This window comes from Columba livia, chromosome 1, assembly GCF_036013475.1.
Source record: "Columba livia isolate bColLiv1 breed racing homer chromosome 1, bColLiv1.pat.W.v2, whole genome shotgun sequence".
Lineage (NCBI taxonomy): Eukaryota > Metazoa > Chordata > Aves > Columbiformes > Columbidae > Columba > Columba livia.
This window is the reverse complement of record NC_088602.1, coordinates 186,415,023-186,536,918: the sequence shown is the minus strand read 5'-3', so window position 1 is coordinate 186,536,918 and position 121,896 is coordinate 186,415,023. Positions and strand designations below refer to the sequence as shown.

Genomic DNA, 121,896 nt, shown 5'->3' with positions numbered 1-121,896 from the left:
TTCCTAATCTCCAGTTATCACTGCAGGCTACGCTCAGTCCTTTTGTTGAGGTGAGAGGTGGTCCAGAAGACTGGGACAGACCCTGTTAGTTTCTTTCTGTTGCTCGTCATTTCTCATCCTGTTCTTCCACTGTTCCTTCCTTCTTACTTGTTTCCTCTGCTCTGGCATGGGTCCTCCATGGGCTGTAGTTCCTTTGGGGCTTATCTGTGGGCCACAGTCTCTCTGGGGGTGTTACCAGTTCCACTGTGGATCACCTGCTACTGCTCCATCTTCATTGTTCTTTTTCCTCAGTGGTTTTTTCCCATTTCCTAAACATGTTTTTACAGAGGTGCCACCAGCTTGGCTGATGGGTTCACCTGTGTCCTGTGGTGTGTCCATTGCCATAGGAACTAGTTGGAACTGACTGTGTCTGGCAGAGGGCAACCCCTGGCTTCTTCTCACATACGCCACTCATGCAGCCTCCACCTTGCCAACACCTTGCCATTTTTGCCAAATACATTACAATCATATACATATTTTTAAAAAATATAAATATACATATAAAAGAAATATATTTTGTGGTAAAAGTCTTTCTTTCACAGTTACATAAAAGCCCTTTCAACAGTCTTAAAATGACATGTAAAGGAAAATGCCCACTCAATAACTGATCTTCAAGTAACACCCTCACACTTTAAGAGTCATAAGGGAAGGGAACAGAACAAGATTAAATAAGAGAGGAGAAGGAGTAGGAAGGATATGAGATAACAAAACTGCAAGAGAACTGCTGTATTTATTCAAAATCTAACACATGAAGAATCTATTTACAAAGAACCTGACTTGTATTGCTTCAGTGAAATGCTTCAGAGGAGTGTTAGAATAACTCCATAGCAAGATGCCATAATCAATGAGCCATCAAAATAGGCCCCATTTCAATGTCTTATGGACTCCTGTTCAGTGTCCATTTCAGGGCCTGTGAATGAACAGGTGTACAGCACTATGTACAGGTGTACATAGTACAGCACTATGAACAGGTGTACAAGCACTATGAATTGCTGCTTTTCACTCAGAATTCAGAGTTCCCTCATTTATGGCATCATAAAGATTTAAAAGTCTTTTCCTCAACATGGGAAAAAGTAAAGAATGTCCCTTATTTTCTGGCTCAGAAGTGTAGCAGAAACAGGGTGGGGTCTGCTTCATTTTGGTTTGACGTTAAATCAAAACTCCCTGCAGGAATTTGTTCCTTGCAAAACTTTGTGACTATTTTAAAATATGGCTGATAGCTTCTTCGTTTAGATTTCTCCAAGCGTACTACTCCCTCACTAAATCTAATTCCAAATACTAAGTGCTAAACTAAGCCCTGCTCAACAATCAGTAAATTGCGATGCAACTATCGAAGGATACGGTCCCTACACTTAGTTTTCCTGATGCCTCTTGGTTGTGTAGAGGATGTCATTATATGTCATGGGGATCTAATTGAACCAGTGCATAGTGGCAGAAAATTGCAGTCCTGATAGTGAAATAAGAGCTGATATGATTTTGCAGGAGTATGAACACTATTTAAATCTCATAATGTTAGAAGAAGGTAATTGCCAGGATTGATGGAGGATGGTCAAACATACATTGAAGCCCCTTTAACTGAGCATGTTTGATACATACTCTTGAAATGGAACTTTTATATTTGGGACCTTTCACAATATGTCACTGAGCATTCCAAATTCTATTGTTGTTCCTTTTGTGTTTGTGGACTTGTGCTTCCATAGCTCTGTAGAAATACAGAAGAGAATAATTTTTTCAGAATATATGAATTTTCACATTCCTTCTTTGTCTGGTGGCCTTAAGAAAAATAAAGAAATAAATGCCTCTGAATATTTCAGAATCCTTAAGTGTTACTTTGAATTAATCCTTAGACTAGTAGTTCAGCAGAATTTTCCAAATTTCAGTGGGGAAAGTAAACCCAGTTATACACCTCTACTCTTTCTGTTAGATGTAGTAGTTGAGCCTGGTCATAGACAGTAGTTTTGCATAATAATAACAGAATAGAGTGTGGTCCCTATGCCTGAAATGTCTTTTAGACATTGAATTAAGCTTCGAGTTAGGTTTGTTGCAGATGTCTTGCAAATATAAAGAGTGGTATAAAAAAGTCCAAAGTTAAATGTGTATGGCAGCCAATGGCATAAGCATTTGTACAGGACTAAAAGGTGAGATAGAATTGAGAGAATGAAGTATCAGCAGCATTAGATAGAATGAGAAGTCTTGGGAATGCCCACCTTCATATCTGTTCATTTGTGGGAAGTTTCATGATAAAATTTTCAAGACCTATAAACACCGCTGAGTGTAACTCTTACTCCTTTCAAGAGGAATTAGATATTTACGTAGTTTCCTAAATAGTTGTCTAACATAGCCAGAGATCTTCTGAGGTAGGCACCCAGAATGAAAGTACCAATCTTTCCTCTGTCTAGTGTAGATGCAGAGTCAGATGGCTCTGAATGACGCTTCAGAGCATCGGCTCACTGGTGATGGGCTGTCTAGAGATTCCCAGGAAGAAATGCTTAGAATTGAGGTTTATCTGAAAGGTCTTGGGTACTTCTAATCACTTGAAGTCCACTGTCCACAAATCCTTCAAAGTTTGTGAGCCTGTGAAAAATTGAAGAGATTCTAATGTGATGGAAAATGCAGTCTTGCCTTTTGCATTATTACTGAGACACAGTTCACGTAGCTTATCTGCTTTTTAGATATTCAGACTTCTCTCTCATTTTTATCTCATTTGTTGCATCTTGTCAGACTGCTGATATTTCAACACTCTTGATGATTCTGTAATCACTGCAGCAGAGAACACATGCTGCAAAGGGAGAACTGGTGCCTTACAGAATATTCCAGCATGCCAGCACATTGAAGAATAAGGCATCAAGCAAGAAAGTTATTCCCTGTAGCCCAGAGATTAGGATACAAGGAAGGTGTCCTGAGTTCTACTCCTGAGAATACAAATGCATTTTAGATCAAGTAAAGTACTTCAGAACCAGTTATTGTCAGACATGAAGATGACTTCTGACTATGAACCCTGTGTTGGTAACTTTCTTTTGCAGATCAAAAGAATGAAGTTTAAAACTTCGTCACATATTGTCTTTATTTAAAGTGTGTTTCAACTCTAATGAAGCCTTAAGCCCTTTTCCGCCCTCATTTTAATTTCTTACTAGGTGGTGTTCAGGACCGCCTCAGAATCATTGGAAAAGACAGAGGTTTGCATTTTTCGGAAGGTGAACTCCACAAAATCAGTTGTGAACTCTTTAATAAAAATCAACCCTGTGTCATATCAGAAGCTACACAACAAAACAACCAATTCCACATGATGTTCATAAAAGGCTCTCAAAGATAACCCTCGGCACAGAGTTGTGTAAAGCTACTCAAAAAGGAAATTCATATATCATGGGAAGCACTCAAACTCTTCAGAGTTTGCTGCTGAATCAAGTTGACAGGATGGCAAAACAGTTCTTTGCCTTGTTCCCACCATATCTAGAGTTCATAAAGTCTTTTGTGTATATAAAAAAAAAAGCAACCAACCAAGCAAAAAATCCCAACAACTAATAGAAATTATCACTTCGCACTAATTTCCCTGCATTGTTCTGCCAGTGTTGGACTAATCAGGTTACTGCAGAGAATATGGCAGCAGCGTTGCTGCCATGTACAACACCAATATAGGCAGAGTTGTAACAATAGCTCCAAAAAAGAAACCAGGAGTTATAAAAATACCTATTCTGACTATTAGTGTTTAAGCACAGTAATGACGTTCCAAAGATGCAATGGAGAAATGTTCTCCTAAGCAGTTTCAACTGCAAGTTCAAGAACACTTTTGAAAACCTCTTGCACAGCTGCACAGTTTAGAAAAGTAATATAATTAAGAAGAGCAATTGAAGCTTTAGAGTCTGTCTACTAAATTTTACTTTTCAAAATTAAGATGCCATAAAAGTGCTTGAAATCTCAAAAATTTAATGTTTGGCCAATTGCTAAATGAAAGTGACAAATAGCTAAATAGAGCTATTTAAATCTCCTCAAGTGACAGTCTGAATTTTAGTCTCATGAAGTCTGAAGCTGAAGAAATACTAACGTCATCCAAAAGAATATTCATAAAGAGAATGTCAGTGGAGTTAGAGCTAGAGTGCTGCTGCCAGTGGCAGAAATGTTTAAACATTTTTCTAGTGTGGCCATTTAAGAATTAATACTACTATAATTTTAATTAATTTAGTTTTCATTTTGCTTTTTCAGTTTATTTAAGTGAGCATACTCAACACTAGGAACTCGCTCACAGCTATACCTTAATCTCTATCATTAGTTTAAAGATGTTTCTAGGTCAGTTTTTTTCATCAGCTTCTACTGCACTGAGTTCAAGTCAGTTCATTTTTTCTAGTTCATTTTCACATGTGAAAAGTCCATGTGCAGTGCTCTATCGATTTTAAGCAGTTTTGCACCTTTGATTGAATTTTCCTTTAGTTTAAAAGTCAGTTTTCTGTCCTCCATTATTGAGAAACAGTTTTACCTGACAGAGAAAGGAAGAAAGTTGGGATTTTAGGTCTGCCACAGAAAATGGTTAAATGATTATATTATCAGACATGAAATCTGTCCACCTTGTGAAAATATTGGTTATATGTAGTGATGGATCAGCTGATTTGAGCAACTCACCCTTCTTAAAAAACAGGCAATCCCTTCCATATTATTTCCTGTGTTGACCTTTACTGCAGTTGAAGTTAACTAGGCAGGTCCTATCTATCCTATACCAAAAATAATCTGGGAGACTTACTGCATTTCTATAGTTTATTAATATCTCCTCTCCTTTATAGTTGCAAATATTCCTGGTATAGTTCAAAACGTGCACATTGTGTTGTCCTAGGTTCACATGGGATAGAGTTAATTTTCATCTTAGTAGCTGGTATAGTGCTGTGTTTTGGATTTAGAATAGGAATCATGCTGATAATACACCGATGTTTTAGTTGTTGCTATTCAGTCAAGGACTTTTTAGCTTTTCATGCTGTGCCACATGCACAAGAAGCTGGGAGCGGGCACAGCCAGGACAACTGACTCCAGCTGACCAAAGGGATATTCCATATCATATAATGTCATGCTCAGTATAAAAACTGAGTGAAGATGAAGGAAGGGGTGGATGTTTAAAGTGATGGTGTTTGTCTTCCCAAGTAACTATTGCACGTGTGGAACCCTTGTCTCCTGGAGATGGCTGAAAACCTGCCTGCCCATGGGAAGTATTGAATGAATTCCTTGTTTTGCTTTGCTTGTGTGCAACTTTTGCTTTACTTGTTGAACTGAGTTTTCTCACTTTTACTCTTCTGATTCTCACCTCCATCCCACCAAGGTGGGAGACTCTATGGTGCTTAGTTGCCATCTGGGGCTAAGCCATTACTTGTAAATAAGTTGTAAAGTACTTTTTATGAATTTCATTCTGTAATCTTGTTATTTTCCCTTTCCCCCTTCATTTTCTGCTCAGTATTTTTCTTCATGGCAATTTATTTTGTAGCTTTTTACTAGACTGCTTTCATAGTGAACATAATGGAACTATACTGTGCTGACCTCTAAAGCTATCATACCCATTCCTGCAACTTTACCTGTTGAAGTAAGTGTTTCTGTTACTCAGTACAGTAGCAGCTCACTGTTAGCTGTGGGAAAACATCTTAGCCTTGAATTAATGCATATTGTGACATACACAAAACTTGGAGAGAAAAGTGTGGATCGTACAAATCAAAAGGCAAGCACCAGGAAGCCCACACAGTTGTAGCATTTTTCTAAACTGGACATTAGGAAAAGGTTCTTCACCAAAAGAGTAGTGGAGCACTTGCACAGGCTGCCCAGGGAGGTGTCACAGCCCCAAGCCTGACAGTACTCAAGAAGAGACTGGACAATGACCAAGAGACTGGACAATTCACACAAGGTGTGAACTGTGGGGTTGTCATATGCAGGAGCAGGAGTTGGACTTGATGATTCTTGTGGATCCCTTCCAACACACAACATTCTATGATTCTACAAACTGCATGCTTAATTGCCAAAACAGTTGATTTTTGCAGTAGGATTTGTATGAGTCTTGGTTTGGTTCAGTTAAACGGTCACAGCTGGGTGTCTAACTTCCTGCCACAAGTTGCCAGCAGCCTTGTGATTCCCATTGCTGCTTCTCTATCTCTTGGCCAAGGTATCTTTTTATCCGGATCTGCTGTGGACCTGGTCTTCCCAGGTTTGGTGTAAAAGGTGACTCACACCACACACTGCCTTGGGGCACACTTGTGCTCAGTAACACTGACCTTGTAGAACAGGAACTGGGGAAGATGGGATTTAACTCTCTTCTCCATTGATAAAGTCGCACCTGTGTTCATAGCAGTTTACTGCGGTGGAGGCTTCTGGACTGGCCAATGGCAGCTGTTGAAGATTTCAGTTTTCTCATATTCAATATCATGTATTTACTCATTACAGGCACCATGTGAATCTACCCCACAGGACTTCTAATTACCTGTTTCTATGTTACCATACATACCCAGGAAGAAATCTCACTTTTGGTATCTATTCAGTAATTGTTAATTTGGTTCTAGTAATCCTTCCTCTTTACAGCATTATCCTTACTTTTGTTATCTTGTTGTACCATAACATAAATAAACAGTGAGCTTTGAAGTGTCTATATTAGGCTATATATCTGTTTTAGTACCTTCCACATCCATGTACTTTTTGATTTCCTTGTCATATTCTAGTACAATGTGAATACCTCATTGTAATAATTTTAACTTAGCTTGTGTGTTGTTTTATTCTTTGTCTTTAAAGCCTTTGTTCAAAATATCTTCCAAGTGTGCTGATTTTTGTCCTTTTCCTTCACTTTATTTCCACATTTTTTTTCTATATCCTTTTTCCTTGTTTTTATAGTCTTCCTTGCCTTTTTTTTCCTGCAGATATATTTGCATTATTCACTCATATTCACTGCATTTAATATCTTTCACTTGCTTATTTAGTAATACTACATTTTAGTACTCTTTTCATCACTCTTCAGATACTGACGTGAATTTTGCTTGTAGCTTCTGATTTAATACCATTTTTCAATGTGTTTCTCACCCATTTTTATTCCTCAAAGTACTGTCTTCTTTAACTTCCAATTTCTTTCAAAATCTGATTTTCTAAAGAGAAATATTTGTCATCGGGGAATCCTTTAAGTAGTCCTCTGTGTTGAAAACTGAAGGGTATATATCAGAGATTAGAGGTGGGCATATAACCATTAGTTTATGTGATTAAAGGCTCATCCTCATGAATCCAAAGGAGTCCAGGGGAACAATGGCAGTTGGGGTAACAATAGCAACCTCCTCAGATCAAATGGAGCCCCCAAGGTGGTTCCTCCCCAGGCAATCCTAGGAGAGCCTCAGCTCATGGCCCTAGGATGGCACCCAGCAACCTGATCCCTCAGCCAACCACCTTCCATAGATGGTTTACTGCCTTTGGGGATATGTGAGTCATTACAACACATCAGGAAGACCTTCAGCACTATTGAAAGAGTTATTGTGGGATGTTCAGGGCAAAGAAATGGGGGGATGTGGGATGATCAAAGGCAAAGAAAGGGAGGGATCAAAGATGTCTGGTGAGGAGCAAGCAAAAGAAAGCAAAGGAAAAGGGATAAAAATGACTAGTTGTGTGCAGTGAGACGGTCAACATGCTTGTCTGGACATACCCTGCACCTGATCAATGCAGTCTATCTTGTCTTCTCATTACACCCCATTTTTAATTACCTTCCCAGGTGCAGGGATTTCTGTCTCGTGTGCATGTGTGTATCTGGGGTTGCGCAGCAACTGGAGCAGGCCCAGAGGTCTCAGGGCCTCCATGTCTGTGGTGGGGGGCACTGGAGAGACCAGAGAATGTGTTCTTTGTAAGCAGGTGTGTATTTCAGTGTGTAATTTCTGGTGCGCCTCAAGCTGGACTAACTGGTGAGGAGGACAAGAGGCTCAGCAGATGGGTATTGCAGTGGCCATAAGTCCAGGCTGGATCCTGGAGAGACCAGGGTGTTTGACAGTTGGCTGCCTGAGGGAACAGGGGTTCTTGACAGCTACTGGAGGAACCATGGGGTCTGGGGTTGGACTATGGGAGGGGTCATAGATCTGAACCAGCTAGTAAAGCATGTGTGGTGTGTGTTCATCTGTGCATATCTATGTGTGGCAGCTGGGACACCATGGGCTCCAGGGCACAAACTGAGTGTACAAGGATGGTTATTGGTGGGTCCAATCCCTAACATTCTGTGATTCTGTGATCCATAGTGTGTGGCGGAATGTGTGTGCACGTGTGTGTGCAGGCTAGGCTACCAGCAATTGAAGTGGAGAGGTAGCTTTGGGAGCTCCTATGTCCAGATGCCAGCAAGTGGGGAGACTGGGATCCAGGGCTGCTACTGGGCAGCCTGATTGCCTGAGCCCAGCTGCCGGAGGGATACATGTTGTATATATATTTTTTTTTCTCTTTCATCCTGGTTAGCCAGAAAGGAGAATGGGATGAGTCCATTTGTGCTGCTTATATTTGCATTCATTACTGAATCACACAGTCATGGAATATCTCAAGTTGGAGGGGACCCATAAGGATCACAGAGAGTCTAACATTTTGCTCCTCACAGGACTAGATGAAACTAAACCGTATGACTCAGAGCACCACTCAGACACTCCTTGAACTCTGACAGGCTTGATGCCATGATTGCTTCCCTGGGGAGCCTGGTCCAGTGACCAACCAATCCTTGAATGCATTGGCATTGTTCAGTATATCTGTAGAGGGTAAATTTAAACATGGAAAATCGAATTATTTATCCATCTTATGTTTTACAGTGTTGCATATTGCAGCATTTTTTTGTCTTTACTGACAGTTTTAAGAGATACTTCCCTCTCTCTCTTGTCATGCATATATACATGTAAATTTATTGAAGATTTTGGTAGCTTTAATGATTATTTTAGTTCCTTATTTAACTATATAAGATGTCAGTCTAATTGTAGAAGTTTCTGGAGGCTTCCATTTTCTGTCAATAAAGCAGAGTTTTTGAATGTCAAGAAAAAGAATTCCTAGTTACAGAACCTCAGAAATACAGGTCCAGAACCATTGTTTTGTTTAAAGCTTCTTTATATTTTCCATTTATGTAATGGATTTAAATATATATATATATATAAGTACGTATAATATTTTTAGTGTGTATATTTTCTTTCCATTACTGTGAGTAATATTGTATGGAACAGTGATAAATCTGCAGTTGCAAATTTGAAGTGCTTGAAGTGTAGAATGTAAGAATGAATAATCCCTAACTGGAGTTCCAGCAGCAATAGATGGAGTCTTCCACTTTGCATTATCTTAGTTTAAATTCTTACAAAAGATTTCAGAAATATTTTATTGAAAATATTTTCTTATTTCAATAGCTTTGTTTTTAAAGATAGCATGAGTAGATGAAAATGTTTCAGTTATGTCTAATGTGTTTGCATTTTATCTGTTCTTACATTCATGAGAATGTACTTTTGAGTTCAACATCTGCAACTTATGTATCTAGTAAGAAGTTTTGCATATTGGCATAGCAAGGAGAGTTAATATTTTCATTACTATAATGACCTAAAATTTCATATTTATTAAAATGGATATTAATTTAGAAACTAAATATTCATTAATGTTCATAAAGTTCTTCTCAAACATCAAAAGAAAAGTGTCACCTCTCCAAGAACTTTCTAATGCCTCTTGAGACCTAAAATATAAAGAAATATTCATTACAGAAGTATCTCTTCTCAAAATCAAAATAAAAGGCAGTAAAAACTCAAGTGTAGATTTCTGAGCTGAAGGAACAACTGAAGAAGCTCTTCTTTAATTGCAGTGGCAGCACTTGTTCCAATCTTCTCAAATGTTCAGCCAATTCCACATCAAAGATATTAGATCAGATCACATTATCAATGAGAAGCTTCCTGTGTGACACGTTTCACTTCCTCACCTGTAATCTGCCTACCCTGCTCACCAAAAGCAGTCTAACTGCAGCATCACAGATCCCAGTGGTATGTCATTTACTCCTAAGAGGGGCACACTTTGTCATGTTTGGCACACAGCACGGGAGGAAGGAGCAGGAGCTGGACTCAGTCAGCTGCAACTGAGAACCAGAACGTAATGTGAGAAGTTGCCTGCTGAGCAGCTGATCTCACAGGTAGGCCTGGCAGAGTCGTGCCTTGCTTCCTATTTAACTCACACCCAGGAAGCCTGAATGATCTGGAGTGCTGTCATCAGGATGTATAAACGAAAGCAGGACAATTAAAGTGGGGGCTGGCACGGGATGGGGTGCATAAGGGCCCAGAGCTTCTACTCACTGTTGCTGTAGCTGGTGCAGAGTGGTGATGAGGTGCCAAGGGACGGTGTCCCCTGCAGATGGGGGATGTTATCTTCTGCACTCTATGGCGCATAGGAGACCTGAAGCCAGACTTCACTTCCAGGGAGTGCCAGGGTGTGGCAGACTATAGAAATTTTTATTTCTGAGGGTGTATATGTACACAATGCTAAAGGAAGTACCCTGTTTCCCCAAAAATAAGACAGGGTATTATATTAATTGTTATTCCAATTCTTATTACTTTTTTACATATATAACTGCCTGGACACTATTTAAATTGACTTTTTTTTTTTTTTAATAAACTGTAACTAGGGCTTATTTTTGGAGTAGGGCTTATATTTCAAGTATCCTCAAAAATCCTGAAAAATTATGCTAGGGCTTATTATCAGGGTAGGTCTAATTTTCAGGGAAACAGGATATATCAGCTACTATATATACTTACTTTAAATTTAGATTTAAGATGAATCATTTGGAACTTCAAGGGCTCTCCTGAAGCATGAAGACCAGCCCCAGCTGCTATAGAAAGCAACTGCTTCATCATAATTCCTTTAACTAACTTCAAGCTAGAGCTTAATCAGTTTATTAAGTTTGAATTTCCAACTCTGCCAGTGTCACTTCTCTGATAGTATAGAGGTGTCATAATTTACAACCTAATTTACTTTATAGACAGTTTATATTAGTCATGTTCTTGTGTCAACATTGTCCTTTACCTTAAGTAGGGCTTTTTACTTTTTTCTCCTGAACATCATGTATGTATTGTAGGTTATGGAAAAGTGATTTATTTCCTCATTTAGATCTTCTTTTACCTTTTGTTTTGCTGGTAAAATAAGGAAATCCATTTTTCTTGTTCAAAATAAGCATTGTTTTCCCAACATGTTCCTAGAAACATTATTGTGTCAATCTACTTCAGTATGAACAAATGTTTTTGCGGACATGGGTGGCCAGTACTGTATACATCATCAATGCTTTCTACATAAACATTTTTTTTTCACTCATCTCTTCTGAAAGTGCCTTTCCTGGATGCATCCAATGCAAAAATATTTTGGATTCCAGACTATCATCTAGCAGTCTTGCTACCTTACCAGTGTTCTGCAACATGCCTACCACTCTTCTTGATTTCTTATCTAAAATGTAGTTATTGAAAAGTAGAGTATCAAACGGATTGCTGTGGAAACTTGCCATTTTCATTGATAATCACTGTCTGAATGTAGCTTTCCTACCAGCTTTGCACTCATTCTTTCTGAAAACTAGACCCTGCTTCCTAAATTTGTTTATGAAATGTCATGTCAAACGATGTCAAAAGCCTTACTAACACCAAGATATTTGTCATCCACCGTTCTTCCTTCACAATGCCTGTTACCCTGCTACAAAAGCGAGAAAGAGTGGTCTGACACTACCTGGTTTTGGCAGATACGTGTACACTCTTACTCATCACCTTGTGCTCTTGTAGGGGTTCACCAAACTGTTTCATTGTTTATGCCAGTACTTTTTCTAGGAGATGAACTTCAGCTACTTTTCACAGGTGAGCAGTGCATTTTTGCTTTTCATGTTACTGTTGAAAGTTGCAAAAACATTAAATACAGTTTCTATTTCATCTTTACTGACATTAAGGAAAAGAATTAGCAGCCAGAACAGATACATTTAGAACCTGATGCAAAACTACCTCCCTGATAACAGTAGGTTGTAGGAGAGAGAAGTTCAAAAAAACCCAAAAGATTTATTCAAGGATGGAGACTTCAGAAATTAGGAGTATGGCAAAATGTTATTTTCCTCAAAATTACTATCCAGAAAGATTTTGCAGCAGAACATCATTGTTTCAAAGTGAGTGCCAGAATCTTATGCATACAAGATACAATCAGTGCAACTTTAAAAATGCTAACTATAAATGCAAATGTTAACAGTGTCAGGGCAAGACTGACAAAACTTAATGTTATTACTCAAAGACCTGAAATTTGAGCAATACGTTAGAGAGTGCAATGTAAAAATATTCTTACATTCAATATAAGACACAGTGGGCAAACGCACATGTTGCAGATTGTTAATCACAAAGTCCTGAGAAGAAGTCATCAGAAATGGATAGGAAATCTGACACAGTCATACAGTTGTGGAGACTTACCTCTTGCTTCACAGAGGTGAGAGGCGATGGGTGAGGCTTATTGCAGTACACCCATATCAAGCCAGTCAACAACTGCTGTATTCACTGGAAAACAGACTGCTAGAGTACAGTGCAGATGAAAATTTAGAAAAACAGATAACAGGATCAAGAGCTTTCTGAAACGTCTCTGTGGACTCATAACTCAAAATGCTCTGGAAAGTGAATTGAGGTCGTTTTATTCAGAGAACTAACAACTATATATAACAAATTTTAGAGCAGCTAAAATCCACCTTTCAACTCCCAGTCTTAGGATTGTTATATTTTATGTTAACGATTTACTGCATAAAATCCACAAAGAAGGTTAGGTAGGAATTAGGATCCACGATTCACTATCAATTCACTAATGAGATAATTCAAACTACTTGCCTACCAACTCATACTCTCTCTCACTCAGTGAATTTTAAATTAATTTATCTGCTCATGGTGTTGCAAAAGGAGAACTCACATTTAATCCTTATATCACAGCCATAGACTCAATGTTGAATTTTCTTCCTAAGGAGGAAAAGCTGAGTTTGCTATTTCTTGAGGAGATGAACTAGTCACAGTCATCTATGAAAAGCTGATGCCATAAAGACAATTTTTATGTAAAGCACTGGCTGCAATTGTATCCACATTTATTGCTTGTGCCCAGAGCATGTTCAATAAATCAATTCCCTCAAGAAGACCGGGCATATAATGCTGATCAGGATTAGGTACAAGGTAAATTGTTGTGCTGTACACAGAGGGGTTTAGGGAGCTTGAAGCTGATGGCAGCTGAAGAGAGGTTTTCTTGTTTGTAGTTTGTGTTTATCATTGTGATTACACTTTAAAAGTCGTATTCTGTGTAACCTTTAGTGAAAATAATTTAACTTTCATTTACGTCTCCTACATGTAAACTGTTTAAGGCTGCCTACAAACAACAAGAGTTCACCAGTCTTGATGTAAGATTGCTGTTGTGCTAAAAAAATCATTTAGATCAGCTGTGTTTGTGTGACGGTACCAGTAACTGCAGTAGGGCAGCAGCTTCAGGGGTCCATAAGTCCAGGTGCCAGCAACTGGAGAGACTGGGATCCAGGGGCAGGTGCTGAGCAGAGTGAGTAAACGCAGCTGCTGGAGAGACACAGACTGTACACATGTATAAATATTTCTCACTCCTGGACTTGACCTCCAGAAAGAGGAACAGGATGAGGGTGTTGGTGTTCCTGTGCTTGTCTGGGTGCTCTGTGTGTCTGCCTGATCTGTGGTTGACCATGTATATGTATATGCGCATATGTGTATATATGTTTATACGTATGTATGTATACACGCAGGTATCTGTAGTATAAATATGTGTTCTGTGTGTGCACACCTGCTGGGAACACATCTTCAGCCTTGCCACTGTTTGGACCTGAAGACATGGACTGGACGCAGCCTCGCCCCTCAGGCTGTTGGATCCAACATCTGTTTTCCTCTAACAGTTCCAAAACTTAAATTTCTCTTAGAAGTTCCTTACCAAAAAAAAAAAAAAAAAAAAAAGTAAGGAAAATATTATAATGAAATAGTGTTTATTGCTTGTTTGTTTAAATTGTTTTTCTTTTTAATAAGTCAGTTAATTGTGGCTACATTGCTTGTCTGACCATGGCGTTCCCTAAGGCAAAGAAAATAAGCTAATGTAGCTAAAATAATGGTGCCTCAACCCTGGATTTGCATTAACAGAGAGTTGTAAAATACGTTTTATTCATTTTTTTTCCAGACCAGTAATTTTTGAAACCAACTATTACTTGGCACCCAACAAAAACATATCAGCTGTTTCTTTCAAGACCATCTTAAGCACCATCAGTGCCTTTGTAATGCAAGAAGGGGGAGAAACAGTCCTCCATTTAGTTAATTTTTCAGCTGCATTAGTCAGTTGCACTTGTAGAGATTTCTTATTGAAAAAGAAAACTAATAGCATTTTTTTCTTTGAATTGTGTTAATGAAATATTAGATTTTGCTAAATTTTTGATGTTATTTTTTTCAGTGTTGCACAGAAATAATAGAATTAAAGTAAAAGTCAGATAATTTGATAGTCTACTTCTACTATTTTGAAATATTAATATATTGTTGTTGAACTATTATATGTAATTTGATTTTTTTTTTCTCCCAGTAGAGGAAGGAAAATTATTACAATATATTGCACTGTAACTGAAATATTGCAGGTCATTTTTATCATTTATGCCACCATTTTAACTTGTACATGCTATGATCACAATAGATTATATGAGAAGAGCAGAGACTTCATGGAAACCTTTGAGCATATTCGGATCTCAAGAGTGTCACAAAAAATTTGGAAGTCCAAGAGAACCAGTTGTGTAACAAGAGCTCAAGGAACAGTATATTATTAGAATAACAGGTGTGTGGAAATGAGATAATGTTTGATGTTTGGCACACTCAGACGCCTTCATAGTCCTGTGTGAACAAAGGATGATGATGTCTCAACGGTTTAGAAGAAGAAAGAACCTCCTTGGAAGGAAGTTCTTAAAACCATCTCATGTGTTTCATGTCTTCTTCTGAAAACTATTGATAGGGACTTTTGACAGATTTAGAAAGATATGGACTCCAAGAATTTCCAGATTCTTTGTTAAAATAATCTTTGAGGTAGGCTCAAAATGTCAGTGTTGGCTCACTTCAAATTAATCCTGAGAAACAAAGTATTGCCAAGGGCCTACTTAAACAAAATCTTCCTTTATGAAGTCTGTTTGGTGGACCAATTCCTACCTATAAAAATGCTTTTGCAGTATCATCAGTAGCCTAGTGATTAGACTTTACAAGTGATGTCATAGATCCAGATCCAGTTATGGACGAGGTGGTAGTGGGACCTGATTATAGATTTTTCATATTCCACAAAGTGCCTAACCATAAAACTTCTGGGAGTCTATTCTTTGAATTCCTTCAGAAACTGAGAAACATGTTAGGGAAAATGTGACTGAAAAGTAAATATTCCACTGAGAAATTTCACTCTCAGATATTTGACATATTTTCCTCAGTGGCAGAAAAAACAAAACCAAGACTTAACCTGAAAATCTATTTATTAATTCTTCATAATTGTTGCAGATTTAAGTTACTTTCATGTTACTTTTATCATATTAGAGTATTAGCATATTCTGATTTTTCAGGATAAATTCCTACATAATTATAATTCTTTGGTTGAAAAATCTAATATTATTCTTATATATTGTATACTTGTACCTAATTTACTTTTTTGGTTCATGTGCTGCAGTTCATGATTCCGTTGTATCACAGCTTATTGTTCATGAACAATATTTTTTTGCTTGCTGAAGGGACTGAGTGTAATCTGCCTTGATAAACAGAGGAGTCTGGAGGGAAGGAGTAAAGTTGAGCCTGGGAATCGGAGGAGAAAGGGGTTTGTTTCAATGTTTGCCACTTTGTTTCCCACTACTTGAGTCAGTAATGAAATATTTACTTTAACTGAGAATAAATTATGTTAATTTTCCCAAGTCAAATCTGTTCTGCCTGCAACAGTTATTGGTAAGCACTTTCCTCATCTTTATCTTAACTTGTGAGCTTTCTCATTCCTGTTCTACTTTTGCCTGTATGGGGTGAGCAAGTGGCTAGGTGGGAGTTTGGCTGCTGGCCCCGCAGCAACCCACTGCACTGGTTCAACAAGTTATATGTCTGGACAAGAGAGTATGCCGTCAATACCTGCAAGTAAGTTGTTTTGTGTAAGGGGGGAGATGAAAGCTTTAGGATGGAGAATTTTCCATTTCCATTTTCCAATCCCCTTTCCACCATGTCCAGTCCCAGCTGTCCCCATCAGAGCACTGAAGATCATCTTCCCCCAGTGACTGACCATGGCTGCCTTTCACCTAAAAAAAAAAAAAAAAAAATGCTGTAGCCTGTAGCTTTCAGAGGTGTTGTAGAGGAGGAACATGGCATTGTGGAAAAGTAATTTGCATATTCAGCTTTTGGGACTGGACAGGTTTGAAAGTCCATTTATCATCTACATTCAATACCAAATCTCCCTAGTCCCACTACACACAGTGAACCTGTCAATTTATGTCAAAGTACCCTACTGTAACAGAAAATATGGGACAAAGACTTAAGCTTATCCTTTAAGAAAACTCATTGAAAGAAAATTTTATATTTATTGTTTTCAGAATCTTTGAGATACAAATTTCCTGTTTTTCAGCCTCAATATAAATAGCTTTTTATGCTGTTGGTGTCTTACCAAAATGTTTCACATTTACATTTAAACGTATAGATTTGCTCAAAGAGATACCATGGCTTACTTCACTGATTCTTAGGGTATTGAGATCACCACATATGCCATAGCATGGAGTGTAAGTTGTGATTTCAATGGCTATTTTATATCTCATTTAAAACAGTACAAACTAAATGCATATTCCTCAGACTTTCTATACAGCCCTTCTGAGTATTTAAGTATGTAAATTTTCAACAGCTTTCTCAAAACAGCTCACTAGAGGCTCAATGAAATAAAGGCAAATAAATTTGACAATGATGGAATTTAGAGTTGTGAAGGGATACAGTAAGTTAGTAAGTTTCTTGTACATTTATTTACAGTTCTATGAAGCTTTCATCTAACTTAATATTGACTTCAACTACATCTGAAAGACAATTTATTTGGAAGATGTGTTGAAGAAGAAAAGATAGATGCTATATGCAAGATCAAGTTCAGCAGAGGCTTAAATAATGGAGTTAATATATGTATTGTAGTAAATTAACTTACCTTACACCAATACAACTGTTACTGGGTTTGTTAAGCAAGTGTAATTCACCTGTGTTTGCTGGTGTATGAGCAGTAGATACAGTTTTATTGTAGAGTAACTTCCACTGAATCTCATAGAGACTGAACTTTCTTGTAATGGCCATTGGTTTAAGATTGCAGGGTCATGTTAATTTTTTTGCATAATTTTTTTCCTCCTTTTTTTACCAGTGTAGTTGGTTTCCTACTTTAGCCTTGTAGTGTGAAATCCTTACAAAAATCAGGCAGAGGTGTTACAAATTAATTTAATGGGAAAATATACACAGACATAGACATTAAAGAAATGTTAGTTAGAATGATGATAATTTTCCAGTTCAACTTCCCTGTTGAAGCAAATATGTCTTCACATTTGATCAGGTCTGCTATGTCTTTTTGACTAGTTGATTTATGAAGGCCCCTGTAAATGGAGATTACCCAGATGTTCTAGCTGACTTATTCAGTTTCCATTACTCTGATACTACTAAGAAGAGTTAAGTTCCACCACCTTTTTAATTGCCCCTCAAGTCATTGTAAGCTGCCATAAGAGCCTCTCTGAGCCTTTTTGCCAGGAGAAACTCAGTTACCTTAGATTCTTCTCATGGCTCATGTGCCTTAGTCTCCTGGCCATGTTGATATCCCTCCTTTGGACTGTCTGCAGTTTCTCTACACTCTTCTTGAACTGTCAATACAAACCAGAAAATATATATTTCTGTCTGTACATCTATCTATCTGTACCTCAGGCAAGGCCTTATATGTTATAGGATGCTATCCTTGAAAGTTTGTCTTCTGGCTCCATTACGCTTCCAACTTCTTATGTGCCCTACATCTATCTGCCTTTCTCCTCTTCCTCCTCTATTTCCTCAAAGAAGGACCTTAGCTCAGTATTCTCTCATGTTGATGTCATACTAATATACTTCATAGGATCATTAAGCTCCAGCCTCGACCCCATGATTTCATGCTCAGTATTCTACTTCCTTAGTCCCTATACCTTTTTTTGTCTTTCTGTCAGACCTATATCATAGACCTTCAACTCAAAGAACAAGCTCAGTCATGAGATAGTGTTTTTGAGACTTCACAGCCCCTTATTGTTTCTCTCTGGAATTAGATTCCTGGAGTCCTGGGAGCTGGACTCAATGATCCTTGTGAGTCCCTTCCAACTTGAGATATTATATGATTCTGTGAAAATTAGTGTCAGCTATTGTCCTCATGTACATGTCCATGTGCACATATACTTACATATTAATGATCAATGCTGAGTAGTTGATATTCATTTACTGCAACCAGTTTGAAGGAAAAATAGAATTAGTAGCTAAGGAATCCCTGAAATCTGAGGCCTTAAGAAATTACATTGTCTTTTTATGCTTAAGACCAACACAAACAAAAATAGTGCCAACAGTAATGTAGATCTTCCTTTACAGTAAAGACATCCATTCCATATTTAGAAAAAAATACATTATTTTTTGTTTGATTACTTTCTTCAGCATCTTTCAAACTGGTTATATTTATTTTCTTATTTGATAAGTCTGATGTCTCACACTCAACAGTTTTACAGAGGTGACTGGGAAGCCTCTATTTTGTTCTTGTGAGACTCCACCTCACATACTGCATCCAGCTTTGGGGTCCCCAGTATAAGAAAGGCACAGATCTGTGGGTCCAGGGGAGAGCCACAAAAATGGTCAGGAGGCTGGAATACCTCTCATATGAAGAAAGGTAGAGATAGTTGGGGTTGTTCAGAAATATGATTCTAACATGATCCGAAGTAAGATACTAAACTGGGTGATATAAGGCTTTTGAAAGGTAGAATGAAAAGGACAAACAGTACAGAAAGAAGTTCTATGGGGTCTAATGTGAAATTGGTTGAGGACTTGTTGCAAACAAACTTCTGTAACCCAATCTCACCAAGACTAGAAGTTAAAAAGAATGTGTGTAACCAAACATGAAAAATACATTAGTTGTTTCAGTGACTAGCAAAGTATTATTTCATCAGAATGTCAAGCCAGTTATAAATAATAATCAGTTGCATATATGAGTGCAACTTGAATATTAGCTTCTGATCCTAATCTTCTTTAGCTTTTCAACCCTCTATGAGTTGGGAAAGGAAAATTTGCAAAAAAATTGCACTGAGTAACTTCAACTCCAAACTTTGCTGCAGGGCACTTGGCTCATTATATCATCTTAGATGTGACAGAGTTTCATAGTGCCAAGAAACTCTCAGTTAATTTGTCTTCCTGAAAATTTTGCACATTCTTTTCACTTTTTTTTTTCAAAATATTTAAATTGGTGGGGGACATGTGGCAAGATTAAAAAAAAAAAAATTTAAAAAAAGTGCAGTATGTTCCTTCAATAAATCATAGAATCGCAGTATTATAAATTAACCTTGAAAGATCATTTGGTTCAACAGTTTGTGGGAAAAGGAGACTAGACGAGATTATCTAGCACCCTGTCTAATTGTATTTTGAAAAGGGGATCGCACCATGTCCCTGGGGAGGTTGTTCCAGTTAATGATTGCTTTTTCTGTAACAAATTTGTTTCTTATGTTGAGATTAAATCTCTCCCAGTTCAACTTGTACCTGTTGCACCTTGTCTTCTCTATGTGGTGCTTTGTGAAGAGAGTGTCTCTGTCCTTTTTGTAGCCACCCTTTAAGTACTGCAACACTGTGAAGAAGTTCTCCCTGAGACCTCTTCTCCAGGGAGAAAAGACAACTCCTTACATCTTTCCTCATAGGGTAGGTTCTCTCTTGGTGAGGATGCTTTCAATCCTGTAGTCTGGGTCATTCATGAAGATGTCAAACAGCGCGGGACCAGTATTGATCCCTGGAGGACTCCACTTGTGATAAGCTGCCAGCCTAAGTAAAAATCATTGATCATCACCCTCTGAGTGTGACCTGCTAGCCAATTTCCTACCCATCTCACAGACCACCCATCCAACCCATCTCTTGCCAGATAAACTTTAGGTCAAATTACTATTCTGTAAGAGTAAAGGAAAATATCAATATTTCATAATCAAGTGTGCTCAGATTAGATAAAACTGAAATAAAAGTTCTTCATGCAACCTTAATTCTATTCCCTTGGAAATATGAATTACAATGGTTTATGTGATGGCATATAAGAAATATATAACAAAACCGTCCAAGTGAGGACTTAATGGAAATGGGGAAATGACTGTTCCTAAAGTGTGTATGGGGCCTGGCACAGTGGTTGCACCTGAATTGACTGGAATTGGTTAGTTTGTTAGATTTTAGCATTTTTATTTATGTTAAATTAATATTTTAATACTATTAAAATTATAAAAATTATTACTCTCTTAATTTACTTTCCAAAATTATTGAAGGGTGGGTTTTGTTTTTTTTGCATTTTGCCTTTTGAACTCCTTTCCCTCTTCTTTACTTCCCTTCCAATTACCCTTACCTAGTATATAGCTCACCAGGGAGTCATTCCTACATCTAAAATAATTCAACGCCTTCCCTGAGAAATGGAAAGAATAGGATAGTTGTCATCCTAGAAACTTTTTCTATTCACAGCTATTCTAGAGGTGCCCTTACAGAAACTTTTAATCCTCAATGTCAATATACTTAGTAATTCTTCTACCCACTATTGCAAGACACAAGTTATTTTTTAACTGACTGCACTTCCTATTTCTTAGTAGAGTCACTATTCAAAAGTAATGTGCTCTGAAGTACTTAGAATTACTTGCAGTAAATGGAAAATCCAAGAATAGGACTTGCCTTAACCAATAATCTCAAACAATACATGTCTAGTTCTCATAATTATTTTTATTTAAACAAACATATGCTTTAGCATATATACATGTTACTGCAATGGTAATTAGCACGCAGTTACCTCCTGTATTTGAGGGTTGAACTGAAAGACTTTGGAGTAAACAGAAATGATATCATTAATTTAAATGGGCAAAGAACTAATCTTTGTATGGCAGAGGAAAAAGCCAAGCCTGACAAAAGTGATAAAAATTTAAAGAAAACCTGCTTAGTTTTTACGCTTTGTCTAATAGAAGTAATTCAATTTCTTTCAATTTGGCATTTTGTAGTTACCTTCTGTTCACTTCTGGGAAGGAAAAAGAAAGATATATGTTTTAATGAGTATCTGTTACACTCTTAAACTAGAAACAGTCATCCGTACATGGAATTTGTATTATTTTGGTAATGGTCACCATTTAACACACCTTTCTGTGTGTTGCTTCTATAAATATTTTTGACATGTGTCCAAGAGGAATGTGTTCTGGATATTCTCTTAAAAACAAATCAAAGTTTAATTTATATTAAAGAGAATTAAATACAAGTTAAAAAACAAAACAAAGCTCTTTAGCACCTTCTAGCAGAGCAGGTGTTCATGATGCATATTAAAAAAAAAAAGAAAAAAATCTATTTGTCAAGATCATTGTTCAGGAATTCACACAAACGGTGGCTCTGTAACTGCAAAATAATGCAGTATAGTCTGGAATTAATTTCTCCATAAAGCTGTAACACCAAATTAAGCTCTGATATTGATGGAAGGTATAGGAAGAAACCCTATACTTGCAGTATATTCAGATAGTCAACAAAGACAGAGATATTTTATTTAAAGGATATTACTCATGCATAAATGTAAAGTAACATTTTTTGAAAACCCCTATATAGAAAATTGATGGTACATATTTACCACAAAATTTTGACTGTTATAATGCTAAATAAGTTATCTCATATGTAGCTCACCAAGCTGGCCTGCACAAATTCAGTCACAGAATCCCATGTGGTTTTACTTTGGCTAGGACTGGGCACCTTTAGGACCTTAAACACCATCCAAAGCTCCAGAGCTACTGTCAAGAACCCCTTTCTAAAAGGACTGGACTCTGTACTGTAGCCATCTACATCCTGACCTCATCTCATCTCATAACAGCTGTTCTATGAAGTATGGAGTAGTTCTTTCCTGCTTCCAGAGCTCCACCAAAATGTCAATGCTGAAGATCTTTTATTTTTTAAAATGCTTTCAGGGACAAGACAACAATTAAAGAGTAGTCGAAGAATTTTTAAACAATCCCAAATAATTCACAGAGAAGGCCATGAAGTACATAGCCTTTTGGAAAAGCAATAAAAGCTTCTACTCAAAACCCGATCTCAAACCATCTATATTTCTCTAAGTTTTATTCAGTCCTTTCACGATCTTAGGACCTATGCAGAGCCCATCCTTCTGCTCCCTTTCTCTTTACAAGAATCAGTGTCAAGGCTTTTCCTTTGTATAGTTCTGGGTTCCTCAGTCAATTAATTACTTTGAAAGACTTCAAATCTTTCAGCAGGTGTTCTATTGCTTCCTTATAATCTTCGCTGAGACAACTCTGTCTTCACTTTCAGCTTAGCTATCGAGATAAGGGGCTGACATTTCAAAAGTAAAACTATGTTCTGTTATTAGCTTTCTGCTAATAATCTCTTCCAAGCCTAGAAGAAAAATAGCATACCCCATATGAAAACATTTTATACATAAAAAGTACACACCAAACAAAATTAAACATAGAAATATATGCATATATTAGAACCAGTCACGTGTAATCTAAGTAGAAAATTTATTAGAATACAAGTTTTAAGTTACAACATAACATTTTCACAATACACCTCTAAATCAGGAAAATAGGCATATCAAGCCTTCTCCCACACTTGTTCTAAGAAAATTGAGAGGTAAATCACAGAGGAAAAAAAAAGTTTTTAGTTTTCTGATACCTCTATCACTTTGCTTAACAGAAGGTAATACAAACTGACTTCATAGTTACCCAACATATACATAGCATTTCTAAAATCTTAAATAAATTTTTTCAACTCTAAGTAGTATTGAGATTTTGTAAATATATAAAGTAGCCATGAATAGTAAGAGACACACAAAACACAAACACTAGAAGTCCTTTGAAAAAAGCACTAGTCAATCTAGCGGAAGAATTATGACTTTTTTTATATAATTTCAAGGAGAAAAATGATTTAAAGCCAAGCTATTCCCATGAGATGCAGAATGAGCAACAGCTGGTTTCCTGCAGACTGCATTTAGGTCTCCTTAATAAGTTCCTTGTTGCAATACTGGCTAGCTTTGTCTTTTATTTTTTAATGTTCCTGTATCATGTATCCCAAAGGTATATATATGTGTTGATTTTCGTCTTGGAATTATTTAGTGGGCCAAATTCATACCTGCTTTTCCTTATTTTGGTCTCCATCCTCTACTCACGTCAAAATTTCAACAAAATATGTCAGAATGTTGTGTCTCTAAGATTTATACCTCTTGATTAGTTTATAAATTGGCTGGTTAAATTATATGAGGAGACACATAGGAAGAGCAACCTAATATACTTAATTTTCTAAATAAATCAGGCATCGAGACTTCACTATTTCTTCTTCCTCAAAATATTGTCTTGCATTGTGGAGCTCTAACTTTCATCTGATCAGGAACAAGAACCGAAAAAAAAAAAAGACCAAGAAAAACTTGCTGTTTGAGAACTACAACAAATAGTACAACTCTTCTGTACTTCTTTGTAGGTCAGTGATTTTTATTTTTTAAAACCCCACCCTTTTCCTCAGCTTCAGCACCATTTCAGTTAACTTCCTTGGAAAGTGATCAGATGATCCAGAAATAGTTGATTTTTAGCAGAATGGCCTGGCGTTCCTGGTGGTTATATTAAAAAGTAAAAGTGTTAGTTTTAAAATACGTAATAATTTATTCACTTCTTTTAACATATTTTCCTCTAAAAGTAGTTTGAGTGTAAGAGAACAGGAACTCAATTCATCTTAGTGCTATCACATGCTCTGTACTTTCTATTTTGAGCAATACCAATGCAAGCTACTTCAATAGATGTTGCAGCATGTTAGACAAATGAAAACTTTGCTAGAATTGGTTGTAAAATAACCTTTCAAGGCAAAATTTGGAAATAACTTAGGAAAAAAAAAACAAACCAAACCATCCTCTGCAGCAGTAGTGATGTGTTGCTGGGATCTACTCCACATGAAACAAAAGCAGAATCTGACCTCAAATGATCATAAATTGCATTAAGGACAACTGAAAAAGCCAGAATTTTAAAGCAAGTGTTTGGAATGCAGAGCTTGCATATCCATTTTTCTAAGATTTTAGCTTTCATCTGCACTTTATTTTATATTTTTTCAACATAGGGCACCTTTGAATGTGCAGTGGTATCTGTTGTATACAGATTCACATATTTTGTATTAAGCAGACTAATACTAATGGTCCTTTTAGACCATTGTCTCTGATTTGTGTTCATCTTTACCATACTGCTTTGAGACAGAATGGCAGAAACACAGTTAATGCTGTGTGTCTTTTCCCTTTTTTCTTGTGGTGCTTGAAAGAAAGAATTCTTGACCACTTATTTAGATACTTGTTTGTCATTTCTCTGCATCTGTTTTCAGGAAATACTGTATGGCCTTGTAATCTCTGTAATCTTAAGAATAATGAGGATTTAAAGGATTGTTCTACATTTAAAGTCAAGATAACATGAGCTTATTTTTTTCTTCTGGCAAAAAAAGAGGCAAAGAGATAGAAAATGAGGGAAGATTCTATTTGAGTAGTCCTTTAATCTTCTCCTTTACAGAGAAAAAAGTCCTTAACTACTGCTTTCTCCTTCTTTGTCTGATGAAGAAAGATTGACTTCAAAATCCCACCATTTGAAAGGTATTGTCTCTTATTTAAGACAGCATAAAAGACACTCTATACAATATACTCTTATGGCAATCTATACTCTTAAATGAGGAGTAGCTTAAAACAATTAATCAATTAATTTTTTTTTAATTTCATTTGGAAAGATGGTATGTTTGGTTTTTACTCTTAATAGACAGTAAAAATAGTTAGACTGGGATTGACATAACTGGCCTGCTTAATTGTCCATGAATGTCATTCCATTTCCATCATATCTTGATGATATAGAAAATCCTGATCTATCTCATCACAATTTCTAGTATAAATTCTGCACTAAGGGTTTTCTTTTAATTGAGGATTGTGGGAATAGGAAAACAGAATGAATTTTGCCATGAACTCACCTTAGTGCAACATCAGGTGCTCACTGAAGTGGTGAGATGCCTTCTGGGAACAGTGAGAGGAAAGTATTGACACAGTAGGCATTGTTCTTAACACGCAGATTGCACAGGTTTATTGCATTGCCATAAATATAAAAGACAATTTATTATAGCTCACAACAATTGAGACAATTTATCTGGTATGCTGGGAAAGGTAAATCTCACAATTTCTATATCCAATAGGAAAATACTTAATATTTTAAATTTGTAACAATTTTAGTTTCACTGAACTGTGAAGCGCTTTCGTTTTTTGTGTAGGACAAAGGATAAATGCACTAAATGACTAAAGAGTCACTAGTATGTTAACAAGTCACTGCCTCTTCTCATTGTAATGGCAATAATTTAGGATTTAAGTAAGTTAGTATGGAAACTAAATAAGATTAAAAATAATTAAAATCTAGAATAATATAGCACTATGCCCCTTTATAGCAGCAGATATTAATAGAAGAATCAAAGAAGCAATTATTTCATGGTTGTCATCTAATCTAATCTAATCTGATCTAATCTAATCTAAACTTCATATTGATAGGTCCTGAATAACTTTTGTCATAGGAGGAGAACTTGATAGACTCCTTTGTTGCAGAATGCTTTCCCTATTGATAGATGCAATCCCTGTATTTTTCATTCTCCATTTTTTCTTTTTAAATGTGTGTCATCTTCTTTTTTTTTTTCATTCTGACATACTTATGCATTTTAATACCAATAGAAATATTTATCGCTTCCATTTTACATAAAAAGTAAAAAAAAAAAAAAAAAAAAAAAAAAAATAGAAATAAAATTAAAAAGGATTATGAGCATAAAGTAAACTACTGTGGTATTTTCCTCTCCAAGTTAAGAGAGAGCATTCAATGGAGCCCAAAATAAAAGAATAGCAGCTCAAATGCATTTAGACGTAACAGGAATCTGCAAAGGCATCAAAATGGCATAAAATACCTAATAGTCTTAACAAATAGGCTGTTATGAATCAGAGGGCATTAAAAATAAAATTTATCACATTGACATCAGTTTTAGGGTACCATGCTTAGAGTTCCATTAGCTCATAATAAATAAATTAATGATATGGATTAGTATAGAAAGTAAATCAAGGTTTCACTTGTAAATACTTGTACAGGTTGTTCTAATAACTTGCTTTCTGCAATTAAAACAGGCAAATTATGGAATTTTATACACCCAAAAGCTCTGAATGGGACTTGTGAACAGGTATATTGCCCCTTGAAAATAACGAGGAATAAAATTTTTTTAAAATGTACATGAAAGCCATGCTTTTTGCAACTTCTGCAACTTCGAGACATTGATACACTATAACCTGCATAACCTGCATTAAAACAGACTAAGATGTTTCTTTTTTGAATGTAATCTTTTTTGAGCTTCACTTCTGAGAAACTGAAGATCAGGGAGCTATAGAAAGTGTACAGAAAAGTCTGCATTCTGCATACTCAACTCCTTCAATCTTGTTATATTAGAATAAGCGTGTTTTACTGCTGTGAGCTTTTTTTCTTATGTCATACACAAATTGTTATTTAAATACAGTTTCAGGTGTTTAGTATTAATAAACAACTTTGTTATGTTTTCCACTGTGGTTTGACACCTTCTTGGAGAGAAAGCTAGTATAATGATTGAGATAATGATTGGAAAAATTCTCCTGGTGAAATTGAATTATCAACTTAAATGCATTTTCAGTTCCGATTCTCTTTGGCACATTTATATTTTATGAGTGTGGAGTGGGACTGATCTTTCCAAGTTTAGTTCACCTAAAAGGCAGGGGTCTAGCCTATGGTAGCTGCCCTCAGATCTTTCTACTCTCACAGAAAAGAGAGAGGCATCGCGGCAGATAATTAATTGTGTCTTAAAACAGAGCACCAAGCTTAGAGGAATGACAGAGTGATCTATAGGTCTGCTCCAGGGGATATTCTGTAATGAGACTAATAACCCAGCAGATCTCACAATACTCAATGAAGAACTAGAGACTCCTCTAGAAAATGATTCAGAGCATACAAGTTAAACTCTGGAGGGGCATCTGCCTTTCTGTTGTCTTCAGAGGGATTAAAGAGCTGAAAATGAACTTTCATAAGTCCTCTCCATTTCCACTGCTTTTGAAAGGTAGTCTTGGTGACCAGCTTATAATATGTGCTTTTTTTTTAAAATTATTTTTATTTTTATTTGAAAGCTAAAATTAGGAGACATGAATCCTTACCACAGTTTCTTCTCACGGAAGGTTCGCGTTCTAGTTGTTGTTTTTTATATGGAAAAACTCCATCTTAAGAGACTTTCAAAAAAAGAAGAATGCAGGAATTCAACTTTCTGTTCCTCAGGTAAATCAGTATCTCCCCTGGATGTGGAGAGAAAGCTAATTTTGAAAAGTGGTAACACCAAGAAGTGAGAAGCAGCAGCTCAATGTAAATAGTAGGAAAATTACCTCAGTGGAGCAAAAGAAGCACCACTCTCTCTTCCTCCATTGACTTAAGCATCTGAATCTTGCTACATCCTTTCAGTTGTATCCTATAAACCCATTTCTTTAGGAAATGTCAGTTCCCATACCGATCTTTCTGTTTCTGACATAAACTTCGTATTTATACGCTACTAAAAACATCAGAGTCAGATTGATCTTAATATGGCTTAATTAAATCAATGCAGTCATTAATTATCTTATTTTATGACATTGTTTGAGTGTGTTTTTCAAATAACTTATTTTGCATCCCGTTGTTCTTTTCTGGTTTTATGCTTTATAATCTATTCTCATAGTTTTCTCTTTAGAAGTTCCACACTATTTGTTGTTGTTGTTGTTTTGTCTTTGTTTTTTGTTTGTTTGTGTTAACTCAGCAGGTGGATCTCCAAACTGTACATGCACAAAATCTGTATAACATTTAAAGAATAGCTGGATATGGTCCCCCTTCACCGTTACATGATGCAGTTCCATTTTACATGATTGGGACAATAATTCCCTTTTTTTGGTTGTTGTTCTTATGGGAAAAGAAAGAGAAAATGTACTGCACAACAGCATTATTGAAAATATCAAATAAGAGAGCTATAATTAGTAAATGTGACTGCATAACTTCTTTCTTGGGGGACTTGGATTGAACACTGATGTAACCCAGTAAGGGAGCTGCCTCCTGTATAGAAGGAGGCCTCTGGAAAGATACTGTTGTAGAAACTGTAGTTTATTTTTGCAGAAATAATTTTGGAAAAATTCCAGTTTTAGTTTAATTAGACGGTACAAAATTCTGAATCCTTGCACAAAGAAAGGTCATTTAAGCTTTGATATTCAAAAATTGCTTCAAGTCTGCATAGTTTAAAAAATGGGTTGAATTCCAGTTGCAGTTGCCTAGCAAAATATGGCTTTCTATAGATCATTCTCTCCATTTCTTCCCATCCCTGGATCCAGACTGCTTCTTTTTGAAGTGAAAACACTTAATGATATAATTTCTATACTTTCTTTCCACAAGCAAATCTAACAAATATTTTATACGTCATCAATTTTTAAATGTATATATTCAGTCCAGTAAATAAATAATTTTAAAATTCAACAAAAAACCCTCATTCAGTTACTTCAGAAAGGCATTTCATTATCTGTATGTTTCCTTGAAATATTGTTAAAAGACAGTAGTAAGTATAATTATTACAATTCTTTGGTAGCTAGCAAACAACTTTCTAGCCTAGAGACTAGGCTGTGGTAGGACAGCTGTGGTAGTAACCTCCAAATGACAGTTTTGTTTTGAAGTCATTTAAGAGCTTGAATCCTCTGTGTAGGCCATAAATAGTAGCACTAAATGTTTCTTTGTGAAATGGCTGTGAAGGGGTCAGTTAGCACATCTATTCATTTCAAATTGCTTCCACTGACACCAGACCTGTCCGTTCATCACCACAGAGGGAGATGAAGAGGAATAATGAACGAACTAAAAATAGAGGAGTGAATCTATTTGAGGACGACCTGATAGAAAGTCATAGAGAAAAAAGGCAAAGGAAACCATCTGGTGATTTTCTGAACAGTAACCTGGGGTCACATCTTGCCTCCATTGAAGACACGGAGTCTTTCTACTATCCTCACTTTCAACAAATTTTCCCCTTTCTTTTCTCATATTTGAATGCTGCTTCTCATTATTTTTCTCCCCACTGATACTGACTTGCTCTTTACCCCTCAAAATGCAAAATTAAACAAATCTAACTACACAGAAATATGACTTTTCCTAATAAGAAAAGAGATGAGATTTGAACTTCATCAGGGTGCAAATACATGCTCCTATGAAGAACTTAGGATAAAGTAGTGGTGACAAATCTCTATGTGAAATATTTTGTTACCCCACTATTACTCAGATGAAGGCAGTGTGGAAGGACAAAACAATTGTGGGGAAGGGGCAGGGAGGCTTGAGTTCAAATATGATGTATCCTGGAAATTATAAATCAATCTGAAGCAAAGAAAGAAGTTTAAGAAGTTAGAATCTGATTTATCTTTTATGATATTATTTAATCCTACTGAGAGTAAGAAGAAAGGGGAAATTGAATTTTTATTTATGGTGTAAAGCATTCAAAAATGTTAGTGGAAAAGGGACAAACCTACTGCATAATTTCTGTTCAGAATAATTAAATATTGGAAAGGTTCTGATTTCCAATGGGACTTATAATATAGCGCTTTGAGTCTTTATTATGTACAGGTTTCTGGCAAGCATGTGAATAAGATCTGAAACTGAGAGGATGTACTGGAGGATGAGGGCAGGAATACCTGTTTCAGAGTGTGTTTGCATTCCTGCCAGAAATTATTTCTTAATAAGACTTCGTTTTATCCCTAGTAACATTAAACATTTTCAGGCTGAGTGTATGGTCTGAGTAGTGACCAAAATAAAGATTATTGCACCAATGCAAGAAAGCGGTTATGAACCAGCACCTGAAAACTGTGAAGGGAATTGGGCTGAATCTGGCAACCCAACAGAGGGAAGGCTGCTGTGACTGCCTGACCTTGGGTCCATGCTGAGCAAAGGGGAAAAATCACCTCCACACACCTAATGCAGCCCAGGATACTGCTAGCCTACACTGTCATGTAAGCAGGAATAGTCTGTTAGCTTTTGTTGAATCTGAAATCATGCACTCCTGTAGTAAGTCACATACTTCATGATAAATAAAAGGCCAGAGAACTGGTGTTGGGAAGAAAGATGAAAAAGAAATGTTTGTACTGCCCAGGATATCATTCTGTCTCAGGACTTCCTTTTCAAGCAACTTTATTTTTCTGGCTCCACTTTTGCTATATTTTCAATAAATATTTCATGGCCAATTCATTCATGTATATTATTGAAATCTAGGAGTCAAAATGACAATAATCTAAGAGCACAGAAAGAGAAATCCCTCAAGATTTAAAACACAGCTGTGCTCATTTGACTGAAAGTGAGTTAATTTTCCTTCATGCATTTAGAAACCTTTCTTTTTCATAGATAGTCATTGTTTGGATTTATTTTGAGAGCAAGAAGATAGCCTTTCAGATAGAGTTAGGCTTTTTAATTACTGTAATCTGAGAGCCAAGGTCTCTGAGCTCTGGGGTCTCTGAGGCAGCTGGGAAGGGGGTCATAGATGGGACAGACCTTAACTGACATCCAAACTGATCAGTGAGGATACACAATGCCATTAGCATCATGCTTCGTATTTAAAGAGAGTTGGAATCTTCCAGCTAGGTTCTTGGAGCCAGGACAAAGACCTGTTCAGGGCAGTTCTGTTTGGGACTTTCTTTAGTTCACTCTTTTGCCATCCTACCATTTTACAGTGGTCTCTGGGCCTTTCCGCCGTTTGCTCTCTTCTCTCTCTGGGATTGGGTGTTTGGGACCAGGTGCTGCTTCCCAGGACTGGCTGCTTGGTGCGAATGGAGCTCATGAGGAATTGTATCAAGTATCTTTTATTTTACGTTCTCTTTCCATTTTACATAGTAGTAGTAGTATATTAGTTCTATTTTGTTAATTTATCAAGCTGCCTTTATCTCAATCCACGAGTTTCTTCCTTTCCTTTCAATTCTCTCCCCTGTTTGGGGGTGGGACAGGGGGCAGCGAGTGAGCGGCTATTGTGGTTATGTTGCTAGCTCAGGTTAAACCACGACAACAGCTAAGTGCACGGCTATCATTTTGCACTAAGGTGTTCCAGCAGACTGCAAGTCTAGCCACTCACTGAGAAAAATGTGGGAGGAGAGCATTGTTTAGAACAACAGGACAAGGTTTTCTAAAGTAACACTTCTTATGTGTACATATTTTTATGGTGACTGCAAGGCTATGAAGTAACTCCATTGCAACCAAGTTTTTCCCTCAAGCACTAACATTTCTCATGTGACATCCACAGAAATAAATTGGGCTCTGTGTGTCAGCTTAAGTGTTTGTGACTTACATGGGAAATTTAAGAAATATAAAACCTCCCAAACATTTGATCTTTAATTTTGCTTTGCTGTGCATCTTAAAGCAAATAGTATATTTTGTCCTCTTGGCTCTGAAGAATTTTTCAACAGCAGCAGGCTGCTATTAGTACTTCTAAACACCTACAGAATAATAATAACAATAATAATAATAATAATAATAATAATAATAATAATAATTGTAATAATAATAATAACCATAGGATTGATTCTCTCTTTCTCTAGAAAACTTAATTTCTCTGATAGCAGGGAAGTGTAGAATCAGCTGTAGACTCAGCAAAAGTTTAACTGTCTGACTCAGAGCAGAAAGTTGCCGTTAGCTGGTTGAAAATAAAGAGAAAGAACGTCCAAGCCCTTCGGTTTCTAGAAATTGGTCCCACTGGAAGTATGTACTTAATGTCAAAAGATGACCTCTACTCCATATTCTAGGGGAATGAAAAAAGAAAACAAAGCAACTGCTCAGGCAGTGTACTTGCAGAAAAAATATATTCTGAACTAAAATGAGTCAACCAGCTTGATTTTGGAGATAAGGAGATAAGGAAGGAATGACCTGAGCATGGCCTAAGCATCAATCTGCACTTCAATATTTCTATCATTTGTTTCTCAGTTTTAATATGAATTTGTTTCTTTCTTATTTATATTTTTTAAAATTTATTATAGTTTTATGGAACATGGAGGAAAAAGACTTAGAACTAGGGAAGTAAATGACAATGGCAGAGTTTGAGGTGACATTTTGTTGCACTTTTGGAAAGCTGTGGGAAAAAAATATCAGATACATATTAATTCATTAAAAATTATGTACAAGTTCATACTACATGCACACTTTTCAGTCAGAACAGCAAAAACATGTTTCCAAATGTAGTGAAAAGACTGTCAGCTAGAACTTTAAAAAGTATACTGGAAATTCTGGTTGTAAAAATACTTTGAGAAACAATTCAGAATTAGCAGAGGTGAGCTACACAATTTATTGGTGATTTTTTCATTAATTTCACTGAGACTTGACTTGTGGACTATTCATGAACTGCATGAGCACAAAGAAATAAAGAGCTCTGAGGTATAATGCACTTGAACTCATGCATCCTGCCACCATGAAAAAAGAAGCTGTGTTGTAAATTAAATCCTACGGTGGCCAAGTTCAGCAGAGGACTCCAAGTGTCCTTCATTTTGTGCAGGTATTAAAGCTGATGTTTCTCAAAAGTGTGGGAAAATGGCAATGGTATTGTCAAAATAGATATCAAGGTTATGCAAATATGTAACCATCCAAGTCTGCCCAAAATCCTTTCGAAGGTAATGAAAATAATTCTGCTTACCTACAAGAGCCTTTTGGTAATCTTAAACTATTAGAAATCATAACTGCAATTGGTTCTTTGCCTTCAGAAGTTTTTACTCAGTTATCCTCAGGTAAATCTCTGACATCAAAAGAAGTTTGCCATAGTAAAGACTGTGTCAAGCACCAGAAGGACACAAATTTTAAGTTCTGTATTATCACTAAAAAGCCTAATATCAATGTTACTGACATTCATCCCCACTAAGAGGAGTTAGCTTGCCAGTTTTCTGTGTTAAAACAAAAAGAACAAAAATATATTCTTGGTAAAACCAGTCTTCTAAAAACTAAGTACAATTAAGCAAATGTGAATACTAACAACATCCAAGTATTGTCAAAAAGAAAGCTATCGTTGCTTAATATTTAAAACAATCATTTCTTGAACAAAGAAGCAACCATGATGCAGTGCAGTTGCTATAATGTTGTCCTCATTATTTACTACTAGAGGCTATGCATCTTCTTTTTAATCACAGATACAGTCTCTAGATCAGCAAAACTAGAATATATTGGTTGGTTTTGTTTCTTATGGATAAAGTGTTGATAAACATTGGCAACCTGATAGCCATCTTTTCAGATTTCTACTAGATTCATAAATGAGGGAAATTGTCCAGTTAAATTAATTAAAAAAAAAAACAAACAGGACAAATGAAAGTACAAGTGACAATCCCTTCAGTAACCAGGGCTCTGTGTGTTGCCTGTCAATTTAATTGCAATGAAACTTTGGGGTATTTAATTAGATTTTTAAAGGCTTTGTTTAAAAAACCCAAAAAACAAACAAAAAAAATTAAAAAAAATCCCACTAACTTCTCCGCCCGACCACCCCCATTATTATCTTTTACATTAAGCACTTCAAGTGTTACAGTAAGGATTAATCAGTGGAATTCTTTTTTTTCTCTGTCTGTATGATGCAACAAACAGGGAACTGTCGGGCAGCGTGCCCTTCAACCAATACACAGGTTTTAAACATGCTGAGACAGAACAGTTGGACTATTGGCATCACTGCTTGGCGTAGCAATTACACAGTCATAATTCTCAGGATGATGCTGGTGGGGTTTGGCAGAGCTGTGTAGTACTGAGACCTGCAGACGTTGCAGAGGACACGACCTTGCCATGGATCACCTCATCTTTCATTGTAGGAGCTAATGAATACAAGCAGAGGTGATAGCCTACGTGTTAGATGTGTAACTGTTTAGCTGAATAATGACAGTGTAATGTCCACAATTCTTCTATGATGCTTGCAGTTAAAACAAAGTTCAACACAATGGATGGGCACATGCAGAGCATAGGCAGAAGAAGAGCTTTTTTGGTTCCATACATCAGCAGCGTTTATTTTACTGCTTAGATATGGGACATAAAGAAGAGAATATGAGCCAGGTTTTAAAGTTTGAGGGTAATGTGACAAAAAGAAGGTAAGCCTGTGGTTGAGCATTTAAGATGGATCGCACAGAATTTGCAAAAATTCAGTGTTTACTTTCTCCTTTTTTCAGCTGGGAACTAAGTGACTAATAAATCAAAATCAAGAAGAGACCATTCCATTACAGTAAAACATGAGATTAAAAAGTTTATATGGAAACATAATCCTGTAGATGTGGAGTGGATGAAGACAGTGGAAAAAGCAGAGAAATATCTTACCAATATGCTTGTACATGTAGTTCTGCAATTTGAACTCAAGTATTTTTGGTACATGCAACAGAAAGGTTGAGGAAGTCACAGTAATCACAATTCACAGTGACCGAAACATAAAAAAATCTTAAAGAGACTCAGAACTGGTGACTGGAAAGCAAAAATTATACTATGAGAATGACTGAGTGATTAGTTCCTAGCCATTGGACTGTGAAGGAAGCATCATACTAATTTCAATATCTTTATCCATATTTCAAACAGCTTTCATAATGAAATTTTTAAAGCTTCACAAATGGGCCTTTTAGTTGTCTAGCTATTGATATACTAACATGTATACACATGGGTGAATAAATCCATATAGACAGGTATAAATATTTTTCTCTCTGGGGTCTTCGGATAAATGAAGTACACACTTCTTTCAGAAAATCAGGCCACAGACTAGAAAGGGGTTTAAGGGATGCCTGAGTATCTCTTATACACAAGGTTCCATGTATAATATTGCAGACAGTCAGGTTTTACCCATAAGGATTTTCATAGATTTAATTTTGATGTTTTTGTTAATACCTCAACAAAATGTATTGTTTCCTGTGTTCATATAGGATTCCACTGAGACATAATATTGCATGTCAGTCATATTCCCCCTTATCAGCAGAATGCAGTTTGACTAAGCTGGAAAGATATTTCTTCCAATAGAAGACTGAAGAAAAAGTAAATCCAAACTGTTTTTTTGGTTCAACTCCCAGATTACATAAAATAAATATCTAAATTCTGATTGAAATATCAGCTGATTGTAAATTGGATGGGATTAAAAGATAAACATTGGAATATAGCTAGCTAATTCTTGTGCAGAAATGTGGGTTGTTTTCAGTCTGTTATGTAGATTATGCAATCTAAGGGACTCAAGTCAGAAAAGGCATTTGCAAGTTGTTGATCTGTTTCTAGTTCACATAATGGGCTATTACATTTCTGTATATTTAATTCAAATGCAATGGGAATGCAAAAGCTAGAACTGTAAGTTCTCACTGATAAGATCATAGCCTCAGTATGAAATACTCTGAAACCTGTAGTGGTTTTAATACATGTGCAAATTCCCTGATTTCAAGCAATCTCTATTTAACATTCAGCAAAAAATCAGCATAGGCTTATGTTGTATTGTAGACTGATTTTTTTTTTTATTATAACCCCTCAAGTCAATACCAGTGACATTAGTTTACAGTTTAGACAAATCTGAGGCTTTACACTAGTGTTTTTATTATCAGTTTTGTCCAAAGGTAGAGGCACATATATTTTCATCTTCTCTACTTTCTTTGAATGGAAATAAACAGAAAGTAAATTTGAAAGGAGGGATTATGGAGTTTCAGTTTGAATGTCTGGGATTGTGATTTTTGATCCATAAATTTGACATGAAAATAGTTTTCAAAGTTTTGAAAAGTAAATTTTCTAACTTGAAAGGGAAAGCAGTGGAAGTATGAACTAAGATTGAAATTCTCAGATCTGTCTTAGAGGTTTGCTTTGGAAATCTGTGTCTAAATTACATTATCCCGATAGTTCTAATAACTAGTCAATTAATCAGTATTCTGCTCTATAACCTTGTATTTAATGGCACCAAACAATAGTGCAGAGCACTGGGTAGACACTAAAAAACCCCACTTTTTCAGTTATAACAATGACAAAATGTGTCTAGATGAAAATCAAATCAAAGCAAAGAAAACTAAAAAGCCTTTTAATGTTATATCACCACTGCACTACAAGGGTCACTCATGAAAAGGCAATGAGGTTCATCTTAAAAAGAAAACATCTGTTTCCCTGCTCATTATTCACCAGCAAATGAAAATGAAGATTTTAATCCTAAATTAGTGAAAGAGTAATTAGAAGTCTGAGAAAAAGGGGGAGTTTATAAATATATTTAAAATAGATTTTGGATCAGAGCACAAAATATGAAAAATAAATTTCATTACAATAGTTGCATATTAAAAAAAAAATGTGTCACATAGAGCAAAATGAAGGGAGTTTTAAAGACATCACCTTTTGTAATGAAAATATATCCCTACTACAATTATAACTTGGAAATACTTGAGCTTTATTTAAAATCTTTGAAAAATCCTGATAAAGAAAATGTTTTTTTGTAATAACATAGGAAAGACATACAGGAAAAAAACTAATGAAAGGGAATGGAAATAGATGTGGAGAGCAGGTGTCTCATTTTAGGCAGGTGGTGTTAGAAAATGAAATTATTAAAAATTACTGTTATGGTGTCTAAGACAGGCAAGCTATAAAAGGATCTATGGTAAGGAAAGGTTATTCGTGGAGGAAATATAGGCTATCATATTCAAGCACTTTAGATCCTAAAATGGAAATAAATATGCAAGGGTATTCTTTCCTGCTCTAGTGAAAAAAATTGTAGAACAGTAAAATGAATTGGTGATGCTCTTACTAAGTTAGGCTAGAAGTTTTGCCTTCATTATATGAAGAAAACTGGTTATCCAGGAGAAACTTCCTAATTTAATTAAGTCAGAGAAATGTAATCATTTTAGCAAAACTCACTCTGTCCAGAAAACTGGGAAAACTGTCCAGACTCCTGGGAGCATCATATGGTACAAACTGACATAAACATTTGAACGGCAACTGATTTACTGGAAAAAAAAAATATAGCTGCAGTCGCCATAAATTAAATTGTAACAAGGAACCAGACAAAATCAATAAGGTACCAAAACCAGGCAATATTTATTAGGCCTTCTTCTGTTCACTTTTAGAATGTCCATGTCAGTGTACAAATTGTGAGTATGAGAAAGTCCTTTTCCTAAGGAGTTTACAGTCTAAATACATGAGGTAGCAAAGTATTATACCTACCCTACTTTGCTGTTAGGAATTGGAGGCACAGCACTATAAAGGTTATGATCCAGACAACCCACACCCTGAGCTTTAGTGCTATAAAAATGAGCTTTAACAGTATCAGAACATATATCTGACAGCATGATCTGCACAGCTCATTCTCTAACAGTGCCTAAACCCAGAGTAGCAACATTCCTAGTCCAACAGATTGAGGTGCTGAACATACGGCTAAAGCATTTTGGACTGGAAATATAGGCTCCTATGATCTGTTTATCCCATATGGCAATACAGAATTCAGGCACTTTTCTACTGAAATTGCCCCTGAGGCAGTGTACTCCTAAGCAGAGTGGTAAAACCACACTCAGTCAAGACCACAGGAAGAGAGAATAACGCTGCTCTTCAGAGCGCACCTAGTAATTTGACAGGTGATGCCTTAGGAGTTAGCCCCTGTTTCCTCACCTCCCTGTTAAGTCAGAGTTGTTGCATCTGAGGTGACATCTCCAGGGGTGAGGCCACTTTGAGAGGAGAAGAAGTGTTTGCCCTTTCCACCCTTTCTGAGAAAGCTGTCCTGCTGCCTGGCAGAAATGCAAAAGCCACATTGCCAACCATTGGTGACCAGGCTTAGCAGACAGAGGCTGCCATAAGCTTCAGGTCTTGATCCATTTCCATTTCAGTCCCCACTTCTATAATGCTTGGATGGCATTAAATGCATAAATAAATAAAAGGCATGCAAAGAAAGGCACTCCTATTAAAAAAAAAAAAAAAAAGAAAGAAAATAAAAATCAAACTCAAACACAAAATACAAAGGAGACCTTTGTTTTTAACTACAATGATAAACCGAGATTCCCTTCAAAGTCTATTTTTCACAGACTCTCCTGGCTTCTCCTGTGAACTTACAGCTTCCTGACCTTCTTTCTCACTGAGAAAGAATTAAGTCAAAGCAAATAAGAAGTACTTTAAGAATACAACTTTTTAGCTACACAAGAAGGTTAAACCTCCTTTTCTGACCTTTGACAAAACCATTGCACTGAAATATTTTCAGAATGGGCATTGTGCTTGTGTCTATACATTTTTAGTGCTGCTTAGAAAAAAAAAAAAATCTTTCTATGTCTTGGTTTGAAAATGTGTTGCTTCCAGAGGGCTAGATAAAATGGAGAATGATGAATTTGGGGCAAGTGGTTTCTCTGTGAGTGCCGATCCTGAATAGCTTTACCCTGTGATGCCTTGTGTGAGATGATACAGCTCAGCATGAGCTCATGAGTGATGAAGAGTATTTAATCACACAGAACAGGATACGCAAAGATAAACTGGAACAAATTAAAAGAAGTATTAAGTACAGCAGTCATGATCTGTGGTTTGAGTCTGCCTTGATTGTGACAGCGTAATGTTTCAAAAGTAAGATTTTTAATTTCACTTGAAGCAAGTAAACGTGTCCATTGGTTTGCTAGAAAGTCTGTGAACCTTACTCATGCAATGTATGTCAAGATTTCATTTTCACTTACTTCTAAGGAACCTTACACAACGTGAACAGTGACATTTCAGACTTCTGTTTTCTGTCCTTGCAATTAAATTGCTTTTCCTATCTCTCAGATTTACGTAGGATTGAATTTCCTATTAGTTCCAAATGGCAAAAAAAATGTTTACTACATTAACTTGAAAGAAAACAACATTTGGAAAATTTCAGAATAATCTCGATGTTAGTCTTTTATGTATGCTTTCAAGGAAAGCAAATTGACAGAAGGAGGAGGGAGAGGGGAATGGCTCAGTTGTGCACGTGGGCCTGAAGGGGGAGAAGTTGTTTCATGCTTGGGACTGCTTTGAGAATTCCCAGCCATGATAATTTCATTATACAATGGAATAGAATGGTTTTTCTTTTATTTTCTTTTCTTTCAAAAGCAAGTTAACCCAAACTGATTCACAAGAGTTTTACAACTGCTTACAAATTTAAAATTTAGCAATTCATTTTTTTTTTAATTTAAAAATATATTGCATAGAAATTGAAATTATGAAACTGATGGAAGAAGACTTTGCAGGGGAAAAAAAGGGAGGCATTTGAAACACTTATTAAATTATAATTCAAAATACATTTTTTCTAATCTTTTTTATGTCTATATTCATCACCTCTTGAGATACTGAGGTATAGAGAGGTATAGAAATATAAATATTATTTTTTCAGCAATCCTATATAGATTTTATTAATACTGTTTTTCCTCCTCACAAAATTCCGCTACAAAATATCAGTCACCGCTGTTGATTATTATCCTTGTTCATATTTGTTGAAACAATGGAAAATTGCCCATCAGCCAACATAAATATGCAAGTAATTGATTTTCAGCACATGATTACTTAAGAGGAACTTAAGGTCAGGGTTTTAAGATTTGCAGAGGTGCATGGTGAAGGTGGAGAATCTTGCATATAGACACAGCAGGACCTACCACTTTCTCTAGCACACCATATCCACAGCTCTCTCTGCAAGAAAAAGCTGCCAGTAGCTTTGATCCAAGCTGCAAATATGATGTCAGCCATCTCCTTGAAATTAATATTATGCCTGATAAGCTGGAACCCATCAGCTTCTTGTAATTTTTAAAATATGTTATTATTATTATTTATACTTGCATTTACTGACTGGCCTTCACATGGGTAAAAGGGCATAGTCCCTTCTCTTAAGACATAAGCATGATCCACTAAGCAGATAAACTGACAAAATTAAGGGTAAAGGAAGAGGTCTAAAAATAGAGAAGTTGATTTGATTCCTAGCTAGTTGGTGCAGTATATTCAAACTTGGGTTTACTGAGACACCTTAGTTTTAATTAGTGCCAGTCATAACTGACAATAACACAGCAAGTCATGAGATGCTATCCTTGTCCTGCACTTGTTTGTTTTTATAATCACATCACAAAATGAACCAGTAGCACTTTTTTTTTTTTTTTTTTTAAGTAAAATTCAAATGCAGAAAAAGAACAGGGGATCACATTCACTTACAATGGGTTTGAATGATGTCTTTCAAACCATGTCCATAAAGTTGGAGCTTTCAGAAGGAACAGGAAAATTTGGTTTTCCTCTGTATCAGGTCTTATATCTAAAGTGTGGATCCTGAATGCATATACTTCCTACACAAAGTTACTTAAATGATCTTTTGATAGAATTATATTCTTACTTGAGTCCATAAACTACCCAATTCCTCCTTCCTATTAAGTCCGCACACATTCTTTCTGGGTAAAGTAATGAACATACCTATCAGATTTTTTTTTCTTTTAACCTAATCAAATTTCTATGGTTCTTAAAGACTCCTAAAAAAGCATATTTTAGTAATACTCCCCCTCTGATTTGCAAGACTTGTAAATAAATCAGGTACAGATCTTTCAGTTCACCTGATCAATTTAATGTTTTTATGGGAAGTTTAAAAATATCACACAGATTTTTTGATGACTTTTCCTGGTAGGGATATTTTTTATGTAAAATGTTTAAAATATAGCTGAAATATAAGCACTGTTAGAAGGGATTTCTCATTAAAAGGTTAATATTGGTTCATTCAAATATAAATTTAAAAAAACAAACCAAAACAAACAAAACCCAAAACAAACAAACAAAAAACCCCACAAAAAAACAAACCAACCAATCGAACTAATAACAACAACAAAACAAAACACAAGTAATTATGTTATTTGAAAACAAAAAGGAGCTTTTGGTTAATTTTACAAATACCTTTTTTTATATGTGAAGTCAAATAGCACATCTTCGGTTAGTTTTCTGCTCAGCATGTCAATTGATTTTGTTCATAAAACAGACATTTAACAAAGCACATTTCTTTTAAAAACTCCACACAAGTTCTCTGAGCAGTTAGAAAGATTTAAAAATAATTATAGGTGAATCAAATCTTATTAAAGGATAAGAAAAGCATGTGTTTGCATATAGATTTTATTAACCTGGTACAAATGTAGCTTTAAGAAGTAATAATATCACTATGTTAATGTAGAGATATTAAACATTGTTCATCTGCCCTGGCATATCTAAGGCACCTACAAAGCTGGACCTATGACACAGGTCCTACAGCAAGCCTATACTGAAGGTGCAGCTGGAGGCCTTGATCATACTTTGTGCCATATAAAACAGTCCTGACACTTAAGTTCAGGTGACTGCACCACACACTTCTCCTCAAATTTCTTATTACTATAATGAGCACTTGGTCTCCTATTAAAGGTGGAGATACCTAAATCCCCAGGGTTTTTTTCTCCTGAATAGGAATCCTACCATTTGTCTTCAGGCTATGTTTATAAAGAGCTATACTTTTTTACAGTTCATTATGATAAAGTGAAATAGAAAATGCTATTTTTTTCCACCAGTATCCTGAAAGTCAATTGTTCATCTGATTTTTGAACACGTTTGGTGTTATCTCAAAATGAAGTTGCAGCCAACAAGTGTAATGAAATCAGTCACAAAGAATAACATCGTAATGCTGGTTGTATATTAACTCTTCAAACAAATGAGTTGTGATTAAAGGTTGACAGCTGTACTAGAGGGAGCTGAGTAAGACTGCAGCAGCCAGACAACAGTTTAATCAATTAACCAGACTTCTAAAAATACCCTGACCTTTTTCTTTACCTTTTAATTGGGAAGATAATCCTCTGATATAAGAAATATAATTGGTCCGTGTCATGGATTTGAGCCTAGGCTTACAAAGGCTTTAAAGCCACTCGTTTAAAGACAGAAATATGCTGGAATTTATTTTTTATGTTTGGTTTAGCACTAGGAAGATGTTGATCTGTAACTACAAGAGAACACGTCACAAGGCTGTGTTGCAGCGCAAAATTTTAGAAGTCTTCATTCAGGCCCCAGTGTTAATCATTCAGCTGCCCTGTGTAATCATGTATTTGAATTTGTGACAACACAACCCCTAAAATAGTTAATTCAAAAGAACATTTTTAAAGAATGATTTAGTATGCAGTATGAAAATATGCTGTTTTTACCATCAGGCTGAGACAATTACCATGTAGAACATTTTTGGATCTGATTGCACCTCAAACTAAACAGTAAACATAACAACCAATGGCTGGTGTTTAGAAGGGGTATAGGCAAAATGCTTTTTAAAAAATCTAGATATAATTATTTCCATATAGCTCTATAATTATCATTTAATGAAGAGACTATACACTTTTCTGTTTTGAAGACTGGTTTTTAAATATTGTATCTCTGCAGTAAGCACCTCCTAATGAAATGTTAGCAGTGGCATAAAATATATTGCATAAAAACACCTGATGCTATATATTGTATTCTGGATACAAAATGTACTCCACTCATCCTAGCACAAAATGAAAGAGAAGCAAAATCTTTCAACTATGGACCTTGAAAAATCACCTGGGTCATTGTCTTACAGTGAAACTATCCTAACAAATATATTTCTAACCTGCTCTTGAAAAACACTGTGGAAGCAGCTTTATAACATCCCCTAATAGTCTGTCTCATAACATTAAACAGTAAATTAATACCTTATCTACAGCTTTTTGTTACAAATTGGACTGATTTTTACTTGTCCTTTCCTACTCTCTTCATTACTTCTTCATAGCAACTCTTTATAATTAGAATACTGTCTTCCCACTTCTTATCATCAGCAAAGACAATTCGATTATTTTTTGCTTCATGCACTCTCCAACATGCTTGCCATTTATGTTATCTCCTTCTAAACTCCTTTTTCTTTCTTAAAGTGTGGTGCCTAAAACTGACTGTGGCATTGCAACCAAGGATCACCAGTGCCAAGTAGAGCTGAATAATTTTATTCCCTGTTGTGGAGGATTGAGAGAAAAGTTCTGTCAGACACTGCTTGGCATCCAGTTGTCTGCTTTGCTCCACTGCTCCATTTTAGTCAATGGTAGGGTACATTGTGTCCAAATCTTAGCCTTTCACACAGACAGACTTCTTTGGTTTAGTATAAATGTACTTTTATTGATAATGTAAGTTAGGACTCTAATATTTAAATATTTCTCTTAACCACTTTTTAATGATCTAGATGTAGCAACTAATTAACAACATATTCTAGAACCTTTCTGGAGCCAAAGCTGACTAATATACAGCTCTCTTGTCCCTCCCCTTTTTGCATATTTGAACACAGGTTTATGATTTTTTTTTTTTTTTTCCCCATTTCCAAGCCTCTAAGGCTTTTCCAGGCTTATCACACATTTTAAAGCACCACTAACGTTTCAAATCCTTCACACAGTGCCATAAACACTGTAAGGTGATTTTGATAAGCTCTTGTAACTTAAATATAACTATCTCACCAAGGTATTCTTTAACTTGTTCTTTCCAGAATCAGACTTGCATCACTATCTTCTAAAACATAAATTTTGAAGCCTGGTTTCAAGTTAGGCTTCAAAAAAGAAAGAATTGAAAGCTTCAGATGTTGTTTGCTCTTCTTTTCCAATTAGTCTTGGACCTCTATTGCTTTTAGTTTTCCTCTCATGCAGTTCTAGGACCTGAGGTTTTTTTGACTTCTGGATTTATCCTTACAAGTATGGGCTCTTCCTTTCTAATCTGACTCAACTATAGGACCCACAGACTTATGACCCTTTTATATGATCTCTTTTTGCTTTTCAAGTCACTGAGGATACCCTGATGTAGGTAAAATTGTCTCTAACCATGCTTTTCATCTTCTTTTTGCATTAGCTAGTTTGCTACTGTGTATTAATATTTTTTTTAGTAACTGTCAGATTTGCCGCATTCCTTTATCCCTCAGATTATCTTACAAAAAAACCTATCGTATGAGTTTCCTGATTTCCCTATCAAAGCTGACTTCTTAAAGTATGTTATTTTCAGGTCTTCTATCACATTTGTTTCCCTTAGGATAGTTCAGTTTATCATTTTGTAATTACTTTCACCACATACTACAATGCACTTTTGACATCTCAATCAATTCTCCCCTTCAGGTAGAACTAAATCCAATTTAACTAGTCCCCTTCTAACATCCCAAACAAAGTTTGTTCCCAGCATATCTCATAAGCAGGATTGTCAGTCTATAACCTGTCATAATATTTCTCTGGCAAATATTTGGTTAAAATTCTCCACTGTCACAACTTTCTAACTTTGAAATAGGCTAAGAAGTGCTTCATTGAACTTTTCAACAAAGGTCTATGTGGATTACTGACATTATTCCATTCTTCTTGTTTTCTTTTTTTCCAGGACAAAGAATATTAGCCTCTAAACTCTTAACAAACACTAGAAATAAACATTATAAACATACACAGTATTTATTTCTTTATCTGTCTTTCCTGGAACATCAACTTTCCAAATAAAAAATTTGCTCCCCAGAATTTCTATAATACTGTGGTGGATGCACTCAACCCTCCCCCCAACCAAGCAGAACCCTAAATTACTCCCCCATGACAAATATTAATCACGTCATATAAACAGTTTTACCAAGATTTCTAGATCTGACAACCAATTTCATATCCTTGTGTTGCATTTCCAAGATATAGCACCTTGGTATTTTACAGTCTAAACTCTGTACTATGGTGGCAGTTGGTATACTTCCAAACTCATGCTAGTAATCTGTGTTTTAGAGGCTGGAGTTGTTGTTAAGCTTGGGTGATTTGCAGGGGCTCTGCAAAAGGTGACTGAAAAAAACATGTTCACTTAGGCTATTCTGTTATTCACACAAGTGACATTTCAGATGGAGACACCACCTCTATCAGAAATGCTTTAGTTGAGGACCGCCCCATCATTTCTACAAGTCTTCTATCTTGGATGGAGTTGACCCATTGATAAAAAGACCAGGCAGATATATACTTAGCTCTCACAGCACAAAAGAAGCATAAGGATGCTTGCAGGGGAAGATGTTTAGGGGAGGTGACCTGCACTATAAGACAACATTTCTGGCACTTTGTGACAAACATATTAACAGTTCTTCAGTGAAGAACAATTTGGGTCATATTCTTAGCTGATATAGATTATCATTCCTCACTTTACTTCACAGATGGTATTACATAATTTCAATATCTGCTATACTATTTTTTTGTGTTACATGTAAAGGTTTACAATGGTGTCGCACGGTAGTTACTCATATAAAAACTAATTGCTTGCATACAATGTAGTGCTGGACAGTAGTGACCAGAACTTGTGTTCACAGATTTCAATCAACTCAAATTAAATCTGATGGATGCCCTTTAAGTGTAATGGAAATTGGATCGATTATCTATCGCAAACAGGAGAGGAAGGTACTCTTCAATAAGATACCGGGAGCTATGTCTAGTAATGAAATATGGCTATAACATAAGAAATGAGCTGAAACTATTTTACAACCAAAATGCTCTGAAGAATGATTTAACAGTAATACTTTAAAAGAAGAACACATCATTTCTATTTTCTACCAAAATAAAATATAGAAATTACTGCTTCAACAAACTGGATAACTCAGCATCAGCTTTGTGGGCACTTGTAGGACACTCTTAAGTGAATGTTCACTGATGTGAGAAAAAGGTCATCCTAGATGTGTCATCTCGGATATTTCACAAATCAAAGGAACTGGTGTTTCCACACATTAAGGAGCTAATTCTGACTCTCACAGAAACCTATGCTATATATAGTTGTGTTTCCTAAGGTAGAAAGCAAGAAGCAGATTATAATTTTGCACAAAAAAAGAAAATAAAAATAAAAATAATAATAATAAAAAAATAAAAATAAAAAATCTATTTTCTCTTTGCTGTGGAGAGAGGGGAGAAGTAATCTGTGCTTGCCTTAGACTTGGTTCAATAAGACTGTCCCACAGAACCTGTGTTACTTTTCCTCCACTCAGCTGTTCGTGTTGTAAGCATTAGGTGCTGGCGAGGAAAGGAGTTGTATGTGATCTCTTGCATCCTTTAGCAGGTAAAAAAGGTGGTAATGAGGCATGTATGAGCTAGAAGTGACCACAGAACCTGAAGCCCAGGTATGGGGGGAGAGAAATTGATCAGTGCAACTACACTATTGTATTCTTAAAGAGAAGATGCAGTGATCTGTTATGTTAACAATGAAATACTTTCAAGCACAGACAACAGATCAAGCTGTACTATAGGAAACGTATGAATGCTAGATACAGGAAAAACCAACGAAACAACAACAACCACACAGAGGATCTATTTCTATAATCAAGAATAATTTTCAAACAGTAGTAAAAAAAAAAAAAATAAAAATCACAACAGAATTGTAGAACCAGTTCTGTGAAACTGATTAACTGTAAGACTGGTATGATAGATCATTTATTGGAAGAATTATAATGTATTCTAAAATACACATTTTAGGATACAGGTAACAGCTGTTTTATCCAAAATTCACATTGACTAAATGCGCATGATAATTTATTTTTTTATAACAGTTATTATAGTTGTATTAAAAATATCTTAGTAGTAGCATTCTACCCAGTATTTATGTTAGCCAGAATTGTGATAAGCAGAACAATTTACATGTGTAGAGTTTCTTTTATCCTATGGGATCTCTGAGTTATTTACAAGTATTCATATTATTTGCTTTAGTGGTTGGTTATACTAGTTTAAAAAGAACCTAGCAACATGTTTACAATCCATTAATTTTGCACTTCGAGACATTTCTGTTGTGCCTTGCCATTGCTAAAAACAACCACTATAATTTAGTTTAACTTTGTTGCTGTTCTTTCCCATAAGTAACTGTTGCAAAAACAGTTTAAAGCAAATACTTCCAGTTTTACAATACCTCTTATTTTATGCTTTAGTTTCATGCTAACATCATCAACAGCAGTTGTCACTGCATGCTGGGAAGAGTGCGAGGTTTGAGAGTTCTCTGCAGGCTGGATGTCCCTGTGGACAGTTCAAACCACGGGAAGCTGCCTGTAACTGGTCCCTGGGGAGTGCCAGTGACCAGAAGCACCACAAACAGGTTGTGCAAACAGGGACGGGTGGTGAGAGGAGCAGAGAGGCAGTTTGCCTGGCAGTTTGTGCAAGAAGGGCAGTGCAGTCTGCCACTTTTCAGGCCGCTGCCTGTTCTGCTCACCTGCAGGCACAGGCTGCAGCCCAGACAGTCATGCCAGCCAGCTGCCACCCGCGCAAACCTACCCAACAGCTTGGGGTCTCCAGGGAATCAGAAAGGGTTGTTAGGCAGTGCTTTGACATCTTTGTTAGCATGATGGTAGAGACCAGATAAGGGCTGTGCTCTACAGCAGCTGGGAGCCATCTACCTAGCCAGGCTAGCCTGGGATGGGTGGAGGTGGCCACCCAGTCAAAGCTTCCTATCAGGTAAGCTGCTGTCCAGGTGGAGAACTGCAAACTACTCCAAACTCCTGGGTGGAGGCGAATGCAAGCTCCACCTGTACAAGGTTTGCTCTGGTGGAATCAGTCAGGCAGAGGCTGGAGGAAACCACACTGGTTGCACACACTAAAAGATGTCAAAGGAATCAAAGAGTGCTAACAGTGGGTGACTCTTTGCTGAGAGGCACCGAGGCACCCATCTCCTGGTCTGATATACAGGCAAGGGAATTTTGCTGCTTGGCCAGGAGCTGAAATCTGGGATGCCACAACTGCTTAAAATCACAGACTACTATTCCTCACTTCTTTTCTATGTGGACACCAATGGCATGGTAAGACATAACCTGGGCAAGATCAATCGGAACACCAGAGCCCTGGTGTCCGAAGTGAAGGGGACAGGGACCCAAGCCAGTCAGAGATAGAAGTGTGTATCATGCATATGAACACCTGGTTTTGTAGATGGTGTCATCACCAGGGCTTTGGCTTCTATCTATCATGGGGCATTTTTTGATGAATTCAAATTACTGGGGAGAAATTAGATCCACTTATCTAGAAGAAGAACATTTGCTGGAAGTTTGGCTGACGCAGCGGTTTGCACTTTAAACTAATGAACTTGGAGTGTGGGGTCCAAAGTCGCGACACTTGTGTACTCACACGAAACAGAGCAGATGAGTGTATCTACCAGAGTAGTGGGGAATGGCCCCTAGCTTTCCAAAAAGGTTCCACCAAAAAGCTGAGACAGTTAACAGTCAAGCCAACTGCATCTCTATACCAATGTATACAGCATGGGTAATAGAAAGGAGGGGCTGCAAGCCATGGTGAAGCTGGACAGCTATGATTTGATCACTGTCACTGAAACTTGGTGGGATGAATCACATGGTTGGTGTTCTGCGAGCAATGGCTATAAACTCTTCAGGAGGAACATTCACAGAAGGAAAGCGGGGGCAGGGGAGGGGGGTGTCCTCTACATAAAATAAGGGGTTGATTGCACAGAGATGTCTTTGAAAAGCAGAAATTGGAGACCAAGACAACAAAGGAAACCTCATGGCTGGCATTTAGTAAAGGCTGCCTGATCAAAGGGAGGATGTCAATGAAGTACTTCAGCTACAGGAAGCATCACACTCACAGGCTGTCACCCTGCTAGACAACTTCAGCCACTCTGATGTCTGCTGGAAAAGCAGCACAGCAAGCTGCAAGCAGTCTAGGTGACTCTTGGGATGCATTGAGAACAACTTTCTAACTCAGGTGACAGAAAGCCCAAACAGAAGAGAACCATTACTGGATCTGTTGGTCACCAATGCAGAGGAACTTATTGGAGAGGTCAAAACTGGTGGTATCTTGTTTTGCAGTGATCATGCCCTGGTGGAATCCATGATCTCAAGGGATATAGGTCAAGTGAATAGCATAGTCAAGACTCTAAACATTGAGAAAGTGAAATTTCAGTTTTTTAAAGGATCTGGTGGATGGAAACACCTGGGAATCTGCCCTTTCCCAAACAGAGATCTGGCAGCTGCTTAATGAGAATTTTCCTTAGAGAACCGGAAATATCAATTCCCATGTGCAAGAAATTGTCAAGGAAGGCAGGAGATGAGCATGGCTGAGTAAGGACTTCCTAGTCAATATGAAACACAAGAGGGAAATGCATAGGCAATGGAAACAGAGACACAAACAGAGGCAAGAATGATGGGATACTGCCCAGGATTGCAGGGATGGGATCGGGAAAGCTAACGCATAACTTGGGATAAATTTGCCAAGGGATGTGAAGAAAAAAGGTCTTCTATGGGTACATTAGACAGAAATGGAAGGCAAAAGAAATGGTATACCTCCCCTGTCCCTCCCCCAAGAAATGAGACACAAGATCTGGTGGCAACTTATGTGGGGATGGCTGAGGTACTGAAGAATTTTTTTCCCTCAGTTTTCACTTGCATTTGCTCTTTCCACATCTCTCGAGTCCCTGAATCTCAAGGGGAAATGAAGTCACATCCATTGTAGAAGATCAGGTTTGAGATCATCTGAGGAACCTGACTACATACAAGTCCATAGGACCCAAGGAGACGCAACTCAGGATCCTAGGGACTTTGCTGATGTAGTTGTTAAGCCCTTCTCCATCATATTTGAAAAATAATCACAATCAGGTGAAACCTTCAGTAACTGGAATAAGGGAAACATCATGCTGATTTTTAGAAAACATAAAAAGAAAGACCCTGGAAATGACTGACGAGTCAGCCTCACCTCCTTGCCCACCACGATCATCGAACAGATCCTCCCGGAAGCTACATCAAGGCATGTGAGTGACAGGGAGCTGATTAGAGACAGGCAACACGGCTTCACCAAGGACAAATAGTGCCTGACTAATCCAGGGCCTTCTACAATGGAATGACTGCATTGATGAATAAGGGAAGAGCAACTAATGTCATCTATCTTGACTTCTGTAAGGCTTTTGACAACGTCCCACACAACATTCTTCTTGTTAAATTGAAGAGATATGAGTTTGATGGATGGACTGTTCAATGGATAAGGAATTGGCTGGATGGCCACATTCAGAGAGTTGCAGTCAACAACTCAATGTCCAAATGGAGATCAGTAACAAGTGATGTCACTTGGGGATCTGTATTGGGACTGGTTATGACATAGTGGGGTTGAGTGCATCTCAGTAAGTTTACCCTAAGCTGAGTGGTGTAGCTGATCTGTTGGAGAGAAGCGATATTTCCCAGAGGATCCTTGACAGGCTTGAGGAGTAGGCTCATGTGAATCTGATGAAGTTTGACAAGGACAAGTGCAAGGTCCTGCACCTGAGTCAGGGCAATCACCAGTATCATTACAGGCTGGGGGATTAGTTGATTGACAGTTGCCCTGTGGAGAAGGAGTTGGGTGTATTGGTAGAAGAAAAATTAGACATAAGCCAGAAATGGGCACTTCAAAGATGAGTGGACATCAGGTCAAGGGAGGTGATTCTCCTCCTCTACTCCACTTGCTTGAGACCCTACCTGGAGTCCTGCATCCAGCTCTGGAACCCTCAGTACAGGAAAGACATGGGCCTGTTGTAGGGGGTCCAGAGGAGGCCACAAAAATGATCAGAGGGCTGGAACATCTCTCCTATGAAGAAAGGCTGAGACAGTTGATGTTGTTCAATGAGAGAACAAGAGACCTTATTATAGCTTTTCAATACATAAAGGAGGCTTATAAGAAAGGGAAAGATTTCTTCTGAATGCCTGTAGTGACAGCACAAGGGGCAATGCTTTTAAACTGAGATAGAGCAGTTTTAGATTGGGTATAAGGAAGAAATTCTTTATTATGAGGGTGGTGAAACACTGAAACAGTTTGCCCATAGAAGTTGTGGCTGCCCCATCACCTGATCCAGGGGAATATGTCCCTGCTCTCGGCAGGGGTTTTGGAACTAGGTGATCTTTAAAGGTTCCTTCCAACTCGACCCATTATATGATTCTATTGATTGTAAGATTCTATGCTGACAAGCACCTTAAACCTAATATTGTTAGAAAACACTCGATTACTCTCACATATCTATAAATGTTACCAATCATTCCTTGGGGCTTAAGTAAGAACTTTAAATTTTTGCTAAATCATGCTGTGGTTTCAGGTTGGTACTGCTCATATTGAAGTAGCAGAATTTCACAATTAACTCTCATGTGGAGATAATTGCATGAACCATTTAAACAAAAAAAGGATCTCAAACAGCACATTATTCATGAGGCTGATTAATGCCATTCATACTGAAGTTTACTTTCTGCTCCCACTGGATCCCATTTTGCTTGTCTTAAATGTTAAGAGAACTCATGAGATTTTAATCTTTGCTAATTTAGATGATTAGTCTTCAGCTGCTCCATGTGATTTTGTCTTGTTTTCCTTCTGTCACTGTGGAATAGTTCAAATACATCATACATACAAAGAATATAGTATTTTATTCTGTAAAGTTTATCTCAGTTAGGATGTTCTGCTGAGATTAATTAGATTGGAGAGATGCACTGTACTGTTTATGGTGTTATCTACGAGGTTCACAAGGAAAGTGTCCATGCTGTGATAAAGAAACAAGAAAGAAAGTTCCCTAGAAAATATGTCCCTAGAATGTTCACTTGCTAGAGCTGTACCATGTGTCAGTCCTTTGGGAGTGTCAGAGCTTCATTCTGCATGTTTTCTACAAGATGAATCTGATCTTTTATATGCCCACACTATCCTCCTCCTGCCATCTGCACAGTAAATCTTTTTACCTTTATTGTCCTCATGCAGTTCTTGGGTCTTTATGTATTCACCAAGGAGTCACATGTCTCCTACAACTGAGAGCTGCATTTCCTTTTGTTAACACTCCTCAGTGTTGCGGTCTGACAAAACTGGACAGTAATATATGAACCAAAAATCTAAGCCTATGACAGCCCTTTGGACTACCTGATGTAGCTCTAGAGACCTGGCTGTTGGGCTGTTCCTTCCATGTTTTATGTCAGGATGGAATCTTGACAAAACCATCTATGAGTAAAATCATTATATATGACCTATTCATTGGCAAAATGTTATAACTTACGTGAAGTAGCCAGCAGACGTCACTAACCAATCCGATGGTGAGAGAAATCGAATGGATATTTGAATATTGAAAGGCGGATGGCTATGTTGTTATTTTAGCTATATAATCTTGTAAATATATTAAAATAATTTAGTATTGTTCAATGCAAATTTGACTAAGCTCTAGTATGACTTTCACTAACCTTCTTTATGAGAATTGCTTATATTGAATGTCACAAGATCTTTAAATAAAGCACCTTTGACAGGGTCAGGTTAATTTCCCTAAGATGTGGTGTGACACTTCTGTTTGCTGGCTGTACTCTTTTTAATTTTCACCTCACTGAAATACTCTTCCTTCCTTCAGAAACACACCATTATAATCGACCTATTTACCTTGATGTGACAAATAAATATGTTCTGAAACAATTTATCTGTTAGACATGCCCTTCTGAGGTGATGTTTTATTTCCAGAGCATTTGTTGTCTAATATTCTGTCCATGATATTATCTTCCACTGGTGTCAGATGTTCTAAAAGACCACAGTTTATTTGCTTCATTTTTTTTTTGCAAACTATCATGGCATCACAAAACCAGAACAGGAATGTTGTTTTTTAATTAAAACCAAGCTGGAACACAAATAATAAAAAGCAAATAAATTTGGGTGTAAAATCTTGGGTTTACTACTAAACTGACCCCTAATACAGCCATTATGTTTTAATATGCGTCCTGCTAACAAAGTAGGACATTAGTTCTGCTTAGCCAGGCTATCTGATTAATTGGTATGAATTGGATAATGACTTGATTTCTCATGGATTTAATAGCTGCCATTACAGGAAAGATTGGCTTGTTGTCAGCCAACAGCATTAGCTTTCCCTGAATAGTGGGTAGAGGTCATAAAACAGCACTTAGTTTGATTTATTTTGTTAATCAAAACCATACTTGTTTTTTAAAGGTCTCATGATCTTGCATTTACTATCTACAGTTTGATGTGAATCCATCAGCCTCTAAAATCTTCAACACCTCTAGGAACTGTTCTTGGATACTGCCAACATTCTCTTCAGAGAACACAGCTTAAATGTACTCTTGTCATTTTGCAAGCAGAAGCAAAGCTTACTTAATTTCTAATAAAAGTAAAAATAATAAACAATTGATGAAGTCAGTAAGGCTTTACAGGCACACATAGTTGGCTGCAAATTGGAAGATTTAGGCCTAAAGGTGCACTACTCTATCTAAACTCACCAATCACATCAGTGCTAGAATTTCCATTGACCTATGCAGAACACTTTGTATCATTAAAGGGCTCAATTAACTTTAGGTCTATTTTATTAAGATAAAAGGAATTTTTCCTGAATTATAAAGAACATAAAGTTTGTCCTGTACTTTTGTCCTGTACTTTTCCCTAAAGTCACACTAACATTTCTCAAAAAAATATTGCAAGTAATTAGAAAACTTCTGTTCCGTGACTTAACAGCAGAGATAATTGAGTAATAAGCCTATGGTTAGATAATACTGCTGAATCATAAAGCCCTTTTTTTTGAAGAATGGAACAATAGCTGAAGTTCTGAATTCAATAGGCAGCTGTTCTCAAGAAAAGGGAAATTTACATGAAATAATAGAAATTTTAAAACAAAAACTTCAAAACTTTCAGAAAGGAAGGAATAATTACCTCTAGCCTGTTATCTAAAAAGAAATCTTGAATATGAAAATTAATAATTTTAAACGTTCTTTTGCCTTTTACTATAATATCTATTGTTTTCCCTCAGCCTGAAATATAAAATATTAATTTAATCATGATTATCTAGGACAAGATTCAAAATGCAATAGGGCCAAGCAAGAACTGTCATTCTGACTTTGCTATTTCACTTCTTAAACAGGAATCCTGTGTCTTTATGGAGTTCTCAGATTTTAATAAAACTATGCATGGATTGATTGTGGAACTGAAACTTGCAACAGGGAAAAGAAAACGAATGTTTAGTGAGATATTTCAATTCTAATATTAAGGTAATAACATCATTTCAAAACATTGAACATTAATTACCTAATGTATTGCACCAAGAGAAAGTAATAGTTGTAGAGCTGTAGATTGTCTAAAAATATTATGTATGATTCAGTTCTTGCTCAGAAAGTATATGATTGTCAGGAACCATTTAAACAACTATGCTATACTTTAGTCCCTGCTTAGAAAAAAAGGCAGTGACATATGTTTATGTATGATTTTTATAACAAGGATGTGATGTTCCTGAAGTTGAACAGTTATTTTGTGGGGGAAAAACACAGAGGAATATTTTTAAAATTACAGTGCCAATATTAACAGTAAATTTACTGGAAGTATTACATTCTGTGCTAATAAGAATAGTGTTAGTACAATCTACAAGCCACCTTCTCGGAAAATGATTTGTTACATTATGTCAGTCAAGTCACTTTTAGTTTCAGTATTTAGGCAGATAAAAGGCAAAGAAGAAAAGCAATTTCCTTTAAAAAATTTGAATTTGCAAGGTTTTTTGTTTCCAGATGGTAAGTATAGCTGACAAGAGGAATGAAGTATCTGAGTTCTAAGAAATTTGTTGCTGAAATAATTACATGATATTTTTGAGCAATAAGTTTCTTTTTGTAAGACTGTAATTTCTCTAGGCAGGGGAAGCTTATTGATCCTTTTGAATATGTGTTCAGTCTGTCTTATCTACCTATTCACTTGTTCGACCCATATACGTGTAAGTAGTCTATAAAAATTTTGATGTTGTCTGAAGTTTTCAATCCAAATTTATCATAAATTAAATCAATATAGAAAAATGAATACAGAGATGTGAGAAACAGATTATGTGAAAAGGTGAAAAGTTCTAGCTCTAAATTAGTCATGACTATAGAACACTGTAGCACTACACCATATATGTTTAGGTTGCCAGGACAATAACTAAGATGGGAGTAACTGAAAGTGAAAATATACTGGATTTGGCTGGGATGAAGTTAACTTTCTTCAGATCAGTCTGCATGGTGCTGTTTAGACTGGTGACCAAAAAAAGGTTAATAACATTTTAGCTATTGCTGAACAGTACTTGCACAGCACCAAGGTTTTCTGTTTTTCGCTTCTTGCCCCAGCAAGCAGGTTGGCAGTGGGGAAGAGCTTTGGAGTAGACACAGCTGGGACAGCTAATCAAACATGACCAAAAGAATACTCTGCACCAAATAACATCATACACAAAAGTAAAACCGGAGGGAGTGGTACTTTTTAAAAAAGAGAACTGTTGTTTGGGGACTGGATGTGCACCGGTCTACTGGTGGTGACTGAATGCTTTCGCATCACTTAGGGGTTTTTCTTCCCCCCTCATTCCCCCCAGTTGCTAAACTGTCTTTATCTTTACTCTTCAGCTTTATTGCTTTTTGTGTTTCCAGTTCTTTCTAATGTTCCACTGAGGGGGAGAGCGTGTAAGTTGGTGGTGTCTCAGCTGTCAGCTGAGGTTAGCCCATGACACCAAGGTGAGAGTAATTGCAAAACAAGAACATGCTATTAGATCTTATCTTTTCAGTTCTTCAAGACTTCAATAGGTATTTTTCCTGACAAAGTATGGAAGGACTTGGCTGCAAACATAGGGCAAATTTTAGGTGACATTTTAAAAATGTAAAAGTCATGGAAATTAGATTTCTGGCTATTTCACTATGCTTAATTCCACTGACAAATAAATATTAAAGCCATGTTTCAGTGACCAAATCTATACTGCTAATAATGAAACAAAACAAATAAACCAAACCAAGAAGAAAAAGCAAACCAACCAACCAAACCAAACCAAACAACAACAAAACCACACGCACACACTAACCAAAAACCAAATCAGAAAAACTCCCAAACCGAAACCTCCCAAAACCAACCAAACAAACAACCAAAACCCACAAAACAAAACAAAACAAAAATCCCTCGTGTCCTCACAGAATCATTTGGCTTACTCTGAATTTGAACAAGAATATGCACCAAAATGCAGCCGTAGGTGATCTGGGCTCAAGTCTGTAAGATAAGTTGACCAGACACTTCTTTATTTAAGAATCCTTACATATTATGTCTCTGCAAGCCAGTGGAACCCTAGTAATTTTTAGTCATTATAATCATAGTAAAATATTATGTTCAGCAGAACAACACTAAATAACCTTGCTTGCAATTCAACCATGCTAAAGCTGAGAAACATCAGACTCTCACCGAACATTTCAGAAGACGTTCATCATTTTACCTTCATTTTTAGTATCATAATACAAAAATCACTGAGACCTGGTAGAGTATCAATTAAGCTTTCCTAAATTTTCTTTCTTTACATATATATTCTTTTCTTTCATCGTTGTAGTGCTCACTTTTTGCTGCATAGGTACAGTATAAGCCAGTGACTGGTCCAGTTCTTAAAGCAACACAAGGGAAGAATATAAATATTTTGCTCTTTGAAAAACTGTATGCAAGTCTCTTTTTGTCTTGTATTTCACATGCAACTTCTTGATGGAGTGTGGGCTATATTTTTGCTCAGCTGCTTGCAAATGTTTTGTCATCAGAAACAAGCTCCTTCTCCTTTCTCAGACTCTAGCTTTGCTGTACCACTTGCTAAACTGCCTGTCAGTCTAACAAAAATTGATGCAGATAAGCTGTAGACACACTTAAGTGATCCTAAATCACACATCTGAGTGTCATTGCCTCTCTTCATGAGGTGCCCAATTGATTTGATGTGGCTGGTTCTGTTTTCATAACGCAGATAGTTAAAAATTTCACTGTTCATATTGTACTAGACTGAATTGTAAAAGACAACAGCATTCATACACCTAACTTAAATGTCAATTGCTTCTGGAACAGAATAAATGTGGTTTCTCACAAGAAACTCCTTGAGAGCTGAGTGCTTTGAATACAAATATATTATGATGATTACTATTATTATTATGATTAATGATATAATTATTTCAAGTGTTTTTTTTACTTAAAGGTCTGTATGACAATTGATATCCTGCTGACATTTCTTTTTGTAGAACTTTTCTCTTTTTTTTGTAAGTTCTTCCAATTATGTTTGGAGGCATTTAGCACAACCAAGAGCTGAACCACTTGTAAACCTCAAGTAGACTCCTACTATATCCCCGCACTGATCTCAGGTCAGTGACGCTGAACATTGGGATCCAAAGGCTAGAGTTCCTGAAAAACTTGAAGCTTCAAGATCTGGAGAACTTGAAGATGTGTACTTACTTACACTGTATTTACAGTTGGACTTGATGATCTTAGAGGTCTTTGCCAACCTAAATGTTTCTATGATTCTATACTATAATGCCATGTTGCTTGCTAACCTCTGGCATTCATCTCGGAACACAGGGGAGGAAGTTGTTCCATATTATTATCATGATAATGTTGAGGTAATTAACTTGTAGTCAGTGCCTTGAGCTGAAACCAGAAGTTAGGTATGCTGTTGTCAAAGTGAATACCAATTCTTACTTCAATGTGAGATACAAACAAATAAAATAGATGGATTGATGGAGCTATCTGAATTATATTTCAACTGCAGCCTTCAGGAGATGGAAATTCTTCACTAGCACCAAATAAAGGCCGTATATTTAGAGACCAAATCTCTGTCATTAAATTTTAGAACCAATAAAATCAGTCTTCCATTTTTATCTGACAGAAAAAATGTTACAAATATCCAAACAGGAAGGAAGGGGAAAAAATGCTTAAAAGTGATCAGGTGATTAGAACAATTATCCAGGAACATTCAAGTTCAAATCCCTGATGTAAATCAGAAAGAAGTCATATTTGAACTTCCACCTCTTACCTCCAAGGTGAACAGTACAACCATATTTACTGTCTATGCTGGACTTACTTATTTTCTTATTTCAATCATAACTGTCTGAGGTCTGTTATATTGAACATGCTATGTGCATCTATTTATGCTCTTCTTCATCCAGTGCTATTGCTGTAAAATGACTACTCTCTCCAATATGAATGTAATGTTTAAAGTAGCAAATAAAATCAGGTGAATTGTTTTTTTCTTGAAGACAAAACTGGAGTAGAGTGTCCTGTTGAGTAAAATATGCCTTAAGCATTTATGTTGTAAAGTGGTGAAACCTGAGGAAAACAGGTTTATGAACTGTGCTGCTTGCATTCCTTGATTCTATTACAGAAGGTCAGCTTATGCTTCAATTCACAAACAAGCACAACAGAAACTGTAACATGGCCCTTTCTGCTTTCATCTAATATGGGCTGAGTGCTAATGTCATAATACAATCAAATAAGGCAAAATAGTTGTCTTGAAACCCTCAGATGCATATTACATTGCTAGCTTGGTGGTATTACAGATAAGTCTCACTATTCATTTGATTGCACTTTTCTGTAAATTGAATCTTTCCACTCTGAAAAAAAAGGAAGAAAATAGAATAAAAAGGACAGGAAGAAACAAAATATGTTGTCTGACATTTTTTTAGAAGTTTGAAAGATATTAAAACGTCATTCTGTTCCACAGTGAAATTTTTTGAGGAGGTTTGGAAATAAATTTACACTTTTTGGTTTTGAGTAGGTTATCTTTTTGATTAAAGATTCTCTTCTGGTTTCCTCTTGGCTCTTCAGTGGCAATTCTGTAAATCTGGGGCTGTATTTGGACTTGTGGAGGGCATATTGAAAATTGGCGTTTCCTGCTTAATGAGGATTTGTGAATGCATGAGATTAACTTATCATTGGACAGTAGGTTGGGAGATTAAGCTTTGGAATAGGTAAAAATATATCAGAAGGAAAAGGGAGAGCAATAGCATAAAAACCTTTTGGTGTGTGCTTTGGTGAAAAGGTTTGTCAGTTATTTTCATTTTTACTGTAAGGGACAAACTGGAGGAGGACAAGTGACTCACATGTGTTCAACCCCCTGCTCAAAGCATGACAGCCTAGTGTTTTGATCAGTTGAATTCTGGAAATCACCATGGAAGGTGATTCCACTGTCTGTCCGTGCAGCCTCTTCCATTGCCTGGAACCTGTCACAGTGAATACTATACCTAATGAGGATTTTTCTTCCTTCTTACTGTGACTACTAGCTCCCGATCTTTCGCTGTACACATCCAAGAGAGAAATCTGGCTTTGTCTTCTCTGTAACTCCCCTCTAGGTAATGAAAAAAATGAAATTAGATTCTTCCATAGTTACCTTTTTTTCTTCCATGCTAAGCAAACAATGTTTCTTCACCCTCTCTAACTTGGTGATTCTCCACTAAGCTCTGTTTGTTGATACTGTTCTTTTACCAGGGGTCCAAAATCAGACACAGTACTCCAGATGCACACACTGAATTCACAGTCACTGAATGGGAAAGAATAACCATTTGCCTCATTCTGCTAGCTCTACTCTTGGTAATACAGCCCTGTAGGCATTTGGTCTTCATTGTGAGAAAGGTATGGTGTTGTCCTATAGGATCCAAGACCCTTTCCCAAAGACATGCTACCCAGCCAGTCTGTCCCCAGCTTGGACTGATGACAGACTTGTTGCATGCCAAGTACATGACTTTATTTATGTTTATTGAAATTTATGAGCATTTTTCCAGCTTGTTCAGGTTCTTCAAGAACACGACCCAGTTGTCCAACATATCAGCCATGACACCCAATTTGAAGTCAACAAAGAACCTCATACAGGTGGACACTCATCGAGGTCACTGTCAAAGTTTTTAATTAGTATAAGTCCCTTTATCAGTTCCCGAGGAACACAACTAGTAGATTACTAGGCACATTTTGACTCATTGACAACTGTCCTTTGAGTCTGACTTTACAGACATTTTTTTTAACCGAGTTTGTAGTTCAACCATCTAATCTTTTTCTCTTCAGTTTGACTACCAAGACTCTGTGGAAGACTGTATGGAAACCTTCATGCAATCAAGGTAAATGCAATGTACTGCACACCCTTCAGTCAGAGATATGGTCAATTATTCAGAACAAGGAAAACACAATTTGCCCTCCAGAAATCAAGGATGGCTGTACCCAGTCACCTTTTTTTTTTTCCTTCATGTGCCTCGAAAGAGCTTCCATGAGAATTAGATCTATAATTATGCCAGGTAATGAGGCTGACTCTTCTGTTTGCTTAATAAAAAGATTTTAGAGTTGCTTACTGTCTGGGGCTTCTAGGTTAGGAGGTTAAGTAATCAAGATTAAATAACATAAATTTGGGTGTCTGTAAATATATGTCGACTAGCTAGCTTTCTTCTTATAGCCGATGGAGAGAGGATTTAGGTACTGAAATGGGAATCTAGTGTCATTGGAGAAGAGTTAGTATACCTGAGACATCCCCACAGGGCTAGAAGATGTGACCCGTGACCTGCAGAAGAATCATGCTTTCCCACATCAGAAGCTGGAGACCAGGAAGATATTTCAAAGAATCTCACATGGCAATAAATACGTGTGCTTGACAAACTGAATCATGCCATGGACAACTGCTTTTACATATGAATCATCCTCCTGGCTCCTCTAGCGGTATTAACATGACCTCTATGAGTTGTGATAGAAGCTTACGTTATGTTTATAGTATGAAAGTAAGTATTATATTTTGGGATTAATCTTATCCTGAATTGTCTGTAGCCACTTTCCACTTCCACAGCATCTATTAACAAGATACTCAAAGAAAAATCAGTGTATAAAGTATTAGGTCTTACTTAGGTTGTAGAGTCTCATTGCTTATGCATTACAAAGGTGTGTATGGGATGATGAAAAAATGGAATATTTGCCCTGCTTCATGTGCATTTTTCAGCTTGACAAAGACTCAAGTATATGAATTGTACCTCCAGTGTACAGCTAAATTTGCTAGGAATGATTAGGAAACCTTTGTCAACAAGAGCCACTTCACTGATGAATTTCGTATCTTACTGACAGCTCTTTGAAAAAGGAAAAAAAAAATATTCTAAAGCTTCCCCTTTTTTAGTAAGACCAACACTATACATTTCAGAGTTTGTTTTTTGGTGGTGGTGTTTTCTTTGGTTTGGTTCCCTGCTCTGCCCCAAATTGCCCCCACTGCCTTTCCTTATATTTCTTTATCTTCTCTGAAATCTGCATTCTGGAATGAAAAAACAACAACAAGAAAACAAAACAAACACAAAACACACACAAGAAAACCACACACAAAACAAACACAAACATTTATAAACATGCATCAGAACAGAAGAATGTCCTTGAAAATGGAAGCATGAGAAATTTATGTGCAACTAAATGGAAAAACACAAGTACAACATTCATTCCTTCATCTGCTATAATATAACAAATTTTGCAAATGGCCTAAGTTACTCTGTTACAATAATTAATTTTGCCAAAGTCTGTATTTCCTTTGTACAATTGTACTGTAAAAAATAGATATTGAAGAAAGAGTATTAGTAAAAATGATTTTAAATTGACTCAGTTTTGCCACAGATATAATTTGGATTGTAACTACGAAAACTAACTGTTGCACTATAGCACATATGTTATTCATAATACTCAGCCTCCTTTCTTGAAACAGATAAGAATAACCATTGTGATAGCTTGTACAAGGCTACTTAGATTATTCCTAATTATAAGTTCACTTTCTTACAACAAATAAGAATTTTCACCTTTTTTTTTTTTTTTCAAATCAAAATAGAGATAAAATAATTAGCACCACTGCATAGAAGTCACTGTTTACTTTCAGAACTGTGGTTCTGTTACAAAAGAACAGTGATTTGTAGCCTAAATGAAAGTCTTTGATTTCCTCTGAAAAGAATGCACAATAAGATATGTAATTTAAAAAGAAAATAGTAGCAAGAAAATAACATGAAAATTATTTGGAATCGTTATTTAGTTTCTGGGAGGTCAAGAACTTCCAGTAGTCTTTGAAATGTTAGCAACTTATCAAGACAAAGTAAAAAGTCTCCAGAATAATAACAACAGGGGAAAAAATAAGAAATAATAAAAAAATGCTCCTGGATGTCAACTACTAAGATTTTATTCAAATTACTGAATAACAAGGAACTATTCAAGCAAGCACAATTAGCAATGCTTATGAACCAATAGGGGGGGAAGTAGAAAAAAAAATCTGAATCAAGTAAAATGCACAGTGGTTTTGTTGAGCTGGTTCTGATAGCAAATAATGAAATGTCAGTTCTGTGATGATTAGTAGCTAAACAGACAATTTTATCTTCATTCCATTTTATAGTGAAGATGATATAGCGTGGTGAATAGGTCTATATATCAAAAGCCCTCCATCTCAACTCAGTAGATCTCCTTGTATGATTAATGTTGTTTAAAGCAGGCTAAGTATCAAAATTTTGTTTTGAGGACCTAACTGCGTGGTTCACTGCTAATTCTCACTTTGCTTTTATATTGCAGGTTTGGACCCAGGTTTAGTTAAATTATGTTTATGCATATTCTTTACATCAAGAAGAAAAACAATTGCTTGCATAGAGAGAAAAAAATCAAGGAACAGACTCTAAAAGGAAGAATATACTAATACTAAAATACTAATAACACTATTATTAACACTTCAATAATTCAGAGAGATTGTTCAAACTCACTTGGTGCAAATGGAGGAACAGGAATAAAGAAACAAGGTTGTAACAGAGGCACCCCAAAAGTCAATTCAGGCAGGCAACAAGCTCCAAATAGACTTTATTCTAACCAGAGCTGTTCAAAATAAACCAGCTACAAATGGGGTTTATCCAAAATGATTTAGCACTCCGTTAACATTATAGAGCATAGGTTCAGATACCGGTTATAAGTTTGATTACTATACAACTGACTCACGTCTTAAGTGGATTTGATCTCAAAACTGTAGAGTGATGGTTCAGAAATGTGCCTCTTCCCATTCTCTGTCAAACTGGGGACTCTCAAGGGTACCCAGATTGCTTACCAGGTCAGTAAGGTGTCTCAGTCACCAGAGAATGTTCCTTAGATGGCCAGCTAAGGAGGAGAGTTTTCAATTGCATACCCACTACTATGAGGAAGACCAACTCAAAGGGGGTTTCCAGTGGGCTCCATTTACACCCTAGATGCATCTGAGCTGTGGTCGCTTATGGCAGCTGTCCAGAAACTTCTGTTTAATTGGTCAAAGGCCTTGTTCTGTTGACCAAGGGATGTATGCATGACCATAGTGGTCCATCATCCTCAAAGTTTCTGTTGTTCTCGAGGTGGCGAAGGAGGCTGCATCTGCCACAGGGGTCAGCATTTTCAGATGCAAAGTAGAGAAGCTAACCATTGTTTCCCATGTAACAGACATCTGTTGTAACCTGGATTTTGGAGATGATAAACCTGTGCTGACTTTTAAGCACTCAGTATATTCAGGCTGTTATCTTTGTCATAGATTTTCCACATGCTATAGAGCAAGGAAAACAAGACCATTAATTATTCTAAGTTAGGAAAAGAACAAAAAAGAAAACAAGCCACCAACAGGTTGGTCATGTTCTTTTTGTCAGGCGTGTTATAAAGTTGCTATTTTAATATGGTGGCAGGGTTTGTCTATGCTTTTTATCCAGTTCAGATCCAGTTTAGATCACTTAGTCCAATGGTTCTCTTTTTACTATTTATGTATGGAGTTCCACCTTTTCAAAGCTGCACTTAGTAGCATCAGGAACAAGGGGAAGAAAGGGAAAAGGTTTTGTTCTTAGCCTGAAGCAAACATATTTCAAGACCCTTATTTTTGGAAACTTTCCAAATGTAACTGAGATTCCATGAAACAAACAAAATTCAAATATGTATAAATTAGGAATCGAACCAATATCTTGGTGTTCTACTGCACAGTGAAAGAATGTAGCACTGACGGTAAGCTGAAATTCTGAGCCATAGTGGAGAACGCTTAAATCAGAGATTAGATATTTCTTCCAAAATGGAACATCAAATAAGTTCTCAAACTGTAAATAGCAGAAATTATACTTCAATCACTAACAACTCATGGAAGGAAGGTTTGTGTGTGCATGCACATGTGAATTTATTATCAATTTATTAATTATTGAGTGCAACTACTAGCATCTATTGTTTCTAACTATACTCTTTAGGCATTAAAAATCTTAGAAAACAGTTTTCCTTGAGTGTGCACATTCTAGAAACCTGCTTACTTTAGCTTCTGGGATTTAAACTTCAGAGACTTGAAAACACATATTACATGAGTAAAACACTAAGATTCACCCACTGAATTGCCATGTGGAAATCTATTTAGCGAGCAATGCATGTTGAGGCAGATAATTGACAGTCATATTCAGTAGCCTAAACTGTTGAAGGCAGCTCTAGATTTCCAAAAATGACCCTGAGCTCCTCATACTTTCATCAAAATTTCATCAGTGGAATCGCTTTTGAAAAAAATCTGTACATTCACTCAGGTAGTGAGGAAGTACTTCCATTACAATAAGATACATTATTAATTCTAATTAACTTCAGGTTTGTTTTTTTTTTCAAGTATAATTAAGCTTATATTTCCACATTAAACTGCATAACTCTCAGTATTTAAAAAAACAAACAAACAAACAAACAAACAAAAAAAACAAAAAAACAAAAAAACCCACAAACTTCTACACTTCATCAGTCTCATTTCAGATATAATTAATAAGTAGAAAATCCTGTTTGGAAATTAAAGAGCCTTTTAATATTATCTTTATAATTAACTCAGTAATAAATTAATAATGGAGACATAGTAAAACTTTAAATTGAATCTTTGAAAGACAGAATTACAGCTAGGTAATATAAATAAAAATACAGATGAAAGAAAAAGGAGAGATGGGCCCACTTCAGGAGAAAGTATCAAGAAGATAAGTCAGCGACTTTTGTATATATTTATATATATATTTATATATATATTTATATATATATTTATATATATATATATATATATACATATACACACACGTATATCCAAAGAGACTCCAAACTACTGATATTTCTGATTTCAAACTACTAATGTATTGTGCTCTAGTTGCAAGTTGTATTGCCTAAGAAATTAGGAATATTGTGTTTCACTTGTGACTTATTTCTGCTTTAAGAGAGTGGACAGACTTCTAGTGTCCCATAAAAGTCATCTTCTAATAATAGCAATAAAGGTTTAGTCTCCACATAGTGTCAGCTATGTGATTTATAGCATGTGTGCTATAGAGCACTCCACTGTCCTAGTTCCTCAAGCAGAAAGACTGAGGAACAGTTGGAGGCCCTTCTGATACTCTTGTATGGATTTTGCTCCAGTTGATACCAGGGCATGACACTGGAAAAAGAGGGAATTATACATTCCCTGGATTCGTTGCGCCACAGATTTAGAGTATGATGGCTGTTGTGTGTATCCAGACAGGGGAACTAAGAAATCCGGTTCCTCAAAACAGACATAATCTCCAATCCTCTCCCTACCTCTCCTTTTGCCATTGTGGGGATATTTACATTATATGGGACTAATGACCAAAAAGACTAGAATCAACACGCATTTCCAGAAGACTTTCTTAGTTCTGAAATATTTAATACTTATATTTCAGAGCTGCATTTAGAATATTGCAATGAGTATTACCAAAGTGTTGGTCCACCCTAAAGGTAGTTTTTACAACAAACCTCTTAACGTTTGTCAATATTGAGGTGTCATCTAGGTTTCAAACGATCATGTTCAGTTTTATATTTCTTCTCTGTATATCAAAAAAGCTGAAAACATTTTCAGATCTTGTCTAGGCAGAATGTTAATTCAAATGTTGAAACAAGCTCTGTTACATAAGAGGCAAACCTGCAACATACGCCAGAGAGAATTAATTCACTTCTTTCCAAATAGAATAAACGAATCTGTACAGTAATAAAAATGCATTATATTTCTAAGTGAAAAGTCAAAAACCAAACCACAACCTATCAGAAACAATTTATGAGAAAAACTGAATTGTGAATGTAAATAACATGCTTAGTAGCAATGCTTTTCAAATGTACATCATCACCTATTCCCTTTTAATTCATATCGGTCTTATTTTTTTCTCTCCTGCAAAGTGACATGGATCATATAAACTTTACTTTTAAAAGAGAAGAATTTAAAAGTGAGAGGAAAGCATAATATGAATGAAAATGAGAGGATTTAAATACATTTCTGGGGCATGCTGCTGGTGCTTGAAAGACTTTGCAAAATGAGGTTTAAATAAGTTGATACAAGCAGCATGTTACTGGAATGTAGAGGTTTAAGGATGTTCTTGTTGTTTAATCCCAGCAGGAAAATAAACTGCACGTGGCCTCTCACTCACTCCCACCCAGTGAGATGAGGGAGAAAATGGGAAGTGTAAAAGTGAGAAAATTTGTGGGTTGAGATAAAGACATTTTAATAGATCAAGCAAAAGCCACACACAAAAGAAAAGCAAAACAAGGAATTAATTCACTACTTCCCATGGGCCAGCAGGTGTTCAACCATCTCCAGGACAGCAGACTCCATCACACATAATGTTTACTTGGAAAGACAAACACCATCACTCCAAATATCTCCCATTTTTTTCATCTTCCCTCAGCTTTTATCCTGAGCATGATGTCACATAGTATGGGGTATCCCTTTGGCCAGTTGGGGTCAGCTGTCCTGGCTGTGCCCCCTCTCAGCTTCCTGTGCACCTGGTATTGTGTGAGTAGCTGAAAAGTCCTTGACTACTACCTAGCAACAATTAAAACACCCATGTGTTACCAACATTATTCTCATTTTAAATACAAAACACAGCACTATACCAGCTACTAGGTAGAAAATTAACTCCATCCCAGCTGAAATCAGGACAGATGTGTTTTTATTGTTGATAGGATATCAGATATAGACCAAGCATAAATTGTAAAGACTTTGGGTTTAAATTATAATTAACAATAATAACTGTTATAATAATTACTGTGGCTGTTATTATGAGAGGCCATAAAATAATGATTCAGTGAGGAAATTAAAACACTAGGTTATTTTAGAATAAGCTTTAGAGAAGCTGCTAGAGGTTGAGCATTACTCCAACTGACTTTCTGCACCTAGGTTCCTTGATCATTCCTTCTGGAATCATTGTTCTTCCCATAGAAACTTCCCATTCTTCAAGTAACACTTTGCAATGCAAAAATGCCTAGAATTCTCAAATGGTCCTGTCCTGTAATGTATAGTTCCTCTTGCAAAGGACTTACAACCTAAGACAAGCAACTATTGTTGAGGGAAGAAGAGGGTCAGATACAGAAGGATGTTCCACACATGCTGTTACAGCTTAGCATCACCTAACTTTAGATCTAATACACCCATGATAGGAGAGAAGTTGCCATAAGCTCCCTTCATTTGCAGTGGGAAGACCCAAGCATCTGCTTCTGACCTTGGGTTACTGCATCCTCATTTGCAAACAGACTACACAGGGAGCATGAGGAGATGATGTCCCTAGTGGGACTCAATTGATGAGGTGAGCAGCTCCAGTGCTAGCAGGATCTGCGGTGATCTACAGTGCTCAGGGGGGCTGGATGTCTGGGCCCGAAGAGTTGTGGTGAATGGAGTTAAATTCAGTTGGTGGCTGGTCATGAGTGGTGTTCCCTAGGGCTCGGTATTGGAGCCGGTTCTGTTCAATATCTTTATTGATGATCTGGATGAGGGAATTGAGTGCACCCTCAGTAAGTCTGCAGATGACACCAAGTTGGGTGGGAGTGGAGGAAGGCTCTACAGACTGGATCAGTGGGCTGAGGCCAGCTATATGATGTTCAACAAGACCAAGTGCCAGGTCCTGCACTTGTGTCACAACAATCCCATGCAAGACTACAGGCTCGGGAAAAAGTGTCTGGAAAGTGGAAAAGGACCTGGAGATATTGTCAGACAGTCAGCTGAATATGAGCCGGCAGTGTGCCCAGGTGAGCAAAAATACAAACAGCATCCTGGCTTGTATCAGCAATAATTGTGTGGCCAGTGGGACCAGGGAAGTAATTGTCCCCATGTACTAGTGAGGATGCACCGTGAATGTTGTGTTCAGTTTTGGGCACCTCACTACAAGAAAGACTTCGAGGTGCTGAAGAGTTCAGAGAAGGGCAACGGGGAGGTTTAGATTGGATATCAGGAAAAAATTCTTTACCGAAAGGGTTGTCAGTCATTGGAACCGGTTGCCCAGGGATATGGCTGAGTTGCCTTCTCTGGAGGTGTTTAAAAGACATGTAGATAAAGTCTGTAGGGTCATGGTTTAGTGGTGAACTTGGCAGGTTGATGGTTGGATTCAATCATCTTACACATCTTTTCCAGACTAAACAATTCTATGGTTCTATGATTTAGATCAACATGTTCAACTTTTATTTTTCACATTGTTCATGTGTGCAAATAAATGGAATCTTGGGATTATTTATGGTCTTATTGCAGTGCAACGGAAGTTTGAAGAAGGATAAACTGGTCTTTTTGATCATATGTGTGCTAAGTGAAAGGTACCTTGTAGAGTCCATGCCACTTATGCGACACAAAATGAAACTCAGGCACCTCTTGAAAAGTGATAATTGAAAAGGTGCTATACTAAAATTGGAAAAATAAGTGGGAGCAGAAGAAATATAAGGAATATGAAGGCTGAGTGGGTGGATTTAAAATATAGGGAATAATTTAGTTCAAATGTCAAGCAGAAGAGCCAGTCTTCTTGTATTTTGTACTTATTCTCCAAACTAAAAAAAAAAAAAAAAATAAATGGGAATAAAATGTCTTAGCTGAAAATAAAAAGTTTGTGTGACATAATTTTATAAACATGCCTAAAAACGTCAGTGAAGTCATTATTACCCCATTAATTTTGTTCTGTCAGGCAGTCATTAGAGAGCTACTGTATTGTAATTCACCATTTTTTTTTTAAGTCAATTATCGCCTTTTTTTTTTTTTTTTTGTTAATATATTTTTTTCCCTTAAGATCCAGTGTTGACTGTGCCATTCTCCTTTAAGGGAAAATGCTGTATTTAACAAAACATGAAGAAGATCATAGAATAACATAATTCTGAAGTATATGATATATACAGATTCCAATTCTGGAGCTAATACATGCTTTTCATGGCAGAACCATATAGATATCTAGATGTACATAACATAGTATCATTATATAGATATACCTAATATAATATCACTATGTTATCAAAGAGTACAAAACCAGAGTGTTTTCTTTCAGAAAGAGATCTAGAAAGCTCCTACAAAAATTAATGTTTTGTTTTGGCTGGAAAAATATATTACTTAGATTGAACTGAGTATAGAGTCTTCTGTTTTGGAAATCTGATTTATTTATTGTGAAGCCATACACTTGACATTCATATTGATTATGACTGATAATTCCTGGAAAGAAAAAAATGTTAAAGGGATTGTATCAGACTCAGTGCAATACTAGCAACATGTTTCCTCATAATGAAAATACTTCAAAAAATGGGTTCATGCTTTGCCTTTTATGAAGACAATAAATTTTGCCCCCCCTTTTTTTTTGTCCCCCAGGAAAGTTTCATGTATTCTACTTTCTGTTCTCCTCAGTAGACACCATCAAAAACTAGAAAATAAGATGGCAGTTACAAAATATCCATGATATTTTTGAACATTATATTAGCATTTAAAGAGATTCCTTCAAGACACCTACCAAAGTTTAGTGTATCCTTCAAATAAGTAATAGTCCTGAGGAAAACAAGCTACTTTAAAAATTGAAAAATAAGCATATTGATTCTGTTTAAGTCATAATAGTGAAGTCAGTGCTGTAAGATTGGTAAGGGTCATAATTACACAGTTAAGGCCTGCGCATTTTAGCTTGCATCAAAAGTACTTTACACAACTACACATCCAAAGAAAGCAAAACATATTACGTATTTTTCTTGAAAACGCTAATGTCTAATTATCGTCATGGGCAAAAAGACCTGAATTGTGGAATTTAATTTAATTTATTAACAATCAAATCAGAGTAGGATAATGAGAAATAAAATCTTAAAACACCTTCTCTCTACCTCTCCCATCTTCCCATGCTCAACCTCACTCCAAATTTTCTCTATGTCTTTCCCTTGAGAGGTGCAGGGGGATGGGGAATGTGAGTTGCTGTTGTCTCTGTCACTCCTTCCTCCTTGTCCTCTTCCCCTGCTCCAGGATGGGGTCTCTCCTACAGGAGCAGGACAAAGTGTTCCACAAACTTCTCCATCATGTGCCCTTCACACAGGCTGCAGTACTTTACAAACATCTCCAGTTTTGGTGCTTTGCATGTGCTCTTTTCATGGGGTGCAGTCTTCGGGCAAGTCCACCCCCTCCAGCATGAGGTCGTCCATGGGCTGCAGGTAGATATCTACTCCACTGCGAACCTCCATGGGCTGCAGGGGGACAGCCTGCTTCACCATGGTCTGTACCACAGACTGCAGGGGAATCTCTGCTCTGGCACTTGGAGCACCTCCTCCGTCTCCTTATTCACTGATTTTGGTGTCTGCAAAGCTGTTTCTCTCACATATTCTCACTCATCTCTTCCTTTTGTTGTTGCGCAGCAGTTTTTTTCCCTTCTTAACTGTGGTGCCACCACCATCGCTGATGGGGTCAGCTTTGACCAGTGGTGGGTTTGTCTTCTCATTGTCTCTCTCAGCCACAGGGGAAGCTTCTAGAGACTTCTCACAGAAATCACCCCTGTAGCCCTGCTGCTGCCAAAATCTTGCCATGTAAACCCAATACAACTTGAATTAAAAATGTAACCAAGATGTTTATTATATCTGTTTAAACTGTCTGCTGTATATATGAATTTAGAATATACTTCAAGATCTAAAGGGTGGTATCATGGTCTTTCTGGTGACCACAAACTGAAAAACACTGGAACTTCAAAAATTCATTATGCCTGTGGCTGGAAGGAAGCAAAATATTTAACATCCTGAAGTTTTACTTCATTCAAGTTGAGAAGTTAATATAAAGGAGGAACCTGTGTTTCTGGGTGTTATCTGTCCTTTTTACCTTTTCATATTGTGCTGAGTTTCAGGAGAGCAAGAAGAACTTCAGAAAGTGTACTTTATTGAGTGAAATATCTGACCATCAGTAGAGTTTTCTTGAGTTTCCTAAAGATTCCATTAACTAGAGTCTGATACATAAAGGAAATAGTTTACCCATTGTTTGTTTTCAGAGAGCTTCTTTGTTTATGCAAATATGATCTAAATGGAATAAAGACTGATATTTTAATGAGGATAATATAAAATACATTATTGAATTTTTTTATAGTAAATGTTTTACTGTGGAACTCCAGCTTTCTAAAAGGTATGTTGGAATTTAAGTTAGTGCTTTTAAACTGTATGGCAGAGATCATATGATGTAATGGAGATGAGTTCTGTTACAGAAGAAGCAGAAGTTAGGCTTGTGGTATTAAGGTTTCAGCATGAAATTTATCTAACCAAGCTTCAGACATCTGCCAAAGATACAGCTGTGCTTGCCATCATCATGCTATGATCTACCTCCTTATGCCCAATGGAGAGGAACTGATACTTTTATCATCTTGCTCACATAACCTGTTTGAAATAACTCCTTTAGAGCAGCATGAATCATACACATGAAGGGCTTTTTACCTTCAGACCTTGAAAAAGTTCTGTGGGGTATCTGAGGAGCATTTCTGTGACTGCACTATTTTGGAGAGTGGAGCCCTTTTGGAAGATTTGTGGATCCTTAAACAAATACCAATGACAAAGCTATCTGCAACTACAAGGCATGGGACTCGATGACTCATGTGGTTTCATTCGTAATGTCTATACAAGTAAGTGAAATTGTTCCAGGGTGTGAGCTTGTAATAGCCTGTGATTGTCCACATTGTTTAAATTTTAGCACAGTCCCTGGCACGGTTTGTGCCAAACAACCACCTCCCAGATAACTGCTGCATTGTCTAGGCAATCGCCCGTGTCAGAGACTGTTATCAGTTTCAATCTGGTCATCCTATTTTGAGGGAAAAAGTACTTGATGATATGCCATGCCATTTAACCTCATGGCCAGAGAATGTTCCTGGCATGTTTAAATTTCTACTGTAGGCATTTGCTTTTATTCTATGTGATTATGAGATTTGGGGCCATATAAAACCAAAAAGGTTCCATTTCCTCTAAAACATTTTGGTATAGATCTTCCAAGGAACTTCTAAAAATCTAAGGTCTTGTGTACTGCCACATGAACTTTACAGGAAGTTCTCTACTAGTTTAATGGCGTCTTTGTGTGGTCTCTGAAAAGGAAATATGTGCTTCTTTTGCAGGTAGACTCCACCAAGAGTTCTGCCAATGGATGTGAAAGAAAATTAGTCCACTAGTGATTTTGTGCAATATAATTAATCTTTATATAGTCAAAACCCTCTAAGCAACTTCTGACTCTAAAGTTGTCTTTGAAACACTAGAAGGAACTGAGATGTGTAAACAGAATCTCAGGGGAATACATTTAAAAGGGAATGGGGATTAGGAAGATACAGTCCAAAATGCAACTGTGGCTTTTTTTTTCTATTGTTTATTTGTTTATTTTCCCCAACTAACAAAAGACATAAAATAGCAAAGAAGACAGAAGAGGAAAAAGAATTTCAAGTTTACACAAGAAGTAAAACAATGTTTGGGGAATTACTTTGTTGTTTGTTTTTTTTTTTTTTTTTTTCCTACCAGGAAATAAGAATAATATTGTGAGAAACCTAGAAATCTCTCTAGCTGGGGTTGTAAAAACTAAAACTAATGACAATTTTTTTATCACAGATGCACAAACTGATAAATAGCAGTGATCTTTTAAGAGGGAATGAAACATTAATATAGAGAAGTTGTTAAAATTACTAAGAAAAATATCGTGTTATCTTATAAAGGTAAACTCTAGGCACATTACTATGTTATCTATGAAATATACCATAAAGAAATAAAGAAAATATCCCAGCAGACAATATGGCTTACCCTGGTACAGGTTAACTGAAACCACTATTTGCATTCAAGAAAGTCTGAATTGCATGAGATAAGTTAGCTCTGTAATTGACTTTGTCATTCCCTACATTACTTTTAGTAATACTTAATGTATATCAGAATCTCGCAGGTTAGTGTTTCAGTTTGAGAACTGACAATCTTTTACGTTTACATACAATGAGCCAAATACATGGAGATCAAGGTGGTGCTGCAAGAAGATGTCTTCAGAAAAAAACAGTTACTAAGGCTTTTTAGGTAGTAGTATGATAGCAATGAGAAGAAAATCATCACAAGCAGTTCCCTGATCACAGCAAGATCCAGCATAATCTTAATCCACTTCTTTATTTTTATCTGGGTACTCCCTTGTGGAAAGATTCTGATACATCTCCTTTGGCAGTGATATATATTGCTTAATTTCCAAAAGAAGTTAACAGTTAACGTGAAACCATATGTTCTTTCATTTCCATACAACCCTATAGCTTAAGCAACCCTCTCTGTCCTCCGTGTTGTACCCTACAATTAACACCTTTACATTCTTTTCTTGAGATTACTAAAATAGTAAGGAAAATGCCTGAAGTGGGTTGACCTTAGCTGGCTACCAGACATCCACCAAGCTGCTTTCTCACTTCCCCTCCTCAACAGAAGAGGGGAAGAAAATTAGAAGAAAAAGCTCGTGGGCTGAGATAAAGACAAGGAAATTACTTGCCAATTACTGTCACAGACAAAACAGACACAGACAAAAATGAAAACACCTTACACCCACCTATGCCCCTTTTATCAGGCTCATATTTACTCTTTCATTTCCAGCTCCTCTCCCTCCTTCCCCTCTAGCCCCTGTCTGCATGGGGGAGATGGGGGATAGGGGGTTGCAGTCAGTGTATAACAGCTTTCTGCCCCTCCTTCCTCCTCACATTTCTCCCCTGCTCCATCATAGGCACTCCATGGGCTACAGTCCTTCTGGATAAGCCTGCTCCAGCATGGACTCTCCATGGGCTGCAGGGAAATACCTGCTCCACCATGTTCTCTTTGTTGAGCTACACCCTCTGCTTTTTCTCACTCTTTTTGTACCCTCTTCCTCTACTCTCTGTGATGTTTTTTCCTCTTTCTCAAATACACTATCACAGAGGTGCCACCATCTAGTTTAAGAGGCTCAGCCGTGTCCTCTGGTGAGTGGTTGGAGCGGCTGGAACCAGCTGTGTCTGGCACGGGGCAACCCTGACCTCTCCCCACAGAGGCCACCCCGCAGCCCCCTCACTAGGACACCTCGCCACGGACACCCAACATGCTGCTCTATGCCCAAATCAAGGCTGAAGCAGTTGTAATAGTCTCTGTACAAATACAAAGCGGTAGATAACTTTGTGCCATGAAGACTTTATAGTATATAGTTAATCATGAATACAAATTCCTTTAGTCAATTCTATGTTACTTAATAAGGGAAGAATAACTGTGTACAGATGCTAAAATAAAGAACCAAAACACTATAAAGTTTATCTAGTCCTTTCCCCCACACTGAGATATTTTGACAGGGAGAGGCCAATGATGGCAAATTGCCCAAGGCAGAGGTTAGATAAATCTTGCCAAAGGTCGTAGAAGATTAATTCCTTGAAAAGCTCATCTAGAGGCAGTACTCAGAAAATATTACAATGGCCATAGACTGAAAACCTGTATAAACAGTGAAGAACAGAACACATAGAGTTGTATTATGTACTGAGAATATCAGTGTTGAAAAAATTCAATCCTAACTGATCTCCTTCATGTTTGCAGATAAAATATTGAATATTCAAAGCACAAATCTGAATCTCAAAAATATGTAAGTGATAGAACAAACCCTGAAACATTCCTGACATTCTAAAAAATGAATTTCATTTTTCAATGGTAAATTTGGCAATGGTAGCATATGCACAACTATGCACAGGGAAGATAACTTCCATGAAAGCATTATTCAAGTATTTCTTGGGCTATTATAACAGAGCGATTAATGCAAACAAAATGAACAGCATCATCACCCAAAAAAGGGAGAAAACTCCTAAAAATTTTTATTGTGAAATCCAAGTTTTTAGAGTCTGTGGACCACATGTTGGCCTTTGAAAAAAGTAAAGGTTGCAGGAGAGAGTTTATATTGAGTGTAAGTGATGTGGATGCTGTAGAAAAAATGTGTTAAATGGAGAAAGATTCCTATTTGGAGTGACTTCTCTCCTCTTGGGTTGCATAAGACCCAGTTCAGCACTTTGGTTTTGTTCAACAAAGCAATTAAGCACGTGCTTAATTCACACTGATTACATCTGTAAGCAGTTAAAGTGCTTATAATTAAACACAAACTCTGTCCCTTTGCTGGACATGGACAGATTTAAGTATGTGTTTGTTCAGCTGAAGCACAAATGGAGAGCTGCTGCAAGGAGGCATCTCTCTATCCCAAATAAAGTCAGGGGATATTTCCCATCAGACTGGCATCTCTCCTAACTGTCTTTGACTATGTATTATAAGTTCTGCTACCTTTAGCTTTTATATTTTGATATCCATGCATATTTCTAGACTCTCTATTAAGGATGACAGAGCAGTAGTTCAGCACTGGTTTTGTATAAGAAAATATTGTGACTTTCAGTCCTTTCAGTTTTGCCTTTACTGCCAAAGGTTTTGCTTACCAGAAAATCAATGCTTATGTATGTACCATTTGGTGTCCATCATTTCAGACCATATGATCCTGGTGTATCCCAGGAGGTGGATCTGAGCTGGTGCCCATGGAGCCAGGCTGAGAAGTTTTGTGACACACTCCCCACTGCATCTGATTCCTGAAGAGTTTATGAGATTTGACAGAGTTCCACAAAACTGGATAGATGAAGACTGCCATGATCACAAGGTGCTCTGCTTGAACAAATGAGTCTTCGCAGAACTGATCAGGCCAAGGTATCTGAGCTCATTTTCTCTGGTGGCAAATCAAGCTTGACACAGCTTATTAGCTTAGGATCAAGGCCATGGTAATATAGCTATTTTACTTTAGCTTTAATTATCAGCTTGAGGACAGAGCCTGATCTAATAAATCCTATAGAACTGAGCTGGTTCCTCATAATGCCAGCATGGCTGTCTGTACCCATTGTACATCGTTTTGTTATGCTCTGTTTTGAAGCTGGATAAGCCACCATTTTAAAGGGACAAGTGAATCTCTTTGACTGTAGGTCACACAGTTTCTAATCAGGCAAAACCAAGAAACCGCTCATGAGAAAACAAATACTGACTGGTAGAAAAGGGCTCTAATTCATTTGCGTTGTGGTTTTTCATTGTTTTTTGTTTGTTTGTTTGTTTGCTTTCTTTTGTTTTGTTTTTGTTTGTTTGGTTGGTTGTTTTTTGTTTGTGTGTGTGTGTGTTTGGTTTTTTGTTGTTGTTGTTCATTTTTTTTCTATAGTGAATCAGGGTGAGAGAAGTAGACATCTTTATCGTTAGATATTCTAAAACAAGAATTAAGTAGATAGTTACATATAGCTACTTTCTCTTGCACAGTCAACGTTTTTGTTCTTACCTTTAATCTCACATTTTTTATGTAGGATCTGATGTCTCTAAATCAGTAATGCAGCCAAATGCATCTTCTGACATGAGTTACTGCTTACTACTGTGTACTTGGGGCAGAACATCACCATAAGTTAGTATGGAAAGCCAAGAGTCAAATAATCATATTTCATAGTTAATACATTACTTTATTTCTCATTGTATTTCTATGTAAAAACAAGTGTCCCTCCACAGTCATGATTTTGTCAAGCATCCTTATTATACTAAAAAGATTTCCTAGAATCATTTGTAAAAATCGTTCTTTGTTACAGCAGTTTGTTGTATTTTCTTTATATACAAAAAGTTTTGAATGAATACACAGCTGTACCTCTAAAAATTGGAGTTTTGTGGCATTAATAAGAATGATTAAACACATAAAATTTGTCTGCCTTTCATGTCCTGCAATATGAGCCTCAAAATGCACTCTTTCAGTAAATAATCATTATAGTAAACTTACCTGCAAGGAAAGATGAAGAATATAATGAAGAGATGTAAAAACCCGATGTGAATATCTGTGAAATATAGGATGTATTTGTTTAAAATAATTGTTCATAAAAACCATAGAGCCTTCTGTCCCTTGGTCTGGGAAGCAGGAAGCAAGACACTGAACATTATTAATGACATTCCCATGGTCAAAAAACAAAAAATTGAAATTACACAATTATATTGCCACTAATTTCAGCAGGTACACCATTTCACATTTGAACTGATCTGTGTAAGAAAGAAGTAAAAGAATTAGTTGTCACTTACACAGAAATTAATTTCTCCTATGAAGAAAATATGTATATAAATGTTTTTTGTTTATTTGCCTTAGTATTCTTAATTTCCTTCAGCTACTGATTTTTCACCTGATTTACACTTACAGAATGTACCGAGTGACATTTGCCACCTGAAAATCTGAGAACCCTATGCTTGCATAACTTTTTAAGGTTTTCACACGCTATATATACATAGTCCACAGAAATTAAGAGCACTTGAAAAGAAATAATCACTCCTACACTGTGTGGATATAAAATATACTTTTCAAAATTAAAGAAGTTGTTTGAATCTCTTATGTGGTCTTTCCAAGGGAAATGTTAATGATTTATCTACATGACCCCTTTATATAAATGTCAATCAAATAATTGTTGAATTTTACTTGAATATTATTTTGCTTTGGAAAATAATAACTCTAATGGGTTGTAATGCTCTTTTCCTACAAGTATGTTTTATTTAAAAGTGTAAAACCAGATATTTGACACGCTTACAAATATGTGTGTGTTGTCCTGGATATACAATTACATATCTCACTGAAATTATTATGAAAATATGATAACCACAGCTCAAAACTAAAGCTTGATTGTTCAGGTTAAACTAATATTTATAGTAGTTAGTCTTCTTATCTATGAAGTTTTTTCTAACATTTGCAATCATGAGGCCTTGTTATACCTGTGCTAAGCAAAAGTGAAATAACTATTTGGAGTAATACAAAGAACTTTCAGACGTACATGTGAATGACTTTTGGTAACGAATTATATTTTCATTAAAATAATTTGTAAAGTGACTATAAAGTTGACTCTGTACCTACAGCTTTCAAGTCACAGAGTTAATTTAACAGGTCAGCAATCATCTTTAACTTCTTATTTAAATAGGTAACACTTCCATATCAGTCATTTGAAGATGACGTTTTACATAAGAAGGCAAACAAATTACACCAGCTGTTCCATTTTAATTCTTTATTTGAAATAGGTTTTGGTTGTGGGTTTTTAAAATTATATAAAGACAAAGAACAGATTCTCTTTAACTGCAATATTTTTTTCACTTGGAAACTAGCACATGTTAACAGTTAACTACATGCTTTACTTTTCTTGTCCAGTACTTAACCTCTGAGCCTACAGACAGTCCCATGAGCACTCTGGAGGTGGAGAAGACAGGGTGAAGGGCAGTGCAACTCTGCAAAATCATGGTATTGTAGGCTCTGGTATGTACATGCTACAGTGTGCTAATAAGGAGGTTTCAGACTTGCCTGTGCTTCCACTAACAAACTCTCAGCTGTTTCAGAAGGACTGATTTCCAGTCGAAGACCTCAGAAAGCCCTGGCAATTTCACCTCTAACACAAGCAGCAATGACCTCCAAGAGATAAAGAAGCATGATTAGGATTCAGCTGAGGTTTAGCTAGTGTCCTCATGCTTAGCAACAACTTTTGCCTCAGATGGCCCTACTCATTCATGTTCTTTATGCATTTGTCAAGCACATTTCTCTAACCCATTTATTCTCTTATTTTTACAAACAGTATTGAAAAGAAAGTCTTTTTTGTACCTATTTTATTAGTCTTTTTTCCTACAGAAACAAAGCTTAAGAGATCATGTGGACCATGACTTGTGTTCATCCTCTTCTAATAATTCATTGTTTTATTTCTAAGAAATTAGTTAGCTGTCTGAATATCTTCCAAATAATTACTCTCTGTAAGTGTTAATTAGGAAAAACAAACAAACAAACAAACAAACAAACAAACAAACAAACCAAAAAACCCACCTGCAGGGCTAGAGAGAGAGATGAAGTAGGAGTATTCACAGTTTTTTCCTTAACAACTTTTGATACCAGTCTGCCAATTTCTACACCTCACCATTCACCATCAAATTATTATGCTGGAGCACTTAATAGGTGCTTGGCAGAGAGAAAATAAATTTTTTGTAGAAGTCAGTTAAAAAGTCAATCAACCAAGTCAAAAGTCTGCAAAACCCCAGCTCTAATAGTACCAGGCTCATTAGCCTACTGACTTTAAAAGTGTTATTTCTCTGGAGGAACACAGAGACATAGAGGACTTAGAAATAATTTGCACAAGGAAATGCAATAAGGACCAATTTGTTCAGCCCTCAAGCTGTCAAAATTACTTCTGTGTTTTGGTCTCTAGGAAGGCACCCGAAAAGCTGCTTCTTTCATTCCACCCATTATCATTGAGTTTTTGCTTGATAGCACAGCAGAGGTGTTTCAATAGCAGATATTTTTGCAGACAAAAAAAACTGCTCATATTTCTCATTTGGCAGCTGATGAATTACAGTAATTATAATAATATTAGGCACTTGAAGCCATTTCCTGTACACTCTGGTATGGCCACATGCTTGTAAGTTAGAACGCATAGTAAAAAATAGTTCCCTCTTGTTTTATTAATAAAAAACAGTCCTTCCATTTATTATACAATAAAACTGTGCTGGAATATCTAGTTAAGGCAGGGACTGATTTGTTGCAGCCTGCTGCAGGAAATTTAATTGATGGAGAGCATGCTTCTGAAAGCTGTGCAGAACCATGAACTTACTGAACTACTCCAAAGGTATAAGTATTAAATACCTTGTGACCGGGCCAAAGTTATTTCTCTGAATGAAAGGCAATTAGGCTGAATATATCAGACTGACTGTAATGGTCTTGTCAGCTTTGTATTATAGCCTCAATACCCTGCATTAGATCAACACTACTAAAATTATCTCTGTTTAGAAGTACACAACTCCACTTCGTCCTTAAAAGTCAGATCAATCGATGGAAAGAGTAAAGTCAACTGAAAAAGTGGTAAGAAATCTATCTTTGGAAAGCAACACTGAAGTATGCCTTTTATTTTTGAGCTACGCCCTTAATGTGAAATTCTATTACTATTTTAGCCTAGATGATCTACGATGAGAAAGAAATGCTGTTATAATAATCTCTGTGGAAAATCCTGGAGATGAGAAAGCATTTTAAGGCATTGGACTTTTTGCAGATCTTGTATAAGTTTCTTCTTTGCACATATGGACTTTTTAAATGACATAAATGTCTTCCATTTAAATACAGGCATTGGGCCTTAATCAAGTCTTGGATAAGTCCAGTAAAATCAGTTTGAATTATGTCAGTGGTGAATTTACCTGTGAGCCAAGCAACAGCTGGGCTTACTCTTAAGGAATATTCAAAATGGGTATGGAAAGGGTATGGAAAGAAGAAGAAGCAAATTCAAATTGTTTAGAAAGTAGATACCAGTGGCAAAATAGTTTATACCTCATATAGCTATGGTTCATGGCAGCACATTTTGTCAGTGAGTATGTTATGGTACTCATTATTAGGATGGAAGTATTTGTTGCTGTTCTGTTTAAGTTGCCCAGTGTTTAAGAGTCCTGGCTCCTAATTTGCTATCTAGCCCAATCCTGAACCTCCCTCCCCCTGCACAGTGTGTCAGTGGGAGCAAAAACTTGTTGTCCCAGTTCAGTTCCCTTAGTCAGTACAGTCAATCCTGGTTGGAAGGGGACTCGAGCACTTCATCATTTCCTAAAGCTGCACAGGAAATTATTATTGAAACTCATTTATCTCCCTTGCATTAAGAGGCCTGGAGACAGTCATCTTCAAGTTGATCCTAGTAGAACAGTAAGATAAAAATATGATATTTAGTGCTTTCTTATAGTCAGATAATAGCTATAACTAAATCTACCACAAATAATTATAAATTTGGGCTGTTCTGAAAAATTATGAGTTTGTCAGTTGTAGGATCCAGCAGCAGTTTGAATCCTAAAAGGGGAAGTTCACCATCTTAAAGAAATGGTTTCAGAACACTTCATTCACATTTGACATAGATTTTCATAGCTTTTCCTTGTATCTATAAATGCTGGAAGATGTATGAAAAGAGACACAATCTAAAACACAAAACAGTGGCACAAGATTCTTAACTCTGCCAAAATTAGCTTACTTCAGTGGATTTATCCTACTGATTTAGAATGAAGATTAAAAAACTTGGTTTTCCCATATCTTTCCCATTGATTTATGTAACTTTTTTCATGGGTTACTTTAAGAAAGTCTTTTCTGCATTACAGCGGTCTCCTATAATTCATTTAGCAGTAATGACAGAGAAAATGAGTAAGATATAATGTTTAGATCTGACTCATTGCCAGCTGTGAGTATCCTGATCAAATGCTATAAATTTAACATGAATAATGGCTAAAAAAATAAACTAAATTACCTGAAAAAGGAGCAAATGAAAGCAAATCAGGAGAGCTTGTATGTTAGAAGGAAAAATGGAATAGATACGACTTGAAAAGTCTGTCTTGTTTTTACTTCCTGAGTTGCTTGAAACACCGATACATGATCTCTTCATCATGACACCAAGCACAGCACCTGCCTGCCAGGGTGCAAATTTCAGAGCTGGCTTTGTGAACCCTGGAGTTAGCAGACTAGCCTGCCTCTACTGTCAAAAAAAGTATAAAACACCAACCATTTGAATTAAGATATGACAACTGCTGAAAAAAAAAGAAAAAACACACCACTGGGGTTTCTTTCATCATGAAAAGGTGGTGAATGGATCATTTCACCTCATTCTTATGCTGAGTATTAAAGAAATTAAACACATCACTGTAACTCATTTCAGGATTTATTTGTGTTTTATCAACATGACATCATAAGACTTTTGGCCTAACAACTTTGTTTTTTAGTGTGGCACAGCTGTGTGTGAACACGGCATAGGTTCTGCTGGAGTTGTGTTTAAAGGGAGGAAATCCTTCACCATCCTAGGGAGTGATGTTTGGACTTCCATCCACATATCTTGAGCTGCGACTCTATACTTCAATCTTGAGATAGTACTGATATATAATAATTTGACGTTGTTGACCTGAATGGATTCTGCTTTCATTTTGATTCATCATGAGCTGATGTAGGTTAAGTGGTTTCACACTGTGTTAGAATTAGATATAGCCCAGCAGGATAATTCACACCACAAACAGGCAAACTCATTCCCTATCAATTCAATAGAGAAGTTAAGTTCCTTGGAAAGGTAATCTAGAAAATCTGTGTATGGTGACGGAAAGCCACTCAGAGCAGGTAGAAAAAATAGTGATGTCTGGGATCTCCAGAAGCTCCCACTAGCTTTGATGCCTGACTTCGGACTTGAACTTTAAGCTCTTGGATCACTTGGAAGACAAGGTGGGCAGCCACCTAACTGAACAAGGCTCACTCCTTTTAAAGCTAGAGAAGTATGGCCTCGAGTTGTGCCAGGGGAGGTTTAGATTGGATATTAGGAAAAAAATTTAATGGAAAGGATTGTCAGGTGTTGGAACAGGCTTCTCAGGGAAGTGGTTGAGTCACCATCCCTGAAGATGTTTAAAAGGTGTTTAGATGAGGTTCTTAGGGACATGATTTAGTGCTAGAGTTAGGTTAGGTTAGGTTATGTTTGGGCTTGATGATCCTGAGGGTCTCTTCCAACTGAAATGATTCTTCAATTCTAAGTAGCCTTAGGGCCTTTATTTTGTAAAATAACCCTTGAGCTTAAAGCAGTCTTCCAAAAGCAGGCAATTAAAGTTCACTTCCAGTGTCAGCCCGACATAGTTCAGATGCAGCCTGTTACTTTCCAGATGACTTTTCCACCTTCCAGACAGGATATGTCACTCCTGCAGTCAGGACTGTAGAGGGGATATCTGACTAGTGTTCGTAATACATCAGTCTCCTCCACAACAAAGTTCAGACTTCAGGTCTCCAGATAAGAGCATATATACAGATGCACAGGGATTTTTCAGGTCAAAAAAGAGCCAGATCTGAAAAATTTTAGCTGCTGCTGAGGTTGAGTACTGACATCAAAATACTAACCTTCTCAGAGAATTGAAAGGTTTCAGAAATGAGCTGTTTCTTACATGTTTCTTGCAATTAAGGTCGTGCAGCTACTTAGGGAGGTACTTCCATGGTTGCCCATCCAGGCTATCTGTGTGAGACTCAGCTCTGAAAGAGATGCAACAAAAAGCAGTCTACAGCTCCTCATCTGCACCATTTGCAGCTCAGCATTCACTAAAACAGACCAGGAACATCTGCCAGCTTGCCACCCACTGTGCTCAATCCTAATACACCTTCTGCCAAACCTTACAAGAAAAGGGGCAGGAATTCTTAGTCTTAAATAATGAAAATGTTTATATAGCACCACATTTCAGGAAACAGAGAAGGACTTCAGGATCTCAGATTTACAGAATAAAACTTGGTGTTAAGGTTAGTTCCATAGATATCACAGTTCATGTTTTAAATGCCTGAAGTATTCAACTGCTTGATATGAAGAAATTGACCTAGGTCCTCCTCTGTCCCATACAAATGATGCAACAAGTCATAACAGAGGAAGACTCAAAGATTTGATGCCACACATAAAACTTTTCTAGACATCATGTTTACATTGAAATTGTAAATGAACAAAGTTGGAGACCACAGCTCATTATGATGTGTTACCTCCACTTTGATATGAGAGTGTTCATTTTCCATTACAACAGTTTTGTTGTTCTGTTTACAAATGAAAACAGTTGGAAGTCAGGAAAAATGCTGCTTAGCTGACAAGATACTCTGTCAGTGGTCTGACATGATAGTAAAGTACTTCTTTGTCCTTGACTTCTCAGTACAATAACCTTCCTTTGCTTCAGTTTCCTCAGTGCGTGTTACATGGAGCTCTGATACCTGTTGCCTAAAGTCAGAATTTAGATAACTATAACATGGTGTGTGAAATTGCAGTCAAGAGTATGACATAGAAAATTTCTAAATAATGCAGACAGAGCCTAAATGAACAGCACAGTATGCAGCAACATAAATTTGCCAGATTCTATAAGGTTATGTACCCTTCTAAATATTTTACACCCTTGATGTATTTTGGCAGCTAGATATTCTATAGAAGTAACCAAACACGTACTGCTTAATACTTATTTGAAAATGCACAGAATATACTTTGATAATAATATATCAGACTGGTACACATGAATCTTTAGAATTCTCTTTTGTCACAATACCACAACATTAAAAACACATATGAAAATACATTGACTTGATATTTTTCTCATTGGCTCACATACATTTTTAGTTAAGGAAAGCCATAAACTGCTGAAGTTAAATTTGATTTAAATTTTCAGTATAGGCATGGGAAATTATAATAGCAGGTGCTCCTTCTCAGCTGGATTTATTTCATCAACATGCCCAGTGCATGAAGGAAATACTTAACGATATTAGCTGAAACAGGACAGTACCCAGAAATATCACAGGCCAGCAGGAGAGAGACACCCTACCGATCTTAGGAAGATGACTTCTAGTTAGCAGCCGCCAAGGAGAGGAAACTGCTTTGGCACCAGTGCAATAATATTTAGCCATTCACTTGCCATATGAACGTGCCTATGAGTGTAGCTGGCCAAACCCCAAATACACTGCAGTGTTTAGGATCTTTTCATCAATAGTGCTGTTGCTAAAGAAGTGAAATGAATGTGTGGTATGTTTTTATTTCACAAAGGTCCTCAGAGCAGAGCTAATATTACACAGTCATTGATAAACTTTGCAAGAGTCAGACTGGAAAACTACAGATACAGTGAATTAATCAAGTGTTTCAGGATCTAGCAATACACAAATAGAGAGAGTACTGCTGGAACATTCATGCTCTCCCTGGTTGTTAATTCTGGTTCAGATGACACAAAAATCATATGCCCCAGTGACTTGTGAGAAGGAGAATTAGAAGCACAACTGCAAAATTATTATTATTATTTTTTTTTGCTAGCTATAAAGCTGATTGAAACAATGGAAAAGAAAATCAACAACACTTTTTTACATTTTAATGCTTTTTCAAGATGATATAGAGCATGCTGTCTAAAAATTGAAATTAACAATCAATTAAAAAGACAAATCAAGTCAAACAATACTTACAATACATGCAAAAATATAACCACCAAATATCTTTCTGTGTGAATTAGACCCCATAGCCACCACGTCAATGTTATTTTATTCTGAGTCTTTGAACATTTCACCTAGAAAAACTTTTAATCTATTAGATAAACTGACCTGATGTGATTACAAGTGTGCAATCTTTATACCAAACTATTAGATTATGTATTAGAAACCAAATTGTTTTGCTCTTTTTTTCTTTTAAGTAAAACTGGAAGCATGGCTCTTGATTGTTCAGGGCAAAGTTGTGAAGGCAAAGGAGTGTTGTATTCTCAAGTAATTTAAATTTCAGCAGATGTGGCAATATTTTGTTTAGTTCAGGGAACAGATGGAATGAACTCTGTGAAGAAAATTGATCCCAGTCAAATTCCAACAATTTCAAAAATCTAACTCAGGATGAAAAACCTTCCCAAGTACTGCTCAGATTCATTACATCTAAGCAGAACATTACTAAACTCTCAGGATCTTTTTCTTTCACTTGCTTCCTCTACATATTTTCGTGGTCATTTGCCAAATAACAAAGACTTCGATTTAGTTTGTTAAAAAAAAAAAAAAAAAGTTGGATAAAACAGGGTCAAACACATGTGAAATCACCTTTACTATGTACATTTAGTATATGACATAGCTTTTTGGACCGCAAAATTAAATCAGGTTTACTTTCACCTAATTTCTACATGCTAATATATTGATCAGACTCTGCCTTGGGATGGATAATTTCTTTTCTAAAATTGATTCTAGCTAAAAAAGAATAAAATTTTTCTAGTAACTTGTGTTCATTGCTTCAAATTGTGAGGTAACGTGATAAATTATGGCAATAATCAGTTGGCATCTTAAAGTGAATGTTCTTAAGAACAATCAATATGTGCTGTAACTTAATCACATATGAGGTAAATTATGAATTTATATTAAGAATCCTCAAAGATTCTGCAATTAATAAGGAACTTTGATATCGCAGAGTTAAAGAGATGGCTCAGCTTTTAAGATATCCATTAAGGAACTTTTGAAAGTAAGATTAGTTTGCTGTGTTAACAGATCCTGACATGAATATGTCCCCGCATGTTCACATGAGAGATCTGTCTTTTTTTCTCAAATGATACAGGTATTAGAATCCAAATCGCAGTACAGTCCACAAAAATATAGCTTAATAAAATATAACTTGCTAAATACAACCTCAAAACTGTCATATGGAAATGAACCTGTTTTCCTTTCACATGGATTTGAAAGCCTGGGTTATTTGCTGGTGTGATTCTATACTCTAATTCACCTAAGCAATTAATAGCACTTTTCAGAAAACTAACTGACCTCTCAGATCCACTTTTTCTGGTTTTAAACATTGTATACTAAAGAAATAGAATATGTGAAACATACCACATAAATTATTTTTAGAAATCATATTTAAGAATATTTGAGTCGTTCTGAGAATAAATATATCATATAAATATTTTGCACATTCTCATAATTATTATTATTATCATTGTTTTAATTGTAAGAGTGGTTTAGTATCTAATATTTTCTCTGGAGGATTATCAGTTTTACAGCATAATGATGCTAAGAAGATCAGCAGAGTTTCTTCAGATACATGATTTATGAGGAAAAAAAATTGTTGGCACAATATTTTCACCCTTCAGAGATTAACTAATGTGAATTTGTTAATCTTCTGGGAAATGCAGAGGAGATTGCATTAGCTACAATAAGTATAGGTTAAGTCACTGTTCAATTACCTAAGTGTTGAATTGTTTAATTATTGGAATATTTGTCCTCTTGTACAAGTCTGTTTATAACCTTATAATTTTGTGCAAAATATTGTCAAATGCAATGGGTATTCTTTTGGCTAAAAGAACACATCTACTTTGATGTCTCAGCAGGTGAAATTCTCCTTTACAGACAATGGGAGCAGCTTGAAATAAACCTGACCAATAATTTTGACTGCATCTTATTACCTCATATTGTGCCTATTTTTCTTCATTAACTAAAGAAGTGGCTTGTTACAATCTGCTCACCTTGGATTACTGGATTTATGTGGGAGGAATCCCATTCTTGGAATCCTGCAGAGGTACTGAAAGACTGTATCAAGGACCAGTATGCTTGCATTGGGTACATGCCCAGAGATACGAATGGCAATTAACAGAAGGCTGAGGAAAGAAAAAGGTGAGCAATAACTGCTTCCAAGTTAAGCATTGAACAAACTTACAGATTTCCATGTGCAGCTTGCTTTCTCAACTTTAAGAAGTTTATATGAACTTTTTCTTGTATGACCAGATCCTGAACTGAAGTCACAGGTAAGAGTCTTCATGGTACAGACTGAAACCTTACAATTGAGTTATCAAGATCACACCCTTTGAATCTTTTTTAGGTAAATGGGACATCTAATTAAATTATATAAATTCACCAATTTCCCCAATATTGTGATAATCAATTATGCTGAGAACAATTCAAGTAGGCATGACAGAGCAACATCGAGACTCCAAGAATGACACAACTGTTATTTACATTATTAGGCAGTTAAAATGAACATCTCAGATCTAGAACTGAATCATCTGTCCTCAAAATTTGTAAAAAAATAAACAGTCACTGCAGATTGCGGTTTCTTATTTAGAAAAACTTTGATGGTACTTGTTAGTACGAAGTATGGTGTCAATAAATGCTGTCATAAAGTAAAAAAACAGATTACTTTTTTATTTTTTAATTTAGGGTGAAATTTTAATTTAGGGTGAAATTACTACTCCTCATTACTTGGAATGCAACAAGCCCACAAAGGTGTGATGCGTTTGTGATGAATTTTGCATTTTACTGAAAGGATTCTCTCTTCCCTTTATAATATTTGAAGTATTGATAGGAAGAATAACAACATTGCTAACACAGTCTAACTCTTTCAAAATAGTTTTCCTGCTCTGGCATGGGGATTGGACTAGATGATCTTTTGAGGTCCCTTCCAGTCCCTAACATTCTGTGATTCTGTGAAAAATAAAAAAGTAAATTTGACTAAAATTAAATTTTATAGAGAGGGGAGGAAAAAAAATAGTTATTCTAGCATATAATATATTAAAGGGAGATCAAACTGAAGTACACATACGTTTTTGTACAGCTATGAACTCTTTAACAAGTGGTACTTCAGCTGCTGGCAGGAAATGCAGTAACGTGTGGCTTCATCACGACAATATTCTCTGAATTATTATTGCTGCCATTCACAGAGATAGATTTTCCATTGCTATCATTTTGAGTCCCCATATCTCAGCTTAATTCAAGCAGCTGCCTGATGGAAGCCATGCATAGACTGAAAAATTAGCCCTTTCCATCACAGTGTTTGGGTGAAAGAGGAGATTGCTTCTGTTTACTGTCACATGCCTAGAGTCTAGACAGGACAAACGTTTTGCAACAGTACTAATACTAAATATTACTTATTCTTGGAGATTTACCATAGCTCTTTATGTTATTTTTTTTCTTCATGTGTGTGCACGCGTGTGAAGGATATGTGACAAACTGTGAAGAAAGGCTACATGAAGGAGGTTATTCATAGTGACAACTAAAATCAATTGCCTTAAGTGTGCAAGCTCCATTTTGATAGGTGTCCTAGAAAGACTTGTCTGGAAGACACTGAAGTCTCCTAATTTAGTCACTAGTTAAACTTCTAGTATGTAGTCTCTGAATAGTCCCCTGAAGGTTTGGAGCCATTTCACCAAAGTTTAAACATGAAGTTAGCATTCCTAAGCTAGTAAGAGCAAAGGATTGGATCTGGTCTCAACTAGATCCTTAAACAATGGAACTGGATTATCCATGTAGCCAGAACTAACAAACCCCATCTTCCTTATAGGAAGGGAGATAAATAAGGAATTTTGGAATACAAATCACCTGACTGTGGAAGACAAGCATGTCAGAAAGTGCTTGCTTTATCTATTGACTATATAAAGTCTAGATGGTCAGATTATTTCATCAGGTTAGAAATATCATTCCCTCTAAAATGGAATCATTATTATCAAACAGATATATGGAAGTTAATACTGACTGGAACAGAGACAGTGCAGAATGAGGAAACTCAGCTACTCAGCTTGGTCGATCCAGATCCCTCTCATTTATCATGGTGCAAAAGGAAATGAATAATAGTGGCTGCAAATTCCATAGTCTGAGCTGGAACACCAGTTCTCAAGAAAGGGCATTAATGACTAATGCTGAGGGTGAGTTATTGGTGGCTGTATAATGTCTGCCATGTGCTTGTGGACCAAATCATTGCCTGCTTTTTGAATCACTAAGCCTCAGAATGCTGTGCATGACATGTATCAGCTGCATTACTGCTTGACTCCACAGCCTACTTTTTGTTGTGATTTTTATCTATTGTCTTAGGCCTTAACTAGGAATAGCAGACATGAGAGAGTTTATTTTTTTATATATTTACCTGAAGTCAAAATAATTGAAGTATTTACAAAAAAATCTGTCTGAACCTGAAATGCTTTTTTCTTACAATGGATTGCCATTACACAAGCCCCTAGGGTGAGTGAATATTCCACTAATGGGAATGTAACAGTAATGAATCACTGGAATCTATGTCTCTGTCACAGAACAAAGATGAATCAGCTAAAATACTATCCAGAAGATTATAAGTGTAGACTGATGGTTATCATTAGCAAAGTTAAAGGTTCCACTGTCTGATTTGTATACTGTAGCTCTCAAACCTTGCAAAACTGCTTATAATTTGAGTTCTCTGGGGTCCTGTTAATAATTCTGACTATCTCACTATCTTGTTGACAGCTTCTTGCTGAAGGTCATATTCTGATGGAGATAATTTTAAATACTTCTTTTGCCTTTTAAACTTAATCTAAAATATTTATTGGAAAGAAAAAAAAATGCTCCAATGTTCACTTTTCTTGATATATGCATTTGAGAAATTATATATAGCAAGTAATGATTTTTCCTCACTGTAAAGTTACCCCAGATATCTGATGGCCTGAGGAAAAAATCTACATGTATATGAGCCAGGTGAACTTCACTGGTTTTGACATAAAAGTGTATCAGTGTGTCCTTGCAGATTTTGTCATTCCTTCTATTTGACTACTGCCACTTCATATGTTTTTTGATCCAAAAAAACCCACTTTTGCATCCTTTGTAAGAAGAAATGGTTCCCTATTTTCCTTTAAGGAACAATGGAAAGACACTTGAGAATAATGAGTCCACCAATGATATGATATCTATCCTTGTTGTAAAATTTGAATAAAAATCAAACCTCATTTCTAACCTACATTTTCAGCCAGAAATACTAGTACAGGTTTATGGTGGGTTGACCTTGGCTGGCAGGCAGACATCCAACCAGCTGCCTTTTCACTCCCCCTCTTCAGCAGAGAAAGTGGTTAAAATAAGATAGAAAAGCTCATGGATAGAGATAAGGATGAGGATATTGCTCACCAATCACCACCACTAGAAAAAAAGACTTGACTCTGGGAAAATTAAGCTAATTTATTGAAAAAAAAAAAAAAAAAAAGAGTAGGATAGTAATGGGCAAAAACTAAACCACTTTTCCTCCATCCCATCTCCTTCTTCCAAGGCTGAACTTCACTCCTTTGCTCACATGAATGAGGCAGCCCCAGCCTCTCCTCACAGAGGCCATCTCTGAAGCCCCCTTACTACCAAAACCTTGCCAGGAACACCCAGAACAAGGTTTAAAGCAAATACAAATCTGGATAACAGCCTTGTACCTGAATGGCAGGGAGGTTTGACCTAAAAATAAGCAAAGACCTTGAGATAATAGTACCATAAAGACATATAATGAGAGGCAAATTTAGTCTTCAATAACTAGCACTGTTCTGACTGACAGACAGCCGTTGTTTTTTCTCTCTTCACGTGCTCAAGGGCAGTCCATTCGGTTTCAGGTTTTAGGTTATACAGCGTCCACTGCTGCACATGCTTCTTTACTGAGCAATCTTAGGACTTTTTTTAGATTCTATACATACAGCAACTGAAATCACTATATCTTTAGATCATTATTGTTATCCCTCAAAACTCATCAAAATATCAAATCTGCTTGAAGGGATAGGATGAATATAGCCAAGAACTTTTTAAAAATGGGTAAGACCTAACACTTCAAAATAATGGAGTTGTCAGCTCTGAGAGAATCAGAAAATCATGGTTAGTAGTACTAAGAGGGGTTGTAGAAAACTTGCCTCATGACCAATTGACTTAGAATCTGAATGCCACTGATAACGTATGACTATATGGGAGTTATTTGCTCTTAGCATCGTGTGGCCAAGAAGTAACACAGAAAAATCTGGTGTAAGTAATTGGCAATGAGCACAATATCGGCTATATAATTTTCAGGATTATCAGCTCTACAAAAATGAGAGCAACATATCTTGTGTAAGACCGAGTTTCTTAAAATCTCAGAATTAACCCTGCAATTATGTAAATTGTGCTGTATATCTTTTCATTGTCTAACAGAAAATATCATTAAAACTCTACAAGTTTTGTATACTGGAAATGGAGGTGTGTGTTAGAACACCTAGGTACTTTTGTTTCAATGTACTGGGTCCCATGTATCATAGAATCATAGAATCAGGGAATCATCCAATACCAGGTTAGAAGGTCCAATCTTTCTTAGCAATAGCACAGTCTAGACAAAATGGCCCAGCACCCTGTCCAGCTAGTGCTGTGTTTTCTTAAGTGTCCAGATAAAAATGACTGAGAAGGTATCAGAAAAGTTAGGTAAAGCACTATAAGATTTATCTTTTTTAAGTTTGTTTATTTCTCCCTTGGTCTATCGAATCTTTCAGAAAAACAAAATTTGTTACTTTTAATATCATTTAAAACTCATGAAGAAAACAGTGGCTTTGAATACTGAATATGGGAAAGATGTGTGTACTCTTTTCCACTATTTTATTTCTTTTAAGGCATTGCTACTTAAATATTTACAGGCAATAGTTTTAAAGTTAAATGAAAAGCAATGAACTGACGTCAACTAAATCATCATAATATTTAGGGCTCTGAAGAAAGACAGGATGAATACATTGATCTGAGAGACAGCAGACCTGGATTTCATGGAGGATGAAAAAGAAGTTAATTAGAGAAGACAATTTATGAACCATGAATTTAATTCTTGAATTACCTACAGTAAGAGCTTTTGAAAGGACGTTTATTTTTAAATTTCCTAGCCTTATATTGGAGTTACATGTTGTAATTTAAAGCATACAGCAAAGTTTCAGATTTAAGCAAACTTTTTTGAGAAATGTGTATGCCAGTAAAACTGCCTGTATTTGGCCTGTGCCCTAGATTTTGTGGGCATCCACAGATGCAAATACTCTCACTCAAGGGAGTTGCTCTGGGAAATTGTTGTTGCTTCTAGGCTCTCAAACAATACCTGATGGGAAGTGGGAAGAATGCGGTTGTTCTCTCCAAATGAGTGTATCATAGCATTTGCCATGCGTGTGTTTGCTGGAGTTCTGGTGGAGATTATACTTTCTGAGCTGAAATCTCTCTGTATATTTTGTAGTAGTTTGTTAAGCAATTAGCATACTTTTAAGTTTGCTTACACTGTATGCTGAACCTGATACATTAATTAATTTTCTTGCTCAGAAGCATCCACTGCATCTCAAAGATGAGAGGCAAATCACCCTTTCCCATCAAAATTTTTGTTTGAATGGATGCCATTTTAAACTTAAGAAGTAGTTTAGCAAGTTGTTCTTGAAATATTTGAGCTGTTAGATTCTGTCTCCCTGTTAAGTCTGGAGTCAGTTTACTTTTAGGTGTCAAGTATTCTTCGCACTTGTGTTCCCTGGAGCAGCAAACCAGATTATTCCCAGGTGGGTATTCAGACAACTGCAGATAACAATTATCTGTTCATGTTAAGACTGGAAATTATTTTCCCACTACCATTCCATGGAGGGAGGTTGTGCTGTCACACAATTTTTATTCGCCATTTCTCAAACTTCTCTCACCCTATCTGCTGCCAAGCTGCAGCCTTGAGGCCAAGTGTGCTAAGTATGTCCTTTCAGAGGATACCAAAGACTGGAGATGGGAGAGCAACTAGTCCACACAACCACCAACCATCATAAAATCTCTCAGCTTTCAGGTGTTCTCCCCAGCACCTTCCACTACTGATTTAAGAGAGAGCTTACTTATCTAGTGTGGCTACTGTCTCTTTCCCCATGTCCCTCAAAAAATGCATAGATAGGAAGCTAAGACCCTTCTCACAGGATGGCTTTATCTTACCTCTAAGAAAAAGTCCTTGCTTGTTTATTGTGATTAGATTTTTTTATATCATGTGGTATTCTTAGGGGATTATGTTATTATGTTCCTTTTTCCATGTCCAACCTAAGGTTCTTTGATTAAATTTTCCATTTTGTATCATAACACATTCTAGGTGCTAGTCTGCTTGTCTCTGTTACAAACTTTTGAGGGTATAATGGTCAAATTTTATATGTATGAGAAATAATAAATGCACAGTTTTCTTACTGGATTTTTGACTAGTATTCTTTTGAAAGTATTAGCACATGACATCATGAATTTTTATACTGTTAATTGCTAAATGGTATCATATTCCTTTTTTCTACATACTCTTAGCTTTACAGGTAGCTATCAGCTACCTTGGCATTGCAAAGAAGGATTTCCAAAGTATGAATAAAAAGTGTAGTGTACCACATTAATAAAAACAAATGAAACAAGTATTGCAACCATTTGAAGCTGAGTAACTGTGTCCTCTCTTGTCTGAGTATGGATAGAACGGAAATGTTTGATTTTTTCTCTTGCCCAACCTCTATTTAAAGCAATAGAGCAGAGCTTAATAATTTCATGTAGTTGGGCAGGTTCTTCGTCTTCATGCAGATTTCCTTTATCTCACTACAAGTCTCTGTTTTAAATTCATGTCTCATATTGCTTCTTGCTTGATTAATTGTTTGTATCCATTATCATTTCCCCATTTCTCACCAGTAGACTCCTTTCTGAGTGTTACAGATGCACAGTAATATAAGTTATAACAGTATGTGACCACATAACCCCCCCGCTGACTGTTAAAATCAGATGTTACAACAGTTAGAAGAGGAAGGAGAACTTTCTAGGGTCGGTTGCCACCTTGAGGACTCCGGTGATGTAGCTGTGTACTGGACATCACACTAAAAATATCCCAAAGAAGATGTCAAAACCCAGACTACAAACCCAGATCTAGCACACAGTCTAAACATAGCCTGTAAAAGTTACATCTTTCAGTTATTGGGTAGAAAGAGCATGTATATTACAAGAAGTTTGAGGGATGTTACGGGACAGAGTGCAAATCGGCTGACTTTTAGAGATTTAGTGAGGTAGGTAGTGCTTCCATGTTAGTTTGGCAGTGTGTATTGTAGAATGTAAGAGCAAGAAGATTTATATTTCAATAATGTTTCAGTTTATTACAGATCATTAAGAAACTTATTTTCACCCATCACGAGGACCTGCATTCAACCAGAAGCAGGACTATTGAGAGATTCTTCATACCAGATTATCTCACTGCTCTTTGTTTGGAGTATTTTATTGAATACAAGAGATCAAATTCAAATTTCTGTATCAGATCAGACAAGGGAGTTGAACCAAGATTCCTGCTTACCTAATACCTTAACAAATGAAGCACTTATTTTTTAGTAATAACTCTTTGTTTCTGGCATGATATTTTGCAAGTGATGCTGGACATTCCAAAATACGGAAAACCATTTCATTTCTGATTAACTGAAGTGTTTATACAATTCCCACCATTTTTTATAATTGAATATGTTTCTTAAAAATGTTAGTGTCGTGTTGGCCGGAATCAGACTTGCCTATAGATTTTTTAATTTAATGGTCAAATCAAAGATATACATACACAGCTCTATTAGATCCCCTGCAATATGTTGCCTAATGTGACTCACTGGGATTTCTTTTTAATAGTGTTTTTCTATTGGGGGTCTTTCTTTGTAAGCCTGGGACTGGAGACAATAACATAAGGGTGATGTTGGCCACCACAACTTAAAAAATTAGACAAAACTCATGTCAGCTTTCGGTCTGCATCATGTTAAATGCAGTCATTGGAAACATGAATATTCAGCTTTGACAGTTAACCATGAGAAGTGATATATGGCTTTACTAAGAAAAAGGGAAACATTGAATTGTCCTACTGATTAAAAAGGATCTTCATGCAATTAGCAATGAGAAAAATAATCAGCTAACGTGAAGTGATAGGCACAAACAGTGAGGAAATGATGACCTTTAATTAGACACCAGAGTGTTTGTTGAATACATTATGACATCTCTGCTCTTTGATCGTTCCTAGCCAGACATACAAGAAAAATATGTAATAAGAAATAAACTAACATTGTATGCAAATAAAATAAGTTATTCTAGAGGAGAAAAACCTTTCTGGAAAACATACTTTTTGTGTTGTTTTAATATTGTTTCAAATCCCAATTTCTTTGTCTAGTGTCCTAAGTATCAATCAATTGCTTTGTAACTGAACTATGGTATATGTCTTCCTCAAACTTATGAGTATAGCCTTTCTTACTATTCTTCAACATATTTCACTTAGTCCTCTCACCTATACAGTACCTATTTTCTTCTCCTTGCCACCAGTACATATGTCTTCGTATTTTCCAGGTTGTTTTTTTTGCAGGCATTTCTATTTTAAAAATACTTAGTATTATAACCAACATCTTCCTATCAAACTGTCTTAATTAACTTCTTTGTTTTTGTTAGTCTTTTTTTTTTTTCCATGCCAAAAGATACATTTTCATATTTTAAACATGATAACATGAATTCATTTCTCCTTTTTGGAGGATAGAAGATGCTCTGGCAAGGACTATGATGAGTTCTTTATTTATTTTTCCCTCTCTGCCCCCCTTTATTTATTCATTTAAATCATTAGGGCATGTGATAAAACTCATATTTTTATTGCTTAAAGTTTTTATAAGATTTGAGTTGAAGAATAATTAGTGATATAGATCTTGATGTTCAATAAAATATGTTTATTTATGTAGGTAAAGACTAGTGAAAGTATGTAGGTCATCACTATGAATAACTAGAAAAGTGATAGGTCAGGAAAAATTGGGGAACAGTTGGAGATGTATCTATGTTTCTAAAATATTATTTAAAATGTCCAAAAAGTAATAAAGTTAAGCAGCCATGGAATTATGAGTAAATAAATTTCATTCATAAAAATTCTAGGAAAGACAATGGAAAAGGTAGAATTAAATGTCATGCTGTCTCAGTGGGGCAGAAGTAAGGCAAGGTTTTCAGGAAAAATTATATATGTTACTATACCAATCAGTGTAGCTCAGGAGTGGAAAAATGGGATGAAGAAGATGTTGTTCAGCATAATATTTCAGTAGAACAGACTAAAAAAGCGTATGTGCTCCATACAACTCCATACAACACATCTGGCTTATATGCCATAAAATTTGACTGTGTTTTCCAGTTGGACCTATAATGGACTTTAACTCTGTAGATCTTGTTTTAGTGTTTATCATGGCATAATGCAAATCCTTGGGTAACTTAATTTTCTATGAAAGGTCCCAGATTATTTGTCATATTAATAGATGTGATGGAAGATGAAGCATGATAAGATGTGGCAAAATATTTTAGTTACTCAGAAGCAGTAGACCTTGACAAACCAGCAGCATCTTTAAAAGCATTAGGAAAAAGAACTTCATTGGACTGATGAAAAGGAAAACAAGAAGAAAAATGTACTTGCTCCAAAAAATGTTCTCCACAGAAGCAATATTTACTAACGTATTTGTTCAGAGAATAGGAAGTTAACATTAACCAGGCAAAACAACATGGACAACAAGGGTATCCCAGTTGTCAGAAATTACTTCTTGCCCTGTTTCCTAACGAAATAAAAATGAACATTCCACAGTGCGTGGTTTGGCTTTGAAATCTATTGCCACAGATCTTGAGGTCGAGAACTTTCCAAACTCAAAGTATATAAATTGTACAGCATGAGATCTTTCCTATGAGATTTCTGTGGCAATAACAACACTTTAAGAATGCGTATTAACTCCTCTGCTTCAGGGTTTGTACAAAACTCTAATAATTCAGAAAATACTGAAGACAAATGCAGACTATGCTACCTCTGTCTACTGTGCATATACTTTTCTCAGAAGTTGTGGCATGTGCAACATTTAGACAAGATACACAGCCAAACAAATGAGAGATCTGATACATCATGAGTACTCTTATAAACTGAGAGATACGATAGAATTCAAAACTCTCAATATCACTTTTATCCTTGCTATCTTGCTGAGTGCAAATGCCTTCATGCATTCAGATGCAATCAGCATTACCTTCCTTTTTCTAGCTTCAGCTCCTTACAATATACATTGCCTGTCTTCTCATTTTTCCAGATCCTTTTGTACTTTGATCCCTCATGAGAATATTTTTCTCTTCTTGCCATATTTCTGCTGCTGTAATTACGTCTTTCTCTGCTTGTAAGCTCTTTAATATATTTCCAGTTAGTACTATAGTCTGTCCATATTTTTATTGATTCCATGATTGTCTTAATTTCTAGTGACCTCACATTATCTTTCTCTTAAACTTTCTATCAATATTGATACACAAATAAAAAAAAAGTAATCCATGTAAAAACTGCAAGATCTCTTTACCTATCTTTACTTGCAGTCTTAGACATTTACAATGCAGAAAGTGCATCAGGAAGAAATAAAAAAAAAAAAAGACATAGAGGTGTTCTGAGAGTAAAGAGATACACATTCAAAGAAAAGTATAATCATATAAGAGTATATGGACATTTAGAAAATTAGAAAAAGGCAGACAAGGAGAAAGCAAAATGAAAACCACATGTTCAGTAATTATTTCAAGGTTATTATATGAACACTGTAGTGTCAGCAGTTAGCATTCTCTATTGGAAAACATTTTAATACACTATTCACTGCATAAGAGGAGAGTTTAAGGGGATCAGGAAACTACATTTCTCCATATTTATGATGCGACTGGAATACTCCCTGTTTATTTATAGTGAATTTCTGTTCATATATAAGGTTAGAGTTGACCTTTAGGTTTCTAGCTGTGTACACTTCTTATTTTTGTAATTTTCTACAAAATATACAACATTTATTTGGCTACAAAAACAGCAGTGGAAGCCGAGAGTTGAAAATCACTGTTTTAGTCTTCCATCATATGATAGATATGCATAACTGCACAGTAACAGCATGGAACAGCATTGGAAATCCAATTTATTTTTTCCGTAATTTATCTGAATTCTCAAGTCAGTCAGCTACATGTGGTGTATCAAACTATTGACATGACATTTTTCCAGATTTCTTTATGTCAAAACAAGCAGTTGTATTTGCTGCAAAATTGCCTGCATGTTAGAGTTACAAGACATTTTAGGAACTAAAAACCTTTGTTTAAGCAGGTGTCCATTTCAAGGAAAAAGGGATCTGAGATTTTGGAGCTGTAAGGACTTTCAAATTTATTGTCCCTATAACTCATTAGACTGGCAAAGAGAGACCTGGGCAGTCAGGGAAATTCATCGTGTTTATTTAAGAAAAGAAAAAAAATTAAAATGGAGTGTAGTTTCATTTTTTGGCAATAAAAGGTTTGAGTGGCTCCTAATACTCAAGACAAAATAATATATTTTCATTTTAGTGCCTAAAGACATCTAGTTATAGCTATAAAAATGAAAATTACATCACAAAAGTGAAAATTCCAGTTTTCCTGCAGCCTGAGTTTCTCTCCTTAAAACGACGATTTCTTACTCAAATTAGCTACTCCACAATACTGTCATAGTGGAAAAGTGCAAGAAGCAAGCAAGTGCTGGCTCTGCTCACAATATGTGTTGTCTAGCCCTAATCCTTGCTTTTGTAGAGGAAGCAATAGGAAACCCATTTGGGCAAGAGTAGGATGAGGATCTTTTTTTATTATCTTTATTTTCGTAATGCGTAAGACTTAGGAAAGAAAGGTAACTGTTTTTAATTACAGCCAATATCTATTTACATGCTGAATAGGAAGTTAATGGAGAGATATTTGAGAACTCACATGTAGTTTTTCTTTCCAAACTATGGCACTATGTAGGCATTTTAATTTTTTTAAGAATTAGCTCATGAAACCAATGAACAAAATGTCCCACCACATAAAGAATAACCCCAGAGTCACAGAAACTTTCAAGTGATGAGCTATGCTTATTGCAGAACTTAAAATACAATACGGAAATTACAGACCCAAGGTGATAAGAAAACCTACCATTACACCTATTATTTGATCTGCCCTGTTATATTATCATCTATTACTTTAATAATTTCTCAAATTAAGGTCTTCAAAACACAGCTACCATGGGTGTTACACTGACAGCAGAGGTCTGAGTTACCCTGTGCCAGACCAAGCACAGGAACAAGGTGAATTTCTTCTGTGTGGCTGTACAACAAACAGCCTTGCAGCAAACACTGTATTTCTTTCTGACGTGTGTCTGTGTTTTTGTGGACAACAACCTAAGTAATTGGTTCCTCCTCAGGTGCATTTAAAGTAATTTGCGAATGCCTCCCAAAAATTGATGTAGGCAAGATTCTAAACAGATATTACACTTTGAAGAAGTTCATAAAGGTGTCTGTTTTCAGAAATAGTATCAAATTAACTTTTACCTTTCACTGATATCACTGATCATGAATGAGGATATTCTTTAAAAATTATTTCTATGTTATATATCTTGCATGCTTGAGTTTTCAAAATAAGATTTATTTATCATTGCTCCAAGATATCATTGAGCCAAGCACACTCATACTTTGAACATTTACTTGCAGTATTCTCGAAGCCTGTGTGACAAATCTCTGTGTAAATTTATCTCTGAGCCCAACTATGTACAAGATACATACTAACATCATGGACATCAGATAGTTTTTAACTATGCAGACAATGTCATGGAACTAAAAAATAAATTGGATTCAGCTGAGTAATGCAATAAGTTATGAAGAATTTTCGAGTACAACAATGTAAACTAATTCACAGCTTTGTCCAGGATAAAAAGCTGCACAAAGTAGATACTAATGCAAGAGGTCTTAAAATTCTAGATAAATGCTGAAAAGTAATTATAAACAGAAGGTTATTTGCCTGCTAACATATAATGGCACATCTCTCATGTTCTTTAAAAAGAAAAAGAAAATAAAAAATAGGAAAGAAACAAAACAAAATAAAACAAAACAAACACACAACAACTTTGCTTTTGGAATACCACCCAAGGCACAAAGGGATTTTTACAGATAATGATATTACGGGTGTATTTGCTCCTTGGAGATGCCTGGTGTCTCAGTCCTCATCAGTTAGGCAAGCAATGGCACCACCATATCTCACATATCTCCCGAAGGTTATTATGTGTTTTCTTCTCCCTGTTTCACAGTGAAGGGAAGTAAGTGAAAATAATTAATTTTGGTTGAATTGTCTAATAGAGTCCTTCTGGATAATGCTCTAACATGATACAAAAGAAAACTAAACGAAAAATTAGCAATGCCAGATTCTGATTACGCTAACAATGGACTCTTAAGTATTATCACCATATAATTGAATGTGAAAGTCTCTCTACTGGTTAATCACAACATTTATTTCAAATATGGATACTTGATAGAAATGTCAGTATTCGTTCTTTTATCTTGCTCTTATCCTTGACCTTCTCCAGCATGAAACTGTTGCTTGTGCTGCACTGTCAGCAGCAAGATGACCAAAGATATGAATGAAGTATGATGCCACCAGACGAGCTTCTATGGATTTTTCTTTGCAAAATGAAGGATGATCAATACCTCACATCTTGATCAGCATCACAGTATAAGACTGCATGGCTGTTGCAGGTTGTATATTCCTTCTCTAAGACAAAATAAACTCTAAGTGTATAAGACTACATGGCTGTTGCAGGTTGTATATTCCTTTTCTAAGCCAAAATAAACTCTAAGTCACTGAATTTAAAATAACTCTATTAAATTCAGTTCAATTGAATTTCTCCATATAAATACCTGGTGTAACTACAAGCAAAAATGAACTATATTTGATATATCTATCCTATATAAATCTGGCTGCCTGGTCCTCCTGTTTATTGCTTAATAGTTAGCAGAAAGAAATACATTTTCAAGGAGTTTCAGTGTGTCAGACTTTTTAGGACATCTCCACAAGATAAATGCATCTACTGAGAAAGGCGTTTTCAGTTTCAAAGATACTATAGCTTCTCACTTTTTTTGTTATATGTTATTGTTTCCAGCGGGAAACAATATTTTAATACATTTTAAATGAAAAGTGCCTCTGATATTTGAATATATTTATGAAACTGAGAATATAGAGCTGTGCTTACTGTTTCACAGTAATCCACTGAAAGATTATACTGAGGCACAAGATAAGTACAAGTGCCTGAAGTAATCTGTGCACATGAAATAAAAAAAGCCAGAGGAAAATGAAAATAATCATAAGTAGCTCCTACTTTTTTTTTCTTCCTTCCTTTGATTAACTGTACAGTTTGACTAACAAATTGCCTTCTCTCTGTTTTGCTGGGAATTTTTTGGATCAAAAATATAAGATGATACATTTTTTAAAAAATTATTTTTGTGCACTTAAAGGTAGTAGCTGTATTTATTCTTTCTTGGTAGCTATGCTTATTCTCATTTTCATACAAAACCACTGCATAATTTGAAACTAAACTGGCTGGCTAAAAGAACTGGATATCATAGACTGGACAGTGCTTCTTAAAATGACATTTTCACATGTGAAGTCAGCAGAGCAGTGGTTCATACAGTGACTGAAGGACAGCCACATTAATTGTTCACTTCTAACTAGATTTATGATATCTGCTTAATCATTTATTTCTGACTCCTGTTCTTGATGAGATATTTCCAGCACTGGAAAAGTTGAATGAAGGGATGAAAGCACCTTTTTATAAATGTTTCTACTTTTTCTTCCTTCCATTATACATCTGCCCATGAAAGAAGAGATGGCAAATATTCCATAACTAGCATGAGAGGTGATTCAGCGCAGGCTGGAGTGATGAAAACTGCCATCCAAGGTGGAAAAAGCACATTTTGATAGCTGTGATGGCTGTGTGGAAACCAAGTGTCAGAGCAGTAAAACAGCCCTGGAACCACAAAGGAAGAGAAAGAAGTCAAGAACAATCACAACACTCATTGAAAGTACAGAAGGTATCCCAGCAACTTGCAATCCAGAGGATGGAGTCTGCATCACTACCTGATTCTCCAGGTGACTTGAATTCCAGTTTACTGCCTTAGCCCAAGAAAGAAGAAATATGAATACAAGATTATGTGCTTTTGGTCTGTAACTTATTTAGCACTCTCCCTTTGGACATGGTCTGGAATCTTTTCCCTGTGAAAACAATAAACAGTCTCTGAAAGAAGCTGTTACTTGAAATTCAGACCTAACTGGAAGAAACTCAAGACAATTCAGAGAAAGGAAGTCTGAGTTTTGCTGACATAATGAAAAAAATATTTTCAGGCATTAACAATGTGGATGCTTGTAAAATGATCAGTTTGGGTCATTCTAGGAAATATTTTACTGACTTAAAATCTTATCTTACAGACTAGGAACATATGCATGTGTTCCTTAGATGACAAAGGTGAAAAAATAGAAGTCCTCACACTGGATCTGCACCAGAAAAAAACAGCACAAAACCACATCTGAAGTAGTGATTTTCAGGGTCTGAGTTAAAAGGAAAAGACCTAACCTTCTCAGTAGCTAAGTGTACTATGTTGATTGCCCAGATGATTCAGGCAGCAGTCATCTGTGGCTCTGCCTATCTATGCAGTTACCTGCACAGTATTGTGAGTGTACTGAGTCTCCAGGTTCAGCTCTGCAACAACAGACAAAGACAACTGCGCAGTGTAAATGTTACCAAATTCAACCTGCAGCCCTCAGTGAAAATCCCATGGTCACAAATCTTGGCTGCTAATGTTGAAATGGTCCCAGTCAAAAGAAAAATGGTGTTGCTGTTCTCCTTTCTTACCAAGGTAAATAATACATTATACCTTCAACCTCACATACTGTGACTCGATGAAGGACTCATAGACAGTGCTCTCTCCTCAGTGCTGGCAAAGGAAGCGATTCACATGTCCACAACTGGAAGAGGGAGACCACGAGACATATTAAAAAAAAAATGTATTGTTCTATAGTTTTCTTATATGGGACATGGGAATCAATTCCATAATGAGAGTTACAGCCCTTTATGATACCACTCCCATTTTTACTTATTGGCTTATCCTTCCCCCTGATTCATATTGCACATCACTGATATCTCTGAAGAGTTACAAACTCACATTTGTGTATCCCAAGAGAAGGAAAGATGGACACTGTGAGGAGGACCAAGTGGTTTGATTACTAGTAGACAAGTATAGAAACTGAATCCTGCCTTTTACAGTGGAGAGATGTTATGTTGCTTCTGATCATTTATCAACACCAAACATTGATCAATATCAACAACTATCAACACTAAAGCACTTGGGAAGTAGATGATGCAGGTTCACTCACAAGCAAAACAGCTAAAATAACGAGATAGTCTAGAATAGATCTCCATCAATAAAGGTTTGTATTTTGCATAGTTCCCTACCATTGTGCTATTATTAAACACTGTTTCAATTTTATTGATTTTTTTTTCCTGATTTGTCTTATTAAACTGCTCATTGATGGTCTTGTAGTCCCTAATTTTAAAACAGCTTGAAAGTTACTTGCCATGCAACAAACTGTGTTTCCAAATTCTCAGGTTGTATTACTCATGCATATAGAAACTTCCTGGCTGGTATCAAATCAGCTCTCATATATATAAATAAATATACATGCATGTGTGTAAATATATGGCTGTGAGAGATTATTTGGATATATCTGTGCATATTTCTATATTTAATTTTTAGTTTAACGCAACTCAGTTACTATTGAAAGTATCATTGCCAACTTAAAGGAACAGCTGAATGTACCAGTGAAGGCTGGACATTCAAGACCATATATAACTTATGTTTTTTCTCTGTGATCATGTAGAGAAAGTAGAAGAGAGGAAGCAGAGGAGAGAAAGCACTTTTTTATCTTCATTCAATAGTGAGAATGTCAGAGACGAGGATGGTTATATGAAAATATACTTTTTTTCCCAGAGTAAAAGAGAAACAAACCTGTTTTACTGATAAAACAGCACCATTTTCTGTGTTTTGCAATGTAACATGACATGAAAAATATAAAATTTACTGGTCTAGTTCAACTGCTTTCTTTTATGACAGACAACCATGGAACAAGCCTACATGAACGTTGCATTACCTATTGCAAGAAACCTTTAGGATTGCTAATTTAGTTGCTACTTCACTTGTTAATCAGAAAGCTGGGTTACAGCACACGTAAGTTGCAATGATGGGTGAGCTGTTCTGCCAAAGAGAGGAAGATAACGAAATGCCCAAAGTCACTGGTATAAATACCATAGAGGTACAAAACCTCCTTGATTGGGAGCTCATCCCGAAAGGTAATAGAGACTAGATCTGCGATCCAGGACATGAGGAATAAACAGTCCAGATATATACCCTAAAGAAAATCTCACTGAGTGAGAGTGGAGCCTTTCTCAGGAGGGCGGGTATGTTCAAAAATTAGTAATCCAAATAACTTCTACAAAAGAAAAGGCAATATAGTACATGTTTTACCTTTTTAAAGTTTCTTTAGAGATCATGCAACTTCCCTTTACATCCTTTTTATAATATCTTCCCCTCTAGAGAGGGAGATATGGTGAATGTCTGTAGGCTGAAAGAAAATAAATGCCATTTGAAGTAGAATTTTATTTTAACAACATACACTATCTATCAAAGGTACATTCACAAAAAGGAGAAAAACATAAGCAAGCAAATAATATTCCCAAATGCCTACTTTTTACAATGCAGATAGAATTTATGGCAACATAAATCTATGCAGTAGAAACATAAATTATACACATAGTGCCCAATATCAAAGCTTTTAGAGAAGACATATAGGAAATTTGGAATGAACTATTTAGTAATTGGTCATTCAAACTATATAAATTTTAGGAAAAAAAAAATACATCTGATGTAATCAAAACTAATACCCCTTGATTTTCCAGTCCAAGATCCTGGCTCAGAAAAAGTTATTTTCATACTTGGATTTCTTTACTTAATGTAGTGGTGGAAAGATATGAAAGTGGTCTGCTGCTGGCTAAGGATGTTCTGGGTTTGGGGATTTTCTTGGCCTGGAAGTGGACAGAGGTGATGGTACAGATTGTGGCTGGTACTAGTATGGACTTCCATTTGTTGTCTGACATACCTTTTATGTACAAAAACATAATGTATGGATAGCTCGGTGTTTGTTTGCTGTAATAATTACTTGCACTGAGTATTTAGTTTTCATAATTATTTTCATTGTATTCATTACTCCTGAATAAATTTTTATTTTGTGAACATAACAATCTGTTTACTTTGTATTTCAAGGCAGGCACACACCCTTCCAAATAAGTACCAGCCTTAAGAAACATTTGTTTAAAGTTGCCATCACTCCATTTATAAAAATCACAGTTTAACAAAGAGCAAATGCTTGTGTGATTACGGCAAACTCTCCAGATGTGCTTCTTTGAGCTGCACCAGAGCAGAGATTCTTTCATGATCTCATGTTGCTTCTATCCTCTTCACTAACATATTTTGCTTTGTAACTATTGTAGAAAATAAAATTGTCAGCAACAGCCATTAAAAATATGTATCACTGGAATTCATTCAAGTCGTAAGATATCTTTAACAGTCATTTGCTCTACACAAGAAGTGTAGAGCAAATCCTGCACTGCTTAATCAATAGGCAAATTCTTTCTTGCTAGTTTTGAGGGGAAGCAAGTACTTTCATGAACCGATAGAACAAGAAGGCTATATGGCAATACAAGGTGATCAGCATGACTGTATGCACAGATAAACTCCCCACATTACAATAGCACTCAGGCAGGCTTCCCCATCCTTCCAAAGCACACACTTTGCAAAGACCTTCTTTTAATGAGTTCAGAGACAAATCTAATTCAATTCAAATACTAATTCAACAGAGTCATTGAAAAAAAGTATGCAGGTTTCTTCGTTGTTAAAACACAATAAACATTTCAACAGCCATAGGTATTTAGTGAAGTTGCCACATAATATCAAAGAATAAAATATGAGTTTTAAATTGGGAAGAGGTATTACATTTGACTAAATAAACACTCATTGTTGAATTATGAAGCAGTTTAGAAAGAAGGTAAAATGTTGCTAAGAAAATAGGTAGCCTAAGAGAATAAATACAAAATTTAGGAAGTAAAAGCTAGACTTTTTTTTTTTTTTTTTAATAAGCATAATTAAGGGTCATTCAGGTGCTTTTGAAAGCCATTGATTAGAGGAAACATAATAAACAACTTTAATTATGACAAATGAAACACAGAAAATATTTAAATGATTTATTCATGCTTTCCCTGAGTGTGGTGAATTTAGTATTAATCCAGTCCTGTTCTTTTTACTTAGTAAACAAAACAATTAATTATTATATTATTTTTAATAATGATATAAAATTGAGATTGGATGATTTAAGAAGAATCAGCAATTTCACAAGTAAAAAACACTTTAAGCTGGAAGTATTAATAGAAAATATTTACTAAAATTGTTAGAAGGAATGAAAGAAATATCATAATTTACATTTTTAATGAAAAAGTTGTGTAGTTCCCAATACTCATGGTAACTATATGATAATTCAAATGGCCAATAAATTTAAACCCAAACCACAAGAAAAACATAAAACTGAACTAATCAAATGTTGATATCCAGGCTGTTGAAACCATTTGTTCAAGGTGAAGATCTCCTCCAACACTCCAGTGTCATGGCTGTAGTGCCTGAGAGAAGCAGCCACAAAAAAAATCAGGTAGTGACACCTAAATGAGACTAAAACCTCCTGCACTAGATAGACATAGCAAGGTAAGTGTTTTAAAACCTTCCTCATTTACCATTCCAAATGATCTGCCCAATTCTACACACTGGTAAACCAAAGTGAAGATAAGCAGTTCATAGAATCATGGAATCATAGAATCACAGAATATCTGAAGTTGGAAGGGACACATATGTATCATCGAGTCCAACACTCCGCTCCTTGCAGAACTACCTAAAACTAAACCGTATGACTAAGAGCAATGTCTAGATGTTCCTTAAACTCTGATAGGCTTGGTTCCATGACCATTTCCCTGGGGAGCCTGTTCCAGTGACCAATAACCATCTCAGTGAAGAACCTTCTCCTGAAGTCCAATCTGAGCTTCCCTGATGCAGCTTCATTCCATTTCCTCATGTCCTATCATTGGTCACCAGAGAGAGCAGAACAGCTCCCCCATGAGGAAGTTGTAGACTGTGATGAGCTCACCCCTCAGTCTTCTCCAAGGTGGACAAACCAATTGACCTCAGCTGCTCCTCATAAGTCTTGTGCTTTAGATCTTTTACCATCTTGATAACCTTCCTATGGATACACTGTAATAGTTTGATGTCCTTATACTGAGGGGCTCAAAACTGCACACAGTACTGGAGGTGGGGCCGCACCAGTGCAGTGTAGAGTGAGACATTCACCTCCTTTGACCAGCCAGCTATGCTGTGCATGATGCACCCCAGAACGTGGTTGGCCCTTTTGGCTACCAGGGCACACTGCTGTCTCATGTTCAACATGCCATCAACACAAACTCCTAGATCTCTTTCTGCAGGGCTGCCCTTCAGCCTCTCATTCCCCAATTTATATGTATAACCAGAATTATACTGCTCCAGATGGAGAAACCAGCACTTGTTCTAGTTAAATTTCTAATTTGATTCCCTCTTGCCATGCAGCAATTATCTAATGTCTTCCTATATTTTAGTACGTGTACAAAATCAGAAAAACAAAAAGGCATTATAGAACCCAAGAAATGTCTACTCTTTCAGAAACAGTAGAAAGAAAAGTTGTACTAAATTTGGAATTTACTGTGAAATATTAAGCGCTTTGTGGAATGATCTGCTCTTGGGTGTGAAAAGTAGAGCTTGATCATTGACGTTTTAATTTTCTCTATGCACAAGATTTCCTTTAATGTCTTATGTAATTGTATATCCTTTGTATTTTAAAATGGAGCCTCTAAAACTGATTTCGAAGTAGCAACAGAAAAAAAAAAAGTATATTGTAGTAAATAGGCTGTAGAAAAACAGTATTAGTTTCTAGAAAACATTGAATAGTTTCAGAAGAGATCTGCTTTTCATAAAAAATAGGAAAGAGGAACAGGAAAAAAAATGGCAGGCAGAAACAGATAAACAGATAGTTCATATGCAATATATTCTGTATAAAACCAACCCTACAGCAAATTATTGTTGGTCAAATTTTGAGATCCACACTGAGAGCTTGCTTATATGAAAAAGATACATCAAAATTAGTTGCAAATCTACCACTTATTTTTTTACTCTACGAAAAGTAGATTAAAGCCAGTTGAAATACACAAACAACAGTTAAAACCATAAGCAAACCACTGTTAAATGCAGGCCATCTTTCACCCTTCAGTTTTTACCAATGAGAAAATTACACCGACTCCCATAAAAGGCTTTCTGAACTATCTTCTAGACATAACCCTGTGATCTTAACTTTTCACTCTAACCTTCAATTTCACCTGCCTGGCTCGCAAATGTTACTGCTGGAGAGAGTCCAGCGCAGAGACACAAAGATGATGAAGGGAGTGGAGCATCTCCCTTATGAGGAAAGGCTGAGGGAGCTGGGTCTCTTTAGCTTGGAGGAGACTGAGAGGTGACCTCATTCATGTTTACAAATATATAAAGGGTGAGTGTCACGAGGATGGAGCCAGGCTCTTCTCAGTGACAACCCATGGTACAACAAGGGGTAGTGGGTTCAAACGGAACACAAGAGGTTCCACTTAAATTTGAGAAGAAACTTCTTCTCAGTGAGGGTAACAGAGCACTGGAACAGGCTGCCCAGGGAGGTTGTGGAGTCTCCTTCTCTGGAGACATTCAAAACCCGCCTGGACACATTCTTGTGTAGCCTCATCTAGGCATTCCTGCTCCAACAGGGGGATTGGACTAGATGATCTTTTGAGGTCACTTCCAATCCCTAACATTCTGTGATTCTGTGTTTCTGCGACCATGAGTTTTGCTTTGTTCTCCCCCTATATTTTTGTTTCGTTCGTTGCTTTGTGTGGTTGTTTATTTGTTTTTCTTTCTTTTTTACTATCCAGTTTCTTAGTGTTTTGGTATTTGAATTCCTTTAACAATTCTGTGTTTTACAATGACCAATGTGTTTTCTCATGTTTAATCCCCCCGTGTATCAACCAGCCTCCTGCTGGCTCTGGTTTTACCATTTAGGAATGAGATAATTGACAGGGAATCGATTATTTTTATAAACTAAAGAAAAAGCTTTTTACTTTTTTTTTTTTCCTTTAAGAACATCTTTTTGATTTTTACAGCCCCAGTGTGTGAAGACTAAATTTACTCATTCAGATTACGCTGAGAAGGAATCTATTTTACATCCAATTCCAAGTTTTGGAGTCTGTTAAGAGAAATTAAACTTCAATTAATCAGAAATATTGAATATTTTAAAAACAAACAAACAACACAAAACAAAACAACCCCTAAACTTTTAGGTTACAGTTAGCAGCTTCTAAAAAATACGGATCATAATTACAATTATTTTTTAATTAGAAATTGAACAGGGGGAGGAAAATGGGGACACTTCCTACCAGTAAAAGATCTGTGGTATCTTTTTTTCCTGTGTCCCTTGTCTTCTAGTTGCCTTGTTTAAACTCATCCATCCACAGAAAAAAGATCTTGAGCAGAGCTCAAGTATGAGGACCTCCAGACATTACTAGTAAAGGTCTCAGCAGTTACACTTCCAATGAACTTACTTGCCTTTGCTGTAGTTCTGAATGGTACAGCACTGCTGGACACACACTGAGATTTCTTATCAGTGTAATTCATCCTGTAGTGCATTTGGCTTCAGGAAAGGTTCACTGAGGTGCTTTTGCACTGCAAAGTCAGACAGACCTGCCAAAACCATAGATTTCCTCAGAGACTATAAGGTTTTCTCATCACAATTTGTTTCCAGAGAGATCCTCATCACCTTGCCTGATAAAGCTGGGCCATTAACAATACCTAGACTTTTGATGCTGCCTCATCTTCCCAGATGTTTGGATGATATTGAACAAAATAAGTCTTCAGCCTCTGTGCTTCCTGGAGACCTGCAGTCCTCGTGCTCTCTCACGACTAGAACAGAAGGCAGCAGAAGAGCAAAAGCCTTTGACTTTGGGGATGGAGTAGAGTGGTGCCTACACATGGGAACAGAGTGAAAACAAGAAGGCAGGATGGGCCACCACAAGGGGATAGTTTGGTACAAACATGGGTGAGGTGGCATTCACAGTCTAGTGACAAAAGGCACATCACCACCTAGCAATTGCACTCTGACTCAGTTTTCTATGTCTGAGAATTCTTTATCAGTTTAAGCAACACTGTAATGTGTGAACAGTATTTAAATATTTAGATCTTTGTACCCAAATCTGGTAGGTAGCTTAGTACAAGCGAAAATTTCAAAACCTGTAAATGCTGAAGTACTGAGTATTTAAGAAAAGAGAGGAGCGCAAACTGATATGTTTCTTGGATAAAAACTTTGATTTTTTTTTTTTTTTAATAGAACATCAATAACAGGTTCCATAATGTACTAGATATTTATTACTATTTTTTATTTGTTTTTTCCTTCCCTATCCCCCCTCAACCCCCCCCGCATAAAACAAAGAAAAACAAAGCTTAGAATAAATCATGTTGCATTGGGCCAAGTAGTTATTTTGAAGTTTGTATTACACATTACAAGTGTTATGAAATGGTTTAAAAAAGCCTTTCTGGGCCTTATTATTTGGACAAGAGAAGAGCTTCCCTGAGATTATCAGCAACCACTGGCAGATAGGAGGACCTTATCCTTGTACCTTTTTACCAGATTCTAGTAAGTGCTGTCATTTAAACATCTCTAAAGAAACAAGGATATTCTTCTTCTGATAAGGTGAGTCAGAGTAGTTGTTCCCTATTTATTTGTTATATATAAAAAATTTGTTTACTTCATCCATCTAAAAAAACCCATTTCAGTTAAGTGCCAGCTGTAATTTCTTTTTAAACTATCAAAACACCCATGAACTATCTGAGCAATGTAATTAATACTTTTTTTTTTTTTTTTTTTTTTTTTTTTTACTGTCATTTCAAACTATATTTTTAACTTATGGGGATGTTTATCCAGACTTCTATTTACCTGTATACCTATCACTACATTTTTTTTTCTTCTACTTGTATTTCAACCAGTTATTTCAGGATGAGGAGAACAAGGAGTTTATCAGGGAGTTAAGGGAACTTTAGTGCCTCCCTGACCTTTGTTAGCTGGGTACAGTGTGGCATACAGAATTGTTACCATGTAATGCAGCAGCATCCCTACCATTGTGCTGTTCCTTTTTTCCTCTCACATCCCCATCACAGCTGGTTTGGTAAGACATGCCAGATCTCACTGTCAGAAGCAGCCTCCAGTGAGTAGACTTCCGGGAGCCAGTCATTTTGGCTGCCTGTGTCCAAATTCTGACAAAATGTCAAGGAAGGCTGAAGTCAGGAGCCAGCTCAGCCCTTAGTACTACTCACATTGTTAAATTAATGCATGGTTTAATTGACTATAAAAATGGCAAAGAGGTGATTATTATGATTTGTCTCTCAAAAGTTTCAAAAGCAAAAGTTTCTAGAGCCAGATCTATACAATGAGTTAGACACAATGTAGAACTGAAAACTCAATGGGTTTCTGCACTCAATTATGTTCTACAAGAATTTCTAGGTACCTTTACTAGTGTTTCCTTGTCCTGTAGGCAGATATATTCCTAAAACCAGCCTAAACACTGTAAGAATTGGAAACCTGGAAGAGCAGTATCTGTGTCTTTTTGGAAATTCATGCAAGATGTGTGCACAGAGCGCAGCTAAGATAAAATAGAGTATGAAGTTATAAGTGCTGTATAAAAACCATGCAGTTATACACTGTTTACAAACCAGAATTATAGTATCATACTCACCCCTGAAGTGAGAAACACAATCTGAGTTGTCTTCTGAACTTCAGAGACTCAAACCTACACCTTTACAACTAGAATGCTCTAAAACAATTAGAAATAAATTATTTGTATGTAGTGGGCAAGGGAGGTAGACAATGCTGCTTGCTACCCACTCTTCTTCTGGTGAAGTTGCACAAAGTTCATATGGTCAAAGCTTAGAAAGCCATTCTTCTAACAGAAGAATCCTGCTACTGTCATCTAAGGTATTTTTCAGTTAAAAATACTGCATTCTGTTTCCAGGACCGTTTCTGGGTTGGATAATACACACAGATGAAAACACAACTGTGGGGCACTGATAGAGCATGGAGACAGAAGCACTTGCTCTGCTTGACCCAGTTTTTTGGATAAGATCCTTTGGGAGACACATAGTGTCTTGAAAGAAAATCCTGTTCAACAAGATAAAAAAACCCCACATTTGTCTCCTAAATGGACAGACATTCCATTGAGTCTAGGCACTAGAGGTCTGGAGATGACCTGAAGAGGTGACCTAAAGAACACTATATTTAGCATTTCTTATCAGTTAGTTCTGAACTTTTACAAGTGCTAGACTAGAATTCAGACTGGAAGTCAAGCCTCTACAATTTCAGCACTGTGATACCTAGCACTTTTACACTTCAGTCTTCCATCAATTTTCAACATGTAAATAAAAAACAAAAATGAAACAAAACAGAAAAAACATATGTACGAATAAATAAAATAATTAAACTGTAAATACCAATCTCACAAACTTGCCTAGTAGTCTAAGAGACAAACAGCTTTCTCTATACCATTATTAAGAAAAGTTTTGCACCAGTCAAACATCTTTATTTGTAAATGATGCACCTGAGGCCTAGTCTAGTCTATTACTCATCAGCACACAGATGTAAGATGAAAGTGTATAGATTTGTACCTAAAGTTTTGGGGCTTGAGGCTGGTTCTTGGAAGGGACATGCACAGGTATGTAAAATACTCAATAACCCAAAACTTAAGGGAATTTTAGTTTTAGGTTCTAGGTTAAATCTAATTTTTAGGTTTTAATTTCATCTATTGGATAATCTAAAGAAATGTTTCCATCTATCTGTCCCACAAAATAGATATGTTTTCAGATTAGGAGCAAAATTTTGGGTTTTGGTCTGTTATTAAATTCTACTAGTGGAAAGTCGTTTAGGACAGAAAATGAGGTGTTTAAAGCTCAGCAACAGTGTAACTCATATCAAAAACCTTCAGATGAGATGACAAAATGTTATCTCTTTGTTATTGGAGCTCTTCGAAATAATGGGACAAATGGTTCATCACAGTTCATTACAGTTGACTTTCAAGAAAATTTCATATGATATCTTACTTTCTTTTCCTAAGTTAATAAAATGAATGCTGCAGGAGACTAACTCCAGTGGAATAAAATTTTTATAATGGAGCTAGTCAAGGTTAATTAATGTCTGTCATAATCATTCTCTGTTACCAAACTGACTGTGAAGTGACAGCAATGTTTACTTGAAAATTGTTGGTTTTAGTTATTCCTTGAGTAGTTTCCATAAATAGTTTTCTAAGAAAGGCTGGCTGTGAATATCTAGCTGTGTTTTGCATGTAGCAGTAATTCTACTCTTTGATTGATGGTTGAAGCATTTTAAATAGAAGAGGAGACAGAAAATGATGCATTTCATCAGTATGAGTTTTCAAAAAAAACAGTTCTTTCAGTTGTAATCTGGTGTGTCTTCACAATTTATAAACATCTTTGCATTTGTCACTTCTCTTCATACTCTTTGAAGATTTCAGTATCATCAATAATATTGTCAACAATTTTTACTATTACATTACATCTTGTGAAGAAATATAATAAGGGTCTAATATTAGCAGTAAAGAAAAAACATCACAGAAAGACAAGTCTCATGAACTCAAGAGAGTCTCCATAAGTCTGTTCAAATGATGACCAAACAAGAGATCAGAAGGTTGTAAAAACGATCAACGCTCCAAGGTAGGATTTAAAACCTAACCTGTAATAAGCTTTGTCCATTAAAAGTTGGAGATCACGCCTCTCGTTTTGTCCTCTGCCTGGCAAACATATTGATTGTGCTGAAGTGAGGATAAAGATGAAAACAGTCAACTTCACTTTTGTTCTCTAAAGATTTAAACTTTGATCCAAATATAATGCAAATAAATGGGAGTCTTTTATTGTTTTTCAAGGACTTTTGAGCTTCCCTATATGTACCTGTAGTGGAAATAATTCTCACAGAAGGAAAATTTCAATCCAAATATCAGATTTTTTTAGGAGTGGTTTTATAAAGTAGCATTTTTGCAATTTTTTATGAAGAGGCAAAGAAAGTATATGGAAGAATTTAAAATAAAATTTTTACAGTAGCTGACTTTTCTGGAAATAGACATAGGGGTTTATGACTAGAAAGTATGAAGAAGAAAAACATTATGGGGTTAACTGTTATGTTTATTTATCTCGTGAACTGTTTGTGTCTTTATAAAGTTTGCAATGATAAATACAGGAAAGTATATTATTGATCTGAGGTGTTTGAGAATACATGAGATTCTAAATTAGTTTGAAAGAAAGGAAAATCATTCATTATTTAAACAAAGACATTTCTGCCCTAACTGAATACTGAATTACCCTGGTAACATCAGTACAATAAGTCTAGGTAAGGAACAAAAGAGAAATATGGTCTGATTTTTTTCTGTTGCAGTACACAATTTTTGTTACAGAATTTTTTTACAGTTTTGAAACAGTAGGTTAAGTCAAATAAAATAGAACACCTTCAGGAATCTTCTTGTTTTGAATTATTTTTAATAGTGCATTGCTTAAATATAGGGATATTAAGCTAGAATGATGATTTGTTCTTATTAAACAGACAGTTAAAAGACTTCTATTAATTTAATCAATGTGACCTTTTTAACATAACATAAGCTAAACAAAATAAATATGCAGAAACAAATTATGCCTTTTTTTTCTTCTTTAGAAATGTGATAGTCTAAACCAAATCAACTTAATTTTCTTATTTTTTTCATTATGGACATGGGAAAAATAGTCTATGTATTTCTAATGTCGTTGGTGCTTGGTGAACACTGAGTGAGTCTTGCTGGTTCATACTACCTGATCCAAAAATCATTTTTTAATAAATAATTAAAATATTTTGTCCAAAGTTGATTTTTCAGCACAAGATCATTTAACTTGAATGCATCCGTGATTTCTTGGAAGATCCTGTCTTCAAAGAAGTCTCAAAGCTCCTGTCTACAACACCTCCCTGTACATAACAAAAGTCACAATGTGGTTGGTATTGCTTGTGAACAATAGCTGAGCATAGATCCTCTGATTAGGTTCTTTGGCATCAATTTTAATCTCGTATTATCTAAAAATATTAATCAGCAGCTAATTCAGTGTATTTAATTTCCATGGGAATATTGCAGTATAAAAACATTAAATTAGAAATATAAGTTATTTAAGCATTATATATATTTTATATATATATATATATATTATATATATTATATATAAGTATTTAAGCAAATTTTGCAGTATTTTTTGCACCACTGATTATAATGGCACTGGCATTTCATTGATAATCATTCATTCATTCATAGTTGTATATTACTTGTACAAAATACTATATCTAAAATGAAAATCCACTTCAAAGAGTGGTGTGGTACATGGAATCAAGGCATCCTACAATTTCCACATTAAATGCTTCAATTACATAAATAAAACATATTTTTACCTTCCAGTCTGTAGTAACCTGTAATTAAACCCTATTCCAAGTGAAAAAATATGTTTTAGTGTCATAAGTACACAGCTTCTCTGAGTGTTATCCTTCTTAGTTGTCCTGTAAATGTATTAAATAAACTTAGTAAACATTTTATTTTGTAAACTTGGTTATCTGAAACCCTAAGAGAGTTGGGAGCTAGTTATTCAACCTTTTTAGCAAACATGGAGGAAAATTATCCAGATCTGCTGGGAGATTTACAACTGGAAGAAATCATTTACAAGAGAGAATTCTCTTTTGACACTTTTCAGTCAAGGAAAGAAATAGAGTGGATAGACATACACAGTAGCATTTTGGTCATGTGCCAGTGTTCACATTTTCATTAAAGCAGAATACAAGTATAAAAAAACATTATCATCCCTGAAACCTGAATGACTCACTGGTCTTGAATGCGGCCGAACTGAAGACACTTTAACTATTATTGCAGTCTAAGTATGTGAGCTAAGAGAATCCTGGATAAGGCAAAACAAACTCAGCGTAGGGTTAGAGCTGTCTTCTAGATTTCTGCCTCCCACTGGCAATGTGATTTGTCTCTGACACTCACACCTTCCTCTCTGAAGACTGAGATGATACAAAAAGAGGTTCTGTGGCAGCAGCAGATGTAACAGGAATGGCTCTAGAGGCTGAATGAAAGACTCTTCTTCACCAGCAACCTGCATCCAATAGTTGTAATAAAGCAATTTATTCTTACTTCCAGCAATTCTTGAATTCTTGTGTCAAGAATTCCTGAGACAAAGTGTAAATTGCTCGAGGAATACATCTTCAGTGTGTGCCTTGGAGGTGTTAAACAGAGCTGACACTTGTGGGAATTAAGCTTCAAATTTCAGTAGCCCATCTGTGGGTCTCTCTTGCCAGCTCCAGAACAGTAATTCCTTTATCTTGCATGGGTAGAATAGTGCATCAAAAAAAGTACACGTTCAAAATGTTGATTCCAGTAACCTACACAGAAACCTCAGAGCTGGCTGGAACTGGCTGTCCAACATGAAGGCAGCTTCTGGTGTCTTCTCACAGAAGCCACCCTTGCAGCCCCTTCCTCTACCAAAACCTTTCCATATAAACCAAATACATGACATTCCTCACTTTTGTGAATCACATACTTATGAATTATCTTTAAAATATACATTCATCACACAATCTTATATCAACAAAAGAATACCCCATATCAAAACTGAAATAGCATCATCACAACACTGAAAAAGATGGAAAATTTGTGCACAATTCCTTGTCCCTTCACCACAATTACAACAAAAATTTCCCATAATACTCAGTCCATGTTTTGCCCATAATGTTGCCCCATTCTATCCTTATCTCAAATTCCTTGAAAGCTCCACATTGTGTGCCAAAAACAACTCTGGTGAGTTGACCTTATGTGATTACCAGGTGCTCACCAAGCTACTCTATCACTCTCCCTCCTCTGGAAGACAGGGAGATAAGATGAGAAAATATCTCCTGGGCTGAGATAAAGGCAATTTAATAAATAAAAACAAAAGCCACTCAAGGAACAAAGGGAAATGAAAAGATTTATTGCCTACTTCCTATAAGTAGGTATGCCCAGACACTGTCTGGGAAGTAGGGCCTCAGTACATGTAGTTGTTGCTTCAGAAGACAAACACAGCAATAACTAATGCCCCCTCTCCTTGTTTGTCTCACCTTTCATTGCTGAGCACAATGTCATAAGGTATGGTTACCCATTTGTTCAGTTTGGGTTGTCTGTCCTGGCTATGGCCCCTTCCAACCTATTACACACCCCCAGCGTCTTTTTTTTTGGAAGGGTATGGTTTGGTGAGACATCATTAATGCTTATGAGCACTGCTCAGCAGTGGCCAAAACACTGGTGTGTTGTCAACACAGTTCTAGTGAGGGGTACAAAGTACAGCACTATGAAGTCTGCTATGGGGAATGTTAACTCCATCACAGACAGAATCAATACAAAACCAAAAACTTGTGTGAAACAAAATACTTCCAAAGCCTGAATATTAATCTGTTGGCAGAGCTTCTGACTACCAGTGAGATTTGTGGGGTTTTTTATTAATCTACACAATATAGAGAAGATATTATCCTCAGGCATTGAACACAACATTTAAAAATCACCTACACAGTCACGCCCCTCTTAGATTTATATTATCAATTTACTGCAAACAATGTTCAGGTTACCACTGGAGTTCCTAGCATTAGTAACATCTGGAAGTCACATCTTGGTAGCAGACTATTATCTGTACTTTGAATATAAGGTAAACAAGGTAAACGATATAACATTAAATGAACTTAAACAATAAGATCTGGTGGCTGCTTAAAATTCTTCTCTGCCTTTCTAGGTAACAGCTAAATTTGTGCAGGAATCAAGAATATGGATATTTTAGAGGTCATGTTCATAGGTGCATTATGAGTGCAATTCTTCTCTACAAAGGATCGATCAGCATTCTAAGAGCATTGACTTCTTAGCTCTGGGTCATTCTTTCATCCCTTTTGTAAGGGTCAAAATGCAAAGTAACAGACCGAGGTATCAAAAATAAAACTGCTACAGAGGCACCTGTGCTCCAGGTGGCAAGTGGGGGGGTCTAAGATACCACATGTAAGAACCATCAGCATCCATATGTTTTTCACTTTGATCTCTTATACTCTCAATTAATATTCTATCAGGTTAATGCATCACATAAAAACATCAGTCATACTTATGAACCTCCTCTTTTGCATGAGACCTGATGATAACTCTGTCTCAATTCTAGCAGTGTCCTCTAACATTTATCTATGATAATCCTGCTCAAAGACATGGTCAGCTACAGAAGTGTTGTTGCTGACCAATACTTGACTGTACTTTGTTAGTAATGGTTCAGTGGTAAGGTCTGGGAAATTTATAACCATTTTTCTCTTACTTGCCTCTTCTTATGCTTGACTCATGGTGGATACAACTTCTCTTGGGTGTTTTTCCATCATGACAGAAATTATTTATTCTGAGACAGGAGATAACAAATATCAGGCTGATGTTTTCTGATACATGTGTGCATCAGACCAACTTGTCTTCATCTCTTCTCTTCCTGTTGGGAAATACAATAAGCAGTCACACTACACTACGGTCCAAAGCCTCCCACCGCATTGGTGCAATGTATTTCGCTTCTCTGTACTCCATGATCTGGGACTCCTTGTTACTTTTCAGAACACGCTGCCTTTATTACAGAGGAGGAGAGACTTGCCAAGCAATCTGCTCTTCAGCTTCACAGTTCACTTCCTCTTTGCAGAGGAAGGCTGTAATCATGTCGTCTCTTGATTTCTGTTTCTCTCTGCACAACTACTCTCGATTTAATCTTCCCTTAAAGTTCATGTTTCCTTGACCTTGGATCATGCTTTCTGATCTCTGCCAGATGTTCTTCAACCATTCCACGGATTTTTTGATTCAGAGACTCAAATTCAGATTGAGATCTTTCAGTTGCCCTTCCCTTTTGTTTATCTGTTTGCCAAGTTGGTGAATTTTAGGTCAAGATTTATTTTTTTTTTTTTAATAGTTTATACTTAAAACATTAGCATGAGAATTTGTTCTTTGACTGGCATTTATGTATATGTGTATATGTATATAATTACACTTTGTCCAATGGAAAGAAACTCTTGGTTTTGTCTTCAATTTTACTCTAGCACAAACATTCAGCCCATCTGTTCAGTGCATTCTTCCTAACATCGCTATTAAATGGCCTTAAGCAATCCATTTACAGCAGAAAGCTGCTGGTCAGCCACTTTTTTACCCTAAGGAACAGTAGTTTCACAACTGACCCTGAATTTCTTCCAGTATCGTATACAGCAAAAAAAGAACTGGCCCTAACGCAGCTGTCAGGCTTTGATTCAGGAATGAAGACTTTCCAAGGCAGGAGCTATCTATCAAAAAGGCAGTCCCATACTCAGGGAAATTTATCTGATCTAAAGCTGATAGAGTGTGAAATCAAAGGTTGTGAATGGCTACTCAAGGGAAACCAAATATATTTCTATGGGGCTGCAGTACAAATGGTGTTGGTAACGGGTTGTGGCAGAACAAAGGGCAGCTGAATTAAATACCAAAATCTAGCATGTTAACATTACCTGATCAAAGAAGCGTAAGAGGGCACACTGACATAATGAAAATAAACCCTATAACTTTTCTGTATTAAGCCACTGATTATCACTTTGCTTTGTCTTCATCTCATCAATTTATCTGATAGAAAGAGTTCATCCCCAAAATACCAGGAGGATGCTCTGGCTATATAATTGTTCTGGCTGAAGACTCATGTGACACATTCTTACTGTGAATGCCTAATTCCTTATATAGCAAATGCTGTCATCTAGGAAGCAGATTAATACTGACAACTGTTCACTATACCTATGGTTTTTGAAGACATGGAATTTCAAATATAATATAAGTCTGTTCAGTTCTATCTTAAAAATGTTGAATGTAATGGAAGACAAAAACATATAGTAGCTCCATGATTATTAGTCAGTATTTTTCATACAAATGTTTAAAATGTGGATTTAAAAGTACATTGATTTATCTTTCTAGGTTATCGCTGATGAAAATTCAAAGTTATTATATATTCTTTTTCTTTGTATGGGTTTTTTAAGCATACCCATTATTTTTCAAATTTTCAGGAAAGAATTTCTTAAATGTTTGAGTTCCTATTTGAGATTATTAATTGATATGTTCTAATTTAATGTACTGTGAATTAATGATGTTGGAAAAACTAGAGAAGGGCATATGTGTATTTTTTGGTGTAATATATCATTCTAATTAAATAGTGTCACATGACAATCAGAACTTTACGGTTCAAAATAGTAATAAGGACATTGTTCTCATAAACATATTGGGATAGAAGAACAAAAGTGAAATGTTTTATCAAAATAGTTTCAGTATTAATATATTGGCTGTGAAGAACCTAAGAAGGTAGAAGTATGGAACTAATACATAATGTTCTTGTTATATAGTATCTTAGAGAAAGATTAACATATTAGTGGATAGTTGGACTTTACAGCAAATATTTCATCCAGAGTAGCATTGCTCATATGCAAACACATTGCCAGAAAATGACCTCTGTAAAGGTGTAATAGAAGCTCTTACAACAATGTCAATATAAGACCCATTGTTGGTACATTTTTCCTCACACTATCATTTAAAATCAATATTACAAAATTAAAACATCATTAGGAGATCATATGAACTGATAGTATGAAAATTCTTGAATGAGATTTGATTGAGCTTCCACTAAAGAAAATGGTAACATTTTAATTATCCTTCCTGTAGTCATCTTTGCAATTTTCAGGAAGTACAACAGCATATATTTTGCTGTTGAGGTGTTAAACCCTAATCTCTTCAAGATTTTATGTTATTATTCATTAAGTTATCTTCCAGTATTATGAGACAAATATACAATAAATTAAAAAGTAACAAGGGAGAGATGAGAGAGTGGCCATGATACTTTTCTCAATTAAGAAATATTTGGGGCAAATGAATAAATTAATAATGATGTACCAAATTAATTAAATTCCTTTTTCCATTGCCTCCACTAAAATACCACCTGTGAAATCATGTCATTTAAATGTCTTCCAAATTAAAATCTTTAAATAGCCAACTTAAAGGGAAAAATAAATTTCGAATTAATTTACTCAATTTTTCATCTCTCTCAGCTCTTTAATAGTGAAATAAACTATTTTGGGTCTGACCAAGCAAAACATTCTAATCACCATCCAAATATCTTAGTTGTTAAATTTATCATCCACTGCTCATTGTTCTCCCCTTTTGCCTTAAAATGAAGAGAAAAAAAAAAAATTCAGGAAGTCTCCAAATTATTTTCTTAGTCCAGGAGGCTGAAGAAACATTTAGTCATGAAAAACATCTGATGATACCTCTAAACATGAGTATTACAGTGTCCACTACAGAAATTTTTAAGCATAACTTTATGAAGATCATCTTCTATCCCTGAATAGCCTATTTGCCTGAAGTCATGTAGGAAATCAGTTATTTCATGTCTTCACTTGTTATTTCACCTTTTGAT

General features: G+C 36.2%; 1 long non-coding RNA gene across 3 annotated transcripts; it reads left to right on the top strand.

Annotated features, from left to right (window-relative positions):
* Positions 1-9,721: 9,721 nt before the first annotated feature.
* Positions 9,722-105,740, top strand: LOC110357644 (uncharacterized). Of its 3 annotated transcripts, none has more exons than XR_010469574.1 (7): positions 9,722-14,835; positions 74,692-74,737; positions 75,618-75,831; positions 78,323-78,427; positions 86,986-87,271; positions 100,722-100,890; positions 102,013-105,740. It is a non-coding gene; the product is annotated as an uncharacterized LOC110357644 (long non-coding RNA). The 3 variants fall into 3 exon arrangements; XR_010469572.1 differs by having other exon boundaries at positions 9,725-14,835; positions 102,016-105,740; XR_010469573.1 differs by lacking the exon at positions 74,692-74,737 and having other exon boundaries at positions 9,727-14,835; positions 102,016-105,740.
* Positions 105,741-121,896: the final 16,156 nt, after the last annotated feature.